The 144,179-nt window shown below is 35.3% G+C and overlaps 9 protein-coding genes across 11 annotated transcripts in view; 4 read left to right on the forward strand and 5 right to left on the reverse strand.

The window, feature by feature from the left end:
* Nucleotides 1–16,356: 16,356 nt before the first annotated feature.
* On the forward strand, nt 16,357–16,982 carry LOC120777739 (probable trafficking protein particle complex subunit 2). Its single transcript, XM_040109230.1, has 2 exons — nt 16,357–16,532; nt 16,602–16,982. The coding sequence occupies exons 1-2, from the start codon at nt 16,446–16,448 to the stop codon at nt 16,935–16,937; spliced, it is 423 nt and encodes a 140-aa protein (XP_039965164.1). The 5' UTR covers nt 16,357–16,445; the 3' UTR covers nt 16,938–16,982.
* A 1,342-nt stretch (nt 16,983–18,324) lies between these two features.
* On the reverse strand, nt 18,325–28,181 carry LOC120776374 (mucin-17). Its single transcript, XM_040106956.1, has 4 exons — nt 27,626–28,181; nt 19,911–26,583; nt 19,559–19,717; nt 18,325–19,499 (listed from the first exon to the last, which is right to left on the reverse strand). Exons 1-4 carry the CDS (start codon nt 27,715–27,717, stop codon nt 19,179–19,181), a joined length of 7,245 nt encoding a protein of 2,414 aa, XP_039962890.1. The 5' UTR covers nt 27,718–28,181; the 3' UTR covers nt 18,325–19,178.
* Nucleotides 28,182–28,716: 535 nt separating this feature from the next.
* On the forward strand, nt 28,717–30,530 carry LOC120778601 (ubiquitin carboxyl-terminal hydrolase isozyme L5). The gene is made up of 3 exons (XM_040110474.1): nt 28,717–28,898; nt 29,136–29,884; nt 30,126–30,530. The coding sequence occupies exons 1-3, from the start codon at nt 28,823–28,825 to the stop codon at nt 30,276–30,278; spliced, it is 978 nt and encodes a 325-aa protein (XP_039966408.1). The 5' UTR covers nt 28,717–28,822; the 3' UTR covers nt 30,279–30,530.
* Nucleotides 30,531–31,995: 1,465 nt separating this feature from the next.
* On the reverse strand, nt 31,996–62,247 carry LOC120776815. The gene is made up of 7 exons (XM_040107831.1): nt 59,906–62,247; nt 39,769–39,938; nt 39,562–39,635; nt 33,915–34,255; nt 32,667–32,836; nt 32,510–32,589; nt 31,996–32,263 (listed from the first exon to the last, which is right to left on the reverse strand). Exons 1-7 carry the CDS (start codon nt 61,400–61,402, stop codon nt 32,169–32,171), a joined length of 2,427 nt encoding a protein of 808 aa, XP_039963765.1. The 5' UTR covers nt 61,403–62,247; the 3' UTR covers nt 31,996–32,168.
* Nucleotides 62,248–62,622: 375 nt separating this feature from the next.
* On the reverse strand, nt 62,623–75,938 carry LOC120777277 (GDP-D-glucose phosphorylase 1). 2 transcript variants are annotated; one of them, XM_040108482.1, is made up of 5 exons: nt 75,725–75,938; nt 75,285–75,674; nt 74,909–75,224; nt 74,727–74,856; nt 62,623–65,678 (listed from the first exon to the last, which is right to left on the reverse strand). In XM_040108482.1, the coding sequence occupies exons 1-4, from the start codon at nt 75,869–75,871 to the stop codon at nt 74,753–74,755; spliced, it is 957 nt and encodes a 318-aa protein (XP_039964416.1). In that variant the 5' UTR covers nt 75,872–75,938; the 3' UTR covers nt 62,623–65,678; nt 74,727–74,752. The 2 variants fall into 2 exon arrangements, with proteins under 2 accessions (XP_039964416.1, XP_039964415.1); XM_040108481.1 differs by lacking the exon at nt 62,623–65,678 and adding an exon at nt 74,554–74,653.
* On the forward strand, nt 72,884–74,555 carry LOC120777276 (queuine tRNA-ribosyltransferase accessory subunit 2). The gene is made up of 6 exons (XM_040108480.1): nt 72,884–73,067; nt 73,134–73,402; nt 73,454–73,635; nt 73,699–74,080; nt 74,139–74,264; nt 74,327–74,555. The coding sequence occupies exons 1-6, from the start codon at nt 72,957–72,959 to the stop codon at nt 74,523–74,525; spliced, it is 1,269 nt and encodes a 422-aa protein (XP_039964414.1). The 5' UTR covers nt 72,884–72,956; the 3' UTR covers nt 74,526–74,555.
* Nucleotides 75,939–78,356: 2,418 nt separating the features above from the next.
* Nucleotides 78,357–95,337, reverse strand: LOC120777058. Its single transcript, XM_040108171.1, has 8 exons — nt 95,254–95,337; nt 90,547–90,699; nt 88,788–89,040; nt 88,529–88,722; nt 88,378–88,450; nt 82,503–82,588; nt 78,589–78,920; nt 78,357–78,453 (listed from the first exon to the last, which is right to left on the reverse strand). Exons 1-8 carry the CDS (start codon nt 95,335–95,337, stop codon nt 78,357–78,359), a joined length of 1,272 nt encoding a protein of 423 aa, XP_039964105.1.
* A 12,124-nt stretch (nt 95,338–107,461) lies between these two features.
* On the forward strand, nt 107,462–109,218 carry LOC120777059 (ionotropic receptor 21a-like). Its single transcript, XM_040108172.1, has 3 exons — nt 107,462–107,469; nt 107,591–108,984; nt 109,214–109,218. The coding sequence occupies exons 1-3, from the start codon at nt 107,462–107,464 to the stop codon at nt 109,216–109,218; spliced, it is 1,407 nt and encodes a 468-aa protein (XP_039964106.1).
* Nucleotides 109,219–114,541: 5,323 nt separating this feature from the next.
* Nucleotides 114,542–144,179, reverse strand: part of LOC120777450 (proton-coupled amino acid transporter-like protein pathetic) — a 44,551-nt gene continuing 14,913 nt past the window's right edge. The window contains exons 2-10 of one of the 2 annotated variants that reach the window (XM_040108769.1): nt 129,647–129,798; nt 129,494–129,561; nt 119,044–119,136; nt 118,825–118,975; nt 118,340–118,546; nt 116,981–117,432; nt 116,763–116,906; nt 115,613–115,724; nt 114,542–115,517 (exon numbers count right to left, since the gene is read on the reverse strand). In XM_040108769.1, the coding sequence (XP_039964703.1) occupies nt 115,302–115,517; nt 115,613–115,724; nt 116,763–116,906; nt 116,981–117,432; nt 118,340–118,546; nt 118,825–118,975; nt 119,044–119,136; nt 129,494–129,561; nt 129,647–129,661 (1,458 nt within the window). In that variant the 5' untranslated portion in view covers nt 129,662–129,798 and the 3' untranslated portion in view covers nt 114,542–115,301. Of the gene's footprint in view, nt 115,518–115,612; nt 115,725–116,762; nt 116,907–116,980; nt 117,433–118,339; nt 118,547–118,824; nt 118,976–119,043; nt 119,137–120,686; nt 120,816–129,493; nt 129,562–129,646; nt 129,799–144,179 lie in introns of those variants that run through there. The other variant, XM_040108770.1, reaches the window with a different exon arrangement.

Consider the following 144,179-nt stretch of genomic DNA (forward strand, 5'->3'; position numbering starts at 1 on the left):
ATTTTGCTAAGTTGGTAAGACTGTCCTTAATTACTATGCTAAATATTAGCGCGCTCTGTCAACCAGTTTATCCATAACAGTTGCTTAAGGCGGTACAGCTCAGTAGTGCGTTGCGAGTTTAACAATGGATAAAAATATCGAAAAAATAATTTGTCTTAAATTTTGTATTTCTAGCCAAATTTCGTGTGCGAAATCGTTACGAATGTTGGAAAAGGCTTACTGTCATTCAGTTTTGTAAAAACACAAACCTTTAAGTGGTCCAAAGCCTTCAGATATGGTCGCGATATCGTTGAAGACATGCCTCGTTCTGGACTACCTGCGACCTCTTCAATTAATGAAAATATTACAAAAAAATTAAGAATATGTTGTTCGAAAGAGGTTAGTCAAGTGTTAGAGAGATGGCAAGAGCTCGACAACTCTCTCGTGTCCGTTCGAATGATTTTGGTGGATATTTTGTGTATGAAACGCGTTCTTGCTGGATTTGTCTTGATAAAACTGATTTTTTTTCAAAAAGATTATAGTAAGTAGTTATCTTTGAACACTTGGTCTTATGAATTTCTATCTCACATTCATGGAAAGCATTGCCGTTCATATAGGGGTTTATGAGTTTGGCATGCATACAAACCAACAATCATCGGAATGGCGGGAAAAACGAGCCAAAATAAAAAAATCCACCCCAAAGACGCTAAAAAATCAAGGTGATGTTCATTGGTTTTTTCGATATTCGTGATTTAGTACATTATAAATTTATTCCGGAGGCGTAGTCGGTCAGTAAGGGGTTTTATTTGGCAGTATTGAAGCTTTTGCATGAGAGCATCGGTCGAAAACGGCCGGAATTGTGGGAGAACGATTCATGGATTTTACACGATGATAATGCACCATCGCATCGGGCCACGATTGTGACAGAATTTAAAGACAAAAACGCAATGCATACCATCGAGCAACCACCGTATTCACCAGATTTGGCTCCGTGTGATTTTTTCTTGTTCCCCAAACTGAAAATGCCGCTCTGTGGAACCCGTTTTCAGTCATCGAAGAGATAAAACAAAATTCGAAGGAAAGAAGGTACTGAAAGCCATACCAATAAGTGATTGCGGAAAGTGTTTCTAGTACTGGAAAAATCGTTGGCATATATGTACATACATATGTGTAATATCTGGCGGAGATTACTTTGAAAGCGACAAAATAAATATTGACGAAAAATTAAATATTTTGCATTTTATTTACAATTTTCGTGTAATTTTTTATCACAATGTATATTGACCAGATCGATGTTCAATTCGAGCTGATCTTCACTTGAAATTCAATCGTCGGTATACTGTTCATCTTCTGACAACACGTTTGAAGCGAATTAGGTTCAAAATAAGCAACCTGCTTCTTCAGTGGCACGTGATCAAATACCATGAATGTGTTATTTTTGCAGATGAAAAAATGTTCACAGCTGAAGAAGCGTTCAATAAGAAAATCAACAAAATTTCCAAGAATGTAAAAAAATGTATTCCAACCAACCAGCTGCTGAATGTTTGGTGGAAAGTCTCCTCTGAAGGAAAAAAGGGTTCAAAATCAGGCAAAAGTGTGTCAGTTGGATGTTTAAGAATTCCTGACAAAGCAGTTAAGCAAAACTCTGTACGAAGGAGAGCATTGGATCTTCCAGCAAGATACTGTTCGAGCACACAAGACAAAAACCATCCAGCAGTGGCTTGAAAGCAATATTTCTGGTTTCATAGCTGCAAAATTCCAGATTTAAATCCCTTAAACTACAATTTGTGGTCAGAATTGGAGAACATGGCCTAGGAATACCCCACAGAAATTTGAAGAGTCTCAAAAAATCTTCGGTTCTAGCAGCAATCAATAGCCGAAACATTTGAGAGCTTGTTTGAAATTCCAACTATTCTAAAATTTTCAAATTGCTCATTTTAAGTACATTTATAGTATATTGTTAAATAAAATAAACTTTATTCAATAGAAAATGTGCTATTATTTCATTTTTATAATGCCCAGAACTTGTAACAAAACTTATGGCTGGACTAAGTATAAACAGACCATTTTTTTTTGTTTTTTGTTGATTGCTAAGCACCTGTTTAAGCTATAAGCGACTGCTACTACATCTAATTAACCTATATGAATAAAGTGGTTTGAGTCATCTTGTACTTCGTCCTGTTTAAACGCTAATGACCCCCAAACGGTGAGACTTAAACTGCGATCAGGTTGTGGCTGGCTGGCGCTAATGAAAGCCTATTGCAACCTCTAAGCGATGCAGTTTTTTATACTCTAGCTTAAGTACTCCGACCGCTAGATATCGCAAAAGGGTGCAAAAACACCTATATGCAGGGACAAAATCGATCATGGTAAAATTTAGAGGATTACCACGCCCCTGGTGGTAGATTGATGGTGATAATGGATGCACACAGTATCCTGTAGATGAAAAATTGTTGACCCACCAAAGCCGTTAAGCATTATATTGTTGAGTAACGTTCTGCCTTTCTTCACCTTGGAGCTCGTTGATCTACCACCTTTAGCGATTGGACACTTTATTCTTGAATTAATAGATTTTAAAGGTATGTAAAGCCGAATATATAAAGGTGACTGCAATAAAACTCACTTGCCTAAGCCTTATGCTCAGAATTTTTATACCCTCGCAACCAGTTGCTACAGAGTATTATAGTTTTGTTCACCTAATGGTTGTCCGTATCATCTAACACTAAACGAGATAGATATAGTGTTATATATATATAGTATATATTATAAATGATGAAGGTGACGAGAAAAGTTGAAATGAGGTTGAGTGTCCGAGTGTCTATCTGTGCGTCCATCCTTCTGTCCGTCCGTACAAGCTTTAACTTGAGTAAAAATTGAGATATCTCGATGCAATTTGGTATATGGGTTTCTTAGTACAAAAGAATTTCGAGTGCGTAGATGGGCGTAATGGACCACGTCCACAAATCGCCATTAACCGAAACCATATAAAATGCCATAACTAAGCACTAAATTAAGATATAAAGCTGTATTTTGGTACGGAGGATCGTTGTAGCAAGGGACACGTATGAACAAAATTGTATGAAAAAGTGGGCATGGCCCCATCCTCTAACAAGTTTAATGTACATATCTCCTAAGCCACTTAACCTGCAACAACTAAACAACTAAAAGCACGATAAATGGATAACAAAATACGCCAGAGACATTAAATTTTACCACCTTGATGGTATAAAAGAGCTTTGTGAGAGCTGGTGCGAAAATTGGACGGTGGACGTTTCACCACTCACTTTTTGGTAAAATCTCATATATCGGGGCCCGACTAACCGATTTCAACTAAATTTCGTATGTAGCATTTTCTTTGCATTTCATATGTCACATTGGAAAACTGGACGAAATCGGACAACAACCACGCCGACTTCTCATATAGCAAAATTTTAAATTCCACTTGATTCGTTCAGTTTCCAGTACACAAATCGGAAAGAAATTAATATAACGTGATAAAAAATTGCACAAATAATGTGTTTAGTGTGTGCCACCTTATGTTTCAAAATTATTTAAATCCAATAAAAACTGTTTAGCTCCTAGGTATCGAATAAATAATCCCCGGTACCTATAGTTGACTTTTGATCGGAAATCTAGGTCAATGTGTGATATATATGACTGAAATTAGGGGATTAGGTTGAATCGGACCAATAGTTCCCTTAGCCCCATATGCCTAATATAAAAATTTTCGAACGTCCGAGTGACTTTGTACTGCATATATCGGCCAATATGTAAGTTATCCCAAATGGAAATAAGAGAGCGTGCTTTATTCATAACAGTGTATCTTTGAGCTTAAAATAGATAAAAGAGCGAAAAGTTGATCCAGTTCCCATTAAAATAATATCAATATTTTCGAACATCTGGATGACTTCACTGCATATGATTGGTTTTACACCTCGAAGTTTTTCCCTGCCTTTGAGTTACAAGAGTATAAAATGTTCGGTTGAGCCCGCACTTAGCCCTTCCTTACTTGTTTCAGTAAGGATTGTAATTGCAAGTACGAAAAATCACTACAAGAAAACCATTGCACAAGAAAAAAAATTGTCAATCGTAAATTATATTTAAAACAAGAAAAAACTTTAACTTCGGCTGCACCGAAGCTAATATACCCTTCACAGGTGCATTTCTTTTAGTAACTATGTGTTCAGTTTGTATGGAAGCTATATGCTATAGTAATCCGATGTGAATTTTTTCGGAGATTACAATGTTGCCTTAGAAAATAGTCTATACCAAATTTGGTGAAGATACCACGTCAAATGTGAAAGTTTTCCATACAAGAACTTGATTCCGATCGTTCAGTTTATATGGCAGCTAATTGTTATAGTGGTCCGATATCGGCCGTTCCGACAAATGAGTAGCTTCTTGAAGAGAAATTGACGTTTGCAAAATTTCAAAAGGATATCTTAAAAACTGAGGGACTAGTTCGTATATATACAGACGGACGGACGGACAGACAGACAGACGGACATGGCTAAATCGACTCAGCTCAACATACTGATCATTTATATATGTATGTACTACTTTATAGGGTCTCCGACGCTTCTTTCTGGGTGTTACAAACATCGTGACAAACTTAATATACCCTGTTTAGGGTATAAAAATATTTATTGACAATGGTAAGAAGTCAAATTGACTGAAGGTAATCGTAGTACATAAATAAGTGCGCATATAGTAGTATATGTGCATATGTATATGGTATATGCGACTTATGCCTGTTGTTCTTCACATTAAATGGATTTTCCGAAATTTACGAAAACACACAAAACAGAAATAATTTAGCAAAATCAACACAATAAACAATATTAATCTTCATTAAAATGGAATTTCATTGAATTTATTATTGAACTACGACTTGGTGGCGCCAAGCTACTTACTTACGACTGCAAACAAAACAATACATACATATGTACATACATACATACTTTCTTGTACATAACTTTCATATTGTTTACAATAAATTACTATAAGAAGCCAAGAAGCCGCATTTCACACAGTCTTCTATTTCGTGTCTGAGCAGACCATTAAATATCTGCTCCTTCTTCAATTCCAACTTTTTTGCTTCGCCATTTTTTATTTATTCGCCTTCGCACTTCACTTGGCAATAATTTGAGTGTAAATAAAAATGAAAATTTTTATTATTTTAATATTTTATTGAAATGTTGTTTAACTACCGTGCAATTTAGCGGCTGTTGAGTGATTGGACTGAATGCCAGGCGCCCGCACACTCCGCTTTGACGCCCACTCGAGAGCCAGCCAATAAACACAGACACACACACACACAAGCACACAATGTGGCAGTCCGCAAGGTAAATAGCGCTATTTTGTGGAGAGTTAATACTAACGGTTAAATATGGTGGCGCGGCAGCAGCACCCCAACCGCAACGCGGCGTCTTGCAGCTGACATTCCAGCCGCGCTGGCAGTTCTATAAATGTAGTGTAAATATTTTAGCGTAAAATACGGTCGCGGCTTAATAGCGCAGGTGTGGTTGTTGTTACTTTGGCATAGAGAGACATCAGCCATCGTCGTTGTGGTCGCTTCTACACCTTTTTGGCGAAGTTCGATTTGAAGTCCCTACCGGATTTACTCGTAAATACCACACCAACTCAAAAGCGAAAACGCTAATGGGTAAACACGAGCTTCACACACACACGCACACCACATACAGGCGTTCATATAAGCATACAAACTTCGCTTTAGCTGCTGGTCGTACAGCTAGCTGTCTTCTTATTTCTCCTTTTTGTCTGCAGCGAGTTACTTACTAAGTACAAATATTTCACCGCTAAGTAGTTGGAATCTTGTGTGCTCAAGCGTGGTTTTTGTAATCATTTCTGGTATTTGGTAATTGCCATTCCTGGCGTGCCTTAGCGCTAAATGCATTAATAGCTTTAATTTAAAGATTTTTTGTAAGACACGTTTAATTGAAACTGGGTTTTGGGATTATGCACATTTTTTGCTGAAAATTTCTTTTTTCCATGTCTATGTCTTTCTTTTACAATATTCATTATGAATCCATCACCTCTGAATATATAATAATATTTAAGTGTCCAATCTACAACAGAGGATCGACACATACCACCTCTTCGTCGATTTCAAAACGTCTTTTGACAGCTTGCAAAGCAGCTGCGTTTATGCCGCTATATCTGATCTTAGTATCCCTCTAATACCGATGTGTAAACTGACGTTGACCAATACCAAACGCTCTGTTAGGCTCGGGAAGGACCTCTCCGAGCCGTCCGATACCAAACGAGGTTTCATACAAGGCGACTTTCTATCGTCTGACTTCTACAATGTACTCTTGGAGAAAATAATTCTACTTGCAGAACTAAATAGAGAAAATATCATCTTCTATAAGAGTGTACAGCTGCTGGATTACGCCGATGATATCGATATCATTGGCCTCAACAAACGCGCCGTTAGTTCCGCTTTCTGCAGACTGTAAAAGGAAGCGAGGCAAATGGGTCTGGTAATGAAAGAGAGCAAGACGAAATATCTCCTGTCATCAAACAAACAGTCGTCGCACTCGTGACTAGGCTCCCACGCCCTGATACAAAGGTTCTAGGGAAAATTTATGAACCTCCGCGCATAGGAAACGGCGAGTATCGCATTCGATGGAACGATGAGCTGTACGAGATATACGATGACATTGACATGGCAGTTCAGCGATTTCAGAGACAGATGCTACGCTGGCTAGGTCATGTTAACCGAATGGACGATAACATTTTAGCTCTGAAAGTATTCGGCGCAGTACCCGCCGAGGTGAACAGATTACCTCAACTCCGTTGGAAAGATCAGGTAGAGAAGGACCTGGCTACACTTGGAATCTCCAATTGGCGCCAATCAACGAGAAGAAAGAACGACTGGCGTAAGCGGTGTCTGCGTCAATAAAGAAGATGAAGATGGGATATGGCCGACAATCTAGTGGAATGCTGTCAAAAATCTGTCCAGATATTACAAATCGTTAGGTCGCCGATCCTGCTAATAACCCAATTCCCGAACTTGACCCGAGATCATTTGTAGAATGTGCTATTCAACATGCTGCCGTAATTTTAATTATTTCAAGTCTGGTGACTTTTATCGTTCACAGAAATGGAGTTGCCAGTAGAATTTTTGAAAAAAAAAATTGGTTATGACATGCAATGCTTTAAAATCCGAGATACTGCCCTATGACTATTATCCATCGCTAAACTTATTTTCTCATGAAATATAATTTTTTATTATTTTTGATAATTCCATTTGGTGATTCAGTCAACATTGGCTTAAACAACCAGGAGAACTGAAACATATTGATAAAGAAATTCTGCAGAATAGAAGAGAAAAGAAAGTTATTGAAGTACGCACTTCGATCTATGGTCTATTGTGCACTCTCATCTTTCACAAGGACTCAACCAAGTCCAGCATTCTTATAAATACGTGGTTCGTGTTAGATGCTAGGATGTCGATGCGTTCCCTGTAATAATATGTAGATCTCAGAAACTTGCTCCTGCGTGAACAGATTGGTACACACTCCACAAGCAGATGCTCCATAGTTTTAGGTTTCATCTAACGGAATCTATACATTACAGCTGAGATTAAGGCCTCATTAGATAGGGGTCTCTTGAGCTTGCAATGGCTGGTGTATATTAAGACTTTTTCATACAATTTTCAGGCTTCTCTTTAAATAAGGAAAACTCTCCTAACACTTTGAGAAAATCACTTTCGCAGAGCTCATAACATCAATTCATATATTTATTTACAATATACATACATATGTTAGGGTGTTTCTGTGCGCCGAAGTATTCGCTTGATCTTCAATGGCGTGGCGTTGATGAGACCGGCAAAGATCAAACTGACAATACCGTTTCCCATGTCAATAAAAATGCATTTATATGTGTATATGTATAGGCGACGGCTTCAAAGGCAACGACACTGGCTGCCATTGCCATTACCGTCTTTGCTTGCCGTCGCCGGTGGATGCCGCTTGTCGGCACAGTTTACTTTAAACGGTAGCTTAACAGTTGCTAATGGCACAATTAAGCGCTGCTTATTTGCATAATTGAGGTGAAGTTTGATTTCTGTTTGCATTTAAGATTTTAAAATGATTTACAAACATTTCGAGAATGTGGACAATTATTTAATGGCGTTGTCCAAATAAATATCCACTCTGATGTCTTCATTAAAATTTTTGTGCATAAACACTCACACATACATACTTATGTTATGTTTAATAATATCGAAAATATCGCTTTAGTAGAACCGAACGCCTGCTGCTCGGCGGGTAAGAAATTTATCTCCCATGTCACTGTTGACGGGCATAACTTCGAAGTCGTAGAGAATTTCGTTTATCTTAGGACCAGCATTAGCACCAACTACAACGTCAGCCTAATCCTAAGTCCAACGTAGAATAACTCTTGTCAACAGGTGCTACTTCGTACTGAGTTAGCAATTGAGAAGTAAAGTGCTTTCTCGATGAAGAATGACCAAATACTACAAGTCTCTCATTATCCCCGTTCTGCTTTATGGTGCAGAGGCATGTACGATGACAACATCTGATTAGTCGACGTTACGAGTTTTCGAGAGAAAGGATCTACGGAAGATTTATGGGCCTTTGCGCATTGGCATCAGTGTATACCGCATTCGAGGGAACAATGAGCTGTACTAGATATACAACGACATTTACATAGCTCAGCGAATTAAGTGACAGCGGCTACGCTGCCTCGGTCATGTCGTCCGAATGGATGAAAACACTCCAGCTCTGAAACAATTCGACACAGTACCCGACGGGGGAAGTAGGGGAAGAGTAAGACTTCGCCTACGTTGAAAGGACCAGGTGGAGAAGGACTTGGCTGCACTTGGAATCTCAACATCAACTGATGATCAAAACGTCAATAAAATAAATGAATTGGTACTTGAGAATTGACGATTAACAGTCAGAGTTCTTACTGGCATTGTTGGAATATCGAGAGGTTCAGTGAAGACCGTTTTAGATAATCATTTGAGCCTAAGAAAAGTGAAAGTACGATTGGTTACAAAATCACTAAAGTTTTTCAGAAAAAAAAAGCGTCGCGTTAACATTTGTGAAAAAATGCTTTCCGACTACCGGAATGTCATGATACATATTGTTACTAGCGACGACTCTTGGATATATGCTTACGACTCGGAAACAGATCATCAATCGGCCGAATATCGTGGCAAAGGAGAGCAGAAGCCGAAAACCTCTTCAAAGCGAGACGAAATCACGGTTGTGTTGACAGTTTTCTTCGATTATCGAGGTGTGCTCAACTGCGAATTTCTTTCGACCGATTTTCGTGAAGCTATTTGGAAAAAGAGGCCGGAATTGTGGGCCGACAACTCTTTGTTTTTGCACTACGACAATACACCGTCGCATACTGGATTGATTCTTCGTGAGTCTTTCGACAAATTCTGAACCTTTATTGCGCCGTTACCACCGTATTCGCCTGATTTAGCTCCTTGTGACTTCTGGCTATTCAGGAAACTCAGGCGACCGCTTCGGGGAAATCGTTTTGAGTAATTTGAAGACATTAAACGTGAATCAACTGTTTTTTTTTTTGTTTGTTTTTTTTTTTGGATTTGAGATAGTAATGAGCAGAAAAGTTTTTCGAACCGTCAAACACAAAAGCTTTCTATAACCATGTTCCTTTGGGAGGCTCTTGTGCGCTACCGACGAACTTTAAAGTTAACTGAATCAACACATCTCCTCTCTAATTGGTTCTTAAATCTTTCTTAAACATGGCTCCAGTTTGAGAACACTTTTAAATTTACGGGTTTCAAAAAATTTAATTTTTTTTATTGACTTATAAAATTCAAAAGCTCCTCTAGCATATTGCCCTAAGTTTTCAAGTTGACCGGAGTAATAGTTTCGGAGATACAGCCTTGAGAACTTGTGCATTCTAGGCTAGCTAGGCTAAGTGCGCCGTCTTTAAACGCGTTTTTTTCAGAGCTGTGTTTTCGAAGTCGGTTGGCAAGATTTCTCGAGAACTACTGAACAGATCTTCATGAACTTTGTACAGGCCTTTGAGATACAAATCTTAAAAACTTGGACAAGTGATTTTTTTTCGATTACAACTATTTAAAAAAATTTCGGGAACTTTTCACATACATTATTAATTTTTTTGTAAAAATGTTCGCCAAAAATCAAATTTTCGGATTTTTTCCTTTGTCCAATTTCTAAGTTAAGGTTTTAATCAAAACACGAATTTTTTTTAGATGATCATGTAAGCAGTTATGCTGCCAACGTGGGCGCATCATTATCCCCAGGGGTTACGGGAAATGGCTCCGCAATGGCCGGGTTTAAAATATTTTATTCCAAAAATTTCAGCATTTTTTTGTTAATAGTGTATGTTTGTAACAATAAAAAATTCTAACAAAATATTTCATTTTTATATGAGAAAAAAATTGTTAAAAAATTGTTGTTTTATACCCGAGGAAACCCATGAAAATCCGTCAGAGGACTGCGAACGGTTTATGATCACCATTTTTATAATAAAAATGCACGCGGAGTTTTGACATACCTTTATATAACCGCTATTCGAAAGAATTGCGTCTATAATTTTAGACTGCAGCTCAGCGGTATTTAGAAGCCTCCACACGACAAGTGGCAGTCACGCACTTCGTCCACTCGACCAACGTGATGGCATTTTGAATAGAAATAGATAAATATATCAGGCTTTTGAAGTAAGCTTATTGAATTTCATAAGGATATACATATGTATACATATGTATACCGAGAACACTTCACAAACAATTTAAAGTTATGAAAATTAACATGTAACGACTTGAAAATCCAAGCGACTTAATTTATAACTAATTGTCATATGACCACAATTAAGCACACAATTTAGTTAAGGTACTTAAGTGCGGACTTAAGTAGTTAGAGCACATTGGCAAGCATGCAACCAACGTGAATCTTAAGTGCAGCTATGCACCTGCATGTGGCTGTGTGTATGTGTGTGCGTGGGAGACGAAAGGGGGGGTGTTAAGCGTTTGGCGCATTTAGTTGGCGCGCCGTGTGTTAAGTATGGCTGTTCGTCGATAGCGAATTTCTGCCATGAGTGGGCTATAATTCAAGCTGCCGCGAGCGTAAGCAGTAATTGAATAATAACTGTGCTTAAATATATTTATAATTGTTGACAACATTCGCCTACACAGTGATCTTCGCATTGCCGAGCTTTACGAGCTCATATCACCCACATACTCGAGGCGATAAAAATACGCCATGAAATAAAAAAACACATCACGGGTGCTCAACTAAAGTAAGAGACACACACATTGCTTGGACTGTACGTAATACTGGTAGCGTGTTATTTACGGACTTAACTTCGGCGAGCCTCCAACAACACAAAAAATAAAGCTCCTCCAAGCAGCGATAACCTTTGCTGTGTGAAAAAGTCAATATTTGAAATTAGTTTAGCCACCCGCCATAAAAGGAAATATATAACTTTATCTGCCATAATTATTTATTACATTAGCCCACACACACACACTACGACAAATTGAAGTTGACTATACCCTGTAGTAAATTGAGTTGGTTGCAAGCCGCAGAGCACTAGTCCTCTTCGATTCGGCTTCGATATACCACTATGAGCAGAAAATAGTAAGACTTTGTTCATAATTTTAAAATTCTGAATTTTTTCTTCAAAATCTATGTCGTCCCCCTTAAAGTAATCCCCCTTGACCAAATACACTTAGGCCAACGGTGTTTCCAATACTCGAAACAGTTGTTAAAGTCAATTTCCTGAACAGCCTTCAATGCATTCAGCGATTTACATATAATATCTTCACCTGACTCGAAATGATTTCCCCGGAGCAGTCGTTTGAGTTTGCCAGCAGTCACACGGATCTAAATCAGGCGAATACGGTGTTTGTGGCACAATATTGGTTGAAAATTTGACGGAAAACTCACGAAGAATCAACGCAGTATGCGACGGTATATTATCCTGGATCAAAAACCAAGAGTTAACGGCCCTAATTCCGACCTCTTTTTACGAATAGCTTCGCGCAAATGACGCAGACCACTCAAGTAGTATTCCTTGTTGACAGTTTGAGCGGTCGGTAGGAGTTCGGAGTGCACCACACCTCGATAATCGAAGAAAACTGTCAACATAACCTTAATATTGGACCTGCTTTGACGTGATTTTTTCGGCTTCCGCTCACCTTTGCCACGATATTCGGTCGAATGATCGTCTGTTTCCGGTTCGCAACATAGATTTAAGGCCATCGTCAGTAATAATACGTTTCATGACATCCTGGTGGACGAAAAATTTGTTTCACAGACGTTGAGCGACGCTGTTTTTCGTGTGTGATTATGAAACGAATCGTGCTTCCACTTTTCTTAGGCCCAAGTGATCTTTCAAAATGTTTTTCACTGATCCTTCCGCTATTCCAACGATGGCAGTGAGATCTCCGACTATTAATCGTCGATCCTCAAGTACCAATTCCTTTGTTTTATTGACCTAAACACCAGAAGAGACACAGAAAGAGGTAAATTTGATTCTGCGGCATGACAATGCTCAGTCTCAAGCTTCCAAAACCGTTAAAATCGTCACCTAAAACTTATCATTATCCAAACAGAGATCTCAAATTTCGATCTTAAATATAATCATGTCCCAAAATAAACGAAGCTGTAAATCTATTGACGCATTAACAAATATATTGGAGGAAGTTAATCAATTTGACACCAGTTTGAAGTCTTTACTTTGCTGACAGTGCCTCTTTTTAACGCTGGGTTCAAGTATGTCAGAATGTGCCTTTATACTGTGTGTAAATACAGTAATATGCCGGAGCAAGTAATATATAATTCTCTTGACTTATTAAATTTTTGTGTTTATTTATTTTTCAAATTGTTACACCATGGGCTCCAATAATTAATTGTCCTATTGATAATTGAAAAAGTTCTTATCAGGCAATAAACTAGCGTAACAACAACAACAACTCCATTACCGTAATACCAGTGAGCTGTATAATCAAAATAAGCCCAGAAAGAAGTTGATGTGAAAATTCGGTAGCTACTAAATACATACGTACATATGTACAAGGAATATATGTCCAAATATATTATAAAAATTTTCTATAGGATTTATTCACACCTTAGCTTTCGTTGAAATACTCTAATTATTTAGAGCACTTTAGGTTTGTGAGTCATCACTGGAAGCAAGAAAATACATTAAACTTATTCTCGAGGGAGGAGGGAAGGGAAGAGTATCAAGAAAAATACCCAGTAATACTTCGACCCATTTTTATTAGTTTAGATGCATTCGAACATAGTCTTCTCCAAAGCTCAAATGTTAACTATTATTTGCAGGTGTCTCAGCTCTCTCAAGCACTGCAATGAGTGATATGGTCGGAAAATTTAATAAAGCTCTGGAAGACAGTTATATATATGCTTCTAAGATCCCTAGAAGAATTTAATAACTTAGGGAAGCTAAGTTAGATTCCGATCATGTCTAGTTATCCAATGCCGAATTAAGACAAAAAATCGTTAATTTATAAAAGACATATGACATGTATATTATAATCCATGTTCTTCGATAATTCTTTAACAATTCTAAAAATTTAGTCGCGATTTGACATTCCATAATATACACCGGTATATCAGGCTTTTAAGATTTGGTAAAAGAGATAAGATAAGATAAGTAGGCAAGGATTGCACTGCGACTTTAGGTCTATTGGACTCTCTCCTAAATCACAAAGATTCACCTAGTCCCAGCATATTGATAAAGTCTATTGTCAGTCAGTATATTGCTAGGTATTTGGAAACATGGATTCTAGGGCCTTTATCCTGCGTCTACAAACTGCAGTCAATTAGCAGGTGTTCTGGAGTTTCAGGCTCTTTGTAACAGAACCGGCAATTTGCACAAGAAGCTAGGTCCATACTATACATATTAGTGCTTCTGAGAAAGAGTAATAGTCTAAACGATGAGCTTTAAACTCTTTGGAGAAAGTCTTTTTGAAGTTTCAAAACAAACGTTTTCGAAAAATTAAAGTTGCTCTTATTGAAATTTTCAGAACTAATTAATCGACAAGTGACCCCAGAACTTAAAGGAATATTTGGCATGATTATAGTTCTCTCGCTAAAGGCTAACAAATATGTATCTTAAACTATGAAAATAAAAATCCACATCAAACAATAAACATCCGTATACACACAAACTCGTTACTATCGAAAGACAACAACAGCTTCAGATGCTTCCTTCCATATTGTCATCTGCTCAAAAAAAGTGAGAGCAAACTATAAATTTAACGAAATTAAGAATCGATAGAAATGCTGGTAGAAAAGCTTATTGATGTGGCCGCTTGACCGCTGAAAGCCAGCCACTACAATCGAGTATTGGTACGAGTAGATAAGTGGCTTCCGGTGATGCCGCCAATATAAAGATTGTTCCGCTTGGGCAAGACCTTGAGCACTGGTCAGGTGGTCAAACAGTGGTCGACACTTACACAGGTTGAAGCTAATGCGCCGAGTGGTGATCAAAGCGCCAAACCGGCAATGCTGTCAACGGGCCAGCCAAGCGTTTATCATCCCACACACACAGCGGAGCTTAAAGAGAGTTAATACTTGCAATGAATTTGTATTTCATTATACAGGGACGTAGCAGTTATAAATTTTAAATCTCGATTAAAGCACTTAAACTTCTTGCTGGTCTTTATTAGGGCTAAAATTTGAAACTATGCAGAGAAGTACTTACGTCTGGATTTGTACAGAGAGATTGAAGGACTCGGAAAGTGTGATTTCCGTGTGCTTAATTAGCGCCTTAAAAGCTTCAAAATTTAAGCTCATCCTCGAATTTAGAATCCCATTTTCCCCGAACGCAATCATAAGTTCAGCTAAAATCCATTAACCCTCCCATAATTTTTCACCACTAAGCACATATGAAGTAATTTCTACGTACTTACTTATAGTCAATTGTATATGTGAGTAGCCTCGATTTCTTGCAGATGTCTGCTACCGTCTTGATTTGATCACTCGCGTCGCACGCAACAAACAAACAAACTCCGGTAGCATCTCATATATGTACATATTGACAACCTCTTCCTACAGCTCTTTGGGTTCGGATTACTTTAGGCAAGGCTTGTTCATTTGAAGTTGTGCAAATATTAAATATTTGTGTTGGCATCATCATTCGTCACCTTCTGCAGTTAATGATCGTTGTGACACTCGGTTAATGGTTTCAACGTTGCATTCTTATAACTGCGTTTATATGTACACTCCTATATGTGTATATATGTATATATGCATGTGAACATGTATAGATATGAGTTATTTTCTTACTCTGGATATAGAATTATTTAGTTGGGCTACTAGGTGATCAAAGCCATGAATCATTTCTTCGTGGAAGGTACGGCTTCTGTTATTTTGAACTGGAATTGCGCCTGGAGTTACTTTAACTGGAATTAGTTATGAAAAGATTCAGCATATATTAATATTGATTGATATATATCAGATCCACTTCGATTCAAATTTGAATGTGAGAACAAAATTATTGCGGTCATACTTCTGTACGCCGCCAAAGCAAAGCTTCTCACACCCACAGCGCTGTTTGTATATAATTTCAAATATCCACATGTGGACTTCTTCCGCTTTAGTGCTCAACGGTTATTGTTGTTTTTATTGCATTAATATTATGTAGAATCCTCAAGATGGCGCAGTGCTCGGCAACGACCGACGCACCGCGACAAAGCAATGCCAGCTACAGCCGTAGGAATTTGCAAATTATTAAATTAATACAACTATGTATGAACAACTAAAAATAAAATAATATTTTATACCATTACAACTAAAACAAAACATCCAATATTTATATGAAACAACGCAATTTGCGCTTACGCTTGGTTTCCCACACAGCCCGTACAGTCCATAAATTAAGTAGCACAATTTTACTCCCAGTACGCCAAACAATCTGCCGCTTATTTCCTGCGAACTAAAAACGATCAAATGCTATTTGTTTATATATTTCCACAGGTTCTTTAAAAATATCTGACATTTAATTATTCGAATAAAAAATTAAGCTGTTTCCTATTCTCCTTCTTTCTGTCACTTTAATTCACAATACCGCCTGTTAGCCTTTTCTTCATTCACAATCAGTACTAACAGCTGTTTTGCATTCATATGTTACTTACGGATGTCACTAGGACTATACCAAAAATAAGTAAAGAGTCGATTACTGAGCGTATTTGACGTAAATTTTCATAAATAGTAAAATGCACGTAATAACATTTTTAAAGTTCTTAATAAATAAATAAGTGTTGTTCTTTCATCGACTTAATTACACGATTGTTAAAAGCTAGACTACGGTAATAGTCCATGATAAGCATTGATAAAATAATAATAAAATCGATAACTTTCCCTTATCACTAACTTCTCTGAAATATACACTGTTTTGTATATGTCATCAATAAGAATAAACAAATTGGAATTTTTCCCTAAATAAACATGTCAACGTTCTACTTCGTCATCGTTGGACACAATGATAATCCTATATTTGAGATGGAGCTTAGCACAGTCAATAAAGAGTTGCGTGTAAGTATCTGACCGTATATGCTACACCTGCCACCAGTATCCCTCACTAAAGACATTAAATTATTGCAGAAAGAAGACAGTCGTCACTTGAGCCAATTCATTGCACATGCCGCGTTAGATCTAGTAGACGAACACAAGTGGAGAACGCCCAATATGCAGCTCAAGTCCATCGATAGGTTTAATCAATGGTTCGTGTCCGCATTCGTCACTGCCAGCCAGATACGCTTCATCATTGTGCATGACAACAAAAATGATGATGGCATCAAAAATTTCTTTAATGAAATGTACGAAACATATATTAAGCATTCCATGAACTCATTTTATAAAATCAATACGCCCATCAAATCGCCTGTTTTCGAAAAGAAAGCACAGCTTTTCGGGCGTAAATTTTTGCTATCATTATAATCGTTGTATAGTTTAATAAATGTAGAAGCATATTATTTATAAGTATTTAGAGGTGTATTATTTTCCGAGGTATATAAAGATTTTTAGCTATGTAGAAAATTAAATTGCTTATTTGTTATTAATTAACCGTTCTACATTGATGGAATGGATCCGTATTTTTATATCTTGAGTAGGGTATATTAAGTTTGCCATGAAGTTTTTTAACAACTAGAAGAAAAAGTCGAGATTTAGCTATGTTCGTCTGTCTAAACGTTGTTGTTGTTGTTGTAGTGGCAGAAACCCTAAAGTAATTTCGAGTAATCATGCTGAACTGCCAGTCTTTGGCCGGATAAAAATCTGTCTCTCTGTATAAACGCAAGTTTTTGATATAATTAGGAATATTTTATGTTGCTCCAACGGTGCTCTTGAATTTTGATGTTTTGTTGTTGATGTAGCAGCATAAAACATTCCTGAAGCAATTTCGAAACATGGTGCTGAGTTGACAGTCCTTGGCCAGAAAAAAATCCGTGCCCGTTCCGGTTATTTATACCCAACTGTCGTGGGAACGGTGATGTAGATAGGTTTCTTGAGTATGTGTGATTTCTTTTTACCTACAGTTGAGTTAAGTAACAGGCATGGACCCGATTTTCTCTCAGCAATTTGAGTGTGAACTCAACGGAATATTTTCTAAACAACAATAACCGCGTTATAAGTTAAAAATGCTTAACAATAACACACTTATATACAAAATAATTTAGAACAGCACACTGCTTGGATATATGATTTGGAACTATCAGTTCATCTCTGCTGCCATCACAATTCTATACTAATTTTTGCACAATTTTTTAGATAACGTTTTTTTCAAGATTTTTCCTACACCTTCAACAAATTTACAAAATTAACTTTAAATTTATTTGCAAAGAAATTTTCCAAATAGAACGTTTCATCTTAAGGCTGAGATTTAGCTATTTCAACTTCTTAACGGGATGACTCCCGATAAAACTTGACCAAAGAACATTCACTGCATTTATGGAATATTCGCCCACAAATTCAACTACTTCATGAATTAATGAATTTATTGTATTATACCAGCTGATCAAAAAATGGCATTACCATTTAAAAAGACACAAAATCAATTCTGTTTAGTATTAATGAAATATTTATTGTTGCACTTCATCATGTGGAATACATTGAACATCTAATGCAAATGTTTACGTTTTAAAGGAAACTTACAATTACATATATGTATACAAAGAAAGAAATAAGACATTTATTCTTCATTAGAATTAAAAATATTTTTCAAATACTTTCTCATTGGAGTGATTCTTAAGAAAATTTTTGTAATTCAAATTCAGAAAAGGATACAACAAAAGCGCACTACTTGCATTTACAAAAACAAAAAAAAAACTATGCTTAATCATCAATTTTATTATTATTCTCTTTTTCTTTTCATTATTAATTCTTAGCATTTCTTGCCTGTTATCGTCCTTTGCTTTAAATTCTAAGATATTTATTTATACATCACGTAAATTTATCATTGCTTAACATCAAATACAATTTATCATTTATTAGTTTTAGTCAAAAAAATAAAAATACAATAACGAAAAAGAAAAATTCATTTGCACACACTATTTATGTATTTATGTGAATGCGGGCCGCCTAAACACCAGTGTGTGTGCTGCACTACTCTAACTGCATAGCAAAATGTTAAATTAGAAATTGCAACTTTCTAGCGATTAAATCTACAAATTATGCATACATTTGTTTTTTAGTACACACGTCTGTTGTGTTCAAAGAGTTTATATAGTGTGTATGTATATATACAAATATATACGCATGTAGCTATACACAACTGAATATATATATATATTTCTTTATATTTAGTTAAATATAAATGAAACTTAACTGTGTATCAGTAAATGTTTATACACAACATACAAACATACATTTTTGGTGGTTTCTAAAACCGTTTCGAGCTTTCACAAATACATACTATCAAATAAAGCGCGAACATATGTATATATAGTGTACGTGTATGTGTCAAAGAATTCAAAATTGCAATTTACCATTCGAAATTTTATTTAACCCCGGACATTTAAGTTCGAAATCAAGTGTACACGCACTAAACATGTATATAGCGACACTATCATGTGTATATATGTATGTATGTATGTATATACACGGCGTATGCGTAAAAATCGTGGATTTACGTCAACGTATTGCATTTATTTACAGAGATTTTCGTTTCCGGCGCACACGATACTACTTGGACTTCTTCCCCGTAACGGCATGCCGCTTCTGTTGAATCTTATCTTTGAGATTTTTTATTAAGCTTTCAATATCTTCCACATTGTAAGCGTATATGAGTTTGCACTGTTTCGCCTGTATATTGCCATTATTTAAATTCTTCAATGCATGTTGCAAGCAATAGACATTGCCCTCTTCCGTTTTCACCATTGAGATATACAAATTAGCGCGACACAAGTCGCACTCACTTTCAATGGATTTATGCGGTGGTTGCTGCTTCTTAGCCTTGGAACCTTTCTCGTTGCCCACCTTCTCGGTGGACGTAACGCCAGCAGCCTGCAAATGATAATAAAGTGTGTTATTTTCTTTTTAGAGAAAGCAAATATTGGTTATACCTTAAGCTGCTCCCGCGCGGCCAACTCCTTCTCGTATACTTCCTGCAGCATGGGCAGCATTTGTTGGAGGGTGTCGGAAGTCACACGCTGATCATAACCCAATGCGAAAAGTAGTTGCTCCAAAGAGAACATAGCGGGTTCGCAGCTATCATGAATGTCCTTTAAGAAATGAAAATATTTCATTAAATAAAATTTTAATAATTATTTAATATTTATATAAAACAATAAACAACTTTAACTTCGGTTGCACTTTAGCTAAATTTGGTGTTACAAACTTCGTGGCAAACTTAATATACCCTGTTGTGGGTATAAATACTAGAAAAAAAAAGACAAAATGTTATGGGTTACTTACTCTAAAATCATCTTTAGCCAAATCCAGCCAAGACGTCGTGGCGAAGTAAACACTCTCGGACACCACATAGCCCGTGGCCAAGCTCGAGGTGTAGGCACGTGGAAATACAACAATAAACTCGCCCGGTTTCTGTTCGATGCGACATAGCGACACGCCGCGATCGGTGAGCATGTGAGGTGGAACCATAACCGTGTCACAAGGCAGCCAAATAGTCTTATTTTGACAGTGTGTGGGAATGAGCGAAGTAAGTGCTGATCGGAAATTGGCGCTCTGGTCATCTGGAATGCCGTACCACAGTTTTGAGGCGCCTGTATGTAAGTATTCAATCCAGGAGAGCCCATGTGGATCGCGGTACCAGCAGCACGCAGAGAACAACATGCCTACATGCAGAGTCGGTACTGTTACGCCCATTACAGGACCAAGCGAGCGCAATACCGATCCGGGATTATTCGTTAGCACTTTAAGGTTCCACGGGTGGCGCGCATAATTTGAACCTTTACTTTTTGGTCCCGGACTGGGGAAACCATAACCCCAACCGGAGGAATCTATAGAACCAGAATGCACACAAACATGACTGTCACGCACGGCTACATGACGCCAAAACTCAGCCTCAACCTCATTGACAATCGGTTCGGTATTCTTGAACCACAGCGCCATTGTATTGCGTGCAATGCGATAAAATTGACTAAGCGGCATGCTGCGCCCTTTCACAATGCACTCCATCGACACACCGTCCACTTCCTCTTCGGATTCTTCATCGTCCTCTGAGGAAACATCGTCTTCTTCATTCGACACACTCTCCGTATTCACAAAACGATCGGCATTACGTCGGGCACGCGCCTCACGTTTCGCCCAATCCGCTTCGACTTCGTCGAATAACTTTTGGCGTTCGGCTGGCGATAAGGTATCGTAAGGTAGCAAATACTTGCAGTATATATCATCAAGTTTCGTAACACGATCTTGTGCCAACTTCGGAATGCACATCTCTTCGGCTACACGCGCCCATTTCTTCTTCTCAATCACCTCCTTCAAGCCGCCCAGCTCCTGTACGGTGTGATAGAGACGCGGCAGATCAACTTCCATGCCGCCAATCCATGGTGGATGATTCATAACGATACTCTGTGTGGCGAGATATTTTTTAATTGCACTTAGCTCCTTGGCGCTGGGTCCCCAGCGATGAAGCATCTTATGTACGTATTGATTGTATGCTGTGAAACGCATCTCGTCCGATATGCGACACTCGGGTTTGAACGTGGCCGGTGGTATTATTTTACAAATACCGAAACGCGCAGCAATTGGTGTGATGCGTTCAATGAAATCAATGGGATCGGCAAACTCTTTTTCCGTTGGTCGAAAGATTGGCGCCTCCACCATTTGCGTTGGATCATCGTGACGCGGAAATGCTGTGTTGTTGGACATTTTAATGGGTGTGTCATCTTTGAATTTCTTATTCGTGCCATGTACGCTTGGACCGGGACCAGCCCCGCCAATACGTGATTTAGCCGAACCTGAGAAAAGCGAAGAGTTTGAGTTGACACGCACTAACGGACCACCGACTGACGTACTGGCAGCATTAGCCGCAGCTGCCGATGTGGATGGTTGGTTGCTAGCGTCTGCGCCAGCTTTGAATCTGGGCTGCACAGTGCCAATTGGTACATTTTTCAAACTATTCGAAGAGGATTTATCGGCGTTTGTTGTTGACACCTCGGAGCTGTTTGGTTGTGTAGTGTTCGGTTTTTCGGCCTTTTTTGTGTCACCTTCGGCGGTGTTCTTTGCTGCTGTCGCCAAAGCTGACGATATTGTTTGTGTACTTGGTATCAAAGTTTTCACAATGTCCGCCACGTTCATGGACTCCGGCAGCGGTTTAGAATTGGAGCCCATTTGCGCTTTTGTCACCAATGTGGCATGCATTATAACCTTTTGGTTCGGCCCATCGGGTCCCTCACGTCCCAATTTCACTGCAACACCTTGTATGCCACCTTCGCCATCACCGCCGGCGCCAATACCTTGCAGTGGTATGTAAAATGTGTGGCCCTCCTCGTCGGAGTCTGCATCATTATTTGCGGTTTCCTGCTTCTTGCCGGTTTTCGCAGATTTCGCAGCGTTAGCTTTATTGCTAACACCAGGCTTTTCCGAATCTAAACTGACTTTCACGAGCTTACAATTCTCCGACGGACTTAATGTCAAGGAAACGGAACTATTTTGTGTCTTCCCAGCGACGTCTTTGTTAGGCTTGTCGCTGGAGGCTGTTGGTGTTGCGACTGCAGCACCCGTCGACGTGCGTTTCTTACCCGGCGAAGCTTTGCTTGTTGTTGTCGGTGTGTTTGGTGTGGACTCCTCATTTTGCGAGTCGCGTCCGCTCTGCCGTCTAAATGCTGGCGTTGCTTGTGGCAGCTTGTTGCCCTCGACTTCATCGTCGTCCTTATCGAAGGAATATATGGATTTCTCGTTATCCGCCGAAAATGCGCCGTATGAAAATGGCGCACACTTCTTGTGACTTGTTGTTGTGGTTTCTTTGAGTTCAATTTGTTTTTGCTGATTCTTCTGATTGTAGACAGGCGTTCGTTTCGGCGTTTTTGCTGCGGTGGAAGCGCTGAGCGACGGCGTATTTAGCACAGGCTTAACTGGCGTCGTGTTCTTCTCGTCTGTCACTGTCGGTGGCACCATTGCGTTAGTGGTGGTGTTTTTCTTACGACTTTGCTTCGACGTCGGAGTAGTGTCCAACGCGGGTGCTTGAATAGTTGTAGGCGTTTGCGCTTGTACCTGCTTGCCGGCAGCAGTTGTCTTGGAGTTCGCGCTGGAGCTTGTTGGCGTATCCTTTTCCTTTTCGTGCTTACTCTGTTTATTATCCTTGCTGGCCGTTTCGTTTGTTGCCTTTTCTTCTTTGAGTTTCTTAACAGCTGACGTTTTCTTTTCGGCCTTCTCGGCGCGTGTTGTTTTGACTGGCGTTGGTGTCTCGCTTCTGGCGTGCGCATTGCTGCTTGTTTTTGCACTAGCCTTTTGCGTGAGATTTATTGCTTGGCCACTTGTTCGCTCGTTTTCGGTGACAACGTCCATTGGACTAACGGTGTCCAGTATTTTGCCATCGTCTTTGCGGCTGCTCGTTGCAATAACAGGTGTGGCCTTTAGAGATGGTCCCTTCGCCGACCAGGCACTTTCACTTTTGCCCAGATCGCGTGTGGCCTTCGATGACGAACTGAACGATGTGCTCTCCTTGTCATCGCGTGTTGGTGGTGGCGTGGTGGCATAAAGATTCGGCCGCAGATTATCATCGAAATCATCGTCCAAGTCATCTTGTATCTCATCGGGGTTCGACGAACATTCAATTAGCCACTTTTGTATTTGCTCGTGCGTCATATTGACTTTTGCTTTGCGGCGCTCCTTGCTTGATAGTTGATCACCGATGTAGCCCTCGGTAGGCACTACGGGACCCAATACTGGTTTGTGTATAGAACCGCACTTACCCAGCGTACATTTGGTGTTGTCCGGCCCCGAGCTTTGCGCCAGACTTACGCTAGCTATACCAAATACTTTACCAGACTCCTCCTTGCTTGGCATGAGACTGGCTGTGAGTATGCTGCCGATTTCATCTTTTAAGGGATCGGCGGATGCAGCTGCCGCACCGGCTATAGCCGAGGTAGTTACACTGGTGCTTGCTGTTATTGCAACGGAGGTGCCGGCGCCGGGCATGTTCATTTTCGTTGCCAAAGAGGAATTGCCAAGTCCGCCTTTAGTAACGGGTGACAGTTCAAATTTCACTGGAGATGGTGATGGGAAATTATTGGTGCGCGGTAAAGTGGTGCGGTCGAATTTTGGTGTTAGAAAATTCGGATTTATTTTCGGTGAGGGATATGCTTCGATGGGTGGTGGATAAGTTGTTGGTGCGGCTGGGTACTTCAGCGGTGACTGTGGCGGTAACGGTGCCTGCAGATGTGGCGGCAATGCGGCATTGCTCGTGGGTGTTGGTGGTGCTGTGGGCGACTTAGCGTTGGGAAATGGATGTGCCGCTGGGCGTACATGTTGCGTGTGATAGTGTGGTGAAGCTGGTGGCAAATAAGTCGGTGTTTTATTGAAGCCGGCATTTAGGGCGATATTCACATTTGCGGCTGGCGGTGTCACCGAAGGTATTGCATAAGTCGCTGGCACATTTAATATTTTAGATGTTGGTATGGGTGATTTTTTTTCAATTGTCTTAAATGGACTTGGTACTTGTGGTATCGCACATTGTGCTACTGCTGCCGTTACCGGGGAAGCGCTCGTCACTGGTGTGGCGGTATTGAGCGGTGGTGTTGATACTGGTTTCGTGGTAATTGGTAACATCATTAATTGATTCGGTGGCACGAAGTTTTGTGTTGTACTGTCACATTTTCTTGAATCCGAATGCTCGGAATCTTTATCATTTGATTTGATATTTGCTTTTATCGCCAGCGGCTCGTCATCAGAATCACTGAAACTTTTCTCTAATTTGCGCTTGGTTTCGTTTAACTCTTTATTTAATAAAAAATCTTCATCATCGGTATCTGCTTTACTGATATCCGACTTCTGCTTACTACTCGTGGTGCTCTCTACTGTTGTGGGTATTTTCGTGATGGCCCCTTTCTTAACTAGCATGCCTTCGATTTCGCGTTTAATTGGCGCTTGTTTGGGTTGTTTGGGTGGACGGCCGCGTCTGGCGGTCGTTGGCTTCTCCACAGGAACTAATGGTTCCACTACGGTGGACTTTGGCGCCTCTTTTGGTGCAAGGGGCACCGCACTAACAGTTGCATTAGTATTGACGCCGGTAGCGGCATTCTTTTTCAACTCATTCTCCATTTTTTCCATTTCTTTTACATTGGGCCGATCCGGAAAACTGTTCAATGATAAGTCGTCATCTTCATCTTCGGCTAATTGTAGTTTATGCCCTATGATGCCCATATAAATTGCAGCTGCCTCTTTTGTTTTTCGTGAGGGTCGTGAAAATCTTGCATTTAGACTGGTCTCCTTTTCGTCTTCACCATTTTGTGCCGAGATCTCTGACTTTGATTTCTTGTTTGTTATTTGACGCACAGGCGATTGCTTCTTCGGCGATTGTGGTGCTGTTTCTTTCTCTAATTCGACCTCGTCTTCGATTTTCTTCTTTGCTATTCTCCCTCGGCCCCTGCCTTTAGCTTTTAGAGGCGCTTGTGGTTTTTCTTCCACTGCTACCTTTTCGTTGCCATTGGCTATAGGATTTGCTTCGATTTCTTCGGCTTCGGCTACTAACGTTTCTTGATTTTGTTCCGAGTTTGCTTTTTTTGGTGTAACTTTCTTAGCAAGCTTCCCAGCACGACCTCCGGCCTTCTTAGGTGAAACCTTCGGTCCCTTCTTGAGTTTTATAGATTTTGCCAAGGGTTGCTCGTCATCGGACGAAAAGTCAAAAACATTCATTTTATCTTTATTTTCGGTATTCACATCTTCATCTGCGTTTTTTATAGACTTCTTAGAATTTTTGTTCGCTGTTGAGCGTTGTGGAATATCGACTGAATCTTTAACTGACTTGTTATCGACATTTTCTAATTTCACATTATTCTCAACAACATGTTCGTCATCCGCTTCTTCGGTGTGTATCACTTTCACTGGTTCAAAAAAGGCTCGTTGCCTTGTCATACGTCCTGAGGGCTCAGGCGATGGTATAAATATTGGCGATTCTTTCTGTCTAGGCCGTTTTACTGGAACTTTATCTTTAGATTTTGGCTTCTCATCTTTTGTTTGTGTTATTTTTGTAATTTCTTTGGAATTCGATTCCAACTGGACATCCTCTAGTGCAACATCTTTACCTTTTTTCGCTGTTGATGGAGGTCTACCCTTGCGTGAACGTCCCGTTTCACTCTCCTTCGAAGGCGTTTCTGATTTACGCTCCTGTATTGTGGGTGTTTTTGATTTCTTCGCATCGTTTCTTCGCACTGCATACGATTCCTTTTCGGAATCTTCAATTTTCGTAGCTTCATCTTTTGCAGAATAGAATTCATCATCTTCTTCACTATCATGCTCTGTTGTTTGTTGTGTATCTTTTGCACCACCCCGATTTGAACGTCTTTTTGTATCCGGTGTATTATTGCACTTATCAGTTTCGGAGTTGTTGTTGGACTGTTGATCGCCCGGTGGACGACTTCGTCGATTACCAACAGGAACTACTTCTGCACGCTTTCGCACAGCAAATGGTATAATATTATTTTCAGCGGACCCAATATTATCTTCTGGTTTCGTAGCAGCTTCTGTGGAAGGTGCATCCACCTTGGAGTCATTGTTCTCGGGCGCCTCTGCAACAGTGGTTGCGGCATTTTTGGATGTTGACGCTTTGGGTTCTTCTTTCTTCGTTGTGCTACCTTTGGGTCGACCTTTCTTGCCTTTTTTACCACCTTTGGTCTGTTTGACAGGTGTTATCTTTACAGGACGCTCCGGTTCTTTCGTCTTGCCTTGATTTAAGAAGTCTAAATGCGCTGGTAATGCGGGCGTTCCACGAAAACACAAGAAAGTCAGAAAATCTTCAGTCTTCGGACGCTTGTTTGGTAAAATTTCTGTTGGTGGTTCACGGCTTTCTGACGATGTGCTGGGACCAGTATTTGACGAAGAAGAAGCTGCAATCACTGAACTGTATGATGACGTGGGAGCATTTTGGCCTTGTGCAAATTTCCGTTGGGCTTGAACTTTGGTTCTACACGTGAAAGATACAAACATAAGATTACAGGGTCAGTTTGACAATTAAAATTTATTTAATTTGTATGCTAATTAAACTGCACAAATTTATGTAATAACAATGTTACAAGCGCAAAGCTATATTTTTTATCTTCTTAAATATAAATTTACAATAGTCAAAAGGAAACGACATTGAAAACAAAAATATTTTTTTTACGATTTGCATACTTTTAATGGTTGTTTTTTTTTTATAAAAATGATTTAGCTTGCAATGACATATGTATGTATATTAGTCTTAGAAGAAATACGGAAATTCAGGTCGACCATATTTTACTTTCGCAAGTGTATTTGGAACAAATCGGAAAAATGTTTTTTTTTTACTTTATTATATAATTTAGGAAGTTACGAGTTAATGATTGTTTTATATCAGATTCCCAAACTTTAAAGCGTTTTCCCACAACTCAGAAGTTCAACTTCTAACTATAACTTTAAACTAATGCACCGTTCGTTTTATTCAGAACAATTGGAAAAAATTTAAACTGACCTTGTTTTACACGAATTAACCCTATTCCCCCTCAAAGAATTTTACAAAATTCTTCTTAAGAAAATGCATTGGTAATTTAATGTATTATTTAAACAAAAATATATTTGAATAACAAAGAAGTTTTGCAAAATAAATTTTCTTTTTACGATACAAATTCGACTTTATTATTATTTACATACATATGTATGTACATATTTTATTTGCATACTTTCAAAATACTCCCTTTGGTTATTACTGCTTTAATATACAATAAATGACTTATGCACTTGTCTATCATATATAATTGCATGCATATATAAATTATTCCGTGAACAGGTACATACACACATAGTTGTACATACATACATACATATAAGCTGGTAAATGAATGTCCGTTGTTTTGCTACTATATTTGAAATAGTTATCCATACACCACACATAAAATTACTATATGCCCTCTTAATACTACTGAATGGTAAAAAAAAATTCCATATTGATCACATAAACCGGGCTTCTTACAAATAAACGTATTACGTACCGTTTAGGCATTTCTGGTGACGACTCCACTGCCGTCGGTTGAGGTGGCGGTGACTCTTTGCGTTTCCGCTTAGAGTCTTTGGATACGACCATCTTTCATCCACCCCTTTGGCCACTTCTCCTACTTAACTTTTCACAATTCACACTTGACTTCACTTGAAAAATATGTGCGTCGTTTCTCAGCCGGTTAAAAATTTATAAAATCGCAACACGTATTGACTACTTACAAGCAGTAACTTTATATAATGGTTTATCAGTTTTTGTAAATTTTTATTAAATGTGTACAAATCGCATAAATTACTCCAATTTACACACACCGCCACCGCAACTACCCATTTTTTTCATTTGCAAAATTTTCATCGACGTCGTAACTAGAAAACTTAACTCCATTTTTTTCATTACTTTCACTGCATTTTATTCTTCACAAATATTGCCATTCATTACAAATAAGTTCACTTCAACAATTTTCAATAGTTAGCAAATTTTTTTACACATTTTTATGAGGGAAAATAATATTTGAAAAATTCTTATTTTCTTCTCCGATTTGCAATCGCTTTGCGTTTACCACAGTCACTTCCAAACTGATTGCTTTGTGTCATGGCGGACAAATAGCAGAGGTGTATTCCATCGCACTACGTTTATTTTGAATAGTTTTTAGAGCAATGTACTTTTACTATGGGTCAGTGGACTACAAAGAACACATTTTTTACTAACACAATGAAAATATATGCAGTATTGTTATTTAGAATTTATATGTCAAAATATGCGGAACAACAACGACATCTCTATTAAAAGTACAATAAAAGTGCGAATAAATGGAAACCATAGTTGAAAATTATGACATGTTAGGAAATTAGCATATATAGAACTTAAACAAAACAGTTGGATTTCGATGAAGATTTTTCAAAATCTTTCTTTACAATGAATTATAACAATATGTATCTAATGGTTAATTTAGATCTTTGAACCAATATTATTAAGCATAATTCTTCAGCGTATAACATTTAAATTTATATGTTTGTCAACACTGTTTGTTGTTAGGCAGTGTTGGTAACCCTGTTTGCAGCTACGTTGTGAATTGCATTTTTTTAATTTTGGCAGGTAAAAATATATTTGTGTCAAAGAATAATTGTCAATAGACCTATATAGTACAAGTTCTGGTTCTCTACAATAAATACAATTTGAACAAATTAATAAAATGTCGGACGGTGCAGGAAGTTGGTGTTTAATTGAGAGTGATCCCGGTGTATTTACGGAACTTATTCGTGAGTTTGGTAAGTAACTTTATTAGCGTCTTTATTTACCGGCTTCTATGAAGGTGTTTGACACAATTTTCTTCACTTGGGGTTAAGTATACAAGATAAACAATTTTGTGGAAAATTGCAATATCATCGGAATTTGGTATCAATTGGTTTTTTTCATATTGTTTATTATTAAAGTAGAAACAGAACTACAGCGAAATTCCAAAATATATATTTTGTTAACCATATCTATTCTTTATAACGTTTTAGGATGCGAAGGAGTGCAGGTAGAAGAAATATGGAGTTTAGATCGTGACCTCTTCAAAGAACTCGAACCTATACATGGACTAATATTCCTGTTTAAATGGGTACAGGACGACGAATCAGTTGGCACAGTAGTAAAGGACGATCGTTTAGATAATATATTCTTTGCGAAACAAGTTATAAATAATGCTTGCGCTACACAAGCTATACTTAGCATACTACTGAATTGTAATCACCAAGACATTAACTTGGGACCGACACTTACTGAATTCAAAGAATTTTCACAGTCTTTCGACCCGTTCAACAAGGGCTTAACACTAAGTAATGCGCCTAAAATTCGTTCTGTGCATAATTCATTTGCGCGACAAACACTCTACGAGCTAGACACTAAAAACCAAAACAAAGATGATGATGTATACCATTTCATCGGTTATATACCGATCAATGGCCGTTTATATGAGCTCGATGGCTTGAAAGAAGGTCCAGTCGATTTGGGCGCCGTGGCCACAGATCAAAATTGGATCGATGTGGTGCGCCCAATAATCGAAAAACGTATGCAAAAGTACAGCGAAGGCGAAATTCACTTTAATCTTATGGCGCTTGTGTCGGATCGATTGAAAATATATCAGCAAAAAATTGATCATCTTATAAACACCGCCGAGGACGCCATGGACACCGACGAGGATAGACAGACTGAAATCGCTAAATTGCGTTCGAAAATGGAGTACGAAGTTGAGAAACGGAAGCGATATAAAGTAAGTGAATGTAACTTTACCAATAGTTCAAAAACAATAACAACAAAACTGTTTAGTAAAAAAGTAAATGTGGCTATTAACAAAAATGTGTGCATTAAAATTGTGAAATAACTATTATTTCGGTATTTGATATACTAATTGCAATCCTAAATGCGTGTTCATAGAAAATTAAAATATTTTGTAAATTTTGTTTGTACATTTTACCTAAACACTTTATTAATTAAATTGTTTTCTTTTACAGATCGAAAACATTCGTCGTAAGCATAACTATTTACCATTTATAGTAGAATTACTAAAAATGTTGGGCGAACAAGGCCAATTAATGCCTATCTATGAAAAGGCTAAACAACGCGCTGCAGAAAGAGAGGCTGCCGTTTCGAAAAGTAAATCTTAAAACTTTAGCCACTGTGGGCCATATTCAAAATTCTTAAACATCGTTGACGCATTTTTTCTTTACACTTGTAAATGCTTTTATTACAAAAGAAAAAAATTAATAAAATCAAATCAATCGTTTATATATATACATACATATATTGCTAACGGAATGACTGCCGAGGAGAATGTGTATAATTCCCCTAAAAAGATTGTTTAAATTTTTGAAAACTTGAGAAAATAGCAAAATAAATCTAACTTGTGCTATTGCAAACTGTAATTGTTTCATTTAATATTTTTGGAATTGAAAGTCTTAGGTTTTTATTTTTGATTTATTACTTGTAATATATTTCAATTAATAGCATTAATATATATAATATATAATTTAATGTATATATAGTTGATCTTTATTACAATATGTATACTATATTCAGATTTCATTGCGTTTTTACTTTTATATAATATGTAAGTATTGTATATAGGAATATTATGTTAATCAGTGATTTTGTCGGTTTCTAGGTTAAATCCACATTTACGTGTTATGGATTGATTTTCAAGGGTTTTTGATTCTAGTTTTTTCTTTATTTTGGTGTTATATGCATATTTTACTTTTTGGGTGCGAGTATGTTTGATTTATGTAGTCGTTTTTATAAAAAAGTGCGCTAAAAATTTATTTAAATATTGCAGATTTTCAAAAGAAGGTGAAAGCAAGGTACTGCTTCACTAAAGCAAATAATTTGGAAATTAATTCAGCATATATAAAAATAAAAATAGTGTTCCAAGTTTTTTTACCCTGAACAGAGTATAGTAGGAAACGTCCGAGACCCAATAAAAAAATTATATAAATGATCAGCATGCCACGCTGAGGCTATTTAGCCAAGTCCGGCTGTTGTTGTTGTTGTAGCGACAGAATTCTGTCAAATCGACAGTCCTTGGTCCGCTCCAGTTACGTAGATCCGACTGTTGTGGGTCCATCTGTCTGTATATGCGCTCGGTTTGGAATAAAAATGTGATATTTTGATCACTTTTAGCCGATATCGGACCACTATAGCATATAGTCGACATAACAACATAAACTGAACGATCGAAATAAAGTGCTTGTATCGAAAACTTTTATTTTTCGAGATATTATTCAAAACAAAGGTACAACCTCCGAATAAATAGCTTGGATGGGACCAAAGCAGTATATAGTTCTTGTATGGGAAACTTTTGTATTTGTGAGGTTATTATAGTTAATGTTTTTTGTTGTTCAAAAAACTATATAGAACTGGTGCTTATGAATTTCAAAAAAACTATTTTAAATATTAACGAAATTTAATGTTTTAAATTACAATTTGCTAATCTGATTGTATGTATGTATATTTCTTCAAAATTTTGATGCTTCTTCTAGCTTTGTGTTACATAACTTTTGATTTGTTTAATATTTTTGCATTCATTATGACTTTTTTAATGTGAATCCTCATTTATCTATAACTTAGCATACTTCGCTACATTGCTTTTTCGGTTGTTTATGATTTTTTCTTTGCTGTGTTTGTATATAGTATATTAACGTGTGCTTGTCTTAATTTGCATACATATATAGTACAAGTATTTAATTTTTATGAAATTTATCATTTCGCACTGATTTTTTTAATTTTTTGACTTTTTATCAAAAACAAATTTTGAACTTAACAACCATAACCTCTAAATTTAGCACTTATGAATATGTTTTTTTCTACTTTCGCTTGTTTTTCATTTAATTTTTAATTAACATAATTTTTTGCATGAATTTTTGAAGACACAACAGTTTCGGGTCCAGTTCCAGGAAGTATAATTTCAAGTTTAATGCTTTCATTTGCTTTGCACTCCACCGCCACATCACGCCCAGCCGCGACTCCACGCTATAGCACTCGTGCGCTTGTAATGGTTATTGTTAGGTCTTGAAGCCATCGAGATGCGTCGGTTGTGCGGTTGTCGGTTGAGCGTTGGCTTGAGTTGGCGGCGCCGGTTCACTACTCTCTCTATGAACTGTAATTGAATAAATGATTGTTTTTGTTTTGTTTGCTTTTGTTGTTGTTGCTATTTTGTTTTTGTGTGTGTTAACATTTTAATAATTTGCACAATGTTGTTGCAATTGTTGCATTTTGGAAGCATATCAAATTGGAATGGTTAGATTTGGAAAAAATTGATTTGTCTGATTGAATTGATTTGCCGAATTGATCGAATAGTTGTTCGGATTGTAAGATGCAAAGCAATTATTTGGCGTTGTTATACCTGCGGCCTGCATGCGATTGTATAAATTCTTTTTCTTCTTCTTCAAAATCATATCCAAATTGTAGCCATCAGCGGTTGTTCTGTAAGATATTCAATTAAGTTAGGTTAGTTTTTGCAAATAACTATCTGAACATATAAATTAGTAATTGTTGCTTACTTCTCAATGCGATTCATTCCCAATAGATCCTTGAAGGATAAGTATATCTTGTTGAGTGTCAAATTTGGCAATCCCTGCCCCAAATATCGTACAAATTTGACCTGCTCACATTTGGGTAGGCCACTCTCATGGAAGTCCAAAAAGGGTCTATGATCGGAAATCTTATATTCCTGCAAACGGTAAAGTGGTGTAAAAAAGAAAAAATTTAAGTAAAAATCTCGACTTTTGCTTAGAAAACAAGAGAATATTTGTTTTACTGTGCTCTCATTGGCATTGAAAGCGCTTAAACGGTTCTTGTAATGACATAATATTATTAGGGCAGTATGAAAGTAATATTTATACCCTGAACAAGGTATATTAAGATTGCCAGGAAGTTTGTAACACTCAGAAGTAAGTGTCGCAGGGTCTAAAAAGTATATATATATAAGATTAGCGTCAAGAGCTGAGTCGATTTAGCCAAGTCCATTTGTCTATACGCGATTTAGTACCTTCGTTTTTGAGATATCGGCCTGAAATTTCGCACACCTCATTTTCTCATCAAAAAACTGCTCATTTGTCTAAACCGTCGATATCGCACTACTATAGCATATAGCTGTCATACAAACTGAACGATCAAAATAAAGTATTTGTATGGAAAACTTTTTTAATTGAGAAGATATCTTCACGAAATTTGACGTGGATTGTTGTCTGAGGTAAGGCTACTATTATCCAATAAATTATTGAGGTCGGATCGCTATAGCATATAGCTGCCATACAAACTGAACGATGAAAATCGAGTTCTTGTATGGAACACTTTTATAATTGAGGAGATATCTTCACCAAATTTGGCGTAGAATGTTATCTGAGTTAACGCTACTACTATCCTGTAAATTATTCAGATCGGACCACTATAGCATATAGCTGTCATACAAACTAATCGATCAAAATCAAGTTCTTGTATGGAATTATTCTTTATTTGGCAAGATATGTTCTCTAAATTCGACAGTTTTTTGCAACATTTTAATGATTATGACGGCATTTAACAAACAAAAAAATATATGTATGTATGTAATAAAATTCGCATTAATATAAATGCATAAGCACTAAAACCAGCCTTCTTTTAGCCATAAAAACTCTAAATATAAACGCAGCAATCTTTTATAGGCCAAACAAAAATGTATATAAGTTTATATGTATGCATATTAAGGCATATGCGTATATGTGTATGTATAAGTGTATGCAATTTACGCTTCCTTTGTGTTTGCTCACATTGCAAAATTTGCTGAAGTTTTCGACGATTATGTACTTTTCGTAAAAGGTTACCGTTTGATTACTCTGAATACCGAACTGTTTGAATATTTCCTGCTTTTTCGGCGGCAAACGTGTTATATGTGTACAGACCCCATCCTCGACACGATGTGTTTCGTGTACATCGAAATTTTCGTAAATCATTAGATTTTCCAAAACCTTCGGCATTATACAACGCGCTGGTAACGCATCAAAACCGCTGCTGACTCGCGCACCGCCGCCGGCACCGTCCAAGCCACCGCCAGCATTCGGTCCGAAATCCATGCCATCACTGGATTGCTGATGCACCATGTTCTTTAAATCTGTCGAATATATGGAGATTATGGTGCGATTAAATTTTTTTTATAAAAAGATTTAGGTTAGATTTTTTGTATAAAAAGTGTATTATATTGAGTTTGTTGTATTTTTGGTTATGGTTAGTGAGTAAAAAAATAAATTGTGGTAAAAAAATTGTGTAAAACTTAAAAATGAGTAAAAGATAAATTTATTTATTATTTAAAAAATAAAGTAAAACATTTCGTTATATTTTTTTTTAAGTAGTAATTATTATATTCCAATTTAATAAAAAACCTTAAATATTAGAGTTCGTTGTATTTTTGGTTATTTTAATCAAAGTCAAAAGCAAAAAAAAAATTAAAACAAAGAATAAAGTAATAAAAAATAAATTTATTTATAAAAACTGAAGTAGTACATTTTTATTTCAGTAAAAATAATATTTAATAAGAATTGAAAATACAAAAAAATAAAATAAACAATTTTTTTTTATTAAAAATAATATTTAATAAAAAAACAATAAAAAATGTTTTCAACTAAATTTAAAACAACAAAAAAACTAATATTAAAAAAAATTATATTATATGTATTTCTAATCCTTAATAGAAGTTACCCTATTATAGCTTAAAAATTAGCTTCAAAATAATTGTATATTGTTAGAAAAATTCCAATGAAAACTTAATAAATAAATAAACATTAATATTTTTTAAAAAATATTAAAAAAAATAAAACATAAATATTTATAATAAAGTATTAACAAAAAATTTCGAAATTTATTTATTAATTCAAAGGCCACTAGAAAATTATATGAAAGAAAAATATTAAATAAAAGGAACTAAAAATTAAAGAAATAATAAGTAATTTTTTAAAGAATCAATATAGAAAAAATAAGGCATTTTTTGTTAAATATTTTATGACTGCATGCCTAGTAAAATAAAAAGATAAATGCATGCATGTATTTCAATTTCTTTCAAAAAATAAAAAAAATAAAATTTTATGCAAAAAAATAAATAAATTTTACCTGCCAAATTCTAATCAAACCAAATTGTTCAAGAAACTAAAAATATTAATATATTGTTGTCTGTTCTTATATTTTTGAAATTATTTTATGGAAAACCCACTAAATAACTAAAAATATATTAATAAATTCAAATATTTATATTAAAAGTTAGTATTTAGTTTATTATACATAGGGTTGCAAATGAAATATCTAAAAAAATATTGAATTAAAATCTAAATTATTGTTTTTTTGTATTTTGTAGTACCGAAAATCTTATTAAAGAGTAAATTTTCGATACCAGGTTGAAAAATATAAAAATTGCAATCCGAAAATCGAAAAAAAATTATATTAAAAAAAAGTTATATAAAAAATGTATGTATATAAAATAAATTTAACAAATTTATATAACAAAATATAATTTTTTTAATATTAATAAAAGAAGTTAAATAAAAAAAATTTATTTATTTTAATAATTTCAAATATTGATATTAAAAGTTAGTATTTTGCATACAGGGTTGCATACAGGGTTGCAAATAAAATATCTAAAATATATTGAATTAAAATCTAAATATTTTTTTATTCTGCAGTCTCGAAAATATTATTTAAAACTAAATTTTAAATAAAAAAATGTTTATAAAAGAGATTAAACCGAAAAATCGAATTAACAATTTATATAAAAAGTTATATAAAAATATTTAAATAAACAAATGTATATTAAAAATTATATTATATTATATGTATATAAAATAAAAGTAATATACAACAAATTTTATAAACAAAATATTAAAGTTTTTTTGAATTTTAATTTTTTGGCGTTTGAGTACTTCGTTTTCTACTTCGTATTCTACCATTTTGGTTATAAAAGGAAAGCTTATTAATAATAATATATGTATGTACATATGTGTGCATAAACATAGTTTAGCTCTTTTTATATTTAATTATTTCTTCTGTTAGAAATATGTAAATCTTTCTTTTTTTATACTTTTTTATAACAGCTTTTAATTAGGTAAATATTTTTTTTTCTGCATTCCTGACATTAAAAAATATTTTTTTAAATTTGAAATCCAAAATGTTTAGGATTACAAATTCAATTTTCAATTTTAATTTTAAATAAAAAAGTAAAATTTTCAATTTTAAATTAAAAAATAAAATTAAAATTTTTTTTAAGTTAAAAAGTAAAATTTTCCAGTTTTAAACCCAAACATACCAAATGTAATTGAAAATTGGAAATTAAATTTTTAAGCCCAAAATTGAAGCTAAAAGTTGAATATCAAGATTGCATTCAAAATTAATTAATAAAAAAAATTTGGAATAATAATAAAAATTATTTTCTTTAAATTTTTAATATAAATTAAATTTTTAATACATAAGTAATTAATTTTTTTAAGACAGCTTATACTGCTCTTTTAGCGCTTATGTACCGAATTTAACCTCAAATTGAGCGCTAAATCAAAAGTTGGCTGGGTACTGTCACCTAAAAGGCGCGATAAACACAGCATAGCTCCGCATAAAAATGTATTTACACAGATACACTGATTTTTCGGTACATGTTTGTATATACATACACATGTATTTGCATAAATAAAGCTCTCATAATTTATGGCAGAGATAAACCAATTCATTTTCCTTTTCATAGTTGGCACGAGTGTGCGTGAATTAAAACCGCCCGCAAGTCAGCCAATCCCAATGAATTTAGCGATCATTTAGCATGCTCAGCGCTATGATGCCAACTATTTTTAGCCGCTGCAAGCAGGCTCGATCCGTCATAGTAATCCGTACAAAGAAAAGCAACAAAAAATAATTATAACTACAAATGCAAATAAAACAAAAAAAATTAAAATAAAATACATGAAACTAAAATTAAACAAAATAGAGCTTTGAGTGACAGAAATAAAGCGCGTGGCGCAGATACGGAAAAATACATACAGACAAACAAAATATTTTCATTTCGCATATAATATAGACTTTTTTATTTTTAATTCTTTATTGTTGTTATTTTTTGCACATCAGTATGCACTAGTTGGCGTTGCATTATAATACGTACATGATTTTGCCGTTACTTCCGACAAATAATATTTTTTAATTAATACAAATCATGATAATCTCTTGGCTAATATACTATATAGTCAACACAAAAATTAATAAAAATTATTACAAACACACACAAAACGAGAATATTTAGGAGAGTTATTTTCTGTACATGTATGCCTTTGAACAGTTACACGTAAATATATTATATAAGATTATATATTTATTTATAACATGGCGAAGTAAAAGTGCAGGCATATGTATGTATGTGTGTGTATGTTTATAACTAAGTAAATTTAAATAATCTCATGAAAAGGAATAACATTGCATATGTACATATATGTATGTATGTATGTATATGCTGTACATACACACATATGTATATTTCTGAGTATATAGCTGTAAATACTGGCCTGCAATTTTCTCAAAGTATTAATACTATATATTAAATTATAATATTTTTTTTTGTTTTTGTAACAGCTGAAAATGTGGGACAAAGCATTTGTTGCAGTCGAGTATTTATTTTTTTTTCAAAATACACACATATACATACATACATACACATATACATCTATGTAAACAAAATATGCTAGTGTTGTTGTGAAAAAAACTGTAAATAACATACATACATATATGTGTAATTACTAATGCATATGGTACAATTTTAACATAAATTTTCTGATTTTGTGTTTTTTGTTATTTTTGTTGATTAACTAATTTTCTGCAATTTTCAACTTATTCGGAATTAGGAATTAATTGTTCACATCAAAATCATTTGGATAAACCCCTTGACATGGACAACGGCATGTGTAAAGGTGATTGTTGTTGTTGGTGCTGTTGTTGCAGCTGTAGCTGTTGTAAGTGTCCAGGCGGTAGTGGTGATGATGGTGTTTGTTGGTGCATCAATTGTGCATGTGTTTGTGTTGGTAATGGTGGTTTTGGTGGTTGTGGTTGTAGCGGTTGCGTTTGTAGTGGATGTGGTTGTAGCGGTTGTGATTGATAAGGATGAGGTTGTAACGGTTGTTGCTGTTGTTGTTGCAAGGGATGTGCTTGCAGCGGTTGCGTTGGCATAGGACGCAGTGTTTGCATCGGTGGTGTGTGCGGTGATTGTGCACGCAACTGATTATGTGCAGCTGCCAGCGATTGCAATTGTGGTGATTGTGATTGTAACGGATGTGGTGGTTGGTGCAATTGTTGCGCTTGTAGGGCGAGTGATTGTAAAGGATATGCTTGCATTGGATGTGTTTGTAGCGGTTTCAGCTGTATGGGCTGTGATTGTAGCGATTGTGGTGGTTGTTGTTGGAATTGAGGTGGTTGTTGTGGTAATTGTGGATGAGGTTGCTGTTGTAGTGATTGTGGTGTTTGTAGAATTTGTTGTTGTTGTTGTTGTAATTGGGGTGCAGGTTGCTGTTGTGGTGTTTGTGGAATTTGTTGTTGTTGCAATTGTGTTGGATGTTGCTGTGGCTGTGTTTGTGGAGTCAGCTGTTGTTGTGTTTTTGGTGCTGTTTGTTGTTGTGTTTGTGGTGTTGATTGTTGTTGTGATTGTGATGGTGCTTGCTGTTGTTGTTGTTGTGATTGGGGTTGTGACTGTGGCAGTGACTGTGACTGTGGCTGTGTTTGCGAATGTGACGAGCTAGGGTTGCCTTTACTCGGTGTATTGCCTAAAAACCAAAAAAAAAAAAATTAAAAAAAAATTAAGAAAATAATAAGACACATTTTTTTTATAATTTGAAAACATATGAATGTATGTAATAAATATGTATGAAAACTTTTATGTATTAGTATTTGTATGGTATAAGTAATGACACTTTAAAGTACAAGTGTTTTTTACTTTTCATTTATTTTTTTAGGGTTAACAGGATCGTTGTAATTTTTTTTAACATTTAACAAAGTATAAAACATTTATTTTTGGTGTATATTAAAATCACGATATTAACGTTACAGAAAATAATTATCGAAATAAGAAAAAAAATAATTGGGAACCGCTGAAACAACAGTAGTGTTATGATGCAAGCAGTGTTTTCCATAAAAAACCTTTGTTTTTTGTAATGAAAACTTAAGATCTAAATAACTTTATATTCAAGCGAAAGGATCACCCTTATGTTATATATGGTATACATTAAGGCGGGTCGAAAACAAAAAGCATTTAATTTTTTCCTTAGTTATCGTGAAAAAATCATCCGAAATTACGTTACAAAATTTAATATTTTGTTCTTTTGTTCGGAAAATACAATTCTTTTTGCTTCTTTTTGCCCCACCCTAATATTTATGCAAAAATAATTGTTCGAAATATTTTGTGTAACTAACCTGCTGTTGTATTTGATAGAAAACGTTTCGTTTTGTCCAATATATAAGGCAAATTGTAACCATCTTTTGTGTAGCTGAGTGATAGAAACGTTAAAAGTGATAATACATTAATTAATTATTAAAATTAAACAAACATGATAATTTTTTTACAATTTATTTTCAATATGTACATATGTATGTATGTGTTTATTTCTAAGTTTTACTTACATTTCTGTTCGTTTAGTGCAGAAAAGATTTTTGAAATTACTATAAATGCAGAAAAGCGTGAATGTGGGTAGTCCCTGCCCCAAATAACGGGCAAACTTTATTTGATCCGCCTTATTTAAGCCACTTTGATTGAGTGAGAGAAATGGTCGATGATCCTGTACGTCGTATTCCTTGAAGAAAGAAAAAGACAAATTTAATTTGGTATTATATTTTTATGAATACAAAAATATTGTAAAAATACTAGAGCGTTTTAATACGAAAATAACGAGTTATCCAAGTAGAGGTACTTTAATGCATCATGGAAAGACTTGAACAACGTTTACAAATCGTTCAACTGAATAGAGCACATCCAGCATGTAGTAAAGAAAATATAGCAAAATTGCCCCATTTGGGGCGAAGAGCATAATTCACTTTTTGGGCCGGTCCATTGGCCACCAAGATCGTGTAATATCACACCGTTAGACTTTTCTTGAGGGGATATGCAAATTCTAAAGCTTATGCGAACAATCCCGCTTCGATTCAGGCCTGGGAGCAAAAGAACGCGCTTATCATTCGCCAGTTACCAGTCAAACTGCTCGAAGGAGTCATCGAAAATTGGATGCAAAGGATGAACCATCTGAGACGTAGCCCCGGTTAACATTTAAAAGAAATAATCTTCAAAAAAAAAGGCCAGATAATATTATTTGGAATGATAATAAACATTCTCCACTAAACTTGAAGTTTCTGTGTTTTTTCTTAAGAAAAAGTAGGGAACCTCGAAGAGGATTACCTTTTATTTGCTATATATTTTATATGACAGAAATGTTATACTTCCTTAACTTCTTTAAAATTTCCAACAAAAAAATTTTTACGAAGAAAATTAAAACGTATTTCTCTGCAGCTCAATAAAGGGTCAATCTTTGCTTATTGCTCTGATCATTGCTTATAGCTATCATGGTCTAAATGCAAACCAGGTGTGCTGGTAAATATTGGGTTGTTCAATAAGTAGTGCCACATGCCAAATATTAGTCCCACATCCTAGAAAATACTTGTATTAACATCGAAATTTTCAATAGTAAAAAGGGCTTTATTTTCTCATATGACGGAGTAAACATTCTATTATTTATAGGAGAGAAGTTCATTCAAGGAACTGACTTTTTAGGCTCATCTGCTTTCTATTTCGTTCATGGTCAAATGAAGTTAGTGCTTATCGTTCCCCATCAATTCATTCCACAGTGTTAAAACGTCAATAAGGTGCACTATTTGGCCTTTTGGCGTCTATGTGAAGCAATTCGTCGTAAACGACAAGATTGGTGGGTAGATTTATGGATTTTTACCATAATAATATGCCATCACATTCTGGCATGTTTCAACTGACGTTTTGGCTAAACTTAAAATGAGGTATCGTCTCGTCAGCGTATTCACCAGAATTGGCTCTCTGCGATTTTTTCCATTTTTTCTGCTTTGGGGAAAGTGCCATGAGCCCATTAAAAATCATTCGCTTAAAGCAAGGTAGAGCTTTTCAGCTGAAGCTGATAATAAGTATTGGGAAAACTGGGATAAGCATTGGCATGCTTGTCATCGTTAAGGAGCCTATTTTGAAGGCGATAAACTAGATTTGTATTAAAATTCATTAGAATGTAGATATTCTCGGAAAATAGTTAAAGTAGCTCTTCTTCATTTATAACCTATTACCCGGTAATTATTGGTAGTCGAAAAAGTCTTTTCGTATTTTTAATCAAACTTCAACTTATTTTTTTATATTTATACTAATAAATAAATATGTACCATTTTGGTAGACCACTTTTTGCCATTTTACCGCTAGAGACACTATTCCATCATTGTAAAACTTTCTTCAGCGTAAATCGAAATTTCGAAATCTCGAATCTCGGAAGCGAACCATTCTTGTGTTACACGAACTGATACAGCATCGTCTCCTTAAACTTCACAAATTTCATTGGTAGCTTGCATGATATTCTTCCCTTCTTTATAGAAAATTTTCAAAGTATAGCGAATTTCTTCATTATTTTCACTCATTTTTGAACAGCTGTAACTTTTTTTCAACTTTCCGAATTTAATTTTTTTCTGGCTAAATGAAGCTTAAAATGTATATATGGTATGACACAATGTGATTGGTAGCACCGAAAAGACTTTTCGACTACCCAATATTTTGTCTATATTATTTTGCCATATTTTAAAGATTCCGGTTCCCAGATATAGCTTAAAATAACAGTCTTAGTCGAAACTCGCAGGATTTGGCTTAAAATACTTGAAATTTTCATGATTAACTATACGGAGAGAACACGTCTCCAGCCTGCTAAATGCCAGTGAAAGCGTAACACCTGGAGACGGAGAAATGACCGGCCATGAAGAAGTTTGAATAGCAATTACACGTCTAAGGAATAACAAAGCGGCGAAAAACTGATAAGGAGCATGCATCTCATTCTTTGTAGAATATAATCGGACGAAAGCATTCCCGACGATTCGAACCTAAGCGTGCTCTGCCCAATCCACAAAAAGGGAGACCCCACAATATGCGCCAACTACCGTCGGATAAGTCTCCTAAACATCGCGTATAAGGTTCTATCGAGCGTATTATGTGAAAGATTAAAGCCCATCGTCAACAAACTGATTGGTCCTTGTCAGTGTGGCTTTAGGCCTGGAAAATCAACAACTGCCTAGATATTCACCATGCACCAAATCTTAGAAAAGACCTGTGAAAAAAGAATCGATACGCACCAACTCTTCGTCGACTTCAAAGCTGCTTTTGATAGCACATAAAGGAGCTGCCTTTATGTCTGAATTTGGTATTCCCACAAAACTAACAGGGGTGTGTAAACTGGCATTTACCAATGCCAAAAGTTTCATCAGGATCGGGAAGGGCCTCTTCGAGCCGTTCTACTGGAGAAAATAATTCGAACTGCAGATCTGAATAGAGAAGGTGCAATCTTCTACAAGAGTGAACAAGTGCTGGCGTACGCCGATGACATCGTTAGAAAGACCAGTTGGAGAAAGACACTTGGAACATAAATTGGCACCAAACAGCGAAAAGGAAGACTGGCGCGCTGTTGTAAACTCGGCTATAAGAGCGTAAGCGGTGAAGTAGAAGAACTATAGTGAACTTAAGCCACTTTAAGAACTTAGAAGACATATACGATAAAGGGTAAGTAAGTTTAGAGGGTAGAGAGTTTGATATTCCAAATTTTTACGATTATTTTGCTCGTGGCAAAACTCTAATATGCTACAAAGTTTGACTGAAAATATAGAAAATTTCCCTTATAGTATTCATATTAATACAGATATGAATGTATATAGATATATGTACAAAATATACTTGTATAGCAGACATTTGTGAGTACAGTTGGATTCTGCATGCGCCAGATAACAAGCCCCATTGTGCATATAAAATTTATTGCTCAAATATTTCAAAGCAAATATAGTTTATAACATAAAATTTTCTCAAAAAAAAATCCACTTTATATTTGAGTTATGCCTGCAGACTCAGTGGACCTCCCTTCCACTGCTATTAAATATATAAATATATATTTGTAGGAAGCTACACCCAGCAGTAAAATGGATGCGCTCGAGCCACAAGTAGAACTAATCAATTTGAATTGTAGTGGTGTGCTGTTAATGTACGTGTATGTGTGTTTGTATGTAATTTCCTGTGTGCCACAAACTTTGTGCTTTTGTTAGTTGAGGCACATACATACAAACATATGCATGCATGGATGTGTGTGGGTTTTAATTTTTGCTGTCGCTTTCTATCAATTTGAAATGAGGCACGCAATAGTTGCTTTGAAATTATGCGCTTCATAATACCGTTTCATTTTTGCTACATGCATAGAATTTATACATATGTACATATTACAATATTAGTGCAGCACTTGTAAATTTATATACACAAACAGGCATAACTATAATCAGAATATATGTAATTTTAACATATGTGTGTATATATGTATATGCTAATGTTGAAGTATTAACAGGTGCGTATGCTTTGTATATATGTAAATGCAAGAGTGCATGTACATATGTCTGTATATGTGTAGTTGCATAAATCTACATATCATACATACATACATACATACAATATAAAATTTAAATGAGTAAAAGTACTGAGTTCAAGGAAGGCCGCATACATGACTAAATTATACCCAACACACATATTGCAAATTATATACTCTCTACACGCATTTTTTTCTTCTTTTCAAGTAACGATTTTCAATAGGGATGCTACAAAAGTAGACGCCATATGTTTTCCCAGCCTTTTGACATTACTCTTCAGTAAGGTTTGCCGATACAATCCAACGAGTCCAGATTAATAAAATTTACTACGGAAATTCGCAGTCAGGGGCCTCAACTTTAAGAGCGCTACATCCAATTTATGGTCGTCATAATCGTCCAGTCAGATCAACAATTGACCGTCTAGTGGAAAAATTTGAATCCACAGACACAGTTCAAAATGTTTCCGAGGCAGCGTGACAAAGAAATGCCCGTATTCGTGAATCAGTCTCTCACACATCGTTCTCAAGCGTTGGGTATCTTCGTGAGGTCGTTGTGGCGAATTTCGCGAACAGATCTTGGCCTACATCCTTACAAGATCAAATTTGATGCAAGAACTGAAGCTCCTTGACCACCAGAATCGTCGTATGTTCATGAATTGGGTTGTACAACAACTTGAAAATGATCCGGATTTTCATCGGAAAATCATTTTCAGGGTTGAGGCTCATTTCTGGCTGAATGGCTTCGTCAATAAGCAAAATATGCGTTATTGGTCATACTGAAAACCATGAGTCATCATTGCATTCGAAAAAAATTACGGTTTGGTGCGGTTTAGAGGCCAGCGGCGTCATTGGGCCGAACTTCTTCCGTAATGATCAAGACCGGCACGTTACTGTGAATAGGAATCGCTACCGCTCAATGATAATCGAATATTTTTGACCCAAATTGAATGATATGGACTTGGACAATATGTGGTTCCAATAGAACGGCGCCATAAGCCACACAGCAAATGTCACAATCGATTTATTGAAAACCAAATTTGGTGAATGTGTTATCTCACGAAATGGCCCAGTCAATTGCCCGCCTCGGTCGTACAATATGACGCCGGTAGACTATTTTCTGTGGGGTTACGTCAATTTTATGGTCTATGCCAACAAGCCAGCGACGATTCATGAACTTCGTGCGAATAACGAACGTGAATTTGCAGCAGTATTGGCCGATTCAAGCTTAAAAACCGTCGAAAATTGGGTTCAGCGTGTGGACTTCTGCAAGCGTACCCGTGGTGTCCACGCTAAAGAAATCGAGTTCATAACTTTTATAGCACTCTTATTGAATCCGCCGTTATATATAGTAATTACATCCAACCTAACACAAATTTGAAATTTCTCTTATAAAATCGCTATACTGACCTAAATTTGCAATACAAATGATTACATCTCATCTACACGTCTGATCAAAGTTGACCCGGACTGAAAAAAAAACTTGTTCACGTATTTTAATACGAATGTTTGTTCCCAGAAAACTTGAAAAATTCAGAGGTACCCAAATCTGCCGAATACGGTTGCTGAGCGAATACACTTCACTCGTATTTGTCCAAAAACTCAGTCACAAGGATAGCGCGTTATCGGGGCGAAAAATCCATGAATTTTTGACCACAAAACCGGCTATTGCCGACGAATTGCTTAATGTGGATGTCTCAATATGGTAGCAGTATTCCTTATTGGCCAGTGGATCGTGTGAAATAAATTTATGGTGAACCAAACCAAATTAATCAAAGGAAACGATGATCACATTGATCTTTGACCAACTATGACGTGTTTTTGTCAGATTCGACTCATTTTTGGAGTGCCGTTCGATAGATTGTTGGACAGTTTCGACGTCATAACCCCAAATCTCGTCACCAGTAATGATTACATGAGTCTAGCATTGACACTCTTCATACCCAAATTATTACTATTATTAACCAAAACTCAACACGAGTCAATCCATGAGATGTTGAGCTCCTCTACTTTATCTTCGTTTCCAACATGATGATTTTCAAGCACTTTTTCATAACTTTTTCGATGTTATCGTCATTGTTAGAGGTGGATGGATCAGCGTGAGACGAGTTTTCGATGACTACACGACCTTCTATGAATGCTTTTTGCCACTCAAATACTCTGTTCGTCGTAAAACCGATTCGCCAAAAACACTTTTGAAACAATTTGAGTGATTCTTTAGTCTTGATTCCAATAGTTTTTACGAATAGCTTCGTGCAATCGGCGCATAACACGGAAGGTATTCGGAGTGCACACAACCTCGATAAACAAGGAAAACTGTCAACATAACCTTGATTTTTGACTTGGTTTTTTCGGCTTCGGCCCACCTTTGCGGTGATATTCGGTAGATTGATCGTCTCTTTCCGGATCACAAGCATATGTAGATCTAAGACTCATCGCCAGTAATAATACGTTTAATGACATCCTGGTAGTCGGAAAACATTGTCTCACAAACGTTAACGCGACGTTGTTTTTCGGAAAAATTTAGTGATTTTGGCACCAATTACGCTTTCTCTTTTCTTAGGCCCAATGATCTTTCAAAATGGTTTTCACTGGTCCTTCCGACATGCCAACGATGCCAATGAGATCTCTGACTATTAATCGTGCGTCGTGATGTTAATGGCCGTCCTGGACATCGTTCGTCGTCAACGGGTTCTCAACCCTCTTTGAATATTTGTACCAATCAAAAGCACTTTTTTTGTGGTTTAAAGACAGTGATAATATAAAAAATAAATTTCCGCTTAGATTGCATGAACTTTTCATACAAAATTTTTTTTATCAAAATACCTTCCTACTCAATGTGTGCTGGGTATAAAAGTTGCAAAGTTAAATGTGCCTAATATTTCATCTGCATTGTGGAAAAAAGATACGAAATATGTATTTCAGAAAACTTTTAATGAAGCCATTACGCCAGCAAGCAAGGCAACGGCGACGATAACAGAGAACCGGGCAGCAGTAAAGGGTTGCTACCACCACGCTTAATCACACACACACTCATACATATGTACATATTCATATCTCCACACGTTCAAGCATGAGTAGAAATTCGTATGAGTTGATTTGAACTTAAAGTTCAGTTCGATGTGTGTGTGTGAGTGTGTGCTGCGATTATGGTAGGCCCGATGCACACCCAGCAAACACCCACAGTGCTTATGTGTGTGTGAGTGAGTGCGCCGAAAACTGAGCTGTAAACTTATCATTGCAAGCATGAAAGTGGAAACACATACTAAAACACACATACAAATATACATACAGACATACATACATACTACTTATGATTGTGAAAACTTATTTACATATGTACGAGCGTGTGTGTCCATAAAGGATATGTGTGTATTTTGGGTTTTGATTATGTTAAAAATCAATAGCGAAGAGTGAGGTTAGGGTTTCTGGGGTGGTGCTGTTACTGCTGCTGTCTGCGATGAGTGTGTGGAGATCGGGTTTTAGATAAAATGCATTAGAATGTGACGTCGAGTGTATGGGTTGACGTAGAAATCTATGCGCACACATACAGTCTCATATACATATGTATATGTATGTGTATGTGCGTATAACATGTACTTGTATGGGGAAGTGTAAATAGTAAGATGAGAACATGTAACTAGGATAATGCATGAGAAGCAGAAATATATTTTTCCAAACATACATACATACATATGTATGTACATTCTCATAGTTATGTGCATCTAATTACCAGAAGTTTGATAACTTAGGCAAGTGCCTGAAAAACTTTTATATTTGTGTGTATGTATGCATGTATGTATATACATACATATATATAAATTATTAAAGGGTGTCTTTTTAACGTGTGGTTTTCAAGAAGAAATAAAACGCATAACATTTAATGTTATGGCCAACAGTCCAGACTTAGGCATAAGTCAACCTTTTAAGTTGCCGGACCACTGCAGTATAATTCAAGCTGAGATCTATGCTATTGCGAAAGCAGCGGAGCTGGCCTCTAATGCACCTGCAAGCAATTCCAGAGTCAACATCTACTAGACAGCCAAGTAGCAAACAAGGCGGTAACCTCGTACCGCATATCGCCCGGAAGTGTCTTGAGAAGCAGGGCAGCAGTTGAAAGTGTTGCCAGAAGTAAGCAACTTCACTTCTACTGGGTGCTAGACTACAAAAGCATCGAGGGCAACGAAATAGTGGACGAGATAGCCAAGAATTGTGTGTGGCTGACATGCGAAGACGTGATAAATACTGGGATACCCATGCATTGTTTATACGAAGATCTCGACAGAAGCATGGTAAAGAAAATCAAAACAGTAGATCGGAAGTACACATTCCTAGTATTCCTATTGGCACTCGGTAGAAGAGACTACAGAAAAATGATCGGAATACTAACAGGTCACAGTCTGGTGACGGCACACGTCCCCAAAATGGGACTGACAGATCGAGAAGACTGTAGAAAATGTCTAGAGCAAGGCATGAGGGAAACAGTGGAACATCTCTTGTGTACTTGTCTCGCATTGACTACTTTGTAAGCATCTGGGGTTCCCACGGTATGATACACTGGAGGAGGTATCGATAATGAGGCCCCAGAGTCTGTTGAAATTCGCGTCAAGCCAGGCATCCTAAAGGATGACTACTTCTCTTGGACGTAGGAACTAAACTCCATCTGGTATCGCAAGCCACCAAAACTGTTCTGCGCGTGGCATATTGGCCTACCAGTTCAACCTAACCTAAAGTTATGGCCAAGAAATTAGCTTTGTTATAATGATAAGGGCTTGCCATTATGTTTTAAAAGCGGTTCCGGCAAGTGATTGCCGGGACTGGTTGGAATAAATTCCAGTCGAGAGGTCCAACTTTCGAACATTTTTTCCAGCAATTGGGCCGAATATCAACAATAAAGCGCCGAATATTCTCTTCAAACGTCAATCGTCCCGGGCTCCTCTGCGTAGACAGTTGACTTCACATAAAACCACAAAAATAGTACAGCGTTGTTAAATCGCACGAACTTGGAGACTGCGCCACAGACCCGCGAAGGGAGGCGCTCACCAAAAGCTTACTTCAATAAATGGATTGTATCGTTGGTTATATGGCCTGTAGCAACGTCTTTTTTGGAACCAACGGTCGTCTATATTCACATTCTGCAATTCAAGCACAAAAAAGTCAATAATGATGTCTCTATAGCATTCTTTATTGACTGTAAGATTATGACCCACTTCATTTCTGGAGAAATATAGTTCGCTCTGTCAATAGAACACACCAAACAGTGACCTTTCAGGGATGTAACGCCCTTTCAACAATGGCTTGTGGATTAGCATCACTCCAAATGCGACAATTTCGCTGATTAAGCTACTCTCCAAGTAAACCCAGGTCTTTTTCCACCTGGTCTTTCCAACGGAGTGGAATTGTCGAACCCAACTGAGTACAAATCAAGTAACAGCAGTCGAGAAGACATTCGAGAAGCATTCGTTAAGACCAACTCCGAAAAGCCATCCATCCATCTAAAAAACACCCGTTATATCTCCGTATAGTTCTGGAGTTTAGAATTTCTTAACGCAAAAACTAACTAACCAAACAACCACCTTTAATTTGATATACATATCTACGTGGCGGGCGGAAGTTAAAGACATGCGTGGTGGCGCGGCTAACAGCTTCACTTCCCAACATAAAAACACACACACACACGTACAAACGCCCTAGTCATTACACGCTATCACACACAAACCGATTTTCAATTCCACACCGAAGTCGAAACTCTGACTTCGACTTTGGTCACGACTGCCTTTGCCTTTGCCATGCCGTGCCCCAACACCTTGCGTCTGAGCATGAACGCCCAGCATCGAGTGTTTGTTTTTGTATGAAGATGGCAATGGCGGAGACGATGATGATGCTGATGATGCGATGGACGTGTGAACGGACGCGCGCCGTCAAGTGTTGATGCCACAGTTCGCAATCGCCACACACAACAATTTCGGGTGTTGATAATGATGTCGAGCGCAATGTATGTACATATGTATGTGTGAGTGCCGATAGCGCTTACACACGCAAACGCTTACAAATATGCAGCTTATCCACATACATACATATGTACATTGCGATGTGTCGATGTGTGTACACAGTGATATGATTGTTGGCGGCGAAGAGCCGAGGCGCTGCTGGGTGCGTGTGTTCTGTTGGATGAGCGCTTTGGTGGGCGCTATCAGCGAGTGGCACTTGCGCGTGCGGTATTTTGGTAATTTAAACCCTTTGAATATTTAAATAACGCTGTAATGGCGCGATTGTGATAGAGTAATATTTTGGTACAGTGGCTTAAATGATAAAATTTATGGAAATGTGTGCAAGCGTATGCAATTCAGTAATATTTACAAAGATACAGGGTGGATCAAAGGTATTTTTAGACCAGGAACAGGGTATGTTCAGTTTGCCATGAAGATTGTAACAACCACAATACGCGTAAAACATCTGAGACCATATAAAGTCGAGTTAGTTAAGCTTGTTTGTATATACGTGAATTACAGGGTTTGTCCGGTAAGTAATAGGACTGAGTCGATTTAAAGAAATTTATTGAACCAATCGTTACAATTTCCAAGTATTGAAGGCGTCACGGAAGACGTTCTCCGGAATAGCCTTGAGAGCCGAGGTGCATGCTGCTTGAACCCCCTCTGTCGTCTCAAGATTCGGAAGATTGAATCTTTGTCTAGGAATCACACTCAAACATCTGTGAATCGTCACCTGTGATTACGTTATTCAAAAATTGGGGTTCGCTTTCACACATGTTTAAATTTTCTTGGCACACTTCCACTCGCTGCAATTGCTGGTCATCAGTGAGCACTTTTGGGACCATCTTCGCGCACACATTGCGCATGTCCAAGTGCTTCGTCACAATGTCATCAACCACAGATATTGATAACATCTGGGCAATTAAAAGAATATTTAGTCGACGGTCAGAGTTCAAAACTTTGCGCACACGAGTCGCATTGTCGGTGTTTGTCGAAGTCACAGGTGTCCCAGCACGGTCGACCTCTTCCTGGTCTTCCAAAAAGGCCTGGTGCCACCGAAACACACAACTTCTTGCTAAAGCAACATCTAGATAAGCCTATTTGATCATATCAAACATCTCTGTAGCAGATTTACCGAGTTTCACACAGAATTTAATCTCGTACCTCTGCTTTAACGAACGCTACATTTTCGGCTTGCACCACTCACAGAAACACGTTGCGTGAAAATGTTTGTCCTGACTCCTCAGGTGATCGGGGACAACTGACCAGCCGCTCGTTCGTTAGCTAGGAACGCAACCTACCGAATCCAGTCGGTGCGTGCTCGCACCGAAGTAGAGTCGCGGCGGAAGAAAATCAGTCTTATTACTTTCCGAACAAACCCTGTAGTTTTTGAGATATCGATCCGAAATTTTGCACTGATCGCTTGCTTCTCAAAATTTGCTAATTTGTCGTAATCGATAACGGAACACTATTTCATATAGCGGCTATACAAAGAGACCGATAAGAATCGAGATAAAGAACCTTTTAAACTCTCCTATGGGTGGGTGGTGGTTTCTAAAAGATTATCTCGAACCGCTGATTAAGTAGTGGATTTTGAAATAAAAAAGAAATATTTTTTTTAACTACGATTTTCAAGGCAATCGCAATTAAAGTATTAGGAGATAGAACATTTGGGTGATCAGGCTGGACCGGTCGGCTACTTCCATCTTTCATCATATTTTTCTCGAAACATCATTTTCAAAGTTGGTGGTCACAAGCTCTCAGTAACTAGTAAAACGATGTTATTGAAAATTTTCACGATCTTTCTAAATAGGATGACCTCGTGATTGATCCAAGGTTTTTTTTTTATTTTGAATTACAACTAATACTTCGCCAAAAATTAATTTGTTTCCTAATCCTTCGATTAATCACGATCTATACTCATCCACTAACCGTAGAAATCTGATTTTTCAAGACTGTATTTCCGAAACTGTTACTCGGATTAATTAAAAATTTAGGACAATATTCTAGATATTGTAGAACTTAATAAGATAATAAAAAAAAATAGATTTTTTGAAACCCATACACCCATGTAACCCCTAAAGCGTGCATGATATGTTAAAGGTTTGACATTACTTACAGCCCATGGCCAGAATTTTTTTTGTATTGCACCATTGCCATAATAACGATAATTTCAAATGCATGGTAGCTCTGTTCAATTTAACAAACTTTGGAGAGTGGCGAATCGAACACATTATGCAAGCTTGTCAAACAGATGGGCAGCACTGTAAAATTACTTTTTCAAATTGCATAGATAAGGTCAGACTGAATCAATTACTTGGAAGCACTGAGTTATTTTACAGTTTCAAAAGTAATATTTTATGAAAAGAAAAAAGAAGATAAAATTTAATTTTCTTCCAATTTTCAAAAATTGACACAGTGTACTTTGAATTTATTAATTAAAATATTTATTATTCCGAAGATCCGACTTAGGTCGCTAATAGGTTCGGTCATGTAAGCTTGAACGAAAAATGATATACACCATTGAAATATTATTACTTTTCGAGAAATCTACGTACAATGGGTAAGTACTATATGTGGCTTCAATTATTCAACCGTTGGATAATAGTGATTCGAACAAACTACATACATACATACATATATGTATCAGTTGTTCAAACAAACTGGCAGCACACCGCGACGTGTATGGCCGATGAGTTAGTGTAATTGTGCTTCGTTTCTTGTTTTGGAGGAGATTCTTCTTCTACTCTGTGTCGAGTCTTACGTTTTCATATAATTTATTTCAAGTCTTAAATTTTGAAAAACAATAAAAAAATTTTTTTTACTTAATTTTTTGAGCGTAATATGTCACATATGCCATTCACGAAGGTAAAACTGGAATAAAATAACTAAAACAAAATTTGGTAGCAGTGAAGATATCAGTTATACTCCCGGTTAACTATCGGTTAAATCACCGGTTGACAACAGTAGCGCTAACTGAGATATCTGTTAAAGTTTCTATGGGTTTCTTAAGGCCGAATCGCCAGATATAACTGAAACTCTTGTATACAACAGATCGTGCGTCCCCTTCTTAAGCATTTTGTGCTTAAAAGTTGTACGGCGTATGAGTTTCCAAGGTACATAATACTTTTAATATATTTGAGTTTCGGTAGTCATGACTTGCTCTTGGGATCACTTTGATGAAGTATCCGAGTACTCCTTTGTATTGATTTCAACTCGTAAACTTTTTTGTTGCATTTACTTGCAATATTTTGTTGAGCAAAAAAAATTTGCTGAATGATAGCGAGCAAGGAAAAAGCGAATCGATGCCGGCTAACATTAGCAAGTGAATAGATTTATGTATCACCCTGTACTATTTAATTATGGTTATCTTATATGCAAATCTGCATCCTCATATAACTTATGTGTGTATGTACACTCATGTATGAATAGAAACAATTTTATTATTCAAATTTCTAAAATAACGCAAATCATGCTTCTTTGGTGCAAACTGCCATTTTAAAATTTAATGCGCCCCAAAGGGCTTGCCAATGTGAAATACTAATTGTGCTGCGGTTGTACCACGTACATAGCTTATCGTATTTTTGGCTGGTTTATTGTGAAAATTTTTTTCTATACCACATGTTTCTACGGATATGTTTTATATAATTTCATCTATCTCGAAATACAATAGTTCCATACCAGAATTTCGGAAGTGTCGAAGTTTTCGAAGTTATTCGTATTACAAAAAATATATACACAACGCAACTGAACGATTATTTTCAGTGTAAAACAGCATTATCTCTGATAGCGCAGCCTAGATGGATAGTCTGAGAGTTAAGGTATGCTCTGCGACTTATGGTCCATTGTGTCCTCTCCAGTCATCAAAAAGCTTTACTCATGCTGCAGGGTTAATGGCTGTGATATTTTTTCTCGGATTCATTTGCCCGATAGCCTGGTGATTGTGGGGCAATCAAGATCGCAGAATTGATAAATCTTAATCTGTGCAGAAGACACTACTAGCTTTATTTGTGCCTGGGAAGAACAATCAGTTGCTTGAACTTGTGTACTAAACTCTTCGAGAAACAGTTTAACCTGACGAGCCTAGGCATTTGTTGCCAGTAACGATTTGTACAAGCCCTTAATGCGTCAATGTCCAGGATAATGTTGAAGGTGGCAGAAGGCTATATTTCGTAGAACAGCCAAAGTGTTGAGAAAAACTAAACAGCAAGCTTTACTGAATCTGGATCTATTGTAGAACCTATCCATATGTTCTTCTCCTTTTTTTGATTTAAATTCAACAAGTGGCTCTCATTTAGTACAGCGAGACTACTTGAAAGTGATCAAATCTATCTGATTTTAGAAAGATATCTCAAAAAGAACGATATCAGAAAAAATTACTTTGGTTAAAATTGTCTAAATTCGCTACCCAACGCAGTTATTTTCGTTCGTAGCCAGAAAACTGTTTGCAACTGCTTAGTTTACAGAACCCTAATTTTTCTATACAGAGATACATATATTTAAGATTTAGGATGGCGGTGGTTAAAATGGAGTACTTATAGGAGTATAAAATGGTTTGTTAGAAACATACAGAAGGAAACCTCGGAGGCCCTTTAAAGTATATACATATATAATTAAAGTAAATTGTCGAAACAAAAGACATCGGATCAATATAGCATATAGCTGAAACTAACCCTCAAAATCGATTCGATTTGGCCATTCTAGTCCTTTATTTGCTAAACGTAAAGCCTACCAAGTTCAGTAAACTGTCAAATTCGGATAGGTGAATCTTGATCATTGGTTTTATAATTTTAGCAATAGCTACCGTTTTAAGACATGTAGCATATGTGCATAAAGTAATCTCAAGAGTTTTGAAAGCGACCTTTCCAAAAAAGAAGCTCAAGATAGGTAAGTTCATACCTGCCACTTTGGGCTCAATTAGCGCTGGATCGTCGGACTTCTATAGTTTTGCTATGCTGTTTCATCTTGGCTCACAAGCCAGTTGGTGCTTTCAATGAAACTACTTATTTTCGCCAAGCTTTTTGTAGACAGCCTTTCAAGGTTTGGTGCTTGATGAACTTCAAGTACTATGGGTCGGTTTTGTGATAGAGCAGGGCAACTCTTTTCTTGCTTTCAGCTACGGCAACTATTATTATAAGACAGACCCATTTTGACCGCATGCTCTCCAAAAGGCCAGTGCAGCCTTATTCTAGCTGTAAGTCTGTATATGCTATTTTCGGACCTAGATTTTAGGCCCTTTGTTCTTTTCTTGCCATATTTCAGCCATATCTTATTTGTTACCTTGCAGCTTGTTGTTGTAACGGGATGGTAAAGATTAGATAAGTTGTCATCGAGTTCATCCAACGGTAGGCCCAGGAAACATGTTGTTTCGACGGGTTCAGATTATAGGGAGAGGGGTGTCAGATGTGTGCCGTTAATAGGGCATGCTAAGAGGTGGTTCTTGTCATATTTTAGATATGTCAGAACCAATTCTGGATAAGTAGGAGTTTAACCTGCAGAACAGGTCAGGCAACTCGAGCTCTTCGTCTGCAATGGGTGATGGTTTGGCCCAAGTCGGTTTGTTGCGTCCGAAGTCTGGTCGGCGTATTGTTGTTGTACTCTACGCGATTTGTACAAAATGCTTACAAAGCACTGTTTTTATCGTTCCTGGCGGGCATAGTATTGGCTCCGTCCGGGATTCATCTAAAGAAGCTCCTAGCTCCGAGCCAACTCGTCTGCCTTTTCGTTGCCGAAAATGTTCCTGTGACCGGAAACCCAAATTAAAAACAAGTGAACTTGCACTGCCAGTGAGCTTAAAGCACTCTTGTAGTTGTTGACTACGTTGAAATTAATCTGCGAAGTCGACAAGGCAAGCAGTGCCGCATGGCAGGTTGCTTTCTGCATCCCCAGTAGTTATTCAATAGAACTTCATAGGCCTTCTCTATATCTAGTGCCATACTTGCGCTTGGAAGATGCTGGCTGAGTTTGGTTAGCGGATAGAAATATAGGTGTTGAGCTCATTGGAGTATACCCCGGTTTCTACTTCGCAGTTCATTTTGGACCCGTCGGTAGAGATTTAGATGCTTCTAGACGTGAATGGAGAAGAAGTATAGTAAGGAGGTAGGTAATATATCTTCTCAAGGTTAGGTTTCAATGGCCACTTTCAGGTGCGGATTCCCAGGTTCCTAGGTGAATTCCCAGATTCTCAGGTTCCCAGGTGGAATGCGCGTCTGAAAGTGACAATTGAAATGTAACCTTGTGAGGATATAGTCTGATTTGCTTATACATATATAGCTGATTTAGGATGACGTTTTCTCCCTACTCTTTCCGGTTTCATCCTTCTAATTCCCTAATTCTAATAGCAGAACTTGCTGCTACTTTCCGAGTATGGGCAGCTGATGATACATATGCTATATACAAGTAAGTATATAAAACTATAAATATACATACGAAAATACATACTTATAATGATGTTTGTTGTAGGTACACGAGCACTAACTTTCGAAACTACAAATACCAGGCAACTAAGTACAAATAACAATAAAAACAACTCTGTAAGTACGTATGTATGTATGTATAAATTTATATAGATTGTACGCAATTTTAAAATTATTATAAATATGTATGTGTAAATTGTGTAGCTTACAACTACATACATGTAAACTAGTTTGTCTGTGAGTTTGCGGGCATAGTTCAAAAATTAGACACGAAGGATGTACGAGAAGCACTAAAAATTGTACATCTACTTAGGTGTGTAAGTGGGTGGCTGATGGTCTGGCCGAATTACACATTAGAAATATCTGCGTGTGTGTGTGTGTGTGTTATTATTGTAGCAGTGCTGTTCGTCCTTTCGTCTGTCGCATGAATATTTAGTTTAATTTTGAGGGTGGCACTCATGTGCACAATGAGGCCAAATGACTTTTTGCACTCCGCACGCTGCATACTGCCAGCCACTCGGTTTTCGGGAGCTTTCGAACACACCACAGACACACCAGCTAGTTAAAATTTGTGTAAGTGGGACTTGTATGTATGTTTGTTGATTTGAATTTATGCATGTGTGTGTGCTATGGTCACCGGGTAGTCAAAGGAATGTGCTATGCTGATAATCTATGGGTGTTGATGGGTGGACGCTGGGAAGCGCATTGGTATGCGGAAAAGGGTGTATGCACTTAGATATGTTTTGTATGTACATAGGTGTGCATTTACATGTGTATATGTCTGTAGTCTATATGAACAAGCACATTGCCTGGGGACTAAAATTTTGTAACGATTTCGCTCATTTCAGCCACAAAACTTTTACAAATAAGTTTATTACATATGTAGAGGTGTGTGTATATATAAATAAATACATATAAATGTGTGTACAAATATATCTCTATATACATAAATTATTTTAACACTGCTCTACCCCACAATTTGTAGAGCTTTAAAAGCCATAGACATGAGTACAAGGAAACATACATACATACATACATACATATATGAATGTGCAAGTGTAGAAATATGTAACCGTATGTGGCATACAATTACTTTACATGCGCTTACACATGCATAGAAGTAATTACATACATACATATGTACATATATTTTATATTTGTTACTGTCGATATTATGACTGCTATTATAGCAGTGAGGTTAGGTAGAAGGTTGCTGGTTGTCGCTGTAAATTGTTGTAAGGCTGTATATATCGAATATGCATATTAGTCTGTATGTACATACATAAATGCATATGTAATAACCAAAAATTCATATTTCAATACATAAAGACGATTGTAAATTTTGGCAGGTGTCTACACAGGATCTACAAACATTACATTTACAAGCGCACATTAACTATTAACACAACTACATATATGTATAAATAAATATATATAGTACATATTTACCATATAACTACCATATGTAACCCGTTATATACACACTTGCATGCAAATTTCATACACAATGTGACTTAAGCCGAGCCACTACCCATCATATTCACATGAAAGCCATACTATTCCACATATAAGGTGAATATATAATAAATATTTTAAAATGGAAATTGTGAAAACTACTACATACACTTGCAAGCACACACGCAAACACATATAAAAATACATACATGCATAACTGCTCGATTACATAACAGTATTGAGTTGTATATAACTATTTAGTTTATTTATAAATGCATATAAACATACATACATATATAAATAGGACCACTATATACCTGCAAATTATATATTATAACGGTATGCAATTCACATGCTCCCATCTGGTCGCAGGTACAGTAACCACGATAAATACAGGTGAATATTGTGATTGAAAAATTGAGTATAACCACAGGGTGGCGCCGTCACCCGTTCGGCATAGCGAACTAGCGAACCTTCTTATTTCACACCAACAATAACGGACGGGAATCCTTATAATATTAAAAAATACATAGCCACTGACGTATGCATGTGTATTATATAACACTCTTGCAGACTATCGATTGAGCATTAATAGTTTCGCTAAATTCACTTATAATACTCAAAGTATGGATACTGGACTGAAGGTCTCGTCCTTCGGAAATAGAAATATTTATCTAAAAGAACTAATAATGATCGTTAATAGGAAGGCAGTCAGTTTCGAGAGAAAGGTTCTGCGAAAAATTTATGGTACTTTGCGCATTGGCAATGGTGAAAACCGCAGTCGACGGAACGATGAGCTGTATGAGGTATACGGCGACATTGACATAGTTCAGCGAATCAAGAAGCAGCGGCTGCGCTGGCTAGGTCATGTTGTCCGAATGGAAGAAAACACTTCAGATCTGAGAGTATTCAACGCAGTACCCACCGGGGGAAGCAGAGGAAGACCTCCACTCCTTTGGAAAGACCAGGTGGAAAAGGACTGGGCTCTGCTTGGAATCTCCAATTGGCGCCACATTGCAAAAAGAAGAAATGACCGGCGCACTGTTGTAAACTCGGCAATAACCGTAAAAACGGTGTATACGCCAATAAAGATATTTAGCTGTCTGTTCCGATTGCAGCTTTTTTTAAAAATCCTAATTGACCGTAATGATCCTCATAATTCGACAAAGCGCTCTGATACCAACACAAATATCAGTTACGGCTATCTCTGGTTCGCTGAAAGTATTACTACCGAGATGTTTCATCCTTATACTGCAATGTAAATGGGAAAAGGGTGCCGCCCAGAATGCATGATAGCAGCGAAGTACCGACATATTCCCAGATTTATGGAATGTAGAATGCCGGCCTGTCAGTGGGTGTTGAAGAAGAAGACTTTGCTAGAAGGCCGGTATTTCCGTTCCCACGACAGTCAGGTCTACCTAACCGGAAAGAATCTGGATTTTTATCTGGCCAAGGACTGTCAACTCGGCAGAATTCTGTCACTACAACAACAACTTTCAATGAATGAGCTATGACCAGACAACCAAGTGTTATAACGAAGCAGCTTGACGCTCTTGACATTGAGATCAGAGAATTCTTGCCTTGAGCGCACTGTCAGCAATCTATTGGTTAGATAAGTTGGACTTCTGAGCAGTTTATCTACTGCTTCCTTGATCTGGTTGTCTGAAGCTAGAGTATGAACTACCGACATATTCTATCTCTAACTAAAGATCAGCTTAGATTCATCCAGCTACGCTATTTACAGGTAAGTATAATACGCAGGGAAGAAATTGCAAGGACTTGGCTCTATCAGACAGTGATCCAGGTTGTCAGTGATGCAATCGACATTACGGAGGATATCCGAAAGTCCCTGTTTGTAATCCTAGCTAGGTATTATAGCAATCTTCTCTGGAATGCACGTACCAGCCATGTTGACGACTGCTATATGCCTAATCGCTTGATTTTGGCAAGCAATCCAAAGCTGAAGCTTCTCTCTTATTGTAGGGTTCAACACAGAAATCGCGCTCGTCGTAAAATCCAAGAAGATCTCAGTGGAAATCATCAAATTTATGTAGTGAAGAGGTTTTCGTGAGATTTGACGATAATTTTTCGAACAATGACGAAAAAATCTATTGTGTACTCTTAGAAGAATTTTAAAATAACCGAAATTTAAAATCCCTGATCTGGTTCTCATAAGGCGTAAGTAAGAAGTTTGTGAGAAAACAATGTTTCGTCAAACTGTCAAACTTAAAGCGTGATTTATTTTCAAGAAAAAAGAAATAATTTAAAGTTATAGCAAATATATGCTCACCTGACAGAACTTGATGAAGTTTTCGACAACTATCGATTTATCCGAGAGCGTCATTTGACCGGTGAAACGCACACCTAATTGTTTCAAATTTTCCTTCTTCTTCGCCGGCAACTTATTCATATGCTGGAATATGCCCTCCTCCACCTTGTGCGATGGATGCACATCAAAGTTATCTTTGATGGTGAAGGTAGCCAATGGCTTGGGCGCGCTTGCCGCCGAACTCGAGTGTAACATAGCGAAATCCGAACTGCCAGTGGCGGCGCCCTCAGAAGAAGTATTCGAGTTGGAAGCGTTGAGGTGTGAGCTAGGAAAGGCCAAATTGGATACCTCCATGGAGGATTCATTCGAGTTGGAACTATTTGTAGCCGTCATGTGATGCATATCGAAAATGGTGTGTTTGGAATCATGATCGAAGACGTCCAGCGCATTGGCATCAAGGCTATTCGAAGTGCGCGATACGGAAGACAATAGAGCGGCGGCTTTGCGTGAAGAACGTGATTTATGCGACGTGCTACTATCCAAATCGATCAAGCTAGACGACGATGATGATGATGCTTGCACTTGACCAGCTGAGGCGCTGGCAGCGACAGCATCACCTTGCGGCTCGCTATTATTGTAATCGTTCGAGTGACGCAGGTATTTTAGGAATTCAAAGGAACCATCAAAATGCTGTGCACCACTCGGATTGGCCGCAATAGGCGTGCCCGATTGATTGCTATTCTGCAATTGCGTTATAGGATGTGGTGTGCCCGACGAGCCGCTAACCATTGGACTCGCACCGGCAGTTGTTGTCCAACGCTGTGGCGTTGTCGGATAATTTGGCGTCGTCGCAGCTGTTGTTAGGTGCGGTGAAGCGAGGTGATTGTGTGAATGAAAGGCATTGCTGGGAGCGGCTAGACTGCCAGGTGTATGCGGTGCATGACCGGCGTAAGGATGTTGCGCATGTGGATGTTGGTGCGGGTGATGTGACAGGTGAGTGTTGGGATGTTGGGGTGTGTGATGTGCGGCATGCAAATGTGCGCCATGTTGCAGCTGTTGCACGCCGGCCGGTGCCGTATTGGAGGCGTTGGCGGGCGTTAATGCGGAAGTGTTGGCCGTTTCCGTGCCGCCACAATTACCAATGGAATTCATTGCGGCCACACCGTTATTATATGGCTGTTCAATGCCGCTTGGTAACCCCGTCGCGTTGGCGCCAGCGCTTATATTGGCATTGTTGTTGTTGCCACTATTACCAACACCACCATTGTAATACTGTTGTTGTTGCTGTTGTTGCGATGCTGCCTGCTGCGCTGTTAATGATGATGATGAGGCTGCGGCACCAGCTGCTGGCGATGGCGACGCTGGTGACGTGCCAGCGCCCGCACCCGAGCCGAACACTTGAAAATCCTCGAAGGACGAAAACTTTAACTCGCCATTGCTCAAATACTTGGCGAATTCTGACGAATCGTTGAGGGAATTGAGGAAGAACGAGCTGAAATTGCTGGATATGCAGGACATTTTCGTTTTTCTTTTTTCTGCTTATTGTTGTATGTGTGTGTTTGCGTCGTTTTTTGTTATTTTTCTAATTCAGGCGCACACTTTTTGTATGTCTGCGTCGACTCCACACGGTTTTGCTCCAGCCTGTGTTTTATGCGCCTTTTGTTTGTGGTTGTTGTTGTTGTTGTTGTTGTTGTTTATTTTCTTTTATTTTTTGTTGTTGTGTGGGTTTGTCGCGTCGTGTTAGCGCGCTGTGTGGCACCGTGTTGTGCTGCTAGTGCACTGTTGCTTTATTATGATTGTTTTGTATTGGATTTTTTTTGCTGTTGTTTTTTTGATTTTCCCTTTATTTTCACGTTGTGGGGGTCACGCGTGTTGTTTTGGTTTGGTAGGTGGAAGTTTGTGTGTTAACGTGTTAATAATACTGTTAAGAATACCTACGACCTTGTTAATTTCCACTTGTTTTTTCGATTCTTATATTTTTGTTATTGTTGCATTTTTAAAGCTTCTTTGCATTATAGGAAATATCGGTGTTTCACTATTTTATTTACTATTACTTAATTTTTTCTTGAAATTAGCACATAATACACTAAGCTTAGCATGTAAATTTGTTGTTTTTGTTATTACTTATCACTTATGAATTATTATGTACACTAATTTTTAAATTATTTAATTTGATTACTTGTGGTTTTATTTTGTATTTTATGCTTTAGTCTCGGTTCGACTGTACTAATTAGTTTAGAAAATGGCACATAATTTGTTGGTCTTCCCGTTTATGGAAAGCGCGTAGACCAGTTTTGTTTGTTGTTGTTATTGTTGTAATTTTCAGCAATGTTTCAACTTAAACTACATACATACATTATTTTTTAGTTTCAACTTTTATTTTTATATTTTTTAGTTTTAATTTTTATTTTTTTAGTTTTAATTTTTATTTTTTTAATTTTAATTTTTATTATTTATTTCGTTTATATTTTTTCTTAACTAATATTGTAACAACAGCACTTCACAATTGCTTAAAATTAAAATTGTAAAGAAAGCACAAGTGCATACAATACTCAGCACATGCCCGACAACACAATACATATACTATATACGCACACACACACACGCGCGTATATGCCTATACACTACCACTATTGCAGACGCTTATACCCCATACGTCGCTTTAATTCGATTTTACTTTTGAATTAACCACACACATGCGCGCACATTTGAACAATTGCTTGAGTGATTTTATTGTAGTTTTTGTTATTGTTGTGGTTGTAAGCGTGCGCTTCCTTTGCCCCGCCTTGACGTTGGCGTTGACGTTTTGGTTTGGTTTGGTTTGAGAGCACACACACGTTTTGCTTTGCTTTGCCAGTGCCTGTGCCTATTCAATATTCAATTGCACTTTCTTGTGCAGATATTTTCTATTCACTAACACCACTACAACTATGTACATACATACGTATGTATGTACGTACAACACTACAACTGCCGCTATCTATTTTCGCTCAATTTTCATCGCTTTGCGCTGTGTGCCCGTATTCGTGTGCGTGCGTGTGTTTGTGTGTGTTTGCTTCCACTTTAATTTTAAATATTAAAAATTATGAATTTTCTTTCGCCACTTTTCTTCGCTTTACGAAAACGGCTTCGTCTCGTCGCATGCCGACGCGTCGCTCGCTTGCTGGCTGGCTGAATGACTAGCTGGCTTGTCGCGCAATTGCTGTTGGAAGTGTGCCTCTAGCTGTTTGCTATCGCTATTTCCCCACTACTACTAGACTGTGTGTGTTGTTGTTGCTGTTGGTCCGGCCGGCCCAGGCGTGTGCGAGCGTCAAGCAGGCAGCAGGCAGGCAGTCAGTCAGTCAGAAAGGCAGTAAAGCCGCAGCGCAGCGTGTTTCAGTTGGATTTTCACTTTAATTTTCTTAGTTTTCTTTCCGTTTGCTTGGCGTTTTGCTTGTTTCTGGCCTTCTAGCTGTGAGGTTTCCTTTACTTTTCGCTTATTTTTATTATTTTCTATTATTTTTATTGCTTTTGCCACATTTCTGCGCCACAGTCGTATTTTATTACATTCGTTCTATGCCGTTATGTGTGTATTTTAATTTTTATAAACTCGTTACGGTTAGCAGCGTACTTAGTTTTCGGCTAGTCTTTCTATTTTAGCTGTGTCTAGTCTGCGCGCTAGACGAATTCTTGATGCCACACTCGAGCGTTCAGCGTTCTTCAAATGCTTGTTGCGTGTATACAACGCTGGTATTTTGTGTCCGTAACGCTGTCGTCAAGCGTTTAGCTGCCGCTATATTTAAGTCCTGCTACCTCAGTTGCGTCTTCTACGACGGTATATAGTATATGCTGCTGCTTAGCGCCGTGTCGCATGTTCACAATGCTCAATGTTGCAACTTTCTATGCGCTGCTTACCTTCCACAACTACTTTTCTGCGTCATTAGTTGTGTCTTGTTGGTGTTGTTGTTTTGCATTTTTCATACCCATATCCGTTTGTACCTGTGTGTGGTAGTAGTGACGACCTGCGATACCGCACAACTAGTATGGCCACAAGTTTCTCCAATAATTTTGCACTTTTTGTAGACAATTTTATTTTCTGATTTTTGTTTTTTGGGTTTTGTGTGTTATTTGTTCTTGCTGACCGCAGCAGCGCACTGAATCAACAGCAGCAGCAGCCTAAATCGTAACGAAACGAGACGAACGATTTCAATCGAGCTCAGTCGACTTCGTAACGAAATAAAATCGTCTTGTGTTTGCCGCTTAAACCGAAAATATTGCCGTCACGCACCGTACCGCACAGATCTCGTACTAAATGTGAATCTGTCTGGATATGCTGAAGGAAGTAGTTAACCGTAGGCAGGCAGCGACAATTTTGAGGATTTTGATTTCACACACTCACGCGCGCTGCTCGCACACAACCGACGATAACAACGGCAACTACGACGACGACGATGACGACGAGGCGATGAGTACGCCGATGACGACGAGTTTTCTTCTGCCTCCGGCTCTGCTTCTCTTTTTCCACCGTCGGCTTCCACTTCCTTCGTAGTGTGATTACGCGTAAGGCAGGCAGGCAGTCAGGCAAGCAGACAAGCGCACGCAGTCAGGGAAACAACAGGCACTAGCTTAACGAAGCAAGACGTTCCGACCGGCCAACTGTTCAGCCATTCTCCTGTGCGTCTATCGTTGCTTAAAGATTTTTTTTTTTTTTGATATTTGGGTAGGTAAGCGTCGTCACACTCGACGCCAAATCGTAGAGGCAGTCAAATTCGTTGATTTTACACGATGTTTTGTTGTCGCTTTACGGCAACGTGCCGTATCGTCTGTCTACTTCACTGGCCAAACATAGCTAGCGCTACATAACCATATAATTTTGAGTCTCTATGTAGTAGTATGTGTGCCGCAGCCAGCTAAGGAAAAACGTGCTTTGATTATGACGGCGACGACGACGACGACGCCGTCGCTATGTCAGACCAACGCTCGTGGTACGCTCGCTGGCGAATCTCGCCGGCCGCAAAGGGGTGTTGCTCAAATAGAAATTTATTTTAAACAATTTTTGCGTTTAACCCTTAAATGCCGCGCATACCGTCTCCAAGCGGTCGTCACTCGGCTGAGCAAATAAATACTGACTACTGACTGAGTGAGTTTCGCAAACTTAAAAATTTCAAACGCTTTGCAGTCAACTGAGCTCTGTGGCCCAGCAAACCTGGCCACTCAACTTGCTCGCACACAGCTTAGAAACGCTCACAGCGCTGTAGTTTTTGCTTTTGCCTTTGCTAGTTAGTAGTGCTCGGTGCGTTTTTATTGCTCTCGCTGTTGTTGTTGTACACTGGGGGGTATGTGTGTGGCAGCATGTACATATGTATGTTAGCTTGTGGATTTGTGGGGGTCTTTTTAGTGTTTTTGGCGTGTGTTGCCTTGCCAGGCTATTTGGCGCTCTGCTTTTGCTGTCTCTTCGTAGACACTTTGTTTTGACTCGTTCGGCTTTTGCCTTTTTGGGCTGCTCTGCAAGCGTATACAAGCGCTGCGGCTCTGACGGCTGCTCTCTTATGGCGAGAGCGCTCTCTGTCAATATTATTAAATAAAAAAGTGTAGCTGCTGCCCTCCTTTGGCGTTCGCACTCATTCACTGTTTTGCTACGTCGTTCGTAAGGTATATCTCGCCATGTACCCTATTGTATATGCAGTTATGTTGGTTGTGTAGTTTAAATATTTCAAATATGAAATTCCGAGGCGGTAACGCAGAATGATTTGTCTGGTCTAAGCAGATAACAGGAGGACGTGAGTTGCCATTTGCACCTTTTGGTGGTCAAGTGCTGAAATGAGAGATGAAGGAAGGAATTTAGTTTTCACATAAATATTGCTAAAATACCGAGCTTTTAAGATAGGGCGGGTCGAGACGATGTTGGTAACAATGTCATTATGGGCGTATGTGCAAAAGTTCTTGTTTCTCCTTCAATTGGTGACGGGAAGAATTCCAACATATCAAAAAATAAAATAAATTATCGAAATGGGTCTTCTACGTTGTCCAAATTTCCTCCCAACAGTTCATACAAATATAAAGCGAAGCTCTAAGGCTTCATCCGAAAGATTTTCAGTCATCCGATAGCCAATACGTGAAACCCTCTTTTCGGTTCCCATTTATGAGCTTCATATTATTTGGTCCGAATTGTAAAAAACAAAAAAACGAGGATGCACCAAGCAATATCAAGTCGATGAGAGAGCTGAACGATATTGGACCTAAGTACTGTGTAGGTTAGGTTAGTTTAAAAGGTCTATCCAAGAACCCGATCGACAAAGCGCTTCGAGCCTGTCACAAATTTGTTTAGACGGCTAATATCAGTTCCGGCTATGTCTTTTAGTTCACCTAAAGTAAGATTACCGAGATGATTCAGTCTCAGTCTTGCAAAGGCTGGACATGAACAATGGAGAAGAAAGCGCCTGGATGTTTCCACCTTGTCCTCTTCCATCCAACTTTCACAACTAGCGTCCGACAAGATTTTAAGGCTTACCGCATGAATGCCTATTGGATGGTGTTCAGTAAGAACTCCTACAATTGCGGCATGATAAACTTTGCTCGAGGCAAGTAGTTCAGTTGATCTCGAGCGTTCTACTCTAGGCCAGAAAGACCCCACAGTCGACCAGCGCCTGCTAGGCACACGCGAGGTTCATTGGTGCAATGCTAGAACGCAAGATGCCAATGGAAATCCAACCCGGTCCCATTCGGACTTAAGCGGAGCTAGGGGCCCCCTGTGGCTAGCTCATCAGCTTCGCAATTTCCAGCGATTCCGCTATGATCAGGCATTCAAACGAGCCTAATGATGAAGTGGCTTGATGCTATTTCTAGTGAGGACAGGGGTCTCAGCGGTAATTGTAGTGTACTTGATGATATTATAGCTTTGGCGAAAGTATACAAGGTTCCAACAATTTGGATAATTACATGCTATAAGTCATGGAGATTTATTAGTGAGGTGAAGGTTTTCGAAGCTGGATGGAAGTTGGAAGTGTAAGTAATCGCTTTTCCAGTTTCGAGATATCAGCTATTTCCATCTCGGATCCAAATAGCTTCTTTTATAATTTTTTGGAATATTTTGGGATATCTTGGACTATGTAAGCTATAGGTAAGATTTGGTTCCGAACATCATCCAGCTTAGCTTCATCTCTCATAAGTTGATTTGAATGAAGCCTCTTTAATACATTTCTATGTTGATCTTAGTTTGCTAGGACCTTGCAAGGACACTAAAGCCCTAGTGGAAATGAGCAGATAGACAATTCAGAGAACTATTGTTTTGAGAATATGGCTTAATTAAAATATTCCAAGATTTTGGTTAGCATATGTATGTTATATAAGTACCTACGAGGGCGGTTCGATAAGTAGTTACTCTAACTGGCGCCGCTATCGCAAGGGAAATTTACTGTCGTGTAGTATATTCTTGTGAACGGCTACAGCCAAAACTTCATTGGAATCGGACTCGTAATTATTTTTGGACGACGTGTGGAAGGGATGGGTCCACGGATTATCGAAATATGGAATATCGATGGGTGATTCAGTTCATATTTTTGGAGGAGAAATCTCGCAGTGAAATGAAAGAGCATACAATGACGGTCAAAAACTAGTTTCAAGAGTTTCAACCTGGCTGCCGCCGGATTTTGAAAAGCCATGCTGAAAAGTTCCGAAAACGGCTATCACGGAGAAAAACCTGACAAAAGTGACGATCTCGTACTGTCAGCCCGACGTTTTAAGACGTGGAAATTGGGTATGAGAAAGCTATCGGCGCCCGTTGAAGAACCCCTGAAAAAACTAGTCGAACTAAAAGAAAATTATAAGAAGCAAATATCTTTTTTGGAAATTTCTTTTTTCTTTTGTAGGCTAAGCACTTTACGTATCGCGTTCGTTTATTTCAGTTTTTGTTTAAGACCAGACGGATTAACTGTATTCCAAACTTAAGCACATTTATCAGTTAGAAATGTATTTTAAGGTATTATATGCTGTAAATGATAGCAACAGAGTAGGCTGACTTAAAGTCTTATCAACGCTAGATACTTCTACAAACATATGTATACGGGTGTATGTGTTTGAAACTTTGTATATTTAGTTAATTCTTGCTAAATTAGAACAAGATTTTTTTAACAAGCTTTTATTTATACATATGCTCTTCAACGATTTTTAATAGAATATTTATTTGAGCATTATAGATTTTTCAAAGACTTTAATGGCAATTAGTTGAGCGTTGAAGTTCGAAGAAATTTATCCTCTTGTGGAACATACATTGTATATATGCTCGAGTTAAAATATTTCTTATGATCCGTCTATTTTCTCGCGAAAGTCTGTTCAATAATAAATGGTGATCCATTTCGAGGCTCCCTACTTTTTTAAAGAAAAAATACAGAAACTTCAAATTTTATTGGGAATGAATCGAAGCGTGATTGTCCGCATAGACCTTAGGCTTTACATTTTCTCACAGGAAAAAGTGTAAAGGTGTGATATCACATGATCTTGGTGGCCAAACGACCGGCTCAATACGTGAAATTATCTTCTTACTATAGTGTCCTCTCAATAAATCTATTGATTGATGCGATGTGTGAGAAACGCCGCCGAACACAATCTGGCTGGAAAACGTCGGATCTTCTTGGAACTTTGCAAGAGCCCATAAAGCGAGCTACTTCAGTTCTTGCACAAACTTTGCTTTGTACGTTTTCAATTAAGATCTCGACGTAAAATGTGCCAAGTCGTTTCATATACCAGTTGATTGATTTGTAAACGGTGTTTGGCCTAAGTTTTTCCATGATGAAATGCCAAACAATACTGTATGCACAAAAATAACGTGACAACTTAATACGACTCACGCGCGATCTGTCAAAAAAAGGCTATTGAAAAAAGTACATCTAGTTGGATCCCCGTTAGTTGTGTTGGTAGAATAAAGGGGTGGTGATTAGATACAGCTGTTTCCAAATCCTTTTTTATACTCTCGCAACAAAGTTGCTAAGGAGAGTATTATAGTTTTGTTCACATAACGGTTGTTTGTAAGTCCTAAAACTAAAAGAGTCAGATATAGGGTTATATATACCAAAGTGATCAGGGTGACGAGTAGAGTTGAAATCCGGATGTCTGTCTGTCTGTCCGTCCGTCCGTCCGTCTGTCTGTCCGTCCGGTTGTCCGTCCGTCCGTGCAAGCTGTAAATTGAGTAAATATTGAGATATCATGATGAAACTTGGTACACGTATTTCTTGGCTCCATAAGAAGGTTAAGTTCGAAGATGGGCAAAATCGGCCCACTGTCACGCCCACAAAATGGCGAAAACCGAAAACCTATAAAGTGTCATAACTAAGCCATAAATAAAGATATTAGAGTGAAATTTGGCACAAAGGATCGCATTAGAGAGGGGAATATTTGGACGTAATTTTTTTGGAAAAGTGGGCGTGGCCCCGTCCCCTACTAAGTTTTTTGTACATATCTCGAAAACTACTATAGCTATGTCAGCCAAACTCTATAGGGTCGTTTCCTTCAGGCATTTCCATATACAGTTCAAAAATGGAAGAAATCGGATAATAACCACGCCCACCTCCCATGCAAAGGTTATGTTGAAAATCACTAAAAGTGCGTTAACCGACTAACAAAAAACGTCAGAAACGCTAAATTTTACGGAAAAAATGGCAGAAGGAAGCTGCACCCAGGCTTTTTTAAAAAATTGAAAATGGGCGTGGCGTCGCCCACTTATGGACCAAAAACCATATTTCGGGAACTACTAGACCGATTTCAATGAAATTCGGTATATAATATTTTAACACCCTAATGACATGTACGAAATATGAGTGAAATCGGTTCACAACCACGCCTTCTTCCAATATAACGCTATTTTGAATTCCATCTGATGCCTTCTCTGTATAATACATATATATGTACATTAGGAACCAATGATAATAGCGGAATAAAACTTTACACAAATACGGTATTTGAAAAATATGTAAATGACGGATAATGAAATCTCGATTATCACTTTATAATGCGAAAGTATAAAATGTTCGGTGACACCCGAACTTAGCCCTTCCTTACTTGTTTTTATTTCGAAACAATTTAAAACTTAGTGGGTAGAGTATTCGCCCTGATCTGCTACAATAATTGTATAATTCATATTTTTTTACGAGTCTACTATTCCTGAACAATAATAAATGTTTCAGTCAGAAGTGGAAAGGTATGGTAGGAAACTTCATATAGACTGAAATATGGAGACTAGTAAATTTTAATCGCCTCAAGTTACTATAATCTAAATCTGACTAAGAAACGGTTCAAACATTGTACACAAGCCTTGAATGGTTTCGAAATGAACTCAGCTTATACTATATATAATTTTTACTCAAGACAACAGTGCCAAGCTTCACCTCGACCTTGGGGAATACATATTTCTAAACCTTCCTGGGATATAGAACAACACTGCAATTTTCTTTTTTTTTTGGAAAAATGTTTGCCAAAAATCCAAATTTAATTTTTTTTCCTTCGTACAAATTCGATGTTAAGATTTTAACTAAAACACATATTTTTTCATTTTAGATGATCCTGTAAGGAGTTATTCTGCCAACGCTGGCGCATCTTTTTCCGGAGAGGTCACCGGTAATGGCCCAGTTAAAATTTTTTTTTTTTCAAAAACTTCAAAATTATTTTGTTAATCGTGTATGTTTCTAACAATAAAATATTTAATTTTTTATATGAGAAAAAAGGCTGTTTTTTACCCGAGGAAACCCATGTAACCCCTTTAGGCAAATTTGTTTTTTGTTCTTTTGAATCTCGTAACTCAATTTTAAATTGCAAAGCTCTTTTAGGAAATTTACTACTAGAATTGCTATTTCAGTGCCTTTTAACAAAAGATGATTGATCTTTTTTTGACATTACACTAAACATAAATTAACCATTTGACTGATATCTTAAAAAATTTAACCTAAAAAATTTCATGCAAATTTTAAAACCAAAAATTTATGGTTTCCGAATTTTGTATAAAACGCCTTAATATATAATAAACCATCCAAACATTTTTACATACATACATACACATTGTACGTCTGTATGTCTGTTAATAGCAGAAAGTAAATAGTTCCACCGCACTTTCCACACAACGCCCAATCAAATATTTACCGTCAACCCTTGCCATATTGAGCTGCAAATTGCGGTTTTAACACATTCACACTTTACCTTTTCCGCTGCGCTTGGATTTTTTTTATTTGTATTTTGAACTGCTCAATTATGTTTATTCGTTATTCAAACACCAGGTATACACATATGAACCAAATTCACATACTCGTACAGATATTCACTGTTCGCACACTGTGCCCACTAAAGCACTCATTCATTCGTATTTATTCTTCACTTAGGAAAGCATTTAAGCATATGTAATTTTTCAATTAATTTTAATTATAAACTTAATTAGGAAATATTTGAAAATTGTACACAATTGGGGAAAAGCTCTCGCTGTCGCACGCGCTCGCATATGGACCGTCACATGAGCGAAAGTGATGGCAGATAATAGCACAACGAATAAAAATAAAGACACTTTGTTTAAAATCAAAATTAATTCACACACGCTATTGCCGTTTTGCTGCTGCTGTCGTCCACCGTCATCGACAAATCGCTAGCGCAGAGCTCCTACCGCAACTGAATCGGATTCATCCAAAAGTCAATCCAATGCATGAGCAAAATGAGTGCCGAAGCAGCGGAGAAGCCGGCGCCGGCGGCGCAGCAACGAATGACAGTGTAAAGTTTAGTATATATGTGTGCTTGTATGTATTTGCAGCTCTCCGATAATTTGTTTATGCGGTGTGGGTCTCTTGGATATATTATTTGCCACAAGAGTAAGCTTTGCGCTAGTGAGGTGGGTCGAGTCAGGTATTGTCATTATCACCCACTCTGTGGCATAAAATCATAGTAAATACATACATATGTGAATGATATCGGCAAATATATTTTGTATTTTACAGTTTTGGGAGGAAATATTACAAATGTCAATTTATTGACTTTTGAGCTTTTTGCGTGCTTTGTATGCGATATAAGAGGATTGTAAAGAGAAGAGTTTTGGAGAAAAAATTCTATTTAAAGGAACATTTTTATAATTTTAAAAAATTTTGAAAAATAGGATCTGATGTTTAGCAAAATTTTTCTGCTCAAAATTATCTAAAATCCAAAACCAAAAAACTGTATTAATAAGATAGATGAAAGGACTAGTCAAAATTATTAGTTTTGAAAATGGCGGCTTGTCAAAAAATATTGGTTTTTGTGTTACACTTCAGGGTGCCTTGAAATTATTATCACAAAACTTAATTCTTCGATTATTACCTGACGAATACATATACATATGTGACCTGGTCTACGAAAAGGGGGCTAACGTGCGAAAACTAGTTTTCTGGGAAAAGCTGTTAAAAATAATCGTCAGTTTCTCGTTATCTCATTAATTGGTCTCCTTTTTTTGACACCTAAGCCCCCTTTTCATAGACCAGGTCACATATGTACATATCTAAGAAGGTCATGTGAAAACTGAAAGCCGAAAACCCAAACACCCGTTTCGCCGACCAAAAATTTGTTCACACACACTTACATAAAAGAACATTTTAGGTTCGCAAACGGATGCTTACAAATTATAAAACGGAAAGTGAAAAATGCCGATTCAAATAGGGTTCGTTTCCGATCCTTTTTATTTGTTGTTGTAACAGTCCATATTATTAGCGATTGTTGCCGAGTTGATAGTCCGACTGGTTAAACCCTCAAAGGTCACGAGTTGTATTTAAGCCCATTGGCCAAAAAACAAAATGTTTTAGCGTGTCCAATAACAAAATAGATCGGTTTGTATATTTACTTTTGAATCGTTCATTTTATATCAACTATTAATTAAATAAAGTAGAATCACTAATTCATATATTTTAAACCGATTTCCGAAATGAATATAGCTTCTAATTACAACTTTTACCTCTGCATCTGGCATCATTACGAACAGCTGATACATTATAAAAAAAATGTACATAAAAGAAATGTCAAAAAACAGCGTGTCCGGCCAAACCAAACAGTTCATTATAATATTTTTTAATAATTAGTAAATATTTCGATTTTCAAAATGAAATTTGTTGTAGAAAATATTAGTAAGTCTTCGGGACGCCTGGGGCATTTAGTACAAGCGGAAACGGGCAAGCGTTTTCGCACACCATTGCTAGTACAAACAACTAAAGTGAGTGCTTAGAGAAGATTTACACTGTTTAGATGTGACTTAAAAATATACACTATTATAATGTAGGCGGGAAGCATTCCATATCTCAGTCGGGAGGTATTTGATTATATTACCAAAGAGACGCCAGCTTTACAGTTTTCATTATCTACCATCAATCATATGACGGAATCACTTAAACTGTTTAATGGCACACTTGGCGCATATGTAGGCTATCCAGAATGTTTGTCATTATTGTTGATCAGGGACACTTGTACGACAACACCGAGCGGACATAATGACAAAGATATAATGCCACTTTTCACGAGAAGGGGAAAGGAAATGCTGACAGCGACAAGGTAACTAAATAAACTGACATATTTCATTGGTAACATAAATTTCTCTTATAGTTATATGGATGCAGTAGAAGTTCTTAAACCAGATATATATCAAGGACTTTGTGATGCTGATACCAATTTAGATAGCTCCAAAAAGCGCATAACGAAGTCTGTAGATAGAACAGCACAATTTATGGATCTTTGTTATGAGCGACATCAAAACTCGACAGTATTAAACAAAACCGCTTTATTCGGTAAATATAATTTTATTGTTGCTGAAGCAGTCAGTATCAGTTAAATTTTGATTTAAATTCCAGTGCCCATCGTTGGAGGCTACAGCACGTTTGCACGTTCCGATTCTATCAAACATGCGAAGGCGAAAGGTGAAAGTATTACGAGTGGTTATATTTTTGAGGGATTTCACAACAACGGACTCACTGCCACAGAAGTGGATGTTGACCAGCTCGTTAAAGTGATGGCGCATAGTTTGAATGAACTAAACGTTGAGAAACCCAAAATGATGCCGGGCGCGTATACACCACCCGCAATGTTGGAATTAATTTCCCTAGGTGTGGATATATTCGACACATCATATGCATTCTGCGCTGCCTCCAATTTCAAAGTGCTAACGTTCAATTTTGATTACACAAAAACTGAAAATGGAAACGGTTCGCCATTTTTGGACCTAACTGCTGATAGGTATAAAGTAGTGGCTTTTAAATTTAGAACTTGGTTATTACTATTTTTAATATTACAGTTTGAAGGAGGACTTTACACCTCTACTGACAGATTGCGATTGCCTAACGTGCAAGAAACATACGCGCGCTTACTTATATCATCTTTATAACACAAAAGAAATGGCTGGACCTATTCTGATTATGATGTAGGTTTTGAATACATTGCTGTTATATGTTAAAAAGCAAATGTTTTTTCACTTACTTTCAGACATAACTTGCACCACATGATGCAATTTTTCAATACAATTTGTAATTGTATAGCTGACGACAAACTACCTGATTTGGTTAAACTAGTTAAATATCAAGGACACGATGCGGCACTCGATTATAGTATTAAGCTCAATACTAAAGCAATTAGTCGAAATGACCAGGGAAAAAGTTTTACAGTAGCTAAAGATGATCAATAAATTTAATTTCATAAATTTATTTAATATTAATTCCAGCTTTATTTTTTTTATCAAAAATGAAAGTTTTCAATACTTTAGATGTAGCGCCGATAAACAGTAGTATCCTTTATAGTGTACTTAACGTTGAGCTGGGTAGGTATACATTTTAATATAGATGTAAGTAAATAAAAAAATATAATTTTCACATTCTTATTTACTTACCAAACACAATTTATTGTTATCTTTCTTTACGCTTTGAAATACTCGTAAACTTCCTTAAACACATCGCCAGTTTCATTTTGTATTTTAGCTAGCACTTCTTGTTCTGTAAGTCTTTCGTACAGCTTTTCATCTGCAAAAACACAATTTTTAATATTTTCAAATATAAGGCTTTCAACTCATACCTCCGACTGTCACATAACCCGCAACTTCACAAAATCCAATATTATAGGTATTAAAATTCTTAACATAACAAAATGATTTTCGACAAAACACAAATACTTTCAACACATTTCCAAAATTTTCACCTCGATTGGGAGTTAAAAACAAGTTGTGCGGAATGTCGTGTTCGCACAGCCACATAATAAAGTGAAATAGTTGCTGTATTTGTGCATTCAAAGCCTCTTCGTCACCAGTTTTGTTAAATAAAAAGCATATCGCCTCTGTTGGCATTTTATCACTTAAACGATAAATATTTGGTCTTTCCAACAATTCTAATTCCTGTAATAATATTTTTTTAAAATTTTTTTAAAACTGTTAAATTTGAAAATAAGCTCTTACCGCTTTATCACTATATAAATCTGTCGTAACATAGAGTAGATGTAAATGCAAGTGATTCACCGATGCCAAGGCACCAGGACTATTGTAACCAATACGAAATGCCTTTTCTTCGTCCCTAATGTTTAGTAAGAATGTTATGCAAAATCTCAAAGCTGGAAGTGTCAAACGTTGTGGTTGCCCAGCTGCCACATCTGGACATATCAATGTATGATACCGTGTTAACGGACTCTTATTGATTATCATTGAAATAGCTGCTCCTTCATATGGTATGTTCATTAACAACTCCAATGATTTAATCTTTTTGAAATTGAAAGCCTTTTCATCAAACACTGGTTTCAAACTGCTTATAGTCTGCGGTAAACGTCGTAAACGTGTACGCTGTGGATTATACTGAAAACGCAAGTTACTATTTGAATAGCGAATGATTAATTGAAGCGTACCTCCATATATATTATTTCATTCCCCTGCAGATATTTAGTTTTTGTAACATTTAAATTGTATGCAAATACATTGTCGATGCTATGCAGACTTAACCAAATCTGTTTTAATTCATAAAGATAACGGTTTGCTTTTGTTTTTAAATCCATTTTCAAGTAGCGCTGCGTGTAAATTGTTGAAATAATTTACTAAGAGCTTATCACTGCACTTTATTTACAATTTTTAAACAGCTGTGGATACGAAATATTGCCACATTAATTTGCATTATTTTTTGTATTGCATACATCGCCTTCAAAACTGTGCGCCGATAAGAATGTATGTTGCGGAAATTTAAATCCTTACTACGAGCTGACAGATGGCGCAGTTAAAGCGTACTTTTTATAAAATCAGAACTTGATTTTACATATTTTACACAAATATTTTCTACTTGAATATATCAAATTCTACATGTATAGGATACACGGCTCTTCATGTATATTTGTCGGTTAAATATTTCAATTTCTTAAATTATAAGATGATGGGAACTCTTTGTTAACAGCAGCCACATAAGCTTTACTGATTATAATGCTATTGCTTTTACTTACTTAATAATTTCAAAATTACTGAAATTTTACATTTATTCCACATATTTCAAATTAGCATTACTATTTCATTTATTTAATTATCTGACCGTTGCAATTCGTCATTTATTTCATATATTTTTTAATAAAATCACTTTTGCACTAAACTTTCCACTCGCGACGCGTCTAACTAATCGGATCTGTACAAATGGCGGCGGAAGTTTGACATAACAAAGTGTTGCCACATCGTGAAAAGCGCATTATAGTGAAATAGCAGAGTTGTAGTCGCGTAATTTATTAGCTCAGCAGGCATCTGATTGACTTTCAAATGTATTAAGAGAGTATTACTTTACGAAAATTGCAAAATTTTTATAGAATATTATTACCAAAATAATATTTTATTATAAAATCTATGTAGATTACTGAAATTTTCATTTTGAATTGAAAAAATATTCAACTTTTCTTCTAAAAATTTTTCAAAGCGAATGCAGCCCTGCTCATAACTCACTTCAGTTGGCGTCCAATTGCTGCTGTCAGTTTCCGTTGGCGCGTGTGAAGAACTTCAAGCAGTAGTTTGTTAAAAATAGTTAATTTCCTTTAAAAGTGTTAATTAGTGCGGTATTTTTTCAAATGTGTCGATAGTCGGGAGTAAATTCTACGTAAAATAAGTCGAAAATGTGTGCGGGCGTTAATATGTGTGTGTGTAGAAGACTTTGTAATATTACGGCTGGCGGTAGTGAGTTCGTGTGAAAAGTGTCGCGTGGAATGTGAAAATAAGTGTTAAGTCAAAAATATAGTAAATAGTTTTTTATAAAATGTTACATATTCAATTGGGATGTGGATAAGAAATTGTGCATAATTTCAGGTGAGTGCTTCCTAAGTAAATAAGAAAATATCCAATTAGAATTTACAACTGCACATCGCCTGCGAAGGCTGCTCGTTTGGCTGCAATTGTGTGTGTATGTATGTATATTTTTATATGCAAATATGCAAATGGCAGCCAAATGTGCCGAAAACTTTACGAAGTGGGCTGAAATTACATGCAGGTGGCTTCCAAGCAGAAATTGCGAAATTTTTTTAACAAAAATATTTAGAGCACAGTGGATAAAGCGAGAAATAGTATACTTAATATTTTTTTTGTATTTTTACTTTAATTGAAGTTATGTGCATAAGTGCAGACAGTGTTTAAAGGTTAATTTGAAATCTATTTTTATTATTTCTGATATGAGATATATTTTAAATATCTAAAATTGTGAACAAATAGGCATATATACGAAATCAAATGCTTTTAATTCGCAGTAAATCCTTTTAAAATAGACATTATACGGCTATACTTCCGATTCGGTTACCCACAGAGGTGCTTTCAGGCATTAGAAAAAAGAAAAGGAGTAAATTAAAAATTATCGAAAAAATAATATTTTATTTATTATTTTTTTAAGAATTAAATTGTTTTTTTAACAGTTAAAAAGAAGATTCTTGTGGGCTAAATTAAAGTAAAAAGGTTATGCCGATGTTATATCGGTCAAGGTTATTATTTTTTGTTTTTGAAGCGCTGCCAAAGGCTAATGCAAGAGGGAGCTCTGTGCGAAAGAACTAAGTACATACCAGTGGTAGATAGAACAGACTTTTTGTTAAAAAATGAAATATTTTAAAATTAATAAAAAGGAAATTTTCTTTGAAAAAAATGTTTATCAAAAATTGGATGCATTTTTTTTTAATTAATTTACATTAATTAAAAAAGAAAATTTCTTTAAAAAATCTTTATCAAAAAATTGGATGAATTTTTTTAAAATTAATTTCAAATTTCTTTATTATTTATTTTAAATTTTAGTTAAATTTCGTCGAAATTATTTATCTTTATTATTTTTAACTTTTTTAATAAAAATCATAAATTTTGAAGCAAATCGGAAGTATAGCTAATAATTCGCGTACAGATACTAAACAATTAAAAACACAAAGTAATTTGTCCAATAAACAGTAATTTTTAATGAAAATAGTCGACAGCATGGAAACCAAAGTAACTAAGTATAATAATTTTATGAAATTTGATGAGATGAAGTGTTTTTTATAAAAATTATGCGTGAATATAGAAGCCCTCGTGTTCATTTTGTTCCACTTCCGGTTCCTTTTTCTTTTGGAAGTAAGGATTGTGTTCAGGATCCGAATTCAAGCTGAAATTTAACAAAAAAATGTGTATATAGTAATATAATAACAATATACGTAATTTAAAAGTATTTTTTCTTAATTTGTATTGCATAAAATTATTAAAATTTAAACAAATATAAAAACATTGAGAAAATACTTACTGATAGTAATTGACCGCCTCTTCGCATTTAACATTGTACCACCAATCGCATGCGAACTCCTTTTGATTGAAAATAGTGCCGTTAGTGCAGAGAAATTCTGCGCCTTGATGGCCTTCGCGTCCGTCGTGACAAACATGATAGGCCTGACAGCCGGTCTCAACATTTGCATACATTCCCGGCACAGCTGGCACGTTGGCACAATGGAAATTCGTGTGCGGCACTTTGTGATAAATCGGATAGTCGACACCCGGTACACCGGGTATTTTTGAGAGATCTTGCTTTTCTTCTCGGCGACGCTCTTCGGTTGGAGGATGGTAGAGATGGCCATAGGTCTACAAATTTTTTGAATATATGTATAGTAATACATTTTTTCTTTCGTTGTAATTGTAAAAAATATTTAAGCAGCTAATTACAAATTTAATAATTACTTTTTGCAGTTGTTTATTTTGGGAATTTCGAGCAGAAATGTGGGAAATAATAGAAAACTTTTAGAACCAGTAAAAAACTAATGATTTTTTTTTACAATTAAACAAATCTATGATTTTTATGGAAGAAAAAGTTCATTGTTGCGTAAAAATGCGGAATAATTGCAGTTATTTATAGTAATCTACATAGACTTGCCATAAGTTCTGTTACAAGTTCAGGCCTTTTTGAAAATAAATTATGATATATTTTATAATAAAGTTAATTTTATTTCATGCTAAATATATTAAATGAGCGGTGTACACAATTTTATTCGCGATTGTCATCTTTTGCTTTCACGCAAGCCCTCAAGCGATTCGACTATTGATCAACAGCTGCACTCACAGTTTCTATTTCAATTGACAACGCTGCTCGGACCAAAGATTTTTTGAGAATTTCCAAATTTCGGTTCATTATTCGACGTGCTCTGTTCTCCAACTCTGTCCGCAATTTGTATTCCAATGGATTCAAATCTAAACTTCCAGACGGTTAATTAATTTAAGCGATAAAACCAGGAATAATGATTTTAGTTCACTGCTGGCTGGTTTTGGTGGTGTGTACTGGAGCGGAATCTTGCTGGAAGATCTAATGCTCTCCAAGAAAGCGAGTATTGCCTTTTAAACATTCTGCTAGAACACTTTTGCTCCCGTTTTAATCTATTTTTCTCAGAAATGTCACGCCTTTACAAGGAGTCCCCATTACAGTAGCTTGTCGTGTCGATATTGTGGATTTTCTTTTTAGAAACTTCTTCAATATTGAAAAAATGTTAATATGTAATAAGGATATTGACTGCGTGCCATTTGCACCGGTTGAGCCTAATTTGCTTCAAGCGCGTTATTAGGAGATAACCAGTTTACCGACTGTAGACTTTCATATGGAGATCATCTATAATAACGCTTGACATTGATCTGTTCTATATATTCATTACTCTTGACATACTTTTCTGTTTTCTAAGGGGATTTCTGCGAATGCGTTCGTGAACAGTTTTTTTGGTTCTGTCATCAACGTTTGGGAAAAACTATCAATAGTACAATAAACTAAGATTCTAATTTAGTTTTTTGAGAAGGTTGCTACTTTTCCACACTTATGTAAAGGAATAACAGCAGTACGACTTCAATAGCTCCACACTCCATTGTTAATAAACGAAAATGTTCGCGAATTAATTCCATATTTTGGTCGAAATGAATATTTGAGAATGTATAACATCAAAAATCTGAAACTTTACGAAAAATTTGTGAATTGCCAGATTGTAAAACTTGGGACGAAAAGTGCCGAAATATGAAAGGCAACGTAAATGGCATTTTTTTCTACGAGTTTATGGATTGTAAATTCTGGAATAGAATTTATGGCAAGCTTGTACTATAACTGTCTGGTGGCGTTCCACAGCCGCAGAAGCAGGAAATGTGTAGACCAAGGCACCAGAGTAACAATGGAGCATCTCTTGTGCACTTGTCCCGCATTGGCAAGACTACACCGTAAGCATCTGAAGTCCCCACGGTATGATACACTGGAGGAGGTATCGATAGTGAGACCGCAGGATCTGTTAAAATTGGTCTCAAGGGCAGGCGTCCTAAAGGATGACTACTCCTCATGGACTTAGCAACTGAACTCCATCTAGTAAAATATTAAAACTACATAGTCTATGCGTGGCTTATTGGCCTACCTGATTAACCTAACCTGGTCAATATTTTCCATTATTTCGCCGACTTTTTCAACGATTCACATCGAAACTCCCAGAACGGAAACGAACGAACTATTGTTGTACTACACAGCGTCTCCGTAAACTTCACAAATTTCATTGGAGGCTTGCGTGGCATTCTTCTCTTTTTTATACAAAAATTTCAAAATATGTACAGCGAATTTCTTCATTATTTTCACTCATTTTTGAATCGTTGTAACTTTTTTTCAACTTTCCCTAATTTAATTTTTCTTGGTTAAATGAAGCTTAAAATCTGATCTTTCCAGCACTATATGGTATTACACTATGTGATTGGTAGTACTGGAGATATACGACTGCACAACATCTATTGAAAAAATACGAAAAGACTACCCAATATTATAACTTGACTAAATTCGGAACGGATTATTAATCAAGACAATACTACAATCTCCGCATAAATTGCTCATATTTGATCATTATAGCCTACACATACAAAGCTACCCTACAAATTGACCGATAAATCTCCCTATTTTTTAGATCGGACCACAATAGGATATAGCTGCCATACAAAAGGTTGGATCAAAATCAAGATAAAGATCTTTTTATACCCTTTGATGCTATAAGAAATACACCTGTGAATGTATTATTTTCTCGATGCAGCGGAGGTTACTCTTTTTCTTGTTTTTATATTGTAGTATTCCGTTTTTGTGAGAAATAGGAAATTTATTTTATCAAAAAGGTTTAACCTAGAACTTTTTAAAGGTAATGATCGCCGAGATAGTGAAATATTTCGAAGCAAAAGCCAAATCTATTTAAACATATGGTGTGATTAGAAGAATATATAAAAATATGGTATGATTAGAAAATCACTATAATGGAATTTCAAAATATTTCTGACGAAAACAAGCTTTTCATTATAAACAAGTTGATTTTGATAAACTATAAAGCTCTAAAATTATATACAACTACAAAAAAAATATCATCAGCTAAACAGAAGTAGTTCGGAAGCTTTGAAAAATGTGAAAACAGCTCATTTACCGTTAACGTCTTTCTAATTTATTTGAAATTTAACATTTCCACTAATTGCTGATTTTTCCAATCGATCGCGATTCTTTTGCGCAAACTGTTTTGCCTGATTATTCCATTTACATTCACTCTTAATGCTGCACTTTCGCTTTCAACTAACGCTTAGCGCAGAGAAATTCACATACCATATTCTCATAGTGGTTGCATAAGCGTTTTGCAAAAGAAAGAGCTCAAACGTGCGGCCCCAACGATATTAGTAAATCGATATGTGGAGCATTCAACTGCTCCATTCACCGTTTGGTGGTCACTTGGCCAGGCATGCGCAATTGAATATGCAGACCGGTTCCGCGGCACTGCACAAAATATCATTTTTTCGACACATTATTTTCAAATCATTGCAACTATTAGGCACATATCAATGAAGTATTCAAAAAAGTTCGTTTTTTTGCCATATGCATTGCTCCACTTTGACTTGGTCGGTTGTTTTAATAGACGTTTAATTTGCTTTTGGGTCAAAAGTGAATGCCTTTTTTACTTGCTGGGCATCAGACTTGCCGTTACAATCGCAGTAAATCTATATAGCTGTAAACTTGCGAATATGCGCTTTATTAGCTAAAACTATGCCTTCAGTTGTGAGCTATTGTTTGTTGGACTAACCGCAAAGGCAAAGTGTAAACTGGTTACAATTAAGTAACGGTAGTTAAAAACCGAATTTGCTGTGTTTTTATTTTAATTTTTATTTTTCAGAGTTTTTTATATCACTCACCTGCACTTCCACCGCTATCGATGCCGCAAGGTAAGCGCATGCGAGCAATAAGCTGCAGCACAATGTCACACGTTGCCCATTCATTTCTTTTAATTACAACTCTGTTTTTCAATAACTTTATAAAGCAACCAATATTAGTGTGAACGTATTTGTTGCTGAATGCACCGAGTTTTGAATTTCCCACCGTCTGCGCGCAGCTTACAATTGAAACTGATCGCCGATCTTCTAAACTCCAACAGTTGTGCCACCAACTGAAGCTGAACTTACCAAATAAAGTTGAAAAGTTTTGTGGTTTTTTCTTAAGTGCAAGTCCGTTAAAGTATTTGAGTGTGTATATGTGTGACTCAAAAGCTTCATTTGTTGCTGCAAACTTATTTTTAAAGCTAAAGTTTTCAAATAAAAATTTCATAAATGCAGATACTCACACATAAGTATAAATATACCATATATGCATGTATATATCCATGCTTAACTGTTTTCCCAACTATAAGCACAAATACGTAAAATATCAAAGCCCAGTTAATTGCCGGATTGTGCGCCTACAAGTATGCAGTATTCATCTAAATTTACTTAAAAGCCTTGCTTTTCAAATTCGATTATTCGTTTTTTTTTTTAAATCTAACGTTTATTTAAGTACACTGTTACTTAAAGACGGCAATATATCACAAAGATGAAGATCATCCCATCTCTTTAGCGATTTTTGGGATTCATACCAAAAGAACTGCGTCATCTTGGCGGTCAAAAATTAATCAGGCTATTTTTTGATACCCTGTTTTGATGGAAACCGTATTCCAGTGAGGGCGTTCTGCATCGACCGGAACAAATGGTAGTCTGAAGGGACATATAGGGCGGGTAACGCAAAACTTCCAAAGCGCTGTTTTCCAAATATGAAGTCTTTAACCAGACTTGCAACAGTAAACCGCGCGTTGTCATGGTTTTTTCAACATGTAGGCTAAAATGTTTGAAATATGGGTGTGGCACCATCCTCTAAGATGTTTAACACCTAAACAATTTGAGACACAATAACCAAATTCGACCGGAACAAATCTTTTAAGCACCTCTACCGACAGTGTAAAAATTTCCACAACGATTTCCACTACAGCCGGTTATATGTTACCGGAATCAACCCTGTTTTTATCCGCCCCTTGGGCTGTACTTTTCGGAGATCTAACCTCGGATTGGTAAGTTTTAGATTAAGTTTGTTATCACTGAAGCAACGTCTTGCAGCAGAGTTGCTCCGTATCCTCCAGACTCGTGCTAGCATTGAGTCCAGCCAGGGCCCCGAGAAAGTTTTCTGCTGCGTCTGCGACAAAAGGTTTTATCCAAACTCCACCTCGGTTAGGTTTAATACATGCAATGGATGGAGTCATCTTAAGACTTGCTCAGGCATGCGCTACTGCGATCTTAGCCTCTACGGCTGTGCAATCTGCACTAAGTTCGCGCACCACTCCACCCAAGTTGTCAACAAAGGACCGCTACCTCCATAAGAGCTCAAACAGGCAGCATAACTCTCATTCTGATCAGTCAGGGTATAGCTATCTGGTCAGCGAACTTGAAATATTTAATGCTTGTATATACATCGCCACAGTTACATGTTGTCCTACAGCATATCACCCTAACATAGGTGCGCTACTTCGATGACAAATGATCGTAGAAGGATTGAGCTGGTGGAATAGACGATTCGACATTCTGCACAATGAATGGCGAAGCCCCACCAGAATTATGAGCATTTGTAATAGCTCCCCCGATATTGTCATCACTAGTAGTTTGGTCAGAAAAATAGTGTAACCTGGCGATCTATGCTAACTCACGCATCAGACCATTTCATAATATTTCTCATAATTATCTCGATGGAGAAACCTCCCGAGTTTATTTTTGTGAACAACCGTACCTTTGTTAACATTAATAAAGGTAACTGGGCCGGCTTCTCAGAATTTCCCGAGAACACTTTTACCGCACCACCCATTCCTATGGACATAATCGTTGGCGAACTTCAAGATGATCGCAGCTGTTACCGCTCGCTTTATTCCGGCTGGAAGAATCGCGGAACTTCGCCCTAATTTCCCAGCCAAAGCAGCTGTTTTCGCTAATAAGTTGGACACCTTACGTCATGCGAATCCTTGTGATCCCCGAATATGGGATCTCAAAGCAGATAAAATGGATAGAGCACCTGAAGTCTTGCAACCTCTCCACCGCAGTAAATAAGCTTTGGATTACTGTGAAGGCCACACCTACTTCTCATATAGCTTCTCATATTTGTATAAGTATACAAATTAAGCAAGACTGATGTATCGGGTTACAACTTTGCACAAATCGTGTCTTGAAGTATGTCAGCTTACGATCAGAAAGTCCTCAGGTACCGAGTATATGTTTACCTTAGTTCCCATCGCGAACTTGTTATCGAAAATATGGGTCAACCTGTAAGATATATGTTAAAAACTCATAGAATGGTTGAATCGGATCAATAATTCTCTTAGTCCCAATATACCTTGTAGAAAGATTTTCGAACTTCCGGCTGACTTTATACCACCAATATCAGCCAATATGTGAGTTTTCATTAAGAAATTGAAAGAGATTTTATAATAACAGAGTATCTTTCTGCATAAAATAGATAAAAAAAAGAGCGAAAACTTGCCCTAACCGACAAGTAACCAATATCAGGACTTTAAAATATCGGGTTGCCTTTGATCTTCGAAAGTTGCAAGAATATGAAATGTTCGGTTACACTTAGCCCTTCCTTATTTGTTTGTCTGTCGGTTGTCATAATGTGTCCATTTTTCATTATCGGTCATAATCCAAAAAAGACTGCTTTTATAGTGCTCAAGTAGTATTTCTGACATGCAAAATGGTCTTTCCACGCCTCTTGGCTCCTTTTCATATGGCAAACGATTCTCTTGCTTTAGATTGTTTCCGGCTGCTTTTAGACGTTTTGAAATGGCTTCTTGCGTGGCTTTCAGATTCTTATCCTCAAATTTTTCGCCTATCACAGGTACAATTTTTATATCTAAATCCGAAAACTAGTCTAGCCACGTTTTTTATATCAAAAATATATCAAATCGAATCAAGGTTACTTAATAAGAAACAAGTAAGGAAGGGCTAAGTTCGGGTGTCACCGAACATTTTATACTCTCGCATGATAAAGTGATAATCCAGATTTCATTATATTTCATATTTTTCAAATACCGTATTTGTGTAAAGTTCTGTTCTGCTATCATCATTGGTTCCTGATGTGTATATTATACAGAGAAGGCATCAGATGGAATTCAAAATAGCGTTATATTGGAAGAAGGCGTGCTTGTGAACCGATTTCACCCATATTTCGTACATGCTATCAGGGTGTTAAAAAAATATTGTATACCGAATTTTGTTAGGCGGTTAACGCTCTTTTAGTGATTTTCAACATAACCTTTGTATGGGAGGTGGGCGTGGTTAATATCCGATTTCTTCCATTTTTGAACTGTATATGGAAATGCCTGAAGGAAACGACTCTGTAGAGTTTGGTTGACAAAGCTATAGTAGTTTCCGAGATATGTATAAAAAACTTAGTAGGGGCGGGGCCACGCCCACTTTTCCAAAAAAACTATGCCCAAATATGCCCCTCCCTAATGCGATCCTTTGTGCCAAATTTCACTTTAATATCTTTATTTATGGCTTTATAGGTTTTCGGTTTTCGCCATTTTGTGGGCGTGGCAGTTGGCTGATTTTGCCCATCTTCGAACTTAACCTTCTTATGGAGCCAAGAAATACGTGTACCGAGTTTCATCATGGTATCTCAATTTTTACTCTAGTTACAGCTTGCACGGACGGACGGACAGACAGACATCAGGATTTCAACTCAACTCGTCACCCTGATCACTTTGGTATATATAACCCTATATCTGACTTTTTTAGTTTTAGGACTTACAAACAACCGTTATGTGAACAAAACTATAATACTCTCCTTAGCAACATTGTTGCGAGAGTATAAAAATATATTTTATGAAGACCTTTATCTTGATTTTGATCGTTCTGTTTGTGCCAACTGAGTCTTGTAGTGGCCGATTTCGGCCGTTCCGCCAAATGTGATGGGGAGAAAAGGGCAGGCGGAAATTTTCAGATCGATATCTTCAAAAATCAGCCACTAGTTCACGTTTATACTGACAAGGCTCTTCGTATTTGCCATATAAAAATCTAAAATTAATCCAGAACTGGGACTGTCTTGAAAGATCTCTGGACCGTCTTTGAATATCAGCAGTTGATGCGTTTACAACACATCTTTTGATGATACCTCAACCTGTGTGGCAAAAGTGCTTCGACAATTAGTTCAAACGGATTCGAAATCGATACACGTATCCATTAACATTTTAACTGTAGATTTGCAGTAATATTATCTGGCAAATTATTTACCTTTTCTTTGTTTTATTATTTTTTTTATGATTAATTTCGTGCTGAAAAGTGAATTTTTTTTACAAGTGCCCTATTTTGTAACAACTATATGTAAAGCTAAAATAAATTGTATGTAATTCTCTAGCCAGTCTCATGCAGATTTAGATTATATTTCTATATCGGTTTTAAAAGCTCGAGTTTCTAGAATCACCGTCGTTCGTCGATCCCACTTAAAAAAGGTGATTTCAAAGATTGACTCAATAGTCGCTATTTTAAATCAATTATTAAATAAAGCAAGATTTTAAAACCTGAAAGAGCGTATTTCGAATCCATTTTCTTTACAGCCAGAATAAATTGTCAAAGTGAGTCCTTGTTTGAAGACTTTACCATAAACTGTCTAACCCCTTAAAACAAAACCACAAGACTTTCTTCGAAAATTCTCGACTATTCTTGAGTTTTGCTATAAATGAGTTATTAGCAAATGCAGAATTAACGAAATTGACCAAGAAAGAATAAAAATTGAAAGAGTTATTTACTTATCAAGACACACTCGTGGTTGAAGGCTATTTAGAGTTAATAGTTTCAGTTAAAGTAATAAATCTTTTCAGATTTTCGTGTGCTCATCTCTTATGAAAAATTGCTTTTGTTTATAACCAGACATTGCAAATTTTACTCAATAATTAATTTATTAAATTTAACTGGAAACATAAAATTACAAATGGAATTTTAATTGCAATATTCGAGTGTGATAAATGTTTTCACTTATATTTATGGAACTGTTAGTTGGGCATCAGTTGCAATGTATACAAAATGCAGTGGCATATTTTACAGGCATATGTACATATTATGGGTATAGTATATATGTGTATGTATTAGGGTGATCATTAAAAAAACATGGAAAATATATATATGTAATATATACAGAGGTCACGAAACTCAAATACTATGGAAGTGGTATTATGATCAAGGATTCATAAATATATTTGTTTTAGTAGAGACTGATGATAGAAAAAACGATTCGGAGCGAGAGCGAGAAGTGAAAATTTTTGACTCTTATATTATTGGTACTCAAATATTAAAAAAATACTTTTTGTTTAAAAATAAAACCTAAAATCTCCACGGCGTAAGATAGAAAACATTATTTGGTTTCACAGCTCCCTTCAGATACTACAGATTACCCTCACCAACCTCAGCTTGGACTAAGTTTTAAGCATGTGATCTTCGACTCAAGATGGATGGATCGATTTAGGTATCATTTAAAAAAAAAAATGTTTTCAAGATGAAAATTTTTCCAGAAGAAAAAATAATTTTTTTTAACCTCAGACCCTTAAACCGATCGTTTTAAATTTTTTCTTATAACTTTTTTGACTGCAAAGAATTCCATCAGCTCAGAATATAAATCGTTTCCACAAATGTTTAAGACCACCCTAATATGTATATATGTATATATGATTAATGTTGATGTTTTGTGAAGTCTCTTAAATTTTATGTTTCAAGCCGAAGCTCGCACCTCCGCTGTAAACAGCCGCACCATCCTCGTGCAAATTGAAGTGGTTAAAGAGCTCATCAAAATCGTTGAATAGCTGAAATAAAAGCGAAAAAATAAACACTTTCAATCACACACATACACCGTTAATGAGCCTACGGCGATAATAACTCACATGTGCCGAGCTATCCACGTTCGGTACTAAGTAGTCAAATTTGTTGGCGCTCCCTGACGACACCGTCGCCGCTGCCGCTGCTCCGCTTGCGGGCACTATTGGCGCGTTGATAATGTTGAAATTCTGGTATGTTTGGGTCCGATATGCATTGCCATGGCCTTTGTGCAGACTCGGTGTTATATCGAGATATTGTGCTGGAAAATTTTAGTGTCGGTAATAAAGTATTTATGAATGATTGTATGAAGAAATATAAATGTACTCTTCTTCTTTGGCTGCAACTTCACTTGATTGAGTTGTGAATTGTGTAACTGCAGTTGTCGGTATGTCGGATAGGCGCTCTTCGCGGGGGTTGCATCGGTTAAGTGTCCGTGTATTTGTGGATAGAGGTAGGTGGTCTCAATCGATGGGACATTCTGGTGATGATATTTGCCTTCGACGGGCGTGTAACGACCATCCGAGCTAAGCGCTATTTGAAAGAGCACCCTGGGACTTTTGTCGTGATATTGGTAGACCTAGAATAAATATGATTTAATAGACACTATCTTTAAAATGTCTAGATAAATTTTAAAAATTTTCAGCTGGTCGAAAGAAGACGGAATAATTCCGTTAGTGATGGGTGAATAGTGTTTTTATACTAATTTTGGTCAGAGAAATAAAAACTATCACTCGACCTTTATTTTAAATTCTGTTAGCACATGTTTTTTGACAACCGGAGTTCTAAGGTTAGTCAGTATCTTAAGGAGGTCATCCAATGTGAGGAATTTTTTCTACGTACAGTAAACAGATAGAGCTTTAAGTTCATTATCATTTATTAAGATATATTTTGACAGTATGAAAGACCTTCGCCTGAACAACGTTCACAAATCGTTCAACTTGATCACGAAAATTCATGTTCTGTAAAGAATGTGTTTCGAGCGCTTCGCTCAATTTATGGTGAACATAATCGGCCTACTCAGTGTTCTATTCACCCAACTTGAGACCCAGCTTTCATTATTGGATAATATTTAACCGAATAGATCACGCCCAGCACGCAGTGAAGAAAATATAGCAGGCCTAGCTGAGAGCGTACATGAAGACCGAGGAAAGTCGATTCGGCGCCGTTCGCAGCAACTCGGACTGACGTATGAACGACTTGGCGCGTTTTACGTCGTGATTTTAAATTGAAAGCATACAAAATACAGCTTGTGCAAGAACTGAAGCCACTCGAACACCCAAAGAACATCGTTTGGCTCTAACAGGAACCCGAAATGTTCCAAGAAGATTCGACGTTTTCGAGCCAAATTTTGTTCACCGATGAGACCCATTTTTGGCTCAATGCAAACAAGTAAAAATGCCGCATTTGGGACGAAGAGCAACATGAAAAGGGTTTAAAGAGTTGTCATTTCACTCAGACAAAACAACGGTTTGGTCTGGTTTGTAGGCCGGTGGAATCATCGGTGCACATTTTTTCAAAAATGATGCCAGTGAGAAGCTAACCGTGAATGGCCACCGTTATCGCGCCATGATAACCAAATTTTTGATGCCTGAAATTGAAGCTCGTGATCTCAGCGACATTTGGTTTCAACAAGACGGCGCCACTTCACACACATAACATCAATCAATGTATTTATTGAAAGAACACACAGGTTAACAGATAAGCGATTGGTCAAGATCGTGCGATATCACACCACTAGACTTTTTCCTGTCGAGATATGTAAAGTCTAAAGTCTATGCGGACAATCCCGCTTCGATTCAGGCCTTAGAGCAAAACAAAACGCTTGTTATTCACCAGTTACAAAAAAAAAAAATACCGAAGAATGTTGTTTCGAATAAAAATAAACGTTCACCATTATATTTTAGGTTTCTGTGCTTTTTCTTTAAAAAATGTAGGAAACCTCGAAATGGTTGCACTTTATACTCATTATTTCCCATCAGTACTTTTTAGTTTAGCTACTTTAGTTAGCATTTTTCTGAGCATTCTTCAAGTAAAGCTTGACATTTAATCTGCCAGCTTGAAGTTTTTTATTCTGTACGCTTACTTGCGGATTTCGCTGTTCAGTCACTACTCCATCTGGTACAGAGATACCGTTAGATTGCAGGCGATTCAAAAAGAGCCGATCGGTTTCGAAAGCTGTGTCGGGAATTTTGCCACCCGCATGCGGTAAGACTTGCTCACGATATATTTGACGCTTCTGAAAATAGGAAAATATATAAAATATAATTTATTAGCTTATATAACATATTTTATATAATATGTATGTGCTGCTTGTACCACATTATATAATATTATTCAAATATATTTGGTGTAAAAAGAAATTAGGTTTAAAAATTCTTAAATTATTAAATATTGCAAGTCGTATATGTAAATCATATTGCTAATATTTGTTGGTAAATTTAGAATCATATTTTTTCAGCAATGTCATATTTAATAAAAACTTAAAGTTTTATTGGTGTCTAAAACCTCTGCTCAGCTTTAGGTGATGCAATAATTTTGGCATGACAGTTTTTACTTAATTTTAATGTATTTTGTCACTTTTAATGGAAGCGTCAGTTATGATTTTTCGCTGTCGCTTATCAAAATGTTTTTAAAATTTTTTATTCAATTTGTAGTGACATCATCGCTGGTTGCATCCATTAAATATTGGATTAGTGCAACATTACATAATTTATGTGGAAACTGGTTCATATAAAAGCTTCTTTATAGACAATTAGTTTTGACAAAAAGTGACTAAATATGCATGTATGAAGAATTGTAAAGGGTGATCCATTTCGAGGTTTCCTACTTTTTTAAAGAAAAAGCACCGAAACTCCAAATATAATGGGGAATGTTTAATAATATGTGGTTTATATATATATTTTTTTTTTTTGAATATTGTCTCTTTCAAATGTTGGCCGCGGCTATGTCTCAGATGGTCCATCCGTTAAGTTCAATTTTCGATGACTAGTTCGAGTATTTCGACTGGCATGGATTGGTATTTTGCTCCAAGCCCTGAATTGAAGCTGGATTGTTCGCATAAACTTTAGACTTTACATATCCCTGCAAGAAAAAGTTTAAAGGTGCGATATCACATGATCTTGGTGGCCAATCGAGCGGCTCAAAACGTGAAATTATCTGCTCACCGAAGTGTTTTCTCAATATATCCATTGATTTCTGCTATGTGTGAGAGGTGGAGCCGTGTTGTTGAAACCAAATGTCGCCGAGATCACGAGCTTCATTTTCACACATCAAATAGTCGGTTATCATGGCGCAATAACGGTCACCATTGACGGTTACATTCTCACCGGCATCATTTTTGAAGAAATATGGACGGATGATTGCAACTGCCCACAAATTATATCAAAACGTTGTTTTTTCTGGATGAAATGACAACTATTGAATTTCTTCAGGTTGCTCTTCATTCTAAATGCGGCAATTTTGCTTGTTTACATAGCCATTTTGCCAAAAATGTGCCTAATCGCTGAATCGACGCTCCACGGTCTTCGCGTTCACTCTCAGCTACGTCTGCTATATTTTCATCACTGCGTCATGGACGTGGTCTGTTCGGTCGAATATTATCCAATAATGAATGCTGGGTTTCAAGATGGGTGATGGTGTTGCGAATAGTACGCTCAGTAGGCCGATTATGTTGACCATAAATTGAGTGAAGCGCTAGAAACACATTCTTGACAGAACATGAATTTTCATAATAAAGTTGAACGATTTGTGGACGATGTTCAAGTGTAAGTCTTTCCATGATTGTCACGATTCTCTTGTGATCTGTCAAAAAGAGATTATTGAAAGGCGTACCTCCACTTGGATCACCCGGTATTAGGTTATTTTACTTTTTTATATCCCGTGTTCGAATTGAAATCTCGTAAAACTTATTCCTATGGAGCAATGCAAATGATAGCCTCCATAATGCATTTTTGCTCTATATGTATCTGAGGAGTACAATATTATTTTTTATTAACTATTATATAATTATGTTCAAAATGGAGGCCAATGAAATCTTAAAGAAGTATTTGTGAAGTGTTTATAATAAAGTTATAAAATAATTTTTTAAATTAAATTAGAAAAAAGTATCTCTATTAAGAACAAAATTTCGAATTCCTCAACCCGTCTTGGGTTCTGTCCCAAAACAGAAATACTGAAATAGGTATGGTTTAAAGTTTTTCAATAAGCGGAAGTTTTCAATTATCTTTCTTCATATTTTATGGAGTTTAATTTAAAGATAGGCAATATATGACTAAATTGTTATATCGAAATTATCTCGTCGTCCTAATATTTAGTAAATATGCCGAAATATATCATTCAACTTCTATTGATATTGTTATATACAAGACATATAGATCAATAAAATTTTAACTAAAGCTTTTTATTCTGTAAAAATCTTAAATTACAAGGTCAGTAGGGTAATCTTTTTTTAAAATTTTTCTTTTTTTTTGCATTTTCTATTCCCTTATACCCTTAGAATTAATGTAGAAACCCACTTTACCATTGCAAGGTTTCGAAAAAGGCCCAAAAATAATAATATCGCTCGAAGTTTGGAGCGCTTGGAGTGCCTCGCCTTAAACTTTAAACGCGTTTTTCTCAAAACACACTTTTTTATACTGGCGGACATGTTTCCGATCGAACTACTCAACCGATTTGCTTATATTTTTTTTAAATATTCACAAAACGCCTGGCTATCATCCCTACTAGAATCATAATTTTTTATAATTTATTGACAATGTTATGACAAAATTTATGTAAAAAACATGAGGAAAAATTAAAAAAAAAAAAGTTAATTACTTTTTTATTTATCAACATTTTTTCATGATTCTAGTAGGGATGATAACCATTCACGTACTTTTTAAGAATAAATTGGGTTTCTGGGGTTTATCCAAATATGATAAATCGTGTCCGCCAGTGAAAAAGCGCATCTCTTTCACGCAGCCATTTCTCCGACAGATGTCATCAAAAAATTCCGAAAAATTTGTTTATACACTCCACGATATACCTCATGATATGTGAAAAAATTTCAATTGTAGAATAAAAATTTCTATAAAAAAAATATCAAAAAACAGGCCAGATTACCCTACTGACTCTTTAAAAATCATTTCATTTAATTAAAAATAATTTCGGTCACAATTAAAAATCGGATTAAGAACACAAATTAAAGTCTTTATCCTAAGTACTGGTTTCAAAAATACAAATGGCTTTTGAATGTAGAATTATTTCGTGTTTGGTTATCTTTATAAAGCTTTTTGTTAAGAATATGCTAACAAAGCTTAAAATTTTTTATCTTATTTAATTAATTGTAATTATGGTGTTTTAGTAGAAATTAGTAAATCTTTAATTTTTTATCTCTAATCATTTAGGTTTTGGTTTGAAGAATATTTTTTTATTTGTTGCTGAAGTTTTTTAAAGTTAAATATTTTATAATTTTTTTCTTTGGTATTACAAAATAAATTTCAAATTTAAAATTCCGATTTTGCAGTTAAAAATTTAATTTTAAAATTTTTTAACGAAAATAAACAAGTTTTGGATTAAAAATTAAATTTTAAAAATTTGGATTAAAAATTAAATTATTTGAATTTTGAAAATTTCAATTTTTTTTTAATTTTGGATTAAAAATTAAATTTAAAAAATCTTAAATTGTTTATTTTCGTCTTTAAAAGATTTAAAATTTAATTTTTAATCCAAAAATAAAAAAAAAATTTTGAAAATTTTAAAAAATTGTGAATCAAAATTTCTTTATATTCGTTTTGAAAATTTAAAAATTTTGAAAATTAAAATTTTTAATCCAATTTGAAAATTTCATATTTGTTTATTTTCGTTTTTTTTAATTGCATAATTTAATTTTTAATCCAAAAATTTAGAAAAGCTAAGTTTTAAAAAAGTTGAAGTTTATTTTCGGTATGAAAATATAAAAACTTTGAAAATTTTGAGCCAAAAATTAAATTAGAAATTTTGAAATGAAAGTTAAATAATATTGAAAATATAAATTTTGAATCAAAAATTAAATTAAAAAGTTTGAAATGAAAATTAAATAATATTGAAAATAAAACAAAAAATTTTATTTAGGTAATTTTAAAATTTAATTTTTGACCCAAAATTTGTTAATTTTAAAATTTTTTAAATTTTCAAAATTAAACTTGTTTATTTAAAAATACGTCAGAATGAATAAAGAATAATCAAAGCTACTTATGTCCATCCACATATTATATTATTGTTCGGTCTTTTTAAAATTGGATCATAACAACGACCAATAACTAATAAAAAACTTATTCGCACTTAAATTTTCCTTGGTGAGGATAAGATTTTGTAGCAGTATTATTTCAGAGACAGTATTAAGTCAAAATTCGGTAAAGTTTTAAGAAATATGATATTTTTCCACCAAAGCCAAGCCTAGTAGTAATTTTCTAATATAATACAGATTTCTCGTACTAAAAATTCATAAAAAATCTCTTCGCAAATAAAATACAGTATCCTGCGGCAATCTCACTAAATTGATAAATACTTTTTCACATGTTCTACATAATCCCTTAATACTAAAAGAGGAAAGTTTAACACACTACAAAGTCATATAATCAATCAATGACTGTTTCGAAAACATACTCAGACTCAGATCCACTTATTTATATAACTTAATCCCCTAGTCTATCGTATATTGAAATAAATTATTCTCGAGCTAAAAAGTAAGTTGTAAATAAAACAAATAATATTTTTTGATTTATTCAGTGTAAAGAGATCAAAATTATTTACAAAAACGAATAACACTTACTTTCGGATTCCGATCCACAGCAGCTATAACTGTTAAAACTGCAGTCAGCAATAATACGAAAAAATGCTTTTGACTGAAACACATGTTGTATAGAACTTTTGCACTTTACTTTTTTTAAATATTTTTTTTTTTAAATTTGTATTATAAAAACTTCAATTCTTATAAACAATTTCACACTTCAATGTTTTATTTTTTCCAACTATAGGTATAGAACTTGACCCTTTGGTAACCATTAGAATTCCTCAATCATTGCCAAATAACAATTACATTTAGCAACAAGCTTTAGCTAACGGCGATTTTATTGCTACAATTGTTGGCGTACAAATCAATTTGAAAAACCATTAACTCTTGCAATCGATTCTTGCAGCTGCAAACAATCTTGATTTTATTATTTTACACACACTAAAGCACTCGGGCGCTTCCCATCAGACTTATTTGCATATAATAGCTAAGATGAGTGTTTTGTTTATATAGACGATGAGACGATGATGGCTTAGTTAGCAGTCAGTCACTGATTTTTACCGATGCTTTGTAATCCAAATTCCAATTTTTTGTTCAAAAATTCCAATTTTTTTAAGTAAAATTACATTTTATAAACAAAGGGATTACGTTAAAATATCTCTTAAAAAATATACGCGAAGTTTTCGAAAATATTGCTGCAAACTGATGGATGCTGCGTTTAACGGTTAAAAATGATGTGCTCGCGACGACGTAAACCAACGAAATAAAACATTTGGAGAACAACGTCCAACAATTTGCTCAACTCAACAGCGAAGACGTGCAAAGTGTTCATCTGCAGTCACAGTCATTATGTATATGTAACAACAATTGCAATACTTAACAGTACTGAAGTAGCGGTGTGTTGTTGTTGTTGTTGCAAGTCAGCTGACATCAAATTGCCACAGTTGGGGGGGGCTTTACAAGTTAGTCACTGCGTGAATTGGTTAACCAGTTGACTAGGTGAACTTGTGTGCCCTATAGGGAGGACATTGCATTAATATGTAAATAAGAATATGAGTGACTCCAAATAGAAGTAATATTGAAACTAAAAGCTCTTGACACAAGAAAGAAATCGCCTCATAAACTAAACGAGTTTTTGATGTTTATAATTTTCTTTGATATTGGTTTTACATGATTGAAAATTGGAAGAACCTTAAGAAATTGTATCTATTTTCCAAGGTATTCATATACAATGCTATATAATAGTAGTCTAGAAATCTAGCCCTGCACCACTACTCCGCTATTATTGACTGACTGGCTAGGTTAGGTTAAGAGGTCGATTCTAACATGGATCTCATCCTACAAAGAAACCCGAACGATTGTGGTACCTAAAAACTTATTCTACATTAACCCATCAAAATCATTCGAACGGACTCGCGAGAGATTTTGAGCTCTCTTGCCATTTTTCTAATACTTGCCTGACGATCTTCAAGCATCATATATGTACTTCACTTTTTTAATATTTTCATCAGCTGAAGAGGTCGAAGTTCGTTCAGAAGGAGCCATGCCTTCAGCGACATCTCGACTGTCTTTGAAATGTCATTTACCCGGCGAATTTAATTACAAGACCACTACAACTCGACGAGACGCCTTGAGCATACCACAGGTTTGTTGACTCGGCTAAAGTCATTTTCGACTATGTCTTCTAGTTTGCCGAAAGTGAGATTACCGAAATGCTTTAGCCTCAGTCGTGCATTGGCTGGACAATGGAGGAGAAACCGCCAAGATATTGGACAGTGTCCAGTCAGAACTCCTACGATCAGCAGATCTCCTGCGTGCTCCTTTGGGCCAAAAGGATCTAACCGTCGGACAGGGCTAGGTAGTACTCTACTAAATCCTTCTGACAAATTTATCAAAAATTTGGTAGTTACCAATCAAAGACAATTTTCAATTTTACCAATCAGAGGCATTTTCTTTAACATAATATGGATTAAAGAGAATCAAAACTCTGGATTGGAATTAGATATTGATATATTCTCTAGGATTTTGGTAGAACCCTGAACTAGTAATCCCATCATTCCACCGCTTGAGAATGAACAACTGCCTTTGATTTGTGGGTTTCTTTTCATGATTAAAATTCGTTCAGAGGTTTGACATTGGCTTCCCTTAAAATTGGTATTGAGGAGGAATTCAGATTCAAGGGGAAATTTGTGAGCTGTTCTTTCCACTTTACCATAGTAGCCATCAATGAATATTTACATCGACTAATATCGAAACCGGATCGATTCTTTTTTCATCTATCTTTTACATTCTTGACTTGGAAGCCACACCAAATAGTTATTAATAGCGTTTTGAGTACCACGTCACGGTTAACAGCTATAAACTTGAAAAAGTGAAGAACTTTGTCTATCTCGGAACTAGTATAAATTACAAGAACAATCGGAGCCTGGCGATCAAGCCCAGAATAATTCTTGGTACCAGGTGCGACTTTGGGATCGGTGGACTATTGTGAATATTTCTCCCTCCATGAACAAAAATTGCGCTCTATAAATCTCTTATCAGTCTCGTTGTTGCTGTTGTTGTAGCGAAAGAATTCTGCCGAGCTGACGGTCCTTGGCTGGATAAAAATACGTGTCCGTTCGGGGTTCGTAAACGTCGTGGGAACGGTCTTATCAGGCCCGTCGTATTAAACGGCGCAGAAATATGGACGATGTCAAACCGAGTTGAGAAACTTGGAGCATTCGAAAGAACTGTTCTTCACAAGGTCCTTGAAGCCGACTGCATGACCGATGTGTCCCGAAGAAAATGGAACCACGAATTGTATGAGCTCTACGGCGAAATGGATATACTTAAACGCATAAAAATGCAACAAATGTGCTGGCAAGGCCATGCCGTAAGCAAGAAGGACGATGCCCCAACGATAGGCTCATTAGATTCTAGACCCAAGGGAGGAAATCTAGTGCATCTGATAGAAGACAAAGACGAAAGACATAGAGAGGTGTCTGCAGTCGGAGTGTACAACTGGCGTGTCCTCACAGGGATAGACGTAACTGGTGAAGTTTTGTATTTTCGGAACAGACAGACCAAAGGTTTTAGAGCCAATATAATAAGAATCGTTTTCATGCCTAAAATGAAACTGATATGAATTTTATATCTTCTTTCTGTCAAATTTCGATTAATAAAGATTTTTCCTACAGGGCACAAATATGTACTTGGCTACCGGTAGTAGCCGCAGAAATTCGAAAGGGATTGCCTTCTTCTATTTTTTTTTACTTCCATTGTTTTTAGAGCAAAAGGCGATGCTGCGCGAAAACTACGGATGAACGACCAGCCGATGAAGCGATAGTAGGCAAATTGTAGCAACGCTTCAATGGTGAATGGTGCAAATGTTTCCTCGAAAACCTAATTAATATCACAGCTATGCAAAACGTCGCCTTTGCATTGAGTGAGTGAACGTGCCACCGATGCGACTGCCGCTGCTGCCACAGCAGATCAAACGCAAACCTAGACAATGAAGTAGAAACAGAACGCAGCAGCACGCCAGCGGTGGTTTATCAATCGCATTCGATGGATCGATGTTTGCATTCAACAACGACATAATGAACACCTCAACACAGCACTTGCAGCTATTTTGGTGGCGCAAGCTCAAGTCTTTCAGTCAAATTATAATAATTAATCTTTTTATTTGTATTGGCGAGTTGTGTAATCAGCGCCAGCATTTTTGACTGCTGCGGTGGCGGACACCGCCAGCAAACGCCGCGTGATCGCATCTTTGTGTTGATGTTTGCCGCCAACCGCAATGGGTTAAGCGGATGAGGCGAAACGCTTTATTTAGTTGTAGACACAAGTATATATATTTATGTATATGTACTTAAACATAAATAAGTGCAGACATTTATAGCGGTACATATGTACATACATACGGATTTGTAGAGCCGGAGATCGATTTCAAGCGCTCAGCTTTGCTCGCCACGCTTACTGTACTTGAAACTTGGTCACGAGATTTTAATGCCGCGCCATTCAAACGGATTGCATACACACATACATACATACAGCAAATGTGGTAGTCATTCTGTACTTGCGCAGGTCTACTGAAAGTGAACGTCACTGCAGTTTGTCGCTTAAGTCTTTTGTTTGCCGACAGAAATAAATGGTTCAGGGTGTTTTGCGCGAATTTTGCGAATTTTTCAAATTTTTATTGTTTACACTGCAAGTGTATTGGTGTGCGAGAGCAATGTTATTTGCAACTAACTGTTTTGAAGATGGAAAATGTATATCTTTCTATGCATAAATAATTGTTTAGGTTTACATATGTATGTATATGTACATATATGCTTACATATGATATATAAATTATAGATATCATTAAATAAACTATATATCAATAAAATATAGGGTGTTGAGCTTTTTAAGTAAGGCTGTATGCAATTTTCATAGATTTTTTAATACATACCATCTATAAAAATTCTTTAAAGCCTTACTTAAAAAGCCGAATATCTCGAGAAGTATTAATGATAGTGATTTTGACCTCGAACCTTTTTTATAGCAAATAAAATTTCCTACAAATTTGTCATGTACATTTTTTCTATAGCTCCTGTCATTTACAAGATATATACAAAAAAATGCGAAATTCTTGGAAAAATCGGGTTTAGCGCCCCGTACTACCTCGCCGGTGTGAGTTACGACTTTGTTGCACTGGGCACTTTTGTAGAGTGAACAATTCTGAGAAATATGCGTCTGAAGTCAAGGCGATGCCGTAAAATACCTCTGATCTGTAGGAATTTAAAGATAAAAACTCACGATTGTAGTGTACTTTCTATGTAAAATTTTTACAGGTCTTGGTCCAGTTCTTAATGCTAATATTAAGGGTTAAATTTTCAGGGAATTTTATTTAGGGTATTTCCAAGGAAATTTCGTGACGGGACTGAAAAAAAATTAATACTTCAAAAAAAAAAAACACCCTAATATACATATATTCATATTCACATATTTTCGTATATACATATATTTGTGAATATGCGTAGTTCCAAAAATATTAAACTTTCATTATCTAAAAATGTTAACGGCTTCATCACTTCATATTAACTTGAATTTTTCGTATCTGGTATAATTGATATAATAATTATATATATATGTACATGGACTCGCGAGAGATGTCCAGCTCTCTTGCTATCTCTCTAACACTTGATTGACGTTTTTCAAGCTCCATATCCTTTACCTTTTTAATATTTTCAACAGTTCATGAGGTCGAAGGTCATCCAGAACGAGGCATGTTTTCAACGATCTCTTGACCAACTTTGAAGGCTTTGTACCACTCGTAGCCTTGTTTTTTTGATAAAATTGAATCACCGTAAGCCTTTGCCAACATTCGCAACTATTCAGCACACGAAATTTAGTTAGAAATACAAAATTTGAGAAAAATTCTTTGTTCGATATTTTTACCCATTTTAAAAATCGTAACGCATTACTGAAGTGTACCGGCTTAAGTAGCTGCTGTAAACAAACTGGTTGAGTGATCGCGCTCATATTTGGCGTAGTAATTAAGGACAGTCGTACCAACTTAACAAAGTACATTCTTTTTAGAGCTGGGTGATCAATAATAAACCCTACAAAATTAGTAAGCTCCCTCTTGGCTAAAACTAGAAGCTGTCCACCATCAACTTCGTGTTGGTAATTTTCCAAAATTTCATATGTTCTTATAGAGTTCATTGCTATTCCTGAACGACTGTGTAAACAGAAGATTTTTAACGAGTTTCCTCCCAGTCTAGTTATTGCCTCCTTATATAACCTAACGGTGGTACTAACTATAAGCATTACGTATAGCTTCAATTGCCGCTAGCTATCCACCAGAAAGTTAATGGACCTGCTAGCTTGAGTAGTAGCTCACTTGGCGACTTCTGTTATGCACACAATTTCGGTCTGACTGAATTGTTGTCATTTAGTCTGAAGCTACCATTGGAATATGTATTATTAAAGAAGAAGCCCGTTCTTGTCAAGTTAACTTGAATATATTTATGAGTCATTTCAATTATTTTCAGGATTTTAGCTGATACTTAAACCATGCTGGTGATTGTATCTACTAAAAAGCAGCAAATTTTTCCACATGTAAACAAAAATAGATTTAAATAAGGGATCATTACTTAAATATAATTAACATAGCAAATTTTCTAAAGAGGTTAGAGAGTTAAGAAACTTTCTAAACTCTCTGAGGTTCAATCCGTATTTTTCTTGAAACTCTACAAAAATCCATAACCTCCGCTACACATACTCTGGAAGCTGCGTACTTTTACTACGCTTACTTTTTGATATAAACCGTCGAAACAGTCCGCATCTTAACGGTAAGTTTACATTTTACTGTTAGTTACATATTGCAGTTAGAAGAAAATTTTGCAAATTCTCTTCTTTTTATAAAATGCTAACAAAATTTATATATTTTAGTAAGAAGGTTTACTAAATCGTCTAAATAACCACACAATATTTAGAAGAAAGAAAAATTTATGAATTTTGCCAAAAAGTCTTTAAGATCAATATATAAGTGAGATCTCGTTAAACTAAGAGCGATGCTCAAATTCTGCACGACGCTAACAATCGTCAACCGAAGGCACACTTGAGTTGTCACGTGAAAGAGCTTTAGCGTCCATTTATTTTGACCATCGAAAGTAAAAGACTTTGTTGCTTTATTGGCTTATAACCACAGGCAAGATGCCTAAAGCTGAATTTAAAATAATATTTGCTCTTTTTTTACCGCTATTGGTGGTTTGCCTCTTTTGACTAATTGCATTCGTTTGTTAATTTGTTTCGTCTTTTAGCTACCGTTATAGTTAAATGTAAAAATGGTTTTTGTTGCTTTTTCAACAATTAAAATATTGTCCACTTATTATAAGTACCTGATTTGTATTTGCTTATGACACAAGACCGAAGAAAATTGACGTGACGGCTGAAGTGTCATGCTCAATAATGTGCACCATTGTGATACAGTTCAATGTCAAATCCACAATGAAATCTAGATCAATGTTAAGTGCAAGCCAAGTACCTGTAATGAATGGAGAAGCAAAAGTTGAATTTGATTTTTTTTGTTAAACTCAACGAGTCTCAGTAACTTGTTGTGGTAAAGGCAGCGACGTGGAATTTTACAGTATGTGAGGTGCAAATAACGTTAATAATCTTTTCGCTTATCATAAAGAAATATAATTTTTTAGAAGAGATGATAATGCACCATCGCATCGAGCCACGATTGTGACCGAATTTAAAGCCAACAAGTAAGGAAGGGCTAAGTTCGGGTGTCACCGAACATTTTATACTCTCGCATGATAAAGTGATAATCGAGATTTCATTATACGTCATTTACATATTTTTCAAATACCGTATTTTTGTAAAGTTTTATTCCGCTATCATCATTGGTTCCTAATGTATATACTCGTATTATACAGAAAAGGTATCAGATGGAATTCAAAATAGCGTTATATTGGAAGAAGGCGCGGTTGTAAACCGATTTCACCCATATTTCGCACATGTCATCAGGGTGTTAAGAAAATATTATATACCGAATTTCATTGAAATCGGTCTAGTAGCTCCTGAGATATGGTTTTTGGTCCATAAGTGGGCGGCGCCACGCCCATTTTCAATTTTTAAAAAAAGCCTGGGTGCAGCTTTCTTCTGCCACTTCTTCCGTAAAATTTAGTGTTTGTGACGTTTTTTGTTAGTCGGTTAACGCACTTTTAGTGATTTTGAACATAACCTTTGTATGGGAGGTGGGCGTGGTTATTATCCGATTTCTTCCATTTTTGAACTGTATATGGAAATACCTGAAGGAAACGAGCCTATAAAGTTTGGTTGAGATAGCTATAGCAGTTTCCGAGATATGTACAAAAAACTTAGTAGGGGGCGGGACCACGCCCACTTTTCCAAAAAATAGCGTCCAAATATGCCCCTCCCTAATGCGATCCCTTGTGCCAAATTTCATCTTGATATCTTTATTTATTCCTTAGTTATGACACTTTATAGGTTTTCGGTTTCCGCCATTTTGTGGGCGTGGCAGTGGGCCGATTTTGCCCATCTTCGAACTTAACCTTCTTATGACGGACAGACAGACATCCGGATTTCGACTCTACTCGTCACCCTGATCACTTTGGTATATATAACCCTATATCTGACTCTTTTAGTTTTAGGACTTACAAACAACCGTTATGTGAACAAAACTATAATACTCTCCTTAGCAACATTGTTGCGAGAGTATAAAAACGTAATGAATACCATTAATGAAAGATCGAATTCATCAGATTTGGTTCCGTGTCATTTTTTCTTGTTCCCCAAACTGAAATTGCCGCTCCATAGAACTATTTTCAATCAATCAAAGAGATAAACAAATTTTCATGAAAAGTGTTTTATGGATTGGAAAAATCGCTGGCATAAACATAATTTAAAGATTATAATAAATAAACTAACTGAATATTCATTCACATATTTGCGCTCATTAACTTTAATAACTTCTTCATAATTAACTAAACATCTTTCATATTTAGCTATTCGTTAAGAATAAAATTGAAAATTCTTCTCATAAATATTTCACACCATCGTAAGTCCAATCAGTTAACGTGATTGGCATTTTACATTTTATAATTACACATTCTCCATGGTATTTCTGCGAAAAGAGTTGAAATTTTTTCAGTTTCACTTTCGAAGTCCAGCCAGTATGTTAATCGTGAAATATTCAATTCTTGCAGTCATAGCCGTGTTTGTCTTGCGAGGGGCATCAAAATCACCCACTTTAGCACCACAATGGCATTTAAGGCCACATCATCATGGTCCGACTCTCGAAGAAGCCCTCAAGCAATACTTCGAAGAGAAAACAAATGTATTACACGTGCGTGTTCATTTGAAAAGAACCATATTGTGAAAGTATGTTATTCTACACCATCTAACAGATGCGCTTCGAAATTCGACTAAACTAACCTTTCGCATAACTATTGGTAATAAGTATCTACGCAATAATAAAGATTTTCTGCACAATTTGTGGTATGTGGACTCCTTTGAGGCATTGGAGTAAGTTTACACATTTTTAGAAAATAATGTAATTATGAAAATATTAATCGTCATCACGATAGGTTATTGAGATATTTCATTATTTACTGAAATTATCCAAGTTCAAGTGTTCAAAGAACAATGCATGAGTGGATCACATAAATTATACGTAGCTGCATTTATTTCTTTCAAAAAATAAAAGTTTAACTTATTCTCCTATTATGTTACAAAATTCGAATATTATTAGCATCAAGAGGTTTTAGGTCTTCAGCTCAGGATTTTTATTCCGTTTTCTAACGAAATTCATCATCTGAAGAGTTGTTAACACATCTGGTGTAGTTTTCTACGATATCTCTATATGTAGTCTGATTGGAAGAATTTCTAGTAATAGAATATTTCTATAAAGTAACCCGTGAATTGATTGCAAGCCCTCATATACCGTTGTCACTCCGACCATGTGTCTTAAAGTTTGTCTAAATGTTTAACAGTTATCAAAATAAAAAAATTACTGATCTAGAGCCCTTGGCTGAAGACCTGAAGACCGAACTAAGGGTTTATAACTATACTCATGCAGTTCTTTTTCAAAATTATACGATTGTTTAAGGAAAATATGTATAATAGTATTATGCAAAGATTTGCTACCTGAGGCTATAATATTTTCCAAACTTTTAAAAATTTTGGAATTTCTTCCCAAAAGAACTAAGCCGGCTTGTTAGCCAATAATGAATCAATTCAGTTTTTGATAGTCCGTTTTGATGCAATCGCATTCCACTAAGGGCGTTCTGCATCGACCTGAACAGATGCTAATTACGATAGAAGCGTTATAATGTGGATTAGGTATAGCTTCCCATCCACAATCAAATAGTTTTAACCGAACTTGCAACATTATTGCCTCATGTCTAGTCGCAAACTCCGAACATTTTTTGGGAATCTGTCACTTCAATTTGATGAAAGTGTTGTCTGCCGCGTTCTTCATTAATAGTTTCACAAAGTTTTAGAAGTTCATAGTACCCCCTCTCGTGCCACGAAATACATTTCCTTGGCGTCTTGGATACCGACTTTATTTTGTAGCGTTTACGCAACATTTCTGACGTGGAAAATCAGCAAGAGACATGGGATTCAATTCATAAGTCACCAAATTTAGTTGCTTTGGAATGTGTCCAGCTTTTTTTAAACCGTTTGAAACGATTCTCTACATAGACTTGGCGAGCTTTGAACTCTGCGAACTCTGGATGCTCTTCGGCTCCATAGCCAAAATCAGCTAAAGCATGTTCACCATAAACTTCCACCAGAATACGATTCCTTTCGGCTGAAATTTTCTTCATTTTAATGTAATGAAGAAGAACTTCCCGAAAAAAACTACATTTTCTGGAACAAAGTTGGACAAAACATATTTGTGTGAAAATAAATAATTATTGTATTGCTTAAGCATCAAATGAATGACATATGTATGTATGGGAAAAAGAAGCATAAGGTCAGTAGCTTCTAACGCATGTTCGGAATATTTGAACAATGCAATAATAATCAATTTACACCATCTTTGGCAAACCACATGAATCTTCATAGCAGACAAAAATTTGCTAATAAAGGTCGACTTCACCTTTAATTGATTTAATACCCTAAGGTCTGGTAGTCACCTAACAAATAGAGAACGAAAATGTGGATTTTACAAACAGACAGAGAGAATTTGAGTAAAGTTACTCCAAGCTCTAGCGAAGTCGAAAATCTGTTCAAAAATGAGTGAAAATAATGAAGAAATTCGTTATATTTTAAAATTTTTGTATAAAAAAGGGAAGAATGCCACGCAAGCCACCAATGAAATTTGTGAAGTTTACGAAGACAAAGCTGTATCGGTTCGTGTAGCGCAACAATGGTTCACTCGCTTCTGTTCTGGAAATTTCGATGTGAAAGATCCACCTCGATCTAGTCAACCTATATTTGAAAAAGTCGATGAAATTATGAAAAAGATTGACTATGACCGTCACATAAGCAGCCGTGACGTCGCTAAGAAACTTCACATTCATCATAAAACGGTTCTAAACCATTTAAAAAAGGCTGCCTACAAAAAGAAGATCGATGTTTGGGTACCACATGAATTGCCTGTGGTAAATTTAATGGACCGAATTAACATCTGCGATTCTTTGCTGAAACAAAATGAAATTTCTGTAGCGAACGGAAACGAAAAGTGAATCAAACACGACAATAATGTGCGAAAAAGATCGTGGTCCAAGCGTGGTGAAGCTTAACAAACCGTCGCAAATCCAGGATTGATGCCTCGAAAGGTTATGCTGAGTGTTTGCTGAGGTTGGAAAGTAATCATTCACTATGAGCTGCTCCAGCCTTGTCGAACGATTGATTCTACATTTTACTATGAACAACTGATGCGATTGAAGCAAGCAATCAAAAAAAAACAAAAACCAGAACTGATCAACAGAAAGGCCTTCGTCTTCCATCAGTACAACGTTAGACCGCACACAATTTTGATGACTCGCTAAACACTGGGAGAGCTTGGCTTATACTTGTGAGTTTTGATGCATCCACCATATAGCCCTGACCTTGCACCATCGGACTACCATTGGTTTCGGTCAATGCAGAACTCCCTTAATGGAGTAAAGTTGATTTCAAGAGAAGCATGTGAAAATTACTTGTCGCGGTTTTTCGCCAAGAAACCAGCAATATTTTTCATTATTCCATAATGTCTCTAGCAGAAAAATGGCAAAAAGTGGTCGATCAAAATAGTACATATTTGGTTTAGTAAAGTTCATTATAAATATAAAAAAATTAAGTTGAAGTTTAATTAGAAATACGAAAAGACTTTTTCGACTACCCTCTATTTCTTCCTGTTAACTCTGCAAGGTCACAATGTTCCAGTTTCCAAATCTTATGCGTGTTTTTGTTTCAAAGATTGTCAATGATTTCTATCGCAACCGATCTCGGCATTGGGACTGCCAGCGTATCTCTAGGCCGACACGTAAGTCACAGAACTTTCTCTGTGCCAGTGGAAGAACATACGTATGTATACGCCTCGCTAGCAATTGACAGGGATGGACAAGTGAATGACGTTTTCTTTTGGAAATAAGAGTTCAAATATTTACTTGATTGACCCCTTAGATCCTCAAAGACCACAAGATATTTTTTGTTTCTAAAGAAGGTTGTCATAATTTGAATAAATCTAAAATTAAACCTCATTCTGAAATAAAGAACGTTTTTAGATCAAGAAGGGGTTCAAGGTTCTATTAGGATTATCATGTACTTGTGAGTTTTGAACCATTCGATGTTAATATTTGTGAAAGAGTAAAATTTGTGCTCCCATACAAATGTGAATTTGTGTACTTATTGTCATGCTTCACTCGCATGTTTTTCTCTTCTCATTTAGAAACATTTTGCCGTACAAAAAGAAGCATTTCAGCAGCAACGCAGGCTACTATGCCATTATCTTAGAACAAGTCAAGGAAAATAATGCTGCCTGGCATATAAAGAAAATTCTAGAAAAAATGTTCTCACGCAACATTATCGATGTAATCATTATAACGCCGAACACCGAAGCCAAAGGCTATGCAGTGTACTCGTTCGAAGTGTTCAGTAAAGAGCACTGCCGCGTTGTAAAGCCGACAATTGTAAATCGTTTTATAAATGGACATTTCAATAACGCCGAACTCTTTCCAAATAAATTGACAAACTTTCATAATTGCAGCCTACGTGTCTTATCGCGTAATGTGCCGCCATTTTTCGCTTACCATAAAGATACTAAAAACGGTACGCTAGTAATGAAAGGTGTCGAGGCGAAACTATTGAACGCCCTTGCCGAGCATTTGAATTTTCGCATAGAACCGATTATAAGTCCTGCCTATGAATGCGGTGATGTTTATCCCAACGGTACAATGACGGGTCCTTACTATCTACTGGATCAAAACCAGGTTGACGTACTTATGGGTTACTTCTTTTATGCTGCACATCGCATTAACTTCTTGGAGGAGGGTCTATCGTATTTCACCACCGCTTTGGTTGTTATTGTTAAGCGACATCCACCACCGCCCGACCTCATGTGGATGCTGGATCCCTTCCAGTTGAATACTTGGCTAGCGCTGCTGCTGATGATTGCCACCGTCATTTTATTTATGTGTGTCCTACACTTGCGTTATCAATACGGCAATTGGTTGGACATCATTGGCAGCATTTTCGGCGAACCTCGTGCAGTTTTAACCAGAAATTACTTGGTACGCTTCGGTATTACTTTCTGGTACGTCGGCTTTGTGTTTATCAGCAGCGCATATCAAGCAAAATTGTTCGTTTCGTACAATCGGCCGTCACCAGGCTTGCCACACACCATAAACGATTTACAGCGCAATAATTATACATTTTTGGTGCACAGCACAATGAATCTGACATATTGGCTGCCTGACATGCGTATACCCGAAAACCGCATAAAATGGCTTAATTCTTCAGATGTGAGTTCGATCTTTGAGGAGCTTTTGAATTCGACTGGCAATGTGGCAACACTGGCGACTATTGCGCGTATGCATTACTTTGAACGCAAGCGCCAGATAATTGGCGCTTTCGATCAGGTTCCCGAAACGGTTCAGCTACCGGAGATTTGTGCTTACTTTCAGCATCATTCGTATCTCGTAAAGCCCTTCAACAAAGTCATCGCGATGGTACGCAGTAGTGGCTTAATCTCACGTTGGTATGGCAATGCTCTTACGGATTCCAATGGACCGTTGAAAATACAGCGTGGCGGTAATCCTAAGAGTTTGGATTTGGAAAAATTTGGTATTGTTTTCTATTTACTTTTCGCCGGTGAATTTATTGCTTTTATTGTATTTATCTTAGAAATAATAATTGCACGTTATAAGAAATAAATTTGTGTAGCATAAATATGTATGTATCTCATGTACTATTGGTGTAATGCATAAATAAATATATAGATGTTATCGCCTGTCTATATACTTTTTTATTTTCTTTATTAAGAATCCTAATTAAAGAACTTGTATACTTGTAGAATAGTCTTCAAAGGTCGCTTATGCCGATTGGGTAGAAAACGGAGGGTTCGTCACTTGGCTAAAATGTACCACAAGCTAACTCGGTAGTCAGTACACACACCCACAAACGTTTTTCAAACTATTACTTTAATAAATTCTAACTTCGAACCATTACTTAAAATTTGAATTGTTCGTGTTGCCTTTGAGATTTTTTTTTGGCAAAACTTGCCTTTCGAGAACGATACATTAAATTTAGGGATCTTCTTTCGGTGCTATTTATGCAATACGATTAGTCTTATGCTTCCAGATTGGTCTCAGTCACGACAATAACATCTTCATTGTTCTATTTCTTTTCAGCGAGCATTCACTCCGAAGTTCCGTGTGAGACTGAAGGAGAATACTGATTTCTAAACGAAACAACACTTTCTTCTTTTCCAAATGCAAGCATTGATTTTCAATCTCTTCCATCAAACAAAGCTCTTTAAAAGTACTTTTGATAGATTTGACCTGTTCAAGGTAATCAATGAAAAAGTCCTTTCAATCTTTGAATACCGTTCATGACTTTGATTGGACAGCAATTCCAAATACCAGGTGTATCGGTATGAAATGAAAATTTTTTTGTGAAAATGAATTAAAAGTATTGACCATTTACACAATTTTACGATCTTTCTGGCAATTTGTGGATACCAAGCCAATAGAAATGTTTTTCTTTTGATGCAAACCAATCAGGCATCCAATTTTCGACTTCTGTGTAGGAATCGAAGTGCTCGTTGGTTAATGCGTGACGCATCGATGAAAACAAATGGTAATCGGAAGGTGGCATGTCTGGCGAATACGGCGGATGGGGTGGCGGTTCCCAGCCAAGGTTGTGACCTGAACTAATTTTGCTTTGTATGCAGTTTTATTGTGATGTAACAAAATTATTTTGCCGTGCCTTCTGGCTCATTCCGGTCGATTTTTGATCAATGCTTGGCTCAAGTTGATCTGTAGCGATTAGTATTAACACTTTCACCAGGTTTTAGAAGCTCTTGATATACACACCCTTCTGATCCCACCAAACAGAGCATTGCCTTCCTACCGAATCGATTTGTTTTTGCAGTCGATTTTGATGGTTGTCCCGGATTAACCTATGATTTTCTCCGTTTAGGATCCTTAAAATAAATTCATTTTTCATCGCCAGTGACCATTCGATGCAAAACTGATTTTCTTTCGTATCTTTGAAGCAAAATTTGACAATTTTTTTTCGGTTTTCTATTTGTCTTTCATTCAATTCATGTACCAGCCAATTTCCACACTTTCAAATCGTTTCCATAGCTTTCAAACGGCCTTAAATTATTTGTTGTGCAATATTTAACATGGCTGCCATTTTCTTTTGACTCAAGGTATCTTCTTTATCCAATATTGCTTGCAATCCGGCGTCTTCAAACTTTTTTGGTGGTCTTCCATGCTCTTCAATTCTCACATCAAAATCATTATATCTGAACCGATGAACCCATCTTTTGCATATTGCTTCTGATAGAGCATGATCATCATATGCCTCGACAAGCATTCTATGCCACTCTGCAGCACATTTCTTTAAATGCAAACTAAAAATTAATGCAAATCATTACTGTTCGATACAAAATTTGACATTTTCAACACAACGAAAAAGTATAATGTTGCTTTTTCAATGACTGTAAGGTTATTGAGGATGTTTGGCAGGTGTCATGACGACGAAAAAGAAAAAAAAGTAAGGCTTATGCACAACAAATTTTCCCTACCAACACATTTGAGCTTACCTCATACCGGCACACCGGGTATTATACCATATCTCTAGTGAATCAATTCCATTTCGGATAGAGAGAAAAAAATTCAAGAATGTCGACGAATAAAGTAAGACAAGACTACTTAAGTATAATTGTTCGCTTATCCAACAGATCATAATAAGATAGAATATAATATAGAATCGAATAATCCTTGTGCGTTAACATTTAATAGGGTATATACCACTAAATTTTACAGATCAGTGGGAGCAGCAGTTCCGCTAAAGAATTTGATTACTAAAAATAGTTCATTTACTTAGTCTCTTGGAAGTACTCAAAGTGTTCTAGTCACTCTCCTGAGAGTTCAGTTTTCCAATGATTACTACTATCCTTCAGACTGAATACCACCTTCCGGCTATTTTTAGGCGTTTAATCTACTGCTACATCCTTTGTACTAACTGAAAAAATTCTTCTTTAACGAAACTTGACCCTCACATAATTATCTTACATATCCACATAGTTTGAGTAAAATTCTAGATTTTAATCTGGCGCTAGTATAAAGTTGTTCAAAGAGGAAAAAAATCGAAATTGGAGAATATGAAAGGATAATTTCAATATATCGGCATAAAGTGAAACAGTTTTTTCCAAATGACAATTTCCGATGGAAAAATCAAACTACTTTGTTTTAAATGTAATATTCAGCAGCATCTCAACAGGCTTTTATTAAAAAAAATAACACATCAAAAAGAATATTACATACATATGTTTATATGGACATATAAATATTTATATATAACTATAAAGGCTAAAAACGTGATCGAACACAGTTGAATTCTTGTTTTAACGACAAGTCAGATTTTCTTTAATTTCAGCGGTGTATTTGTTGAGTCTTCGAAAAATTGAACACTTTAAGTTGAAAAATATGTTTTTAGGCACTCAAAACTAGCTTTACAAATTTTTAAAATCGAATTTAACTGTTATGACTTTTTAGCGCCGGTATTTACTTATTTAACAGATAGTTATGTATTACTTTAAAAAGTAAGTCTCATGTCCACATACATTCAGTATCTATGGTTATCATCAAATTTGACCCGAATTGTTCCATTCAAACTGCGCGTATAAACCGAAATGATAATATTTTTTCGCTTTATTGCGAACACAATTATTTCAGTGGCACAAAGCATTAAGTGAATGTCATGAAATCATCGAAAGCTTGCCTCAAGCGAGTTGTCCATCCACTTCTGTTAATGACGTTAACAACGAAACATTTAAAGAAGCAGTGCTTGCAGATTGTTGTGTTTTTATCAGAGAGAGAGAGCAAAGGATCTCAACATATCTTGCGTTATCTGTTTACTAAGACTAGTCTCTGATCAAAATATCTGAATCTTTTGCAAACCTACTTAGAATAAAGGTCGCAAAAGAGGTGCTGGACTAAGTAGCTGAGGATCTGACATTTATAAAACTCATCATTACTAGAGATTGGTCCACACACATGTGTTTATGAATAGGGCGTCGAATCTGTGGAACAATTAAGCAAATAGCGCTCCAAAAATGAGCCGAAATCAAAAAAACTAAATTTTGCTGAAGGCATTGTACAAGATCTTAGCCGATGATTTCAAGTGTTTGGGAAATTAGATTAATTTTTGACAGCTTGTATTTACTCAAGAGCCTGTTTATAATATTAAATATTTGTTTTTAGTTTTTTTTTTATATTATTTTTTTTTTTTTATATTATTTTATTTTTGTCAGCTGGGGTCAAATTTGATGAGATAGTATATGCAAATGAGGCACAGTTGAATATTTATGAATTCACCTCGTTGTGATTATATTGTTGAGTATGAATTAATTCACCACATTGTTTCAAACAATTACGCGTAGTTTAAAATGTTATTCATAACCACAATGCTTTTTGGCGCTGCTAAATATTCTCGGTCTCTTCCAAGCTGGTTAAGGGGTTAGGCCACTTTAGAGCACTCAGAAAAGATCTAATGTTAACAGTTTATTCTTGATGTAATGAATGAAAAAGGATTTGAATTTTTCTTTTTCAAACATTACTCAACATGGAAGGAGTGTTTAAATTATTAATACTAATATAAATGTCGACTCCTGTGCCAATCTTCGGAATCACTTCTTTCCCTAAAAATAATATCAAATATGTATTGCCAATCTTCGGAATCACTTCTTTCCCTAAAAATAATATCAAATATGTATATTGTGACAAAAAAGCACTCGGAATTTGTAATAAAATTCGCCAGGTAAATGATTTTTCAAAAAAATGTATTTTGCAAGTTTGTAGGACTGTCCTTAATTACTCTGCCAAATATGAGCGCGATCTGTTAACCAGTTTGTTTACAGCGGCTGTTTAAGTCGGTACACTTCAGTAATGCGTTACGATTTTTAAAATGGATAAAAATATATAAAAAAATATATATATAAAAAGAATTTGTCTCAAATTTTGTATTTCCAACAAAAATATTGGAAAATGCTTATGGTGATTCAGTTTTAACAAAAACACAAGCCTACGAGTGGTACAAAGCCTTCAAAGACAGTAGAGAGATCGCTGAAGATATGCCACGTTCTGGACAACCTACGACCTCTTCAATTGATGAAAATATTATAAAGTGAAGCATATGGTGCTGGAAAACCGTCCGACAAGTGTTAGAGAGATGGCAAGAGAACTCGACATCTCTTGCAAGTCCATTCGAAGGATTTGGGTTGATATTTTGGGTAAGAAATGCGTTCTTGCTTGAATCTTCCCAATAAGGCTGATTTTTTGTTTTCAAAAAGAGTACGATTGTGACCGAATTTAAAGCCAAAACGCAATGAATACCATCGATCAACCCCCGTATTCACCAGATTTGGCTCCACGTGACTTCTTCTTGTTTCCCCAACTGAAATTGACGCTCCGTGGAGCGCATTTTCAGCCGATCGAAGAGATAAAGAAAATTCGCTGAGGGAGCTGAAGGCCATGCCAAAAAGTGCTTATGAAAAGTGTTTCGAGGACTGGAAAAATCTTTGGCAGAAATGTATTACATCTGGTAGGGATTACCTTGAAGGTGTCAAAATAAATATTGATGAATAATTAAATATTTTGCGTTTTATTTACAACTACCGAGTACTTTTTTCACAAAGGACATCGACTTGGCTTTGACAAAAGGTCTGGTCGACGGGAAAAAAATTGAAAGCTTTTCGTGGTGCATCTAACTAATCCGTATGATTCAACAGAACAGCTGGTGCTTCTTTTATAAATATGCTACCCATCGAATATGGTTATTTGGACCATAAAGTGTACTTGAAAACAAAATAAAATGTTTCGTTTATTGAAAGACTAGGCTTCTCAATAAACCAAACCTTTTTTGTTTTGGTTTTTTGAGTCTAGCCTGCCCAACCCCTTAACACAGAAATAATATTAAGTTTTTTTTTTTTAATTTTTTGCTTATACAACCTAAAGCAATATATTTAATATTTAAAAGATTTCACTTCTTTACTTTAATTACTAAATATTTTTTTTTACAATATTTCGATAAAATATATGCTGAGTAATTTAGTATGGATGGCTTACGGATATCGAATACTATTTAGTGAAATTTTACAAAAACAAAGCAAAAAATATTTTAAAACACAATAAAAAATACAATTCCTTTCAAGTTAACTACTTATTTAGTGTACAAAAGCAACTTGCAACAATAAAACATAATGAATAATTAGTAATCATTACATGTATTGGTAGTTGTTACATGTATTTCAAATACAATACATATATATTTGCAGCAAAATTAAAACTATTTAGTTGGAAATTAGGAATTCTACTAGCATCTAGCATTTCACTTAGCGTTTACTATGTATATGTATGTATATATGTATATAGGATGCATTGAAATTGAATAAACGGAAATCATTAACTACAATTACTTACAGTACAGTTGCCAGAGTGGCAATGTAGTGCTAAAAATTTGCTTGTATATATGTATGTATGTGCATAACTAAAACAAATGTTGTTTAGACACAGAAAGAGGCACTTCTATACATAATATACGTTTCCGTTGTCTTTTTAATCTAAAAAAAAATGTTGCACCTTGTTTTCACTGCCTAAACTATACATACATATGTATACAGGCATATAACCTTTTATATACTAAATACATATGTGGTATACATTGTAGAGCTACTAGCGACAAATATGTATACATTATTTATTTTGTACTTTACAATAAAAAATTAAAATTCAATTAAATTATCCAACGGTATAGCGGTGACGTAGTGATTTGCGGTGCGAATACATGCAACAAAAGCGCGCTCTTTTTCTTAAAAAAAAAAGAAAACTCTCCACACAGCCGGAGATTGCTGATAATATGTATACTGTAGCTTAAAGCCTGGTTGTTGTAATGTTGTTGATGGCCTCTTGTATATCAACACTAGCATTGGGATCGCTCGAGTACACTTTGATAATGTCTTGGATGGCGCTCATGGAGCCGAAAATGAGAGCTGCCACACCACAGAAACCAATGATGACATTTTTCCATAGAATCCAGTTGTAGGCACCGAAACCGGTGTCCCAATGGGTGATGAGCTCGATAAAAACCTGCAAGCAAATAATAAAACATGTATTAAATAAATATTTTGACTGTGTACTTATGTAAGTGTGTTTCGTGTGTGTGTGTGCGATTGAATACTTACGGGGAATATGAGACCAAGTATGGAGAAGCAGAAGGCACCAATGAGACCCATAAACGGCGCTATGGTGGGCACGGAAACGGCCAATACAACGGCGGCAGTGACGAGCACGGTTCTGGAATTAAAGACGAATATATTTTAAAAAATTTCAAAAAATTAATAAAAAAATGCAAACAACTTTAATTAAAAATTAACCTAAATTAAAAAAAAAATATTAAAAAATTAAAAACTTCTTATCTTGGAATTAAAAAATTAAAAAATAAAAAATATTTCTAATTATAACAAATAATACAAAATTAAGAATTAATTTTTAAATTAAATATCTTTTTAATTCCAAAATTAAAAAAAAATATTTTTTTAATATACATATTTTAAATAAAAAAATTATTAATTATAATAATTAATAATTAATTTAAATTAAATAATTTTTTTAAATCCAAGATTACACGTTTTTAAATTTTTTTCAAATATTTTCTTTTAGTTTGAATTTTTTTTATAGAAGTTTAAGAATTTTTATTACAATTCGAAAATTATTTAACTTCAATTAACAATTTTTTTTTTAAATAACGTTTTTAGTTAAAAAAAAAACACATAAAAAATAATTTTTAAAAAATCATATCAAAACATAAAAAAATAAATTTAAAAAATTTTCGAAATTTTATATAGAGATGTATCAAATTTTTTTAAGGAAAATCACCTCAAAATATATAAAAATTTAATTTACAAAAATTCTAAAACCTTAAAAAAGTATTAAAATATTATTCAAAAAATTTTTTTTGTAATTGAAGTAAAATAATATCAAGTACAATTCGTAAATTTTAATTACAAATCAAAATTTATTTAACTTTATATAATTAAACAACATTTTTAGTTAAAAAAATTCAACAATAATTTAAATAATTTTCGAATCTCCAAAAAAAATTTCCTGGAAATATAAAAAAATTTTCATTTAACCAAATTTAAAATATTTTTAAATTAAAACAAAAAATTAATATGACAAAATTATTTAGTTTTAATTTAAGTTAAAAAAATTAAATTAAAATCAAAGACTATGTAATTATAATAACAAAATTTTTCCACTCAAAGTTTTTAATTAAAAAACATAAAAAAATTAATTCAATAATTTTCGATAGATCTCCAGAAAAAAACTCACCTCAAAACATAATTCACCAATATTGGACGCTTTTTGCACTTATCCTTGATACCATCCCAGACAATTTCGAGACACACGTAGAATTGCAGACCGAATGTACAGTACACAGCCAAAGCGATCAACACCTTGACAGCTTGCGCGGGCCTGTTAATTATAAAAAACAACAACAAATTGTTATTACATACACATAACAAACATAACACGCGCATGCAACTCACCACTCATGCACCGGCAGATTCAGAGTAATGCTCTCCTCTGTTGCTGTGCCGTAGCGCAGATAGCCGAGAAAACCGAGCGCCATATAGATCAAAGTCACACCAGACATGCCCTGACTCAACACGCCGCAAATGCCGAGGAAGTGACGTGGTTTCTCCATGTTATTCTCCAGCGGCATAACCACACCGATTGCCTCCATGGCGAATATGGTGATGGCGAAGAAAGCCGGTATGGTGGAGACATTGGCGAATTCGCGTGTTGTTACCGGTGGCAAGTCAATGACGAGATAGTAGAATGTAATGCCAAGACCGACGCCCATAAAGAGATTGGCTACCATCGAGACGGGTGCGAGGTATTTGAGATTCGGTATCCACGAGAGTAGAATTAGCGGTATGAGTAGTGCGGAGATGAGCAGGCGCAGTGAAATTTGATAGCCCAACCAATGTTCCATGACCTTTGATAGTAGAAGGAAAATTGGAGTTTAGTATTTAATTTAAATGCGTATATAAAAGAAAAATATTTTTTATTGTTAATAAAATTTGTAAATTTGTAATAATGTTTAATTTTATTTAAGTGATTTTTTTTTATTTTTTTTTTACTTTTTGGATATACTTGTGTAAAAATATTTGCTTTTAATTCTCATAATTTTTTAATTTAATTTAATTATTTTTAAAAATCAAATGTTGTTAAATAATTTAATAAAAAATATTTATAATTAATTTTCATAAGTTTTTAGTCAGATTTTTTTTTAATTTAATTTAATTATTTCTTATTTTGTTATAATTATTTTTGTTTTTTTCAATATTAACTAGTGTTAAAAAAGTTGATTTAAATTATTTTTAATATGTTTGAGATTAAAACCTTGCATTCAGTTTATTTATTTTATTTAAAAAAATATTTTTATTTATTTATTTACAATTTGATTTAGTTTTATTTTTGATTTATATAAATTTATTAAAATTTTACAATTTGTATTTTTCCATAATTTACATATGTACATTTGTATATAAACACGCAAAAATATTTTTTATAGTTAATAAAAATTACTTTATTTAAAATATATAACGACATTTTTATATTTGTCTGCGTTATATTATATCTATTTTTATTTAATTTTTTTATATTTTTAAAATATTTGCATTTACTATGAAAAAAAGGTTATTTTATTTTATTAAAATATTAAAAAAATTTTAATATATTTATAAATTTTTTTTATTATTATATATGTTTTTATTATTTAGATTTAAACAATTTATTTTTATTTTTACTTTTAATTTTTTATTATTATTTTTTTAATTTTTTTATTATTTTAATTTTTTTTTAATTTTATTAACTTTTATTTTAACATTTATCACACATACCTGTTCGAAATTCTTCGCCACAATAACGGTATACACCGAACAGGTGCCGAAGTAGGTCAAAAACAGTCCGAACAGTATGGAAAATTTGGCAACTGGCGCAAAACCACGTGCCCATTTTGGCCCATTCAAAAATGCCACTTCAGCAACTTCGGCGAAGCTCATCTCCGTGCGACGCGACTTGTAGTAGAGTTTGTGGGCGCATTTCACCTGTAAATAACACAAAAAAACGTTTACGATGTAGTTGCGTGCTTACAAGGGCATTTGTATCCAATTTGTAAATGCAGAAACACACTCATACTTACTATATACATACATACATACATACATATATGGTGGCTACATATTTGCAATTTCTTTCAATTTCTCTGCCACTTCGCGTTTAATGCACACGTGTACATATGTTTCTACGCGCATTTAACATTGCATGTCTGCGTATGTATGTACAGGTATATCTGTGTGTTACGGTATAAATTTGCGGTACTCACCAGCACATAACTGCAGTGTGTACAGATGAAAGCTGTGAAGATGGTGGCGAAGATGCCAAGCACAATGCCTGAGTACATGAAGGCGATCGGCATGGAGAGAATGCCGGTGCCCAGTGAGGCCTTCAGCAAATGCGTGAGAGTCTCATTATCACTAGAATCATACAAGAAATTAAAATATAATTATTTTGTTTAATTTGAGCGCCGCTTAGTGGTACTCACGTGGTTGGATGTGCCACTTTGCGTTCGGCGAACGGATCGAAATCGGGTGACGCCAGCGCCTGTTCGACATCTTTCCGTGGCTGGATTTTATATCTGGAAAATAGGAAATTAAATATTTATTAAAATTTAGTTAATTGAGGGGCATTCGAACAAGACTAATTCAGAATTTAAAAAAAATGAGATTTATTGTAAAAATAAGAAGAAAATAATTAAAATGTATAAACTTAATTAACAATAAATATGGTTAACTCAATAATTTACGTTTCAGTTGTTATATTTGAATTAATTTTTTGCATTCTCTTAATTTTATTTAATTATATTGTTTTTAAATTATTTTGTCAGCAAGAAAATCATTTTAAATTAATGCTGCCTAAATTATTTAATTTTATTATTTTTTAATTTATGCCCTTATATGGATATATTTTTCAAATTTAATATTAATTAAATTAAGATTCAATTCAAATTTAATTTAAAACAATTAATTAAAATAATAATTAAAATTATAAAAAAATTAATAAATTGTACTATAGTTATATGGTATACTCAAATTATGATTTCTTAATTAATTTAATTTTCTTTAAGCACATAAATATATTTTTTTAAATTGAATTTTATTTTATTTTTGAAATATAATTAATGGAATTTAAGATAATAGTTGAATTTAATGAATATAATTATTAATTAATTATAACAGTTTAATTAAATTTGTAATTAATTTTCTTTCGTTTATTCAATTTTAAAACTTTTTTTTTTATTTAAATAATTTAAGTTTCTTAATTTAATTTAATTAATTAATTAAATTTCTAAAAATTAAATTTTTAATGAAAAAAACAAATGATACAAAACTAATTTAAATTAAATAAATTTGGAGTTTGAAAAAATATTTTTAATTAAAATTCATTTCTTATTGATTTTTTTAATTTTTTAATTTTACTTTTATTGCCAAACTTTTGGTTTTGTGTAAAAAAATAAAATTAATCAAAATTAATTTTTGTATAAATTTTTTAAGTCACACAAATTCATTTTTATTATTTTCTTGTGAAATAATTTGTAAAAAATTTTAAATTCAAAATTAATTTTTTCATAAATGAAATGATATAAAATTAATTTAAATAAATTAGTAAAATCAAAAAAATATACAAAATAAATTTGTAATTTGTAAAAATTATCTTAATTAAAATTAGTTTCTTAATAATTTTTTTAATTTGTAATTTTTTTTTTTTTGTGTAAAATTTTAATCAAAACCAAATGTTTTAAATCAATCAAAATGAATTTAATTTTTTTTTCTATTGAAATAATTTTAATAACGTTATTAAATAGATTTTTTTATTTAATTACACTTAATTTGTAAATAACTAAAAATTATTTTTTTGATAAAAGAAATTAAATAAAATTAAATAAAAAAATCTTGAAAATTAAAAAAAATTACATTAATTAAAATTTAAATTTTTTTATTATATATAAATTGAATTTTATTACTTAAATTTATATATTTTTATCATCTAATCGACTTTTGAAAAAAAAAAATAACTCCAAGAAAATTCAATTCTTTACTTCCTTTTAGTTTTTTGCAGCTTTAAAAAATTACAACAACAACAACAACTTATTAACTAAACTAGCACAGAATTTAGCAATGTCAACACCTTTGTTCGAGCGTCACTTCTGTTATTTTTGTATCACGCATTGTCGTTTCGTTTCTTTTTCTTTACTTTTGCTGCACTAAAGTACCGCTTGACCACTAAACATATATATTTATGCACACCGTGTGGCTATCAGTTGCACCACAATCAATCACTTCGTCCGCAACGGAACATAAAACTAAAAAACAAAGCCAGGTCCGCCAATGTTTTATAGTGAAATTCTGTAGCTGCAGTTTGGGCCTGTTGCGCTCGGTTTGCGGCTGCGGCCGCCGCTTTGGCTGTGGCTTTTAAGAAATGTGCAACATCTGCAAAAAATGCGCGCTAATCACGCTCGAACTGCCGACACAAGTCGTTGATATTGCATTGGCCATTGTAAAGTGGGCATTAACACCAAGCGCCGAACGGCGGACAGCGGACAGCGGACAGCGTTGCGCCAGCGCCGCGGCCATTCGCTTCAGCTCGAATTCAATATGGTCAAATTCCATAGATGATCGTAATGATACACTTTACTATATGCACATATAATACGCACACATACATATGTACATCTGTGCGATTTGGCGCGGGAAAGTGCTTCTTTGTGCGCAAAATAATCGAAGAGAGTAACATAAGACGGCAAACGCTGCGCTGCATTTGATTCTACCCGCCGCATAGACGTCGGCAGCGTTAATTGAAATGTTCGCAATGCCACAACAAACATTTGTACAACATAAATGCGATTGTGTTGTCGATGTGTCGGCCTTACTCGGCATGTTGTGCGAATTGCATCAGCCGCTAGTGCTGGCCTAGTGGCACATCTTTCAGCTTAGCTGCTCTCGAAACGGCCGAAGACAATTAAATTCTAGTGATTGTTATGCTGCGGTGCAAGCTTTGTGTGTATGGGTATAAGTGTGTTTGTGTGCAAGATGTAAGTGTTTGGGTAAGTGAATGTGCTGTTTACATCTCATTCGTTTATTTGAGTGGGAGATAGCATACTTTTAGGTGCACTTGAAAAGTTACAGTAGAGACGAAAGCCTTAGCTGTATTCCGTTGTTTAAAGGTATAAACGCTTAAGTCGAATAGCAGAATTGTTGAAAATTTTGTTATTTCACGCAAATATATTTCATTTGCAATGTAAGAGTGTGCTAACCTGGCGGATTTTTTGAGATATTAATCTGAATTTTTGGCAACATCTTTTTCTCCCATTTTCTTGTATGAAAAACTTTTTTAATTGAGTAGATATCTTCACGAAATTTGACATGGATTTTTGTCTGAGATAACGCTACTATTTTCCAAAAAATTGTACAGATCGGACTACTATAGCATATAGCTGCCATACAAATCGTTCGTTCAAAATCAAGTCCTTGTATGGAAAACTTTTTTATTTGACAAGATATCTCAATGAAATTTGGCATGGATTGTTGTTTGAGAAAACGCTACTATTTTCCAAAAAATTGTACAAATCGAACCTCTATAGCATATAGCTGCCTTACAAACTGATCGTTTAAAATCAAGTCGTTGTATGGAAGACATTTTTATCTGACGAGATATCTTCACAAAATTTGGCATGGATTGTTGTCTAAGATAACATTACTATTTTCCAATAAATTATTCAGATCGGACCACTATAGCATATAGCTGCCTTACAAACTGATCGTTTAAAATCAAGTCGTTGTATGGAAGACATTTTTAATTGAACAAATATTTTCAAGAAATTTGTCATGGATTATTGTCCAAGACAGCGGTATAATCTCCGAAGTAATTGTTCTGATCGTACTACTATTGTATATCGTTCAAAATCAAGCCATTAAGTCCTTTTATGAAAAACCTTTTTGACAAGATATGTTCAGAAATTTGATATAGCTTTTTGTCTAAGAAAACGGTACAATATCCGAGCAAATTGTTTAGATCGAAGCATTCTATATAACATATATAAATAATATATCATTCAACTGCCTTATAAACTGACCAATCGAAATGAATTTCTTTTAATAAAACTGTCTATCTATTTGTGAAGGATATTTTAACGTTTTTTTCTGGTTTAAGAAAAATTTTGGAGTTGGTACTTTTTCTATGCAACTTTTTGGAGAAAGTCGTGTTAAAAAAAATTACATATGTATAATATTTTTTATAGTGTTTTCACGTGTCTAACTGCTGGCCATTACATGAGTCATCTTGGGTATTACAAGCACTGCCAAGGGATAAAAATGATTGATATATTAATATATTAATTTTTACTGATATTGAAATTGTCAACTCAAAAAGTGAAGCACTATGTCATTATAAATATTTCTATTAACCAAAATGTTAAATACATACATATTTACATAAGCTTATATATTCAGACTTATGTAAACATAAGCAATCATTTCCGATTGAGTGGTTGTGCTGAAAGCTTAATAACTATCTGTGATATATAGCATGTACTATATTTGCTATAGTCGCTTAAACATATGTATACATAAATACATACATATGTATAGTATCCACACATATATGGTACGCAATGTTTTATTGCTAATAGCAATGCAAAATTACGGAGATAATAGTGGAATATGCATAGTCATCTCCATTTCAACTATTACATCAGTCATTGTTGCTTCCATAAATAATTATTTCAATTACAATTGAAGGTATTGAATTCATCACATGAATACTAAATGTATGATATATGTAGGTATATAGATATGAAAGTGCACTAATATATGTATACTATATTTGCTCGCTGATTTTAATTAAAGCTTTAGTGCAATAGTATTTCTAATGCAAATAAATGTATACTTATAAATAAATCATATATTGCATATTAATTATCTGTTATGTAAGATTAGATATTGACGATATATATGGGATTGGCAATTTTATATATAGGTATAAGGTTTAAAAAACGAAAATCATTATATATAGTATACGGGAGTTGGCGTAGTACCGACCTGATTTTATCCCTTAACTATACTATTATCACGCCACATACTAAGAGAATGTTCCCTGGCTTTCATTAAAGTACCTCACATAGAATCACCAAACATATGGAGTGAAGTCAACCAGATGTTCGAAAATCCTGATATTGGTTATATGGGGGCTAGATCATGTTTTCGCCCAATTTAATCTATTTTTCGCACAATGACACACTCTTTTGAATAAAACACGCTCTATATTTTCATTGAGAAATCTCAAATATTTACCGATATATGCACCATAAAGTCACTCAGTAGTTCGAAAATCTTTATTAGGTATATGTGGGCTTGGGAAAGTATTGACCATATTCAACGCATTTTTGATACACAGAGTTACTAGTGTCAGGAAGGAATTATCTTTGAATTTCAATTGTATATCACATACATTCGATATTTCGTTCAAAAGTCAACTATACATATAGGGGTCCGTCCACATATTCGGTACCTAGAGGCTTGAACTGTTTTGGTCGGATTTGGGTAATTTGTGTTCACAAGGTACCTTACTTTAAAGGAATTATTACTGCAAGATTGTATACCGTTCTATTAACTGCTTATTGATTTTTGCACTTGAAAAAGAAAAAATCAAAAGGGGTTAAAAATTTTGCTATATGGTAAGTAGGAGTGGTTGTAATCCCATTTCGCCTACTTTCAGTGACTTAGAAATATTAGAAGAATGTCAGGTAGAAAATTTAGTTGGAATCGATCGAGCGGGTACCGAGAATGTGTGCCACGCCCAACGTCCAATTTTCACACGAGCTCCCATAAAGCCCACTCATATCATCTCGGATGTAAAATGTAATGTCTTTGGCGTATTTAGTTACTGATTTATTGCGTTTTTAGTAGTTTATCACAGTACCGTTATATAGGGAGTGAGTGGGGTTATCTTTCTATTTCATCCATTTTCAACTGTCGGTACGAGTTCATAAGTAATTTTAATTTCAATAAATTTTTTATCTGATTTTTGTAAATTTTTTAAGTTTTTTATGCAAATTTGTCATATAAAAAGTCTTCTTCAATATTCAAAGATTTTTGCGACAAAAAAAATTATTGCGTAATAAAAAGTTTCCATCAAAAAATTAAGAAAACGCATATTTTATACAAGTATTTTCTTGGATTTATCATAAGAATCTATGTATGTTTACTGAAGATTTGAAATCAGTTTCTCAGCGAAAAATTTTTCGTACGAAAACATTTCCAAATCTGTTTAACCATGTCATTAATCATAATTTTCCATTAAAAATTCAGTATGAGAAAGAATCAGTTAGATTTGCAGCTCACGTTCAATCCAATTATAGTCTCGTAGCAACTCCCTGTAAGGGGTTTAGACTACAGACGTCGGCAATGTATAGACAACACCTCTGATGAGATAATGAGAATACATACAAGTATGTATATGATAAGTTCTCTGTACAGCATATTACTGACAATTTGGTATCAATATTCAACTAATTTATCATCATTTCTGAGTACCAACAACAAAATTCCAATTTCAATAAGTTGTAAATTATCGGCGTCTCAATTTTCTAAATAGAAACGAACTAACTAAACTCAATAATTAAATTGAACAACAAACAAAGTCATTAAATCAATAAAATATCTTTGATACTTTAGACTTTATAGGCAGCTTCTAGTCATTAACTTCCTACACTTTTGTGCTTGAAATTTTTTCTAAGCGCCTTCAAGCCTAGGCAGCGCGTGCACAGATAAGTTTTTACGCAAATAAAAAATATTATAAAAATCTATATACATATATATATATATATAGTAGTATATGGTACCACTACCATATACTTATATATGTAGGTATATATATAATGTATACACAATTAACTATAGGTATAATATATATAGGTATTGCACCAAGTCATCAAATTTTATATTTTAAGTCATTAGTGGTAAGTTTTTTTTTAAAGAAGGTGTAATAATGTAAGTGGAAAACTAATAGACTTAATATGCTATTTGTTACATACTTGTACAATGTAATAAAGGCTCTGCATTATCTATACAAAATACTCGTACTCGAGATTACAGTCTAGACCTTAGTCAAAGCAGCTAATTGCTGCGCTAATCGTTATTTTTACTGTATAATTTAGAAAAAATTTAGAAAAAGTTGAATATTACATTTTTTATATGTAACTAAAGGCAATTAATTTCCAAAATTCCCATTTCCATACGAACCAAGTTCATTCTTCGTCAGTTGACTAAAAACTGTGAGCTCTGCCTTGCTTTATTGCTTCAGCGAAATATCTCACTTCTGATGAGCAACTTTTCTATGATTTAGGTTTTAGGTGAAAGGTACGCGTTTGTGTAACTTTTTATGAAAATATTTTAGTTCAGTTAATAAAACTGACAACTCAGCTTTACTAGTTCTACTAATATACAAATGTATGTATAGATAACATGTTGTTGTTTTTGTTAAAAAAAAAGCAGGCTTTACAACTTGCAGTAAAATTAATAGCTTTATGATTCTGTTAGCGATTTATTATTTGTAATTTACTTATTTCATAGTTTCTTTTAAGACATTATTAAAATAATCTTTATTATTTGCGCACAGGTTTGCAACTAAACGGTAATAAGTCTATTTATTTATTTACTAAATAAAAACTCTGTAAAAATAAACAACAAGATTTATATTTGTACTGGGGCTACTTTGGGAAAAACAATAATAAAATAATTATATTTTTATGATTAACTAGAGGACCTGTTCACGCTTCAGTGTGGATTATACATAGATAATACTACCACTACCATCTATATGATTTCTATTAGTTGAATGCTTGTTATTTCAAATATAATTTTTGTAATTATGAGTTGTATTAAACTTTGACATAAAGAGATAAAAGGTACTCGTATCCTAGTATGTCCTTACCCTGGTTCTAAGCTACATACCTTCCCACCAATTTTCAGTCAAATCGCTTAATGTACTTTAATAAACTATTGAAATTCTCATCATTGGCTCTGAAAACAACACAATTCTTAGAAATGCACTCATATCTCAAGGACCTTTTGCTGGATAAACTTCAAATTTTCAGGGAATATGCTCAAATAGGACGTTCAATATTGACTTCTCAGGTTTGAAGAGAGCCTGGTTTATTACTAAAGACCAATGACTTCAAATAACCCTACAAGAAGTAGTATAATGGTGTTAAATCACAACTTCATGGAGGTCATTCAATGTCATGTTTTATTGAAATAATCGAATATTCAAACTTTTCTTGCAATATCTTTTAGGAACCAGATGTTGTTAAGATTAACTTTTTCCAATTGCGACCAAAAAAAGTTGGTTATCATCGACTCATCCCACTCTCCATTGACAGTGACGGTGTCACCAGCTTCATTTCGTAAGGACCGATGCTTCCACCAGACCAAAAGTTACACCAAACTGTCAATGTTGGTGAATGCATTGGTTGTTCATGAACAATTTGTGGATTTTCTTCACACCAGAATCGACAGTTTTGTTTATTTACCGCAAGACCACTCAAATGAAAGTACGCCTCATCGAAGTAGATGATTTTCTTAAAAAAAATCGTTATCGCTTTCAAGTTGTTGTAAGACAAAATCAGCAAATTCACGTTTGCGTTGGTGCAATGGCTTTAGTTCTTGAGTGAGCACAATTTTATATGAAATGCAAGCCCAAATCCTTTCTCAAAATCCGTCAGATTGTGCTTTGAGCCAGTCCCAATTCTAGAGATCGTCTTTGAATCGACAAATTGCGACCTGCAGCAACACTTGCCTGAACGGTAGCAATATTTTCATTACTTCCAGCGGTTCTTTATATTATTGGTAGTCGAACATTGTGTAAAGAAAATGTATTCTCGAAGTTTTCAACAATTCGACGAATAGCGAGCAAAGGCCGTCGATTATTACGACAATAAAATGGCAAAAGCGCACGAAAAGTTGCAATGAGAGAACGATTATTTTGATAGTAAAATTGAATAATGTATAAATTTGCCAATGGCGGAAATACGTAAACTCGCAGGTTTGCTACTGGCTAACAGACCGTGTTCATTGTTACAATCTTAGAACTGAGATTGAAGGTTAGTCTTGCCAAGTAGTAATGATAGTATTTAACCACTACATACAACAGTATATATTTTTACTATATTAACCGAGGAATCAAAAGCTTCTAACAGTTTAATTAAACACTTTATTTAATTAGAGACAATCTACTTAATTGAACATCCCAATTAAGGAAAAATTTATGTATACATATGTACGAATATTTTGTTTATTTTAATATTATTTTAAGCTTAAGTGGAGAAAGCATACGAAAAGAAGAACTGTTCACCAAAAAGCAAATCAACAAATCAATTAAGCAGAGTGTACTGTCCTTAAACATATTTATAGTTTTTTTTGTTTACAATAATTGGCTCGCATAATTTTTCAATTATTTGAATTTATTCTACAAGATTTGCGGTTTTAAGGTATAACAGACCATATTTTAACAGTAAATTTCTAAAAATTTTGAGCTTTGCGATTTATAACGATTATAACTTCAACCGTTAATATCTTTTAAATGGTTAGGTCTATGAAAAAATCGTTAGAAACCTTTTGGTAGAGCATTCAATTTTCTACAAAATTTTTGAAACGGCATATTTTTGCAAGAAGTTCGAAGTGAGTTTTGAATTTCTCTATCTGATAATTAAAACAAATTAGAAAACTGTAAGGTGGAGAACTTTCCCGTTACAATTAAAACCTCGTACTTGGAGAGTCGCTCTTAGAGGTCTAAGAACCTATTTTTCAGTGTACCAAGCGAATTCGTGGTTTTTGACCTCCAGTAGTGTATATGTATATGACTTTACTCAATATTAATTAATTTTGAAAAAAGCGCTTTAAGGCTTAGTTGCAGCATAAAAAATCATATTGAAAATATTTTCAATGAGTAATCGAAGAGTTTACAAGCAAATATGAGTAGATGCTCGATATATGGCTTAAATCAATATTAAGTAATTTTGAGAAAAGCGCGTTAATGCTTAGTTGCAGCATAAAAAATCATTTTGATGATAATTTCAATGTGTAATTGAAGAGTTTACAAGCAAATATGAGTAGATGCTCGATATATGGCTTAACTCAAAATTAAGTAATTTTGAAAAAAAGCTTTAAAACATAAATCTTATGATTGAAAGCAATTAAATTTTATAATTTAAGTATGTACTAACTGTAGAATATAGGAAATGTAGGAAAAATAACGTGGAAGGTCGAAGAATGCCACTCAACCACAAGGACGCTGCTATCAGCAAAAAATTGGCGTGAATTACTTTTATCACTATTTAACAAATAATACCAGGTTTTACCTTAAACACACACACATGCATAATTATTTTACAAAATATATATTTTCCTGCAGTACCGTTAGTTAACTAAATATATTTATAAAATTTTTTTTTCGCAAAATTTTCGAAAAAAATTTAATTAATTTTTTATCACATTTGCCATTGCGTGTGAAAGATAAAACCACACACACTTCATATACATACATATGTACATAAACTCATGAGGGCCTGACATGCGCGGTTCAAGTGTCAAGCGTATGCGTGATACCGTAATTCTAGAAAGCATTTGCCTCGCATTTTCGCGTCGCAACACCAATTAAAAGTATTTGCGCTTCGCATTAAAATGCGATCGGATTCACGAGACAACGGCAATTATAGTGTACAACTACAACTAACGTGGCATTAATTCAGCTCTTTAGTATGCGCAAAGGAATTTCGTCAAAGCAACGCCGACGAAAGCGCATATTTTCAATTGTGCTAATAAAGTTAATATTTGACAAATTGTTTGCACCGACACACACACATGTGTATTTACATATGTATGTATGTGTGCGTGAGTGCGGCAATTATATAATTAAATGTAACAAATGGCGTAACTCACTTGTTGTTGGTGCCATCGCCGGGCAGGAATTGTTCCATCTCTTGTGGAGCATGTTTGCCGCCGCTGTCCTACGGTTGAAAATGAAAGCAAGAGACGAAAAAATAATTAATATTAATAAATATATTTTGGTTTACAAATTCTGCAATCACTTACCGCTATATTAACCATTTTGTTGTTGTTTGCGCTTGTTTACGCTTTAAATCAGCACAGAACCAGTCTTAATTTGTTTAGAGTTATTAGCCTTAATAGCGTGCGCTGCTGTCTCTGTTTACCTCTTTGTTGTGTAGTCTCTCTTGAGTTGTGTTCTGCAATCAAATGAAATTGAAAATCTTAATTATTCAATAATAATTCATTTAAAATGCTAATGCGTGCGCGTATTGGTGTGTGTGTGAGTGCGCAATGGCGTACGCGTGGAAAGTTGTTGAACACTTTCGCATGGCTGATATTTAATATAAAATAAAAAACCTGTATTAAAAAAAAAATTTCAATTGTTTTTTTTTTTAATTTATGATATTTTTCCCCTTTAAAAAATATTTTTACGTATTTTTATTATATTTTTATATTCGCAATAATTCATAAAAAGTAACTTTTGGTAAAATAATTCTCCCAAATTTGTTTACAGACTGATGTCGCCCGTTTTCTGTCTTATACGTTCAAAATTATTGATAATTTGGTAGAACTAGTTTTCAAAAAAAGCAAGTCAAAGAAAATTTACACAGTTTTTATTGAGCACAAAATTCCTCGAACTTCTGCATTTTCGTTTATTCTCAAATAACAAAATATTTCCTAAATTAACTCTAGTGAAACGCTAGTCCATATAATCTTGAAAACAAACGTACTGGGAATTTAAATAAAATAAACTACAAGAATATTTGGGTTTTTAGAACTTCGTTTTGGTCTGCTAACTCGCTCATAAGCGCTCTTAAACGACTATATCCACTTGAAAGACAGAAAACCCAGTAATTTATTAATCGGCGAGTTATTTTGAAAAATTTTCACCAATTCACCAGATCCCTTAGTCGATATCAAAAAATGTCTGCTTTGAAGAAAATTTTTCAGTTTAAAATCATTTCAAATCTAAAAAATTATTATTAGAATAGGTGGATTTTGTGTAATAACCAAGAAACTAGTACAAATTATGAGTTTTAACAAGATGGCGGCTTCCCAAAAAAAGTCGTTTTTTGTCCAAAATTTACACATCATATGGGCTTAAGGGGTTACATGCGTGCACGGGTTTCAAAATATCAAAGTTTTTTATTGTCTTCTTAAATTCTACGAGACCTCTAGAATATTGTCCCACATTTTCAAGTTGAGCCGAGTAATAGTTTTGGAGACACAGCCTTGAGAACTTGTGCGCTCGAGGCTAGCTAGGCTAAATCCGCCGTCTTTAAACGCGTTTTCCTCAAAACTGTTTTTATTAAGTCGGTTGGCAAAATTTCTCGAGAGCTACTCAACCTATCTTCATGAAATTTTACACAGGTCCTTGAGATACAATTCTTAAAGACTTGGAAGAAGGGGTTTTTTTTTTGATTACGACTATTTGAAAAAAGATGTCGGGAAATTTTCAGACATTTTCATTTTTTTGTAAAAATGTCTGCCGAAAATGCAATTTTCAGCTGTTTTCCCTCGTCCAAGTTCAAACTTAACTTTAACTAAAACACGTATTTTTTCACTTTAGATGATCCCGCATAGAGTTATCCTGACAATGCGGGCGCATCTTTTTCCGAGGGGTCACCGGAAATAGCGTCGCAATGAGCGAGTTTACAATATTTTTTTTCAAAAATTTCAAAACTCCTTTCTTAATTGTGTATGTTTGTAACAATGAAAAATTTTGCTAAAATATTTTATATGGGAAAAAATTTGTTGAAAAAAACCCGTTTTTTACCCGAGCAAACCCATGTAACCCCTTAACCATCTTAGAATTTATCATATTCGCGCTAAAATGTAGGCAACATTTTTTAAGCTTTACTTTGTGAGTAAATCAAGTAGTAATATGAAACAGCCATATTCACACCTAATAATTTTCCAAAATAAAAAAAATAAAATTTTAAAATTTCTTGGTTCATATATTTTTTTTTAAATTTGAATGCTTAATATTATTTAATTTCATTAAAAAAAAATATTTTTATCCGAAAATATACATAAGTACATACATACATATATACAGAAACAAAATAAATATTTAATATTAAAAAGTTTTCGCAGTAAAAAGTAGACGAGAGTTGTGTCTCATCACCCGGATTCAGAGTTTTTCCAAAAACAGTGAAACTCACTATAACCAAATTGATGTTCCCAACTTAATTTTAACAATTACATACATAGGTATGTACATACAAGCACATAAATATCCATACATATTCACAGGCAATTAGGCATATGCCAAACATTTATTATCATAAGCGAGCCATAAATTAAATGGAACTATAATGGTATACGCACTGAACTGAATCTCCGCTTTGGCAACGACTTAATGAGGTGTGTGTGGTGGCATTGTTAGAACATGTTAATATTTAGTAGATGAATTTCTATGCAAATATATGCATATGTACGCTTTTTCAATGAAAATACCCACTGACGACACACATTTAAATATCCGGTTTATGTTGAGCTCGTCATCTTCTCACCTTGGAGGAAAGCCCTTTCGGCATAAATTAATAAAATTAAAAGTTAATTACCAAAGTAGTATTCATACAATAGTTTGCTTACGTTTACTATGTATAAAATTATCTTACGGCGTAATTAGTTCGTTAAAGAAAGTGAATTAGAAAATCTGGAGTAGACTTTGAAATGCAAGGGAAAAACTGTTATATGTTTTAAGGTGGAAGGCGAGACTACTGAAATCTTCTTTCTTATTAGCTAATAGAAATACTATACAAATCAAAAAATTTAACTTTGTTGAATATTATGAGTGTTAAAAGCTCAATCTTGTAATAATAAAGGATGCGTATCTGTATTTGAAGTATTTTTTATGATAGACTCTTCAAGTCTTTCATAAGTTTGTCTACAAAAATCGGTTAAAAAGAAGTAAAAACTGTACATCATGGTAAAAATAATTTTTAATACATTATAATGTAAAGTTTTTTTTTGATATTTTTTTGTGCAGAGCTGCCACCTGTTTAGATTTTTTATTTCATTAAAAATCATAAATTAATTTAAATATTGCAATATGGCTACCAAATTAACACGGTTTAAAAAATATTTTTGTTGAAGAATTTGAAATTTTGGAGAAAGGTTGCCATTTGTTTTGAACAATTAAGTAAAAAAATCGTTTAAAATGAAGTAAAAACTGTACACTGTGGTAAAAATAATTCTTAATATTTTATAATACAATATTTATTTCAAATGTTTTGTAAAGAGTTGCCACCTATTTTCTCAATAATAATCATACATTAATTTAAATATTGCAATATGGCTGTTAACAAACTAACAAGGTTTAAAAAATACTTTTGTTGAAGGAATTTTGGAGAAAGGTTGCCATCTGTTTTGAAAAGTTAACTAAAAAAATCGACTAAAATCGGTTAAAATTGAGTAAAAACTGTACACTGTGGTAAAAACAATCGTTAATATTTTATAATACAATATTTATTTCAAATGTTTTGTAAAGAGTTGCCACCCGTTTAATTTTTTTTTTTCAATAATAATCATACATTAATTTAAATATTGCAATCTGGCTACTAACAAACTAAAAAGGTTTAAAAAAAATTTTTTGTAGAAGATATTTTTGGGAAAGGTTGCCATCTATTTTAAAAAATTAAGTCAAAAAATAGCATTAACTATTAAAAAACCTTGTAATATGGGTAGTATGGCTTATAAAATCTCTGACAGCTTGTATATAATTTTTTTAAGGAGGGTTGCTAGCTTTTTTACATTTTACTTTTATTAAAATTATGAAAAAGCTTAAATGTTATTGATTGGACAGCAAAATAAAATTATTTAAAAAGGCTTTCTGTCGAAGAAATTTTCGAGAAAGGTTGCCACCTGTTACATTAAGACGACAGTGTATGAGATTTTAACCTAACAATTTAAAGCGATTGTTATGTCATCTGTAATCAGAGCACAGTTTATAGTTTATAGAAGTTTGATGGAATAATATTTATTTAGTTACGATTAAATACTACTCTAACAAAAGAAAGAAATTATTGCTACAGCAAGACTAATCTTATTACATTTTTCAAGATCAAAAATATATACTTGGCCTTACTTTATTTTTTTCATATTATGTATTATGTGTATGTATGTATATGTATTACACAGATTTTGCATATGGCATGGAAATATATAATTTGCGTGTCGCAATGCGTGCCAATATGTGAGAAATGAAAATAATCTTATCATTTATTCACGAAGGTCATGTTCACGCTGACTTTCAGCGATAATATTTCTACGTAAATAACACTATTAATTTATATAATTAACAGTGTAAATGTAATAATGCAAAGTCTAAATAGAATATTTCTTTATTAATATTTAACGAAAAACTACTACGTCGAGAGTGGGAAGTTACAAAGCACGTGGTGTAAATACATAAAAACCACGTGGTGTGCCACTCCCTTTGTTCGTAGTGAACAATTTGCAACTTTGCTCTGATGACGATGACGTCCCAACACTTTGCGGTTGAAACAGGATTTGAAATTTGAAAAATGTATTTCCTATTTAGGTATATACATATGTACATATTAAGAAAAATTATCAGTGAAATATTAGTTCTAAAAAAGTTATATACACAAAATAGCTTTTAAACTTTGTATTTTGTTCATGACGCTTTTTTTTTTAATAAATAGATTGTAAATAAATATTTATAATTGGATCGTTATCTGCCACGTGCGCGGAAATGTACACATTAATTCAATGCTATTTGATATGCTGTTTTTATACACACATATGTATTTGTAAATATAGTTTAATATACATACATACATATATTAAAAATATGAGCAAAAAGTTGTAAGACTTTTTTCATACTTTTAAAATTCTTATTTTATTCTTCAAAATCTATGTCGTCCTTCTCAAAACAATACAAATCCTCTCTCCCTCAAAGCAATGCAGAGTTTTTGGCCTATAATTCCGACCTATTTTTACAAATACCTTCTCGTAAACGACGCATAACACTCAAATAATATTGCTTGTTGACAGTTTGGCCGGTTGGAAGGAATCCGCGGTGCACCACACCTCGCTTTTGACTGTCAACATATGTAAAGTTGATCTTGAATGGCACACCTTTGCCACGATATTCGGCTGATAGTTCGTCTTTATGCAGGTCATAAGCATAGACGCAAGACTCGTCGCAAACAATAATACGTTTCATGCATTTAAATTAAAAAGTCTTACTATTTTTTGCCCAGAGTATATATATTTTATTTCCGTTTTAACTTTTTCATTTCATTCGTTTTAATTTGTTTCCTGTGATCTTCTTTTTTCTAGTGTTTAACGGAGCAAAAAAGCGTTTGTGGCAACCTAGTAATTACCCCATTATTATTCTTGTCGGGTTCATATGAACCTCGTTTCAGCTGCGATTTATCTTCTACTGTTTTCATACTACTATAAATAAGTGCTACTTCTACCAGGTAAGTCGAAATTTATATTTTGTTTTGTTTTTTCAATGATGATTCTTGATAGAGTGAAAGTCGTTGGCTCATATATTGTGGGCTAAACATTTTGAAAAAATGCACGTGACCCCGCCCTCTAATATATTTAATGTACACATGTTTCTCCTAAACTATTAAAGCTACAATAACGAAATTCGCTTAAGAGTCCCATATCAACAATGCACATATAGTGTTCTTAAGGGATTCCATCTTAAGCCCAAAAATGTCGAAATCGAACCATAACTTTTCCAGACCCCAGACGCTAAATATGTGAACCCCACTATGTAGGGCTGAATTCTTCCGAAAATATCGGTCAATCTGTGAGATATATCAATAAAATTCGGGTAAAATGTTCCTTGGGAAACCGGATCAATACTTCCCTTAGCCCTCATATACCTAATATGAATAAAGCGGCATTCTTCTAAAAAATAACTGTTTTGTTTTATACAAGTTATCCGTTGCTAGTGTTTATTTTTATAAAAAAAATATATTTTTACTGTATTTAAGGCAGAATAAGCCACTCTTCAAATATCTTCATTAAAGAATTTTACACCGAGTCTCTAAAGCTGCTTTATGATAGATCGAATTTTGTCTATTCATGACATTACAATGCATTAGTATTAATGACGCGAGCTTTTGCTAATTTATGAGCTACTTTTTGAAAAACCAAACTACTTAATTTGTGCACAATTTATGCAGAAACAAAAGACCTAGCATAAATCACGCTCATATAGCCGATTCATAAGCGTATCGCATGCTTGCTGACCGGCCACCGACTAGTATGTGTGCCCGCGGCATATTCTATGAAGCTTAGATATTCATTATGCATGACTTTAGTTTTTTTCAAGCCGATAATAAAAGTTCAAGAAACTCTAAAACTCGTTTCTCACAGCTATACAACTATTATATTATAATTATACACATACATATGTATGTAATAAAGGTATGTATGTAAGTAAGTAGAGCCACTGGCGCGTGCTAAAAATAGCTAGAACTTTTCTCTAATTTAATTTCGTTGGCTGACTAATATGGCGCGCTCGTCGCCGCTAAGGAATTCCTGTGACTAAAACCGTCTAAATTTGGTGCAATAAAAATAAAAAAATACGTACATACATACACATGTATGGTGTGAATTTGTAAATACATACTTAGATATGTATAGTATGCATGCAGCGCCAAAGCAAGTGGCGGAATAGTAAAAACAACACAAACTAACGGTGCCAGCTTCATTCATAAATATAGCAGCCTTGCCGCAAGTTATGCGCGTTTTTTAAATGCATATGTATGTGTTTTTGTATGTATGTGCTGCTGTGGTAAATATTAGCGAAAATAAAACGCGGCATTTTTATAGGTCGGAAATGATTTACTGTGGCACTGAGCTTTCGGGATTTAAGATAAAGACTCAGCTATGTGAGTGGTGCGACTACTGTTCGGTAAACACCGGCTGCACAGCAATCGTCCGAAGTTAATTGGATTCTAATTACTGATTAGATTGTGGAGGTCTTCAAGTACGCATGCATAACTTATCTACCAAATATACGTAGGCACATACTACATACAGGCATGTTTGTCTTATTGTCATTCATAAATAAACCTTATCGCGTGATGATATTGCACAAAGTGGTCATGGCGGTTTAAGTGCATCAATGTATATACTTATGTACATATGTGTATGTAAGTATGAATGTATTTTTGTACGTATCCTTATCTATAAAATGTAGGTGAACTTTTAAATATACTGCGGTATTTTAGATATTACATAGAACGGTTACCCAATTTCATGTTTCTTCTAAGTATCTCGTTTAATATCCGGTATAACTACTTTAAAAACGAACTGATTAACCGATATTAGTTTAAAAAACTTCAAAATTTTAGTGCGGGGGTATCTCATATGTATGTATGTATACCAGGCAAAATCCCTTAGCTCCATTTTATTTATCTACCTTATTAATCGATATTTTCGACTGTGGGCAAAAAATAGTAAGACTTTTTAATTTCGCGCGAAAACTCATTCGTCGAAATATTTTTTTTTTGTTTTGAGTTGGTAGGGCTGCCATTGACATCTGTGACCAATGTCACATCAAAATGTTATTAGTGTTTAGTATATGCTTGTCTTTTTTTTAAATACATAAAGTGCATTCGGCGATTTTTACGATGAGTGAAATTATTCAACAAAGAAGTTCCCTTAAATTTTTTGAGCGAAATCAAACTACTGGTGCTGAAACAGTCAGAATGTTGAAAAAGGACCATGTCCAGAACGGTCAGCAACTTCCATATATAAACAACACCTCAATAACATAAAAGAATTGGTGCTTTAGAATCAATGATTAACAGTAAAAGCTCTTACTGTCATTGTTGTAATATCGGAAGGATCAGTGAAAACCATTTCGAAAGATCACTTGGGTAAAAGAAAAGTAAAAACATGATTGGTTCCAAAATCACAAAACGTTTTCGAAAAACAGCGTCACTTTAACGTTTGTGAAACAATGCTTTCCGGCAACCAGCATGACATGAAACGTATTATTACTGGCGATGAGTCTTGAATCTAAGCTTACGACTCGGAAACAGACGATTAATCAGCCGAATAACATGGCAAAGGTGAGCCAAAGCCGAAAAAAACGTCAAAGCAGGTAAAAAATTAAGGTTATGTTGACAGTTTTCTCCGATTACCGAGGTGTGGTGCACTCCGAACTCCTTTCGATCAGCCAAACTGTCAACAAGGAATGCTACTTGAGTGTTAAGCGTCGTTTGTACAAAACTATTCGTAAAAGAGTGGTCAGAATTATGTGCGGACAACTCTTGGTTTGCACCACAATAAAGCGCCTTCGCATACTGCATAGATTCTTCGTGAGTTTTTCGCCAAATTTTCAAGCAAACCAATTATGCAATTTACAAATAATACCAAAGAGCATTACAAAAGAAATTTTAAATACATATAAATATGTATGTATTTGTATGTACATATGTTTGTAAATAAATTTATAAAATTCTTGGCAAACATTTGACAATTTCGCTTATCTAATTTTAAACGCACAAGTCTATCAAAAAACACGTTTCTTTTACATTCTGTATGTAGTATATACATATGCACATATAGTATGTATGTAGTGGATCCATTAATGTGACATTGAGCACTTCAAACATTAGTGCGTTTATAAATCAAAGAATTTTGTTAATTTTCAAAAAGTATGGCACTAGCAATACATACAATATATTTGGTAATTTATCATAGTTCCCAACAATAATTTTATAATCACTCGAGTAGTATGTGGTATTTATGAATAGTAATTATATTTGCCAGTTGCCGAGCAATTAAAAAGTCGTGTGTGTTCACTCTACCGATTTGATTGCGATCATAAAAGTGCAGTGGCGGAATTTTTTTACGTTTGGGGCTTTGAAACCACAGGCCTGTTGTTCATATAACTTCTTATCAACATTTTACAGTTACGAGTATAATAGCATGCCATGAAAGTGTTGATTACAGCAAAATACACATTTCTTGAGAACTATCAGCCAGATGATGCAATTTGACATTTCTAACTTTTCTTGTGGAACAGCGTGAAATAAAGTTAGCTTTTCGATATGGTTGCTTATCTATGATGACGTTCTTTAGATCATTGCTCCTTGAGAAAGTTGAGGAGAACTAAATGTCAAGCTTTAAACAGCGCCATCTATCTATTTAAATGAGGTTAGATCGCGTCAATAACTACACTCAGCTGTGTTAAAGCTTGAATAATAATATTTGACATGTCATCATACTATTATATGTTATTATACTCGTATAAAATTCATATGTACCATCGCATAATGGGAGAATATAAATATTTTTAGTCTCTTTAATTTGATACCAGTAAGTGTACATTAAAAATAAAATGCCTAAGCCCACTTGATGTGGCCTCACGGTACTTTACCGACATATCTGACCTGATTACAGGGGCTTCACAAAGAACTTAACTATTTCTGAGCACATCAAGGAGCGCGTTGGGATCCTTATATTAACAAAACGCATGAAGAAATTCGCAATATGCCGATTATGTAGCATTTTTTTTATAAATTTCGAAAGCAATTCTCTATGAAAATCCTAACTACTAAAGCCCTAATGTTAAGAGGCTTCACATACATATAAAATGTTTCATTTTTTGAGGTTAATGACTGTCAATAATAAACATTAATTAATAAAATATTGCTTACCACTCAGCTCTATACGAAAACAAAGGTATTAATACGCAACCGATTGCTTTCTCTGAGGCAAATGTAATAGAAAGTAGTAGTAGAGTAGTGAATTATGTATATATAGTATACATACAATAATAAATGCAAAATAAATGTACATATATGTACATAAGTATATAATGTGTATTAGGGTGCTTCAAAACAAATTTTTGAATTTTTTTTTCAACAGTTGTCCCCTCAAATGTTAGTGATTGACAAACAAAAAATCCTCACTCAAGCCAGGCGCTGGTAGCTTAACTCTAAGGGGTCGCTATCTTTTTTTTAGGTTCCCATACATTTAACATACATATTTTCATTCAAACTAAAATTTTCGTTTCTTAAAACTAACCATCACATAATCATAAAGTTGGCTTTTCAAACTTTTAAAATTCCCGCGACAAAATTATTATTCTCAGAAGCTTTTTTTATTTTCATTGAAAAAATTCCAAATTTCCAAACAATATGTTTGATCGTCTAATTGAGATAGTCAAACCCTTTAAGTTTCAGAGACTTAAAATATTTAAAACTATTAAGCTTAATCATTTGAAAGTGAGTAACTACCACCGGTAGGCTAAGTTAAACTACCGAGTGTTTTTTATTGGCATAAAAGAGCAACTAATGATGGAAAAGAGCTTAAAGCCTAGAAAATTCTTCATGTTGCGGTCAACAAGATGACAAATGTGACAAATAATAGTATAAACAGAATATATTTCTAGAACAAAGAAATCGAAACCCAAAAATAACCGTTAAAGGTAGCCGAAATCAATTAATTTCATAACTTTCCATAGTAAGCTTATTTGTGGTTATCATAGCGGCAGAATTCTGCCGAGTTGACAGTGCTTGACCGAATAAATAGTCCGGGTCCGTTCCGGTTACGTAGACCCGACTGTCTTGGGAACGGATGATAATCTTTTTTCTAATGTTTTTTGCTAATTTTTTTTTTAATTTAACCCCTATTCATACACACTAAGAAATATTCTACATAGAAAAAAATTTAATTTTTTTTTTAATTTCGAATAAAAACATTCCACCAATTTCCTACAGGGCATGCGCCAAAAACATTTCGTAAGCATAAAGCCAAAACCCGCTAACGCTAAAAAGAAAGGCTACGCTAAAAGAAAGAAGAATAAGACAAATTGTCTGTCTAAAGTGAATCGAAGAATTGAATACCACAGCTAAGGTAAAGCGAAATGAGCACGCATTGTTGCATCAGCCAAAACGTGTAAAAGCGCTTCGCCATGCTTGTGGGATTTTATTATACTATATATACATACATACATACATATGTATATGTCCATACATAAATGTAGTGAAGAGTGTATACATATGTACATATATGACATCGCATGTACATATATATGTATGTATGTAGCTGCATATATGCACTTCCAAGTGTGGGATTGTGCTATTTGATGTGCCTTTTTACACTTAACGCTCATCGAATGGCAATAAAAACTTCATAACATGAAGCGTGCTCTTGAATAAGCAGTGTAGTCGAGAGCATGGAGGGTTGACGAGACTATTAGGACCCCTTTTAATAAAATATGTATATGCTTTGTGTGTCAGAAAATTATAAATTAATTAATTAATAATTATTTAAAGAGTTAAGGGGTTAAGGGGTTACTTGGGTTTACAGGTTTCAAAAAATCGAATTTTTTTTTGTCTTATTAAGTTCTAAAACACCTCTAGAATATTGTCCTAAATCCGAGTAATTACAACTATTTGAATATATTGAAAAAATATCGTGAAGTTTTCACTCAATTTTTAATTTTTTTATAAAAATGTCTGCCAAAAATCCAACTTTCAGTTTTTTTTCCTTCCTCCAAGTTCTAAGTTAAGGTTTTAACTAAAACACATGTTCCTCAAACTTTCCCAATTTAGGTTTATGTAGAATATTCTGCAAGACTGATAACTACGAAGTCTGCTTAGAAAATTACAATATATCAAACCTCCGAGGTTTATTACTATGGAAAAATTGTTATTTTTTGCATGTTCTTTGTCTTCACGAGCCAAACTAAAACGCAGACTGTAGAACTCTATTGAAATCAGAGTTGCTCAAAATACACCGAATTAAGATTGAATAGGTTATTCCGAAAGACTCAGCTTAACGAAGTTACAAAAGCAAATGACACCAAAGCAAGTGTCACCGCAATTGAACTACATTCAAGTGCCCACACAAAGAGACCTCGCTAATTAAGACTATCTTTAATGTCTAAATTTGGTCCATGCGTGCGCTGCAGCAGCAGCATACTTCTTACATTTCGAATTCTGTCAATTGTTTGTCATGTGTGGCGCCGGTCTTTTCGCGTGTCAATAGCCTGCTGCTTGCATAACCTTGATTCGCATGCTTACAATTCGCAGAATTTGAAATTCTTTCAATTTTCGGTGGCACCAACCAAATTTGCGCAATTGTAATACTTAAGAGGGGCGGCAATGTCTCTTCACACGTGTGTGCTTGTGTGTGAATGTGTGTTGGCGTGTGTAAAAACATGTGATTCTTGGCGGCCTTTCTGTTTCAATTAAACCCAACAAATACTTGACATTTTTGGTACAATTAAAGAATCAACTTTTTTCGTCTCGCAATCTCAGACTGAGCCACGAAATTGAAATTTCAATTAATTTTACGCCGTCAATCGATGTTGATTAATTGTAAATGAAGTAATGAAAGCGATAGTTAAAAGTCGTCTGTGAGTGTATTTATATGTATATAGCTCCAGACACTTTCCATTTCAAGAAGACGATTTCCATATAAATATATAGACACACACTTGCCACATAGTTAAAGTTAAGGGCGGTCAGCTCCAAACGCCGAGTACAGTAGTCCCTTCATACACACGACGAGTCGCGCTCTTCTTTTGTATAGTCCAAGGTTTGCATTTTTTTACGCTCTTCTTCTTTTTCTGCGTCAAAACGTGACCGCCTAATTATATCAACGGCTTTGTTTGCTCTCCATGAAACCATGCGGTGCCCTGCGCATGACGGTTGCTTGCTTTCTCTTAAGTTTCGCTAAGTTCTAAGAGAGTTTCTAGCGCCACGCCGGCAATAGATAATACATATACACACAACAAGAAAAGTCAAGTCAGGCGTATAAAAATATATGTAGGTACAACTGAAGTAAATAACTATATACATTTCGATATATTCGGTCGAACACGTGCTTGCAATATGAGCGGCAAATGCCTCATCCGCTGGCTGCTGAACTGAAACCATATACTCAATATATATCTGAGTGGGCAAGTGAAGGGATGCAGACATATGCGGCAGAGATCAATACCCAGTCGCCGCGGCACTGGTTAGATGTGCATTAGATACATATGTATATGTATGTATATTTGTACATATGTATGTATGTAAGTTCATATTATGTTCTTGTGTTTATTTTTAAATGCAACTTTTTACGTTAACAGTCAGACGCTTAGAACAAAGTATGCTACATATTATTTGGTAAAACAATACTTTATGGGAATAATATGTACATACATATGTACATATCTGGCTACTCAGTTGCTGGTGAGAATTTGGTTTTCGCGGTTAGTGTTCGTAGCTCGTAAGCGCTCGCGTAAGTGTTCTTACATAAATTGTAACAAAAGAACATGCCAAATCAGCTATTTTGTAATTTTATTTGGATAGTCAGACTTATGAAATTTATTCGTTTTACATTTTGTTCATACATTTTGCAAATTGCATTTAATAACCTCAATTGATTCATAGAGCTTTTACTGAAAGGCTTATTTAATTTTGGGAAACGCGAATGGCCACATGCAGCCAAATATATTTGTGTCCCACATAGAAACCCTAGCCGGATTTCTAAAACGTTTGTTCACACTCATTTTCACTCACTCTGAAGCGTTTCCGAGACGAACCAACAAGCTCTCAGGTTGCTCCCTGCAGTTCTACGTACATTCTCGTTGAAAACCGATAATCGACATTTTGACACACTAGCCGGGTTTCTATGTGCGGGGTCACATATGCATATATCAAATAGTCGAGAGTTTCTTGTGTTTATTTTCTTGGTAGGTATCTCTCATGCTATCTAGGCTATGGAAATCAAGGTTATTTATGTTAAGAAACATAAAAACGAAAATGTGATTATTCTTACAAGATCCTATCAGCCTATTACATCTCTCTCCACAACAATAATAATAGTCTAAATGATAAATGATTCCAGTAGGACGGAGGTTAAACTTCATATAAGAATATAAATATAGGGAAATCAAATTTAACGAACCAGTCCGGGTCAAATTTGATCTGATGATATATATAACAGATTTTCAGCAACTCATGTCTTAATTTGTTTTTTTAATGGACCGAGTAGGTTATGTGAATTATTCACGTTAGGTATGCCCTGAAAAGTATGCTACAAAGCTTGTAACATCCAGAAAGAAGCGTCGGAGGCCCTATATGCATACATACATATGTACGTACATATGTATGTAGTATAAATGATAAACGTGAGAAGCTGAGTTGATTTAGACATGTCCTTCTGTCCGTCTATCCGTAAATATGTGAGCTAAGTAGTTTTCGAGATATCGATCAGAAATTTGGCACGCGTCATTTTCTCTCCAAGAAGCTACTTATTTGCCGGAACCACAGATATCAGACCACTATAGCTTATAGTTGCCATACAAACTGACCAACTTTTTTTTTGAAGATATATCTACATGATATACAAATATTATTGTTCAAGACAAGGTTATAATATCCGAATGTATCGTTCAAATGTGACCACTATAGCATATAGCTGTCATAAAAAGTAGCCGATCAAATCAAGATGATAACACTTTTATGCCATAAGGAATGCATCTGTGAAGGGTATGTTCTGCTGAAAAAATTTTACTAAAGTGAAACGATCAAAGGCACATAAGGTGCCAAAAATGTCCAAAAGTTTG

Source organism: Bactrocera tryoni, chromosome 5, assembly GCF_016617805.1.
Source record: "Bactrocera tryoni isolate S06 chromosome 5, CSIRO_BtryS06_freeze2, whole genome shotgun sequence".
In the NCBI taxonomy this organism is placed as follows: domain Eukaryota; kingdom Metazoa; phylum Arthropoda; class Insecta; order Diptera; family Tephritidae; genus Bactrocera; species Bactrocera tryoni.

Coding starts and splice junctions, on each gene's coding strand:
- LOC120778601 (XM_040110474.1), top strand. CDS start 28,823: ATGTCGGACGGTGCAGGAAGTTGGTGTTTAATTGAGAGTGATCCCGGT. Junction 28,899..29,135: donor GGAACTTATTCGTGAGTTTG/GTAAGTAACTTT, acceptor ATAACGTTTTAG/GATGCGAAGGAGTGCAGGTA. Junction 29,885..30,125: donor AGAAACGGAAGCGATATAAA/GTAAGTGAATGT, acceptor TTTCTTTTACAG/ATCGAAAACATTCGTCGTAA.
- LOC120777739 (XM_040109230.1), top strand. CDS start 16,446: ATGTCAACGTTCTACTTCGTCATCGTTGGACACAATGATAATCCTATA. Junction 16,533..16,601: donor CAGTCAATAAAGAGTTGCGT/GTAAGTATCTGA, acceptor AAATTATTGCAG/AAAGAAGACAGTCGTCACTT.
- LOC120777058 (XM_040108171.1), bottom strand. CDS start 95,337: ATGTGTTTCAGTCAAAAGCATTTTTTCGTATTATTGCTGACTGCAGTT. Junction 89,041..90,546: donor CTGAACAGCGAAATCCGCAA/GTAAGCGTACAG, acceptor TATTTATTCTAG/GTCTACCAATATCACGACAA. Junction 78,454..78,588: donor GAGGCGGTCAATTACTATCA/GTAAGTATTTTC, acceptor GTTAAATTTCAG/CTTGAATTCGGATCCTGAAC.
- LOC120777276 (XM_040108480.1), top strand. CDS start 72,957: ATGAAATTTGTTGTAGAAAATATTAGTAAGTCTTCGGGACGCCTGGGG. Junction 73,403..73,453: donor GAAATGCTGACAGCGACAAG/GTAACTAAATAA, acceptor TTTCTCTTATAG/TTATATGGATGCAGTAGAAG. Junction 74,265..74,326: donor GGACCTATTCTGATTATGAT/GTAGGTTTTGAA, acceptor ACTTACTTTCAG/ACATAACTTGCACCACATGA.
- LOC120777277 (XM_040108482.1), bottom strand. CDS start 75,871: ATGGATTTAAAAACAAAAGCAAACCGTTATCTTTATGAATTAAAACAG. Junction 75,675..75,724: donor ATGAAATAATATATATGGAG/GTACGCTTCAAT, acceptor TTGCGTTTTCAG/TATAATCCACAGCGTACACG. Junction 75,225..75,284: donor ATTTATATAGTGATAAAGCG/GTAAGAGCTTAT, acceptor ATATTATTACAG/GAATTAGAATTGTTGGAAAG.
- LOC120776374 (XM_040106956.1), bottom strand. CDS start 27,717: ATGGTCGTATCCAAAGACTCTAAGCGGAAACGCAAAGAGTCACCGCCA. Junction 26,584..27,625: donor TCACCAGAAATGCCTAAACG/GTACGTAATACG, acceptor TTTCACGTGTAG/AACCAAAGTTCAAGCCCAAC. Junction 19,500..19,558: donor CCGCGCGGGAGCAGCTTAAG/GTATAACCAATA, acceptor TATCATTTGCAG/GCTGCTGGCGTTACGTCCAC.
- LOC120776815 (XM_040107831.1), bottom strand. CDS start 61,402: ATGTCCTGCATATCCAGCAATTTCAGCTCGTTCTTCCTCAATTCCCTC. Junction 39,939..59,905: donor ACTTCATCAAGTTCTGTCAG/GTGAGCATATAT, acceptor TCTTTCTTCAAG/GAATACGACGTACAGGATCA. Junction 34,256..39,561: donor TCTATCAAATACAACAGCAG/GTTAGTTACACA, acceptor TATATTCGACAG/ATTTAAAGAACATGGTGCAT.